The sequence below is a fragment of the Spinacia oleracea genome, chromosome 5 (genome assembly GCF_020520425.1).
Source record: "Spinacia oleracea cultivar Varoflay chromosome 5, BTI_SOV_V1, whole genome shotgun sequence".
In the NCBI taxonomy this organism is placed as follows: domain Eukaryota; kingdom Viridiplantae; phylum Streptophyta; class Magnoliopsida; order Caryophyllales; family Amaranthaceae; genus Spinacia; species Spinacia oleracea.
The window spans coordinates 29,289,011-29,424,957 of record NC_079491.1 but is presented as its reverse complement, the minus strand read 5'-3'; the positions used below and the strand labels follow the sequence as shown (position 1 = coordinate 29,424,957).

At 36.8% G+C, this 135,947-nt stretch overlaps 7 protein-coding genes and 2 long non-coding RNA genes across 24 annotated transcripts in view; 3 read left to right on the top strand and 6 right to left on the bottom strand.

The window, feature by feature from the left end:
- Window positions 1-957: 957 nt before the first annotated feature.
- LOC130461273 (uncharacterized) lies at window positions 958-6,947 on the bottom strand. 10 transcript variants are annotated; one of them, XR_008921718.1, is made up of 9 exons: window positions 6,337-6,459; window positions 6,034-6,137; window positions 5,382-5,431; window positions 5,182-5,302; window positions 4,916-5,056; window positions 4,742-4,792; window positions 3,488-3,675; window positions 3,248-3,394; window positions 958-1,218 (listed from the first exon to the last, which is right to left on the bottom strand). It is a non-coding gene; the product is annotated as an uncharacterized lncRNA (long non-coding RNA). The 10 variants fall into 10 exon arrangements; XR_008921712.1 differs by having other exon boundaries at window positions 3,248-3,675; window positions 6,337-6,458; XR_008921710.1 differs by lacking the exons at window positions 3,488-3,675; window positions 6,337-6,459 and adding an exon at window positions 6,591-6,947 and having other exon boundaries at window positions 997-1,218.
- Window positions 6,948-36,545: 29,598 nt separating this feature from the next.
- Window positions 36,546-44,268, top strand: LOC110798812 (bifunctional nitrilase/nitrile hydratase NIT4A). Of its 2 annotated transcripts, none has more exons than XM_022004008.2 (5): window positions 36,546-36,916; window positions 37,366-37,545; window positions 39,053-39,346; window positions 39,891-40,172; window positions 43,917-44,268. In XM_022004008.2, exons 1-5 carry the CDS (start codon window positions 36,772-36,774, stop codon window positions 44,060-44,062), a joined length of 1,047 nt encoding a protein of 348 aa, XP_021859700.1. In that variant the 5' UTR covers window positions 36,546-36,771; the 3' UTR covers window positions 44,063-44,268. The 2 variants fall into 2 exon arrangements, with proteins under 2 accessions (XP_021859700.1, XP_021859701.1); XM_022004009.2 differs by having other exon boundaries at window positions 36,567-36,916; window positions 39,891-40,145.
- Window positions 44,269-48,179: 3,911 nt separating this feature from the next.
- On the bottom strand, window positions 48,180-51,362 carry LOC110798811 (uncharacterized). Of its 2 annotated transcripts, XM_056829182.1 has the most exons (4): window positions 50,619-51,361; window positions 50,373-50,462; window positions 50,169-50,270; window positions 48,180-49,828 (listed from the first exon to the last, which is right to left on the bottom strand). In XM_056829182.1, exons 1-4 carry the CDS (start codon window positions 50,847-50,849, stop codon window positions 48,518-48,520), a joined length of 1,734 nt encoding a protein of 577 aa, XP_056685160.1. In that variant the 5' UTR covers window positions 50,850-51,361; the 3' UTR covers window positions 48,180-48,517. The 2 variants fall into 2 exon arrangements, with proteins under 2 accessions (XP_056685160.1, XP_021859697.2); XM_022004005.2 differs by having other exon boundaries at window positions 50,373-51,362.
- Window positions 51,363-54,468: 3,106 nt separating this feature from the next.
- LOC110798806 (photosystem I subunit O) lies at window positions 54,469-56,904 on the bottom strand. The gene is made up of 4 exons (XM_022003998.2): window positions 56,743-56,904; window positions 56,572-56,647; window positions 54,810-54,989; window positions 54,469-54,725 (listed from the first exon to the last, which is right to left on the bottom strand). The coding sequence occupies exons 1-4, from the start codon at window positions 56,840-56,842 to the stop codon at window positions 54,635-54,637; spliced, it is 447 nt and encodes a 148-aa protein (XP_021859690.1). The 5' UTR covers window positions 56,843-56,904; the 3' UTR covers window positions 54,469-54,634.
- Window positions 56,905-59,584: 2,680 nt separating this feature from the next.
- On the bottom strand, window positions 59,585-62,572 carry LOC110798810 (plant intracellular Ras-group-related LRR protein 3). Its single transcript, XM_022004004.2, has 10 exons — window positions 62,372-62,572; window positions 62,225-62,296; window positions 62,030-62,122; window positions 61,856-61,937; window positions 61,707-61,763; window positions 61,493-61,557; window positions 61,239-61,334; window positions 60,996-61,082; window positions 60,823-60,903; window positions 59,585-60,616 (listed from the first exon to the last, which is right to left on the bottom strand). Exons 1-10 carry the CDS (start codon window positions 62,468-62,470, stop codon window positions 59,852-59,854), a joined length of 1,497 nt encoding a protein of 498 aa, XP_021859696.1. The 5' UTR covers window positions 62,471-62,572; the 3' UTR covers window positions 59,585-59,851.
- An 11,719-nt stretch (window positions 62,573-74,291) lies between these two features.
- LOC110798813 (uncharacterized) lies at window positions 74,292-88,217 on the top strand. The gene is made up of 14 exons (XM_022004010.2): window positions 74,292-74,819; window positions 74,992-75,158; window positions 75,224-75,327; window positions 75,749-75,815; window positions 77,085-77,177; window positions 77,263-77,427; window positions 77,697-77,837; window positions 77,924-78,001; window positions 78,464-78,576; window positions 78,653-78,713; window positions 82,401-82,568; window positions 87,297-87,398; window positions 87,510-87,599; window positions 87,683-88,217. Exons 1-14 carry the CDS (start codon window positions 74,579-74,581, stop codon window positions 87,743-87,745), a joined length of 1,653 nt encoding a protein of 550 aa, XP_021859702.1. The 5' UTR covers window positions 74,292-74,578; the 3' UTR covers window positions 87,746-88,217.
- A 99-nt stretch (window positions 88,218-88,316) lies between these two features.
- LOC110798814 (mRNA-decapping enzyme-like protein) lies at window positions 88,317-93,893 on the bottom strand. The gene is made up of 8 exons (XM_022004011.2): window positions 93,423-93,893; window positions 93,296-93,336; window positions 93,053-93,102; window positions 91,422-91,566; window positions 91,231-91,287; window positions 89,739-89,856; window positions 89,160-89,630; window positions 88,317-88,690 (listed from the first exon to the last, which is right to left on the bottom strand). The coding sequence occupies exons 1-8, from the start codon at window positions 93,579-93,581 to the stop codon at window positions 88,634-88,636; spliced, it is 1,098 nt and encodes a 365-aa protein (XP_021859703.2). The 5' UTR covers window positions 93,582-93,893; the 3' UTR covers window positions 88,317-88,633.
- Window positions 93,894-125,958: 32,065 nt separating this feature from the next.
- On the top strand, window positions 125,959-129,725 carry LOC110797187 (uncharacterized). Its single transcript, XR_008920462.1, has 5 exons — window positions 125,959-126,145; window positions 126,568-126,640; window positions 126,741-126,809; window positions 126,955-127,062; window positions 129,419-129,725. It is a non-coding gene; the product is annotated as an uncharacterized lncRNA (long non-coding RNA).
- Window positions 129,726-133,670: 3,945 nt separating this feature from the next.
- Window positions 133,671-135,947, bottom strand: part of LOC110798816 (OVARIAN TUMOR DOMAIN-containing deubiquitinating enzyme 6) — a 9,342-nt gene continuing 7,065 nt past the window's right edge. For 4 of the 5 annotated variants that reach the window (XM_056827990.1, XM_056827992.1, XM_056827993.1 and 1 more), the window contains 3 exons: window positions 134,666-134,731; window positions 134,404-134,578; window positions 133,671-134,087 (listed from right to left, as the gene is read on the bottom strand). In XM_056827990.1, coding sequence (XP_056683968.1) covers window positions 133,882-134,087; window positions 134,404-134,578; window positions 134,666-134,731 — 447 coding nt within the window. In that variant the 3' untranslated portion in view covers window positions 133,671-133,881. Of the gene's footprint in view, window positions 134,169-134,403; window positions 134,579-134,665; window positions 134,732-135,947 lie in introns of all 5 variants that reach the window. The other variant, XM_056827994.1, reaches the window with a different exon arrangement.

Genomic DNA, 135,947 nt, shown 5'->3' with positions numbered 1-135,947 from the left:
CGATAACTCATTCCACCGAATTTCTCGCATCACTCTTTCTAACCTAGCTTTCTTCCGCCCTATTCTTGTCTTTCCTATCAATGTTGCTTGTTGTAATACCCCGAATTTTTAAAACTCGATTTACTATGCTTAATTATCTTTATTAGCGCAAAACCGTTTTAAATTAATCTTAGTTTTAGGAAATCCCAATATTAATTATTTTGACTTGAAAATTTAAATATATTAATGGTAAGATTATTATTATTTCATAATTTTTGATTTAAAGTTGTACATATTTTCGATTTAAGTTAAATTAGAGGAGTAAAATTCAGAAATTTTCCTAATATTTTGCAATTACCAAAGTACCCTTTTTCAATTGAGAAACCAAAAATCAGTTTCATTCTTCCTTCTTTTTCTTCTTCACGCCACTTCCTTTTTCTTTTCTCCATGGAAGTCAAACTCACTTTCTACTTGTCACCACCCTTGTTCATCTCCATATGACTCATCAATTTCCATGACACTAATCAAAATTTCATTACCCTAGTCATCAATTTCTGAATTCTTTTTCACATTTGTCAATCAATTAACACTAGAGGAAAAAACTTGATAAGTTGCTCTTAAAAGTGGCTTATAAGTTGCCCTTCGTAAGTGCCACCAATGGGGGGGTCAATTTTGTAAAATTATCAAAAGTTGCCCTTAACAAGGGCAACTTATAATCTTATAAGGTGCCCTTGTTTGCAACAAGGGCACCTTATGTGAAACTTATAAGTTGCCCTTGTTGCAACAAGGGCAACTTATAAGCTTCACATAAGTTGCCCTTGTTGCAAACAAGGGCACCTTATAAGATGCACATAAGTTGCTCTTGTTGCAAACAAGGGCAACTTTTGAGTTTTTTTTTTTATTAAAAAAAAAATAATAAAAAAATCTGCAATATAATTCCTAATATTCTGCAATATAATTTCTGATTTTGCAATATAATTTCTGTTTCATCAAACATCAGCTTGACATTCTCAAAAATGATATAAATTTCAAATTTCCAATAATATTACCGAATTAATTCAAATGTAATTAATTAAATCGATAAATAACAAAATAATGTAAGAGTCACGAATAACTACAAGCCTGCTCTATTTATTACACTGAGGGTAGTTCACAATCATTGAAGTAAGTAGCCCACTTGTCTCGAACTTCATCCAACGCTTTTTTGGTAAAGGGACCCTCCCTTGGAATTTTGAAAACCTTTAAAAGAACACCGTACATGCAAACCAATAAATTAAATTAAGTTTCATATGCGAAAACAAAAATTATATTGGTCGCGAAAACAATTATATTGGCCAAAAATGACATTTTTGAACCCAACTACCAACAAATGAACCTCTTTCCACATTCTAACCCTTTTTCATGATTTATATGAGTAGTCAGATGATTATAAGACTCATTTCAAGTTCGTTATGCACGCCTATTGGTCATTTAGGTCGATATAGGTCATTTATGGCCAAAAATGGCATTTTCGATCCCAACTACCAACAAACGAACCTATTTCCATATTCTAAACGTTTTTCATGATTCATATGATTAGTTATATGATTATAAGACTCATTTCAAGTTCGTTATGCACGTCTATGGTTCATTTGGGTCGATATAGGTCATTTATGGCCAAAAATGGCATTTTCGATCCCAACTACCAACAAATGATCCTATTTCCATATTCTAAACGTTTTTCATGATTCATATGATTAGTTATATGATTATAAGACTCATTTCAAGTTCGTTATGCACGCCTATGGTTCATTTGGGTCGATATAGGTCATTTATGGTCAAAAATGGCATTTTCGATCCCTATTACCAACAAACAAACCTATATCCATATTCTAAATGTTTTTCATGATTCTTATGATTATTATATTATTATAAGACTCATTTCAACTTCGTTATGCACGTCTATGGGTCATTTGGGTCGATATAGGTCATTTATGGCCAAAAATGGCATTTTCGATCCTAACTACCAACAAACATACCTATTTCCATATTCTTAATGTTTTTCATGATTCATATGATTATTTATATGATTATAAGACTCATTTCAAGTTCGTTATGCACGCCTATGGTTCATTTGGGTCGATATAGGTCATTTATGGTCAAAAATGGCATTTTCGATCCCTATTACCAACAAACAAACCTATATCCATATTCTAAATGTTTTTCATGATTCTTATGATTATTATATTATTATAAGACTCATTTCAACTTCGTTATGCACGTCTATGGGTCATTTGGGTCGATATAGGTCATTTATGGCCAAAAATGGCATTTTCGATCCTAACTACCAACAAACATACCTATTTCCATATTCTTAATGTTTTTCATGATTCATATGATTATTTATATGTTTATGAAACTCATTTCAAGTTCTTTATGCACACCTAAGGCTCATTTGGCTCGATATAGGTCATATTTGGCCAAAAATGGCATTTTCGATCCCAAATATCAACAAATGAACCTAAGACACTTTGTAAATCTTTTTTATGTTTGATATGCTTAGTTAGAGGTTACTAAGATTCATTTCAAGTTCTTTATGCACATCTAAGGCTCATTTGGGACAATATAGGTCATATTTGGCCCAAAATGGCATTTTCGATCCCAAATATCAACAAATAAACCTAAGGACACTTTCTAAACCTTCTTTATGTTTGATATGCTTACTTAGAGGTTACTAAGATTCATTTCAAGTTCTTTATGCACATCTAAGGATCATTTGGCTCGATATAGGTACATATGACCTATAATGACCAAAACGAGCCTTAGATGTGCATAAATTTACCAAAGTAGATGAGAATGAGGATTGGCAACCTAATACTAAGTGAATTAAACATGAAAAGCGTTTAGAATTCCTATTTTGGTTCATCAATTGAGACTTGGGAGCGAAAACGACTATTTTAGTCAAAATATGACATATCGTGTATGTGAAAATATGATCTCGGTTTTCTGTAACCTATAGAAAGTCAGTTTTAGAAGTATTGGGATTTTATTTCAAATATTTGACTGATTTTGTGTATGGCTAATGATGAAATTAAAATAAATAAATAAATAAATAAGAAATTGTAGCTAAAATGTGTTTTTGAAAGTTAAATAAATTGTCCACCAACTTTAATCTTCACATATTCTAAGCTAGCTCAAAGTAGCCAAAAAAAAGTGTTTGAAAGTCTATGGGCAAATATAAATCATAGAAAATCAATGACAAACCCACATAGATATACAGAATACACACCTTTAGATTTAAAGCGTTCATTTCCTTGCTGCGAACCACTAAGACAAAAACTCATGTTTGTCCCATGCTCTCTTTCCCTATCTTTCCTCCCATAACTAGTATCCACGTTTCACAATTTGATTATTATTCACTATACCTAGGGTGTTCCTGCATCAAGTAAAAGATACAAAATGTGGCGGTTAGAACATTCACACAAGTGCAGCAACCAGCAAAAAAAAAAAATACAGCAGCAACAACAACAATAATCAAGCAGCAGCAACAACAATAATCCAGCAGCCAGCAACATTGCACTAGTGCAGCAGCAGGGTAGCAGCAGATCAGTCAGCAGCAGATCAGATCATGCAGATCAGTCAGCAAGAGATCATGCAGATCATTCAGATCAGATCATGCAGATTAGTCAGCAATAGATCATGCAGATCATTCAGCAACTGTCAAAAGAATCCAAAATCTACTATAACTTGCATATAAATCAGAAGACAGAAAGCTTTAAAATTAACCACAAAAGAGAAACTTACTACAAAATCTCTAAGATATGTGCAGTAATATTACATGTGAAGATATCTGTTTTTCTGTTTTCTTTTGTGCTGTATGCATCTTTTTCAGGTGGTTTAAGGTCAGGAAGCCCTTCCTAGACGGTATGCTTGCCCTCTCCTTTCCTTGGGTGAGGGTATGCCCTCGTCGCCCCGTGTATGATTTTTGGTTATTAATTAATTTCTTACCTTTTAGCAAAAAAAAAAAACATGTGAAGATAAAAAGAGAGCATGTCGTAAGCTGAGATGCTAATCTACAAAACTAAGTTGTTTAACAACATCAAATAGCTAATTATCTGCTCTTTTGAGATGCAAACTAAGGAAATTATAGTTATCCAGATACATCTTCATTTTTTAAGTTTAGTAAGAAAATTTACCATGTTGATCGACAATATTTTCCATGGAGGTGTAATGCATTGAGATTTGAGTATAGGAAAAGGGTACATTAGGAAGTGCCATACTAATCCAGTTATTAGTTATGCAATCTATTACAGGAGGGAGTGAAACTTTAGGCTAAAATGTAGAATGTGTTTTTTACTATTTGTTACCGAGTAATCCATGTCATCTAAAAAATACTTCTAAGGTCTTTGCAGAATTTTTCATAGGGAAGAAACAAGCAGTTCGTAAGCAGTTCGTGATCTCACTCAAGAACTCAAAAACCACCTAGTCACTTTCATAGCATTACCAATGGATTTAACTTAGTCTCCAGCCCAGGACATATACTTGCCTTCAGTCACTAAGAGGCCGATTTAATTCGAATTTCAATTGAAGTGGCAAAGGAATAAGAAAGCCAGCGTCTTTACGTGTTCTTTATAAAGTACAAGGCAAGCAAGTCCCAAGTCACAACCATCTAATATACATGCCTTAATCATACTTTATTGGGTGATCAATTAAGATGCTAATTACATTAAATTCATACATTTTTTACATCAAATCACAGAAGAATTAAGATTTTGACAATCACCTTGATAATCTCCACAAGCTGGTCGACTCCGCTCTCACCAGGGAATAAAGGCTGCAAGCAAGCAAACATGTACCATGGTTACGATATATATATATATATATATATATATATATATATATATATATATATATAGTTTTAAATACTTAACAACACTCCTTGAAATCAAAAACATACTTGTCCAAGCAGCAGTTCAGCAAGAACACAACTCCTAGACCAGATGTCAATTGCAGTTGAGTCCTCAGTTGCTCCGAATTTCAGTTCTGGTGCACGATAGTATCTGGAGCATATATAAGATATGTTTGGCTTTCCTTTCACCTGCCAATTTAATTGTTTTAAGAGTATAAGGGGGCTGAAAGTTGCTTTGATAAACAAGTCCAAGTTCACAGGGTAAAGGTGGCCAAGATGAGGATGTTTCATTGAGGTAAAGACACTAAGCTCACCTAGTAGTCTAATACCCTACTGATCCGACTATATGGAGGTGATATGGATAGGGCTTGCATACATTTGGACCTCCCACGCCCAACTGCTGAGATCAAAATCATTTTGTTTTTTGCTTTTGTTCTAAGATAACAAATCAGAGTAACAATAAATGAGCAAAATCTATAAAAAAAAAGCATATCACAATTGAAAAAAACTAAACCTTTTGAGAATTACTCTGACCGGCAGAAATAATTCAGCAACTCTTCCTTCCTGAAATACACATAACCAGTAACCAATCAACAAATCATAGCTTGTTACACATAACTTCAACTACTCAATCAATCATCACTGAAATACACATAACCAGTAACCAATTATCAACAAATCATAGCCTCTGATAACTGTAAACAGTTCAGATTTCTTTTTCATCCATATCCAATAACCCTAAACTTTTGAATAATCAATGACAACTACAACTACACACAAATATACCCAAGGAAAAATGGGACATGACAGGAGCATAACAGCATTACAGCAATAATTAACCTTGTTACACATACACTTCAATAATCTCATCAATCGTTGTCAAAATTCACATAATCTGAAAAGACTATTCAACAAACAACTATTTCTAACAACATTAATGAATTTAAATAGCCCTAAGTCCCTAATCAAATAATCCAATATGCCAACAAAATGCAATTCACCCAAAACAACACCAAATGACAAAATACCCAGAAACTAAATTGCATAGTTATTCTAACAACATTGATGGAGATTTGATGGAAGCAAATCGACATTATTCAACAAAAATGGAGTTGCTGCATTTTCAGAAATTTACAACTGACTTCAAGATATTTACATTAGACTACCTTTGTCAAGGCCAGAACTGCCCAAGACATCACATCTCCAAAATCACATCCTAAAAAATCAATTCCTCGATACTTATTTGATCCACCGCGCGCAAATTCCACCACTGTTTTTCAACAGCAAATGACAGAAGAACGATTAAAATATAACCAAATGCAGAAACACAACTTTTCGACCTTCCATTCTAATACACTAAACAATTTCAACCGCCATAGCAACGACAAATGATTTAAACTGTTAGTTCAATTCCAACCAAAAAAAGTTTGAAATTAACTGTATAAATCAAAGCAGTAAAGGGAAATTACCAGAACTTGATTATCATCATTCAAGAATCTAATACCACGATATGACACCATTCAAGAATTTGACAACGATATGAAACCAACACAGTTAGAGCAACATGTTAAATCAACCCTATATCCCACAAAAAATATCAAACAAACAAAAATCAAAAATTTCGAACAACCAAAAATTTTAACCAGAAAATTTAACCAGAAAATTCAATTTCAAAACCAAGCTTTCACCGTTAAAAAAACATGGTTTTCACCATTTTTATTACCTTCGTTTTAGCGTTGAACAACCACCACCACCAACTGGCCGCCTCCTGTTCCTACCGGAAAATCCACCACCGACCACCCACTAACCTCCGATCACCAACCCCGTAGGTCCCTGTGCTCGCCCAACCTTCTGTTCTCCTTCTCGGCTTCACTCACCATTACTCTTCTATTTCATCGACGCGCCTCCCTGAAACCACCACCAACACCGCCTTGCTGGCGTGTTGTTGCTGCGGCGCTGCGTCGCTGCGTCGCTCCGCCTCCCGGCCAGTCACCACCACTCAGCCGCCCCATTTTTTTTCCTTCCTCCCTCCTTTGTGCGTGCTCTGTTGCTCCCCTGCTTGTGTTCCAGAAGTCAGGAACTAAGTTCCACTTTGGAACTTTGTTCTATTTTCTATGTTTTCATGTAAGCCCATGGCCTAATAGCTTTTAGTATACCATAATTGTTAGTTTGCCACTTTAAATTGATTTTTTTTTTAATATAATAGTATAGTTGTTACTCTAATTGTTTGCAATATTAACTTAAAATTTGGATTTAGTAATATTTATGTTTAAACTGGTTTATAAAGTTATAATTTAATAAAAATATATAAAATATTATTTTCAAAATATTGATTTAAATTATTTATCATTTAACACTAATTCAATAAATCTTCTGAAAGAAATCGGTACGCGGAGCTCAGGAAGAACGGTCCATCAAACGGGAAGTATAAAACTACGGTTAAGGTAACATCTATTGCTATCACCCACAATCCCTTATGACCTGTGTTTTATGAGATTATGAAATATGTTGATAATTATATGTTTTTATTGGATTGTGGGATATGAAATGTGTTTATAAGCATGTTTTATGAATGATGATACTCAAATGTGTTTATGAATGATTTTATAAAGAATGATGTTTGTGAGGGGGTCGAAAAAGCACGAGGCTAATGCGTGACCTCGTCCCTCGTGGGTGTGACGATTCTTTTTATTCAATCAAGTGTAATTGGATTTCCTGTGAGTATACACCCAATTGACTAGTAATATAGGAGTCGCCATTCAGTTTTTAACGACAATGAGAAAAACTGACAAAACCCGGTTATCGTGACATAAAGGGAGTGCAATTATGTTTGACCACGACGGACGTAGGTTCCCTTGTGATCCCTGGTGTGGGGATCTCTCAATATACACCCGCAAGGTAGAGATTGAGGGTTCGGGGGACTGTAACTACCGAGAGGAGTATTTCACTCGTCGATAACTCCAGAGGCAGGATATCCTTACTAGCTCAGCATAAATAATTGAAGGGACATGCGTTAACTATTAAACTAATTGAAGGAAATAATGCCCTTGGTCCAAGTATGCATTCTATGTTAAGTCTAATAAATGCGGTTCAGTATTAATTAACAAGTTAATAATTCAGTGAGATCAAGTGAGCTGAATGCCTAGCTAGAGGCCGCTTCAGTTCAAGTGGAATTAATGATATTAATCCACAGCTTACTCTTGACTGAACCCGTAGGGTCACACAAATAGTACGTAAACGGATCAAGTATTTAATAGCATTAAATACTCCATCTATGAATATTCGGAACCGACGGATCTTGGTTTCAGTGGGAGCTAAGATCGTCACAGGCAAGGAATGAATACTCCGGAAACGATGATATTGCCGGAAACGGAAATATGGATCGTATCGGAAATATAAATATTATCCAAGTCGTAGATGTTGCCGGAAACGGAAACATGGTACGTGTCGGAAAATATTATCGGAAATGGAAATATTGCCAGAATCGGAAATATTGCCGGAAACGGAAATATTGTCAGAATCGGAAATATTACCGGAATCGGAAAATAATTCCGGAAACGGAAATATTAAATATTTGTTCGAAACGGAAATTAATTCCGGAATCGGAAATATTAAATATTGTTCGTATCGGAAATAAATTCCGGAATCGGAAAATTTAATCGGAAGCGCATCGTACGAATAAGCATCGGGCGAGGCCTGCCGGACGAGGCCCAGCACGAAGCCAGGCCATCGCCCAGCAAGCCAAGCGCGCCGCACAAACAGCAACGCCAGGCCCAGCGCAAGGCCAGGCCCAGCAGGCTGCGCGCAGCGCGCAGCGCGCACAGCGCGCACAGCACGCGCAGCGCGCAGCGCGCGCGGGCGCTGAGTGGGCTGCTGCTCGCGCGCACGCATGGGGCCCATCGTGGCTGCCGTGCGTGTGTGTGCAAGTGTTTGTGTTCGTGCACGTTTCCTAAAACATGCAGAGTTCGGTTAATGATTAAATTCCTAATTCTATTTGATAAATTAATTAAATTAGAGTTCTTGTAGGATTCTAGGTTTAATTAATTTGTATCTGAATAGGATTTCGATTCCCTTTCCATACCGCTATAAATATGAGGCTAGGGCTCACAATTTATAACACAAGTTTCAAAGTATTCAAAGTGAGTTTTTGAGAGAAAAATTCAGTCACACATTTGCCTATAAAGTGCCGAAAATAATAGTACCTTAAGGGCGATTCTAGTTGGTTAATCTTAAGGCGGATCCGGACGTGCTGTGGACTATCTACGGAGGGACGACACTTGGAGTCCTAAAGACTTGTTCTTGTTCGGTTCGGGCGCAGCTAGGGAAGGCACGCAACAAAGAGTATGCATCTAATCTATGCTAAATGATTATGTGTAAATAATATGTTTTCCTGGGTTTATGGTTTTTCCGCATGATTTATGAATTGTCATATGTATCATAACCTAACAGTGGTATCACGAGCCCCTTATTATTTTCATAATCTAAATTGCATGAACATGGTTAAATATTACAAATTTGCAAGAATTAAAAGGGGTGATTAATTTTCGTAATTGTTAATTAATTGCAAATTGCGTTTATTTAATTATACGTACGCAGTTTTTCGGCAGTTTCTTCGTTACTCATCCGAATTGAGTGATTTTTGTGTCAATTCCGCATGTAAAAGTCATTCTAAAATTTTGACAAAAATAGTAATTTTCTGCCGAACCCAGAATTCTCAAATTCGAAGCCTAACTATGACTTTTCGAAGGTTTTAGTTTTTCGAATGCAAAAATTTCGTAAATTTAAGATGTTAAATTAAATATTTGCGATTCTTGTTGATAAATCTTGAATTTTGATTGACCTACTGCATATGTTTAACAAGTTTGAACGCCTAGTCTTGTTAATTATGCAATCTAATTTGTAATTATGATTAATTTGTTGAAAATTAGAATAATTTAGAATTAATTTGATTTTCATAATTAATTGTAATTTAATTAGAAACCTATGATTAAAAACCACCATAAAAATTGTAAATTTACGATAAATTTTAAATTTTTATGACCTAGACTTGAATCCATAACAATCGGAAATCAATTGGATAATAAATTTTCGATTTTTTCGCCCTAAAATTATGAAATTAATATTATTTATTAATTTGTCATTAATTTTAAATATAAATTTTAAATTTTTATGCGATTCGTTCATATAACTTGCACGCACGAAGCAATGGACGCTTCGTGTTACCCTTAAGGGGTGTTGTATAATGCGGGCATGCGACGACGAGCAAGGGAGCTCGTCGCCCATGCGGCACGAATGCAATGAGCAAGGGCGTAGTGCACGACCACAAGGCAGCAGCCCTGCCTTGTGTCGTGTGCCACGACCAATGGACGAATGGGCATGGGCGTAGGGCGAGCCAAGGCAGTCGCGTGTGGGTAGCAAGCGAGCTGCGCCACAACGCGCGCTGCCTCGCACAAGAGCGCGCAGCCTCGCGCGCAGCGAGCGCAAGCTCACGTGCCACGAGCGCTGCGCCTAGCATTGCTCGCGCGCACAGCGAGCGATGTCGCCCGCCCAGCGAGCGATGTCGCGCGCCCAGCGAGCGATGGCTCGCGCGCCCAGCGAGCGATGTCGCGCGCCCAGCGAGCGATGTCGCGCGCGCACTGCGAGCGATAGCCCGCGTGCGATGAGCGCTGGCGCGCGCAGCGAGCACCAATGCGTGCGGAGGCTTGCGATAGGGATGCAGCAGCTATGCGACGAGCGCATGGGCTGCGCGCACATGGCCAGCGATGGATGTGTGCGTGCGGCCCATGGGCGTGCAACGCGTAGGGTGTTTGCGTTACGATTAGATCGTTTTGAATGTTTAATTTGAAAATTTCAGTTCACGTAATTTTAATTAATTTTAAAATTAATAATTTAAATTATTTTCTTGGATTTTAATTTTGAATATTATAATTATAATAAATGTTATTTATTCTAATTATTTTACTAAAATTAAAATCATGAATTAATTTAAATACGACTGAAATTAAATTAAACTTTTGGATTCAATTATAAATTTATATGAGCTTTAAATTTTAATTAAATTTGTATGTTTCCGGTTAGACTAGAAATACATTTTTATGTTTAAAATTGGTAAAGCATATGAATTTATTGGTTTAAGTGGGAGCGCTTTTTAGTCATAAACTCTTGATTAGGTCTACAAATCCTTAAGGTTAAAACAACTTGATTAGAATTAATAAGGACTGAATAATTGGTAGATTATTGGTGCCCTTGATTAATTGCTGCAAATGTTTACGTGATGCATAATGTGTTTTACTAACCAGCTATGTGGGCCATTCATGATAATGAATGGGTGAATGGTATATATATATATATATTGTATATGTACTGTTTTGCAGGTTATGAAGTGACTAGTATGGCCCAAATAGGATAGAAAATATGGTCTGCGTACCATTAATTTGAATGTAATTGGTCTAAAGTACCAAAGTTATTTTTCAATTCAAATATGGTCTGCGAACCATCAAATAGTTGTAATTAGTTATAGCTTATCCTATTTGAAGAAAATGGTGCCTCCCACGGAGATTTTCAAGACGGACTTTGAAGTCAAAGCTTCAAGATGAAGTCGGGCCATACTAGATCACAAATATCTTATGCATGTTTTAAGTTATTTATTGCTTTAAATATGTCTTAAAATGCATGAGATCAAAAGCTTGATTATGTTGCATGATTAAGGATTTTAGTTCACTTAAAATCTAACCAACATAGTAAGAGCCTTAAGTTCCAAACTTAAAAATTGAGTTAAAAGGTGCCATGCCAAAATATACACTTGCTTGGATATCCTTTACATCAATCTAGTAATAGTTTTCGCTCAGCGAGGTGTTACTTATTGGTCCTAAAGGGGCAAGGTACACAAATAATTGTGAGTACATGTTAGTTTTGGTGAAACTCAACGATATAAGTAAGGAGTCCTTTTATGTCGTGGCAAATTCGATAGGTTTACCTAATAAGTTCTTAGACGTACCTATCAACCAAGAATAGTTTCTAGACTATTAGCAAAAGGCTTTTGCTTACCTAAGATGTTCTAGGATTAAGTCGACAAACTGTGCTTAGTTCTTCAATGATTTTAGGATCTTGGAATCATTTTATTCACACCTGCCGGAACACATAATTTGAATAAAATGCTTAATAAACATTGAATTATGCATGTATGCTAGAATTTAAGTTTATTAAGAGGAACTGTGAATGGTTATTTATTTGTTTATTCTTTTCAATTGTAGTTTTTAATATGGCAAACAACAATCAAAACATCATCATGGGTTCTGAGCTTATGGTCAAGCTGAACCTGACAAATTTTCTTGAATGGGAAGCTAAGCTAGTTGAAATAGTCAAACTCAATGGACTTGAGTATGTACTGTCACATCCCATGCCAAGCTACTATGCCAGAGACATGACCCCTGAGAGATTTTACGCCTGGGATGCGGATCTCAAAAAGGTTATGAGTCTCATGCTGAACAATATCCCTGATGATTGGGCTAGAAGGTTTGTAGCCTATGAACCTTTTACGCTCATCAAGAATCTGAGGGATATCTGTCGTGGAAGTACGGAGGACAGGGACCTGAACGTCCATGAGTTGATTGAATCAATGTCTGGTCTAAAGGTTAGTTCTCCCAACAGGTGTTATAGGATGGAGGTCCAAGAAACACATGTTCAGCTCCTTCGCACTAAACAAAGGGTAGGCGTCCCACTGAGGTTCCATGTGGATCTTATGTGTTCATATTTTGATCGCCTAAGTCTACTAGGAACACCAATAAGCGAAAGGATGGCAGTCTCTGTCTTGCTCAATTCACTACACAGTGGGTTTGGTCGCTTCAAGCAACTATACCTAAGTGAACCAAGAGAAGAAACAGTTGCAGAATTTATTCACCTTGTCAGAAAGGCTGAAATAGTACTGGACTGTGAAGCCAAAGATTTACTCAAGGCTAGAAAGAGACCATTCAAGAAAGGTGGAAAGTCCAAGGGCAATGCTAAATCAAAGCAGGACAAGTCCACATCAAGCTGTCTTTATTGTGATGGAATAGGCCATTACAAAAGAGAATGTCCAAAGCTAAAGGAAGATCAGAAGAACGGAACAGTCGTTCCATCTTCAGGTATTTTCGTTATAGACTGTATACTTGCTAATTCAACTTCTTGGGTATTAGATACAGGTTGTGGCTCACACTTATGTTCCAATCCACAGGGACTAAGAAGAAGTAGAAAGTTAAGCAAGGGTGAAGTCGACCTACGAGTGGGAAATGGAGCACGGATTGCTGCATTAGCTGTAGGAACTTACTATTTGTCGTTGCCCTCCGGGCTAGTTTTGGAACTGGAAGAATGTTTCCATGTTCCAAGTCTTACTAAAAACATCATTTCAGTTTCTTGCTTAGATGCTAAGGGATTTTCCTTTATAATAAAAGACAATAGTTGTTCGTTTTATTTTAAAGAGATGTTTTATGGATCTGCTAGATTAGTCAATGGACTTTATTTATTAGATCACGACAAACAAGTATATAACATAAATACCAAAAAGGCCAAAAAGGATGATTCAGATCTCACCTATCTGTGGCATTGTCGATTAGGCCATATAAACTTGAAACGCTTAGAAAGACTTCAAAGGGAAGGAATTCTAGACCCATTTGACTTAGAGGATTATGGTAAATGCGAATCATGTTTACTTGGCAAAATGACGAAGCAACCTTTCTCTAAAGTTGGAGAAAGAGCAAATGAACTATTGGGTTTAATCCATACAGATGTATGTGGACCAATGAGTACAAATGCTAGAGGTGGTTTCAGCTACTTTATCACTTTCACTGATGACTTCAGTAGGTATGGTTATGTCTACCTAATGAAGCATAAGTCTGAATCCTTTGACAAATTCAAGGAATCTCAGAATGAAGTAGAGAATCAATTAGGCAAGAAGATTAAGGCACTGCGGTCTGATAGAGGCGGTGAATATCTGAGCTATGAATTTGATGACCATCTGAAAGAATGTGGAATTCTATCAGAATTGACTCCTCCTGGAACACCACAATGGAACGGTGTGTCAGAACGGAGGAACAGAACCTTGCTAGACATGGTCAGGTCAATGATGGGTCAGGCCGAACTTCCATTAGAATTTTGGGGACATGCACTAAATACAGCTGCACTCACTATAAATAGAGCTCCGTCTAAAGCTGCCGAAAAGACTCCATACGAATTATGGTTTGGAAAGCCTCCAAATGTGTCTTTTCTTAAGATTTGGGGATGTGAAGTATACGTCAAACGATTAATTTCAGACAAACTTCATCCAAAATCTGACAAATGTATCCTTGTGGGCTATCCAAAGGAAACAAAGGGGTATTACTTCTACAATACATCTGAGAACAAAGTGTTTGTTGCTCGAGATGGTGTCTTTTTGGAGAAGGATCACATTTCCAAAATGACAAGTGGGAGAAAAGTAGACCTCGAAGAAATTCGAGTCGAACAACAAACTCTAGAGAATGCTCAAGATGACATTCAGGATGAAACTCAGAGATCTTTAGAAGAATCTGGTGAGAATCATGGTCAATCTAGAAATGTTACCCCGCGTAGATCGCAAAGATATAGATCTCAACCGGAAAGGTACTTAGGTATTTTGACGAACGAGAGCTATGACGTTCTATTACTTGAAAGTGATGAACCTGCGACTTACAAGCAAGCTATGACGAGCCCTAGCTCCAAGCAATGGCAAGAAGCCATGCAATCTGAATTAGACTCCATGTCTGAAAACCAAGTATGGGATTTGGTCGATTTGCCGGATGGCTACCAAGCCATTGGAAGCAAATGGGTTTTCAAACTGAAAAAGGACAAGGATGGGAAACTTGAAGTTTTCAAAGCTAGATTGGTTGCAAAAGGTTACAGGCAAGTCCACGGTGTGGATTACGATGAAACCTTTTCACCAGTTGCAATGCTAAAGTCTATTCGAATAATGTTAGCAATCGCTGCATATTACGATTACGAAATATGGCAGATGGATGTCAAAACTGCTTTCTTAAACGGCATTTTAACAGAAACTGTGTTTATGACACAGCCTAAAGGTTTTGAGGATCCAAAGAATGCTAAAAAGGTATGCAAGCTAAAGAAGTCAATCTACGGATTGAAGCAGGCATCCAGGAGCTGGAATATACGTTTTGATAAAGCAGTCAGTGACTTTGGTTTCATCAAGAACGCGGACGAATCTTGTGTATACAAGAAGGTCAGTGGGAGCAAAATTGCTTTCCTAGTATTATATGTCGACGACATATTGCTTATCGGAAATGACATTCCTATGTTGAACTCTGTCAAGATTTGGCTTGGGAAATGTTTTTCGATGAAGGATCTAGGAGAAGCACAGTACATATTGGGCATCAAGATTTACAGAGATAGATCTAAAAAGATGATTGGACTTAGTCAAAGCACTTATATCAATAAGGTGCTTGATAGGTTCAAGATGGCGGACTCCAAGCGAGGCTACCTACCCATGTCTCATGGAATGACTCTAAGCAAGACTCAGTGCCCAAAAACACTTGATGAGCGTAGACGAATGAATGGGATTCCATATGCATCATTGATTGGTTCAATAATGTATGATATGATATGTACACGCCCGGATGTTGCGTACGCACTCAGTGCTACGAGCAGATACCAGTCAGACCCAGGAGAGGCGCATTGGACTGCTGCCAAGAACATTCTGAAGTACCTGAAAAGGCACAAAGATGACTTCCTGGTCTATGGTGGAGATGATGAATTAATTGTTAAAGGCTATACGGACGCAAGTTTCCAAACCGACAAAGATGATTTCAGATCACAGTCTGGGTTTGTCTTCTGCCTCAACGGAGGAGCAGTAAGCTGGAAAAGTGCTAAGCAAAGCACCATTGCAGATTCTACAACTGAAGCGGAGTACATTGCTGCACATGAAGCAGCAAAGGAAGCTATATGGCTAAGGAAGTTCATAGGAGAACTTGGTGTAGTCCCCTCCATTAAAGGACCAATAGCCCTGTATTGTGATAATAACGGAGCTATTGCACAGGCAAAAGAGCCTAGACACCACCAGAGAGTCAAGCATGTACTTCGTAGATTTCACCTTCTACGAGAGTTCGTTGAAAGAAAAGAAGTCGAGATAAGCAAAATTGGAACTGATGACAACATATCAGATCCATTAACTAAACCTCTGCCGCAGGCGAAGCACAACTCGCACACTGCAGCTATGGGAATCAAGCATATTGGAGAATGGCTTTGATGTCTCTGTTTAATGTTTTAAAGTTTTAGAGTTTAAATCTTTGTAAAACATTATTGGTTAATCATTCACAATAAATGAAAAGAATTCATTTTTCCATTTAATTTGTGGTTTATTAAATAATGAGTCCCTTCAATTTGACGATATATTCAAAATAGACTGTCAGGACCAGTCCTGTGACTAAGAAATGTCTATCAAGTGAACTTGAATGTCAAAGGTTGAAAATGGTCCCTAATCGGAGTTTTCTATAAAATTGGACGCATAGAAAACGTTAGACGATTAGAATGCAAGATGACTAGTAGTTCTGTTTCTTGAACTATGTGGACATGGCAATGTCATAATCATTTGCATAGATACTTACTTTGGGAAGACTAGTATCGGACGAGACCTATGAAACTTTACTGTAAGAGATGAAAGTCTGTCATAAGTAAATTTCATTAAATTATTAGACACTAAATCCTCAATACCTGAGTGATTTGAAGATTACTTGTTTGAGAACTGGTTGCTTTGACGTTGACCAACCGTCGCACCGTAAAAGGAGGCTATAAAGGCAACGCTCAGGTAATCACCTATCAAACAAAGTCTAATCTCAAGATCGCAAGATTGGGATTGTCCTCCCATAAATCGGGATGAGATGCTTAAAAGTTGTACAAGGCCACTCGGAGAGCTAGAAACTGTGAAATGCATGGCCGTGCTCGGATGAATCATAGGCTATGATTATCTGTTTATTTGATCAGTTGAACTCTGAAACCGAGGAACACCTCTGGACATAATAAGGATGACAACTCTTACCTTATGTTCAAGAGCAAGCATCGAGCGACAAAGGAATTAGGAAATGCACACTTGTCCCTAAGGACAAGTGGGAGACTGAAGGAAATAATGCCCTTGGTCCAAGTATGCATTCTATGTTAAGTCTAATAAATGCGGTTCAGTATTAATTAACAAGTTAATAATTCAGTGAGATCAAGTGAGCTGAATGCCTAGCTAGAGGCCGCTTCAGTTCAAGTGGAATTAATGATATTAATCCACAGCTTACTCTTGACTGAACCCGTAGGGTCACACAAATAGTACGTAAACGGATCAAGTATTTAATAGCATTAAATACTCCATCTATGAATATTCGGAACCGACGGATCTTGGTTTCAGTGGGAGCTAAGATCGTCACAGGCAAGGAATGAATACTCCGGAAACGATGATATTGCCGGAAACGGAAATATGGATCGTATCGGAAATATAAATATTATCCAAGTCGTAGATGTTGCCGGAAACGGAAACATGGTACGTGTCGGAAAATATTATCGGAAATGGAAATATTGCCAGAATCGGAAATATTGCCGGAAACGGAAATATTGTCAGAATCGGAAATATTACCGGAATCGGAAAATAATTCCGGAAACGGAAATATTAAATATTTGTTCGAAACGGAAATTAATTCCGGAATCGGAAATATTAAATATTGTTCGTATCGGAAATAAATTCCGGAATCGGAAAATTTAATCGGAAGCGCATCGTACGAATAAGCATCGGACGAGGCCTGCCGGACGAGGCCCAGCACGAAGCCAGGCCATCGCCCAGCAAGCCAAGCGCGCCGCACAAACAGCAACGCCAGGCCCAGCGCAAGGCCAGGCCCAGCAGGCTGCGCGCAGCGCGCACAGCGCGCACAGCACGCGCAGCGCGCGCGGGCGCTGAGTGGGCTGCTGCTCGCGCGCACGCATGGGGCCCATCGTGGCTGCCGTGCGTGTGTGTGCAAGTGTTTGTGTTCGTGCACGTTTCCTAAAACATGCAGAGTTCGGTTAATGATTAAATTCCTAATTCTATTTGATAAATTAATTAAATTAGAGTTCTTGTAGGATTCTAGGTTTAATTAATTTGTATCTGAATAGGATTTCGATTCCCTTTCCATACCGCTATAAATATGAGGCTAGGGCTCACAATTTATAACACAAGTTTCAAATTATTCAAAGTGAGTTTTTGAGAGAAAAATTCAGTCACACATTTGCCTATAAAGTGCCGAAAATAATAGTACCTTAAGGGCGATTCTAGTTGGTCAATCTTAAGGCGGATCCGGACGTGCTGTGGACTATCTACGGAGGGACGACACTTGGAGTCCTAAAGACTTGTTCTTGTTCGGTTCGGGCGCAGCTAGGGAAGGCACGCAACAAAGAGTATGCATCTAATCTATGCTAAATGATTATGTGTAAATAATATGTTTTCCTGGGTTTATGGTTTTTCCGCATGATTTATGAATTGTCATATGTATCATAACCTAACAGTGGTATCACGAGCCCCTTATTATTTTCATAATCTAAATTGCATGAACATGGTTAAATATTACAAATTTGCAAGAATTAAAAGGGGTGATTAATTTTTATAGCAGGTTTCCATAAATAGCAGGTTTCGGGTGAAATGAAATGGGGAATCGAGATTCGTTTATTTTATAGGAGATGCGTTGTCAAGTGGAGTTTTTATGCCTTCATCATCGAACCTTTCCCTTGCGGGAATGGGGACAAAAGTAGGTGTCTACAGTTAGCCCCCACTTTGACTGAGTCTTGGAGTAAGACGATGGTCAAAGTATTAGACGGAGTGCGTCACACAAGCCACGGTGTATTGTGACCTATTTTGCGAGGGTCTCACGAGCCCCCGAGTGATAACATTTGACTTAAGGGTCATCACTTGAAGTGTCGACATATCCCTCACGTGTCATTGGGATTTGTCAACTGATAGTATAGAAACTTCCTCACTTTGTCATTGGAAGGATCTAAAGGTGCGTAGAAACTCCCTCACTTTGTCATTGGGAGTAGCTACAGAGTTTTTCGAAATCAAAGCTATAAAGTGTAATTGGGCCTGGCCAAGCCCAATCACGCGGTAAAAACGTTTTTTTTAAAGATTCTCATTTTCAGGGCTAGCTAAACAAGAAAACCCCCTTGTTTTTATAGGACGTAAAACGAAGGAAAATCCAGCACCCTTGTTTTTATAGGACGTAAAACGAAGGAAAATCCAGCAAAAGTTATCACTGCAGCGACTAAGGACCTGCGCGGTTTAATGGCGTAGACCCCGCCGGCTGAAGATGGCGAGCCTGTCCGCTAAGGGTGGACACCCCGTCCGATAGAAGTGGACGAATCTGTTTTTGAAATTTGAAAATAAGGACCTACGCGGTTTGTGACGTAGACCCCGCCGGCTGAAGATGGCGAACCTTGTCCGCTAAGGGTGGACACCCCGTCCGATAGAAGTGGACGAATCTATTTTGAAATTTATTTTGCTTTTTTTGAAAATAAGGACCTACGTGGTTTGCGCCGTAGACCCCGCCGGCTGAAGATGGCGAGCCTATTTTAGATTTGAAGACTTTATTTTTGTCGAAAACTGAGGACCTGCGCGGCTAGTGACGCAGACCCTGTCCGCTGAGGGTGGACGTCCCTGAATTCGTTTTCTTTTGGGAACTCGCGCGGTTCGTGACGCGATCTTGCTGACAGAAGATGGGCAAGTTCCTATTTTTTTGGTTCTTTGTGATTTCTTTTGAGAATTTCTTTTATTCATTCTTGCAAGAGCGAATTCTTTCGAGGGGTGCTCGAATTTAGTTGTAACCTGAACATGGGCTGACAACGTGTTCAGATGGATCTTTGTCTTGCGACCGTCCGCTTTCGTGATTTCGAGCTAGTCTTTACGGCTCGACTTGGTCTTTGATCAGAGGACCGTGCACAAGCGTCAGTGACGTCCTTTCGATGAGGTCGAACCTATTTGTTGTTCTTTTTTGAGATATCCAAACATGATATGGTGTATGGCGCAGTCTGGGAATGTGATTTTGATCGCGCGCTCCTCGTTGGAGTCTATTTTTTCGCGAGCCCCCAAGCACTGGGGCTCGTCGGTTGTTTTTCGCATCTTGTAATCATGTTTGGGGTCATGCTCGTATGTGCGAGCGACCTTCTATAGTAGTGTGCTACTTTAGCGAAGCCGTGGAGTGCGACTTTAGTTTTCAGGCGACATCCGGTTTTAGCTTGGCCCGGATTAACCCTTTGACAGACAAACATTTTTTATTTGGAAAACCAATGACTTGACGACACATATTTTTGGTGTTTCGAAGAATGACCATGATATTTAACTTGCTTTTTTTTGAAAGTGTACATAAGAATTTTCTGAGACGAGTCTAAGTTTCGACCAAGTTTTAATGTTATTACTTTTTCTTGCTTATTTGGGAGCTAAAGGTGCTTTGGGCTTGATCCTACTTGCAATAGGGCCTCGTGTTTTAGCAACACGGTCTTAAGTCCTTTCCTGTTCCGTGTTTTGTGAAATCTGGGCCTTGGGCTGCATTTTCAGCGCCCAAGTTCAGGCGTTAAACATTTCGGCGTCCAGGCGTGGGCGCTGAAAGTCCTTTCCTGGTAATATTTGATTTTCGGATTTCCTAACACGTTTCCGAATGGGATCAGGATGTCATTGGGTGCGTTCAGCTATATATAGGGGCTAGATACGTCCTTATTTTCCACTACTCTCAAATTCTTTCTTTTCCTTTTGTTGTGCTTTAATTATTCATTGCTTTTGTCATGTCGATCCCTACTTTCTCACTCCAACGGACTGTTAGGCGTTGGCTGCGGGCGCTTACTCCCACAGAAAAAACTTTGTTAAAAGAATACCACTTAGAGGCACTTTTAGGTTTACAACAAATTAATATTGATTATAACTTTCTGCATGCTGCCCTAAGCTTTTGGGACTCCGATCATCATGTTTTTGCCTTTCGGGGCAATGAAATATGTCCTTTGCCTGATGAATTTGCTGCGATCCTTGGTTATCCTACTAATGCTACTCCTGTTACCCCTGGCACTATTGAAGAGGGTAAAACAACCATAAGGGCTTTCCTAGGGCTAGATGATAACATGTTTGCTGAAATTGTTGTAGATGATAAGGTTAACTTGGCGAAACTTGTAAAACATCACTTTAGGCATAGTAAGAATATGACCGAACAAAAATTGAACATTCGAGCCCTTGTATTTTTTTTGTTGAATCATTATTTGCCGTCGAATAATAATGGTGAGTTCGGTGACATAAGGTTGATCCCCTTGATTAGCCAGATGGAAAGTTGCTATTCTATCATGCCGTTGGTTGTTGCCGAGACTTTGCTGAGTGCGGATGAGCTGAAGAAGGATGCCAAATCCGAACATTTTAAGGGAAGCCCCCTATTGCTGCAGGTAATCGATCTTTTCCTTGCGCACATGTATGTTTTTTTTCGCATATATTTCTTTTTGCCTGGGGCTGAGTTTCAGCGCCCAGGGCTGGGCGCTGGAATTTTCGGCGCCTGGTCCTGGGCGTTGAAACTGCGCCCCAGGAACCGTTTTTTCTTTCTTTTCATTCTTTTGATTCGATCGTACCTGTTTTTGCAGATTTGGCTTGCGGAACGGCTTAGACTTTTGGAAGCTCCTGCCGATCCTAAACATTATCGCCCTATAGCTTTGGGTAACCGAAAATACTTGCACCAAGGCCAGGACGAGGCCGAATGGACCTCCTTTTTTACTTATGGCATTTGTTCTATTAAGTGGGTGGTACCATGGTGGGGTTTGACTACTATGACAGGGGGGTCTGATGTATCGGTTTATGTTTCTTTGTTGGGGCTATCTCGTCCCATTTATATTTTCCCTTACCGAGTCATGCGTCAATATGGTTTAAGGCAGACTATCCCCTTTTCTGATACGGTACCACCTAAGGTAGCGGCCTTTTCACAAACACGGGTCTTAGCGTGGGCTAAGTATTATGATGGTCTCCCGCGTTGGGCCGTAGCTACAAATGGCTTTGTGGGTCTTTCTGAAAATTACAAGTTGTGGATGAGCTCCGATGACAAAGATGTGAGGACCGAGGCTCGTAATGGGGAGTCGGCTGAGCTTTTGATACCTCGTATTCGTGTTAAGTATGAGGGTCCTGATTCTGCCAAACCTCGTACCTATAGTGTTAAGACTGTGAAAGCTCGTCCTGATCGAAAGCGAAAGGAAGTTCCTCCCCGTTCCAGTTTCAGGCCTAAAAAGATGCCTAACATGAAGGGGCCTGCTGTTGTTAAAAGAAATGCAAGCTCTCGCGGAGATCGTCGCCGGAACAATGTATGGGTTAGGAAGGCTCAGCCGCCTGTAGAAACAGTGGCTAGTCTAATTGATGATAATAATCCTTCTCCCACCATTGCCTGTGCCCTCGAGGCTGAGCGGGCTATAACTGAGAACGTTTCTGAAGCCTTGGCATCTTTGGAAGTTAGTGTCCAGGAGCCGGTTCTTATGGAGATTGACATTGGGGCAGCGCAGAGGACTGTGGGAGTGGATCCTGCGAATATTGCCCTCTACAAGACTTTATTTGATGATCCAGAAGAACTAGAGTAGTGTAGTTCTTGCTAGGGTGTAGGTGCCCTCTATTTATTTCAGTCATGTTTGTTTTTATTTTTAGCACTCTATTTTCCTTCTTATTATATTTTAATAAAGGCGTATTTTTAGTTTTCATTTATTTTTGTTTCTCCTCTTTTTTATGTATTTTATATGTCTAACACTTTTTTTGCAAAGAATATATTATTTTTTTATTTGGACCGAATCCTTGGTAAGGATTGCCTACGTATCTTGTCAGAATCAGGTCGCGCGTAGTTCTAGCTTTAGAATAAGTTCTAGTATGCCGGATTTCGGTAGATATGTCCTGAAGTGGAAACATATTACTTAATTGGTCAAATGAGTGAAGTATTTATTATTATTTTCATCTGCCGTTTTTTTGCCATAGGTTGCGTAAAATTCGACTAATTTGTATAGCTACATTCTTGGTGAACCTATTTGGATACGTACTGTACCCCCCAAGTGTTCGTTATTTTTCCGTTGTGTGCGGATAAAATGACGAGCACTTTCAAAAAGAAAACTTTTGGCAGGCAGAGAGTTTCAACGCCCAGGCTGGAGCGTCAGAAATTTCAGCGCCCATCCCTGGGCGCTGAAAATGACTTGGGCGGTCAATTTTTGACGCTTTGCTTCACATGTTCTTGCGTTTATTTCTATTCCTTTTTTTTTGTGCCTTGATATTTTGCTTCGTATTTAAAGTTAATTTTGAGGCTATCTTGGAGGCTTTTTTGACTGTTAGCGTGAAATGCACTTTTGTCTGGATTAATTTTATTTCATTGGTGACTCGAAACAGTTTTGAAAATGGAGTTAGGGTGCGGAAGTTATGAAGATCTTTGTGTAGGCTTTGGAGGTGGGTTGTTAGTGAAGGGTATGATGGAATCTATGTTTTATGAATCTGTTTTTTTTTGGTAACATTTGCATTGTTTTAAATTTTTGATTTCCTTTGATTTTGGGTTGCATGGATTGGCTCTTATGATAACACTGGTTGGCTTTTTAGGTTTTGGGGATATGAATGGGATAGTGTGGTTTATTTTGTGGGTTTCGGGAATTGGTTCCCATGGCACTATTTCAAAACCGAGTGGGCTTTGTTTGTTGGGCCTAGAGTGGGCCGCCTCTTTATTTTTTGTATTTTGCAAGTACATTTGGTGTTTATTTAGTGTTAGAATAAAAATTTTAGGAGAAATATTACGCCTTTATTGATTCGGAAAGTAAGGAAAACACACTGAAATAAAACTGACCCATATTCTAAGGGGCCTTAGGACCATCTAAAGTCTCTATTATTTTTTCTATCAATCTAAAGAACTACTAGGCGCTTTTTACTAATGGTGCTCTATGTGGCTCAAGCCTGGGGTTTAGTCTCATAAAACTTTGGTCCTTCACCGGTACTCATCTTGAATTCCATTCCGTTTGCGTTGACCCACTGATATGTCTTCATCCATCCGTTCTCGACCTCTTCTAGTGTTGATGCAGGAGAGATTAACCGGGTTGGATCGAAACCTTCATCTTGTAAAGCTAGGGTAGTCATCACAGTCTCGTCCTCCATAGGCCTCGATTCGTTAAACAATGTCCATAGAGCCTGGTTGTCCAATATTTCAGCTGTTTTAGTCTTGGTGAGGTGGGGTGCCTCATCCAAGGTGTGGCAGTCATGGAAAATTTCAAATTCGGGTTTTAGCAAGCCATCCTGAACGAAGGGTTCAGGGAAATCACAGCATGGGTGTTCTTCTCCTTCCCGAATGAACATCCCGTTGAGGGTCCTTTGATATGGGGGAAGGAGGGTGGTTTGTTTGATTTTGTTAAGGCGTAGCCTAGATAGGCGGTCAACAATATCTTCCTCCGTTGGTTCATAACCTAAGCCAAAGGGAGTAGATTTGTCGGGAAAAGGATGGAATGTGCATTCCTTCTTCCTTATGCCCAATGGGGTTCCTGGAAAATAGCCTTGAGCTAACAACATTCTAGGGATGACTCGGGATGCATGCGGGTCTAGAAATGCTGGATCATAATCTTCGATGAACTGGATTGTTTCTTCCATTTGAAACCCATAAAGGTCGTCTGCAGCTTCAGCCGTTCCAACCATAGTACAACTGACGTCGAGAGGAGGGGCGCGGATTTCTAGTATTACCCCGTTATGGTTAAGTTTAACCATTTGGTGCAAGGTAGAAGCCACACCTCCTAAGTCATGGAGCCAAGGTCGCCCCAAGAGGAGGTTGAAAGTGGGCTTGATGTCGATTATTTGAAACTCCGTGGTGCGTGCCACATGCCCGGTTTGTATGGTAAGGTTGATTTTTCCCAATACAGGCCTTCGGGAGTTATCATAAGCTCGTACCCCTTGCGTGGAGGTTTGGAAGTCATTGTTTCCTAGCCCCAAGCAATGGGCGGTTCGCAATGGGCAGACATTAACCGCCGAACCATTATCTACGAGCGCTAGGGGGATGTTTTGTCCTTTGCATCCAACCACTAGGTAAAGGGCTTTATTGTGAGCACCCCCCTCTTTGGGTAAGTCTTTATCAGTGAAAACTATGGCCCTTTCCCCGGCATCTCTCGTGACATGGCTAACCAATGAGTCAGGTGTGATATCTGTAGGTACTGAGATGAGGTCAAGTGAGCAAATAAGCTTTTCGCGATGTTCCTTTGAAGTACACATAAGATCCCAGATGGTAATCTCGGCCTTGGTTCTTTTTAGTTGTTTCAGGAGAGGATTTTCAATGACTTCCGCGACGGTAGCGTGCCGTCCATTCTCAGGAGTTTGCCTAACCGGGACGCCGTCCATAGGAGGTGGGTGAATATCCGGTTGGTATATTCTTCCGGATCGGGTGAGGTTGTCGACCTCGGGCTCCTGAGGGGTGGTGTCAATGAGAGCATACCCGGGCCAAGTTTCAGTGAAGAAGTCCTGGCCTGAGACTTGAGATAGGTAAATATCTTCAGCATCATCGTTCCACACACCGTACACTTCCCTCTCGATTCGATCCATAGGGACCACAGCGAGTGGTGCACCTTGAGGTGTAATATACACCGTGGGGTCGAAATTCTCTGGTTGGTCGAGAGAGATGTGACAAGAGCCGAGTGGGCTCTTGTTGTTGTTGGGTTTGCCAACGTTAGGGAGAGGTATCACTTCATCCTCTATAATGTCCTGGATCGTATGTTTTAGACTCCAGCAGTTTTCAGTGTCATGCCCATTTCCTTGATGGAATTTGCAGTAAGTACCTTCGACCCAATATTTGCTTTTGACAGGAGGGTCACGGGTGGGGCCTATAGGTCTCAAATTTCCTTGATTGGTTAGTCTTTCAAAGGCTTGTACCAAAGTTGACCCGAGTGGGGCAAACTTTCGGTCTCGAACCCATCTTACAGGGTTTCTTCGGGCGGGAGCCTCTTCTACAGCATGGACTTCTTGGGCTTGGGATGTGTTACCCCGATTATAGGTGTTGGTCTTATATGTGGGTTTGCTCTGTATGGTTTTGGCGAGGTCGTCCTCGATCTTTATTCCCACATCATAAACTCTTTTGAAAGTGTCGAGTCCCAGGTACCTAAGGTGTTGCCTGTAAGCCGGGTCCAGGTTGTCAATGAATTTTTGGACCAATTCTGTTTCGGGAGGCCTATTGATTAGCTGGGCCGCCTGGTCCCTCCATCTAGCAAAGTAGGTTGTGAAACCCTCATTTTTCTTTTGGAAGAGAATTTCCAGCTCGCGCATGGTGACTTGGAAATCCATGTTCGACGAGTATTGCTTGATGAAGACATTGACAAAGTCTTCCCAAGTGGGGAAGAGCTTAGGGTCCTGGTGATAGTACCATTTGAGCGGCACAGGTTCCAAGGACAAAGGAAAGGCAGGCAAGTGCATGGACTTGTCCACGCCTTTCAAGTTCATGGTATTCACAAAGCTCAGTAGATGATCACGGGGGTTGTCCGTGGCCTTGAACTTTGGTAAGTCAGATGAACTGAACTTTTCTGGTAATTTGCCAGGAAAAGGTTCAGGATCGAGGGAGAAGTATTTGCTCCCCATGGTTTGCTGTAGGACCATTTTTTCAATCCTCTTCTCGTTATCGAGGTCATTTTTGGCTTGCGCAGCCGCTAAAGCTTCATTTTCCATTTTTAGTTGGCCCATAAGTTGGGTCATTTGGACCATCCGGTCTCACAAATCTTCGATGGACATGTTTGAAGGTGCGAATCGAGGTTGGGGAAGCGGAGATCCTTGAAATCAGGGACGACGGACGGAGCTTGGAGTTACTAAACCTGGTGTTGGCGATGTATCTTCGAGACGCACTAACCGTTGATTCCCTGATCGGCACCAAGTGGCAGGACCAGTCCTAGGCATAAGATAAGCTAAAGTTTTAGGTTCCCAAAGTTTCAAGCATTACTTAGTCTAGACTTCGACTCTCTAAATTGGTTTTTCACTCTTTCTTTTGTCGGTACACTTTTTGGTTTTTTTTTTTTTTTTTGGTCATTCTTTGGATTTTCGAAACACTTGCCCGTGTGCCATTCATAGTTATTAGCACGTTCGGTTTTGGTGCCGGGTATTGTCGTCGTAGGAGGCCTAACAACGACACAAAGAGTTATTAATTTTTTGCGAGTCGCTTTTGAAATCGAGCGCTTTTCTTATGCCCTCGTAGCAATTCTTTTTTATGAACATTTTTTCGCGCTACGTATTTACCTTTCGCGCGGGCACCGAGGCTGTTGCGCCTGACCAGAAGGCCAAGCAGCAACTTCAGCGCCCAGCGAGGGGCGTGAGAAATTCTGGCGCCCAGCCAGGGGCGTTGAAAATTCGTCCCTGGATGGTTCTCGTTTTCTGTCTTCTGTTATTGCGACTTCGACTTGCGTGCTTGCCTAATAACGTCCTTTACGCGTAACAGCGTTTGTGGGATTCGTTACAAGACATCCCGAGCGTCGCTTATTTTGTGGAGATCATTCGGGTTTGCGGAACACGTGTTTCGGTATAACTCTTTAACAAATTAGTCTATGAATGTTTGGGCAATTTTTAAGGTCGTTGGTTTTCTAGGATAGTTTGTCACACACAATCACATATTTCGCTACACATAACTACATTACAAACATGGATTCGAAAATTAAATATGCCACGTAGTTTATGATAGGCTTCTATGGGTAGTTTATTTGCGCCTGGCTTGGTACCGCTTCTATCGTAGATCCAACACATGCCCCGGTCGAGGTTGTGTCTTCAACAGACGAATTTCGCTCAAGAGGCCAACCTGCAAGTTTCAAGCCAAGGGGGCATGCAGGCGAGAGGGACCTAATGAGCGAGCGATTGGGTTCGGGATAGGTGTACTACCTGCACAAGTACCGAGTGGGAAACATGTGCGGCGTATGCACCCCCCTATTGGCGAAAAAAGGTATCCTTAGTCCCAACTCCCGAGGGAGCCGAGATTCGTTATGATGTTCTGTCCGTTCACATTAATATGCTGATTTTCAGGCCGTCCCAACTTGATGGGGAAATAAACGCGGGGTAGGATCGTTTCACCCTTCAGCTATTTTGATTACCTACAAGCACGAGTATTTCCTTCACTATCCCCAGTGGAGTCGCCACTGTGAGGGGGTCGAAAAAGCACGAGGCTAATGCGTGACCTCGTCCCTCGTGGGTGTGACGATTCTTTTTATTCAATCAAGTGTAATTGGATTTCCTGTGAGTATACACCCAATTGACTAGTAATATAGGAGTCGCCATTCAGTTTTTAACGACAATGAGAAAAACTGACAAAACCCGGTTATCGTGACATAAAGGGAGTGCAATTATGTTTGACCACGACGGTCGTAGGTTCCCTTGTGATCCCTGGTGTGGGGATCTCTCAATACACCCGCAAGGTAGAGATTGAGGGTTCGGGGGACTGTAACTACCGAGAGGAGTATTTCACTCGTCGATAACTCCAGAGGCAGGATATCCTTACTAGCTCAGCATAAATAATTGAAGGGACATGCGTTAACTATTAAACTAATCTGAGTTGATTTTAGCAATATGCAACATATAATACTAGATCGATCGCGATTATCTGATTTAAATAGTATTAAGGGACCTAGCATGATAATCCAATTTCCCAAAAATATTATATTTGTTAGGCGTGATAGAACAATCAGATTAGGTTAGTTTAACAGTTCATAAAAAGGGCGAGGAAAGCAGTTAAATCATCGAAAAGGGACACATTACGACGCACCCTTGAGAGGTGCGTCACGGTTCTCAGAAAACTAACCACTTTGACTTTGCTATTTCTCCTTTTTATTTAACGAATCTCAATTACGGGACAGGATACGTTCTGTTCGATTTATGGATCGATTGCGACAGAACGCGTAAACAATTTCGCAGCGAGAGGCTTAGGCTAAGGGTTGGAGTCAATACTCAGAATATAATTATGTGTTGTTGTTGTTGTTGTCTGTTTCACGTCGAATTTAGGGGCCTATTTATAGGGAAGAGTTCGTGGAAAGATAGAATTGCAGAGTTCTAATCCACAAAGAATTAGGAAAAAACAGGTACCCAGGTATTTTCAGCGCCCAGGCCTGGGCGCCGAAGATTTCGGCGCCCAGAGCCAGGCATTGAAAATAGGGTCTGGGCTGTTTTCTTTAGTCAGATTCGGATTCCTGAAATCCGTAGAGTTTGAGATTAATTCGAGTCTTTTAGCGCGTATCAATTTTGTGACGGAATGCATCCGGGCCCGTTACGAACTCTAGGCTCGTTAGGATTTCAATCAATACGTAACTCTTATTTCCGAATCATATTAGGAATAGGATTCTCGCAGTTTTCTATCTCATTTAGGATTTATGTTGGAATGCAACACCTAATTCTGACAGGTTTCTATCTTTTATGATTTGCCACTTTTAGAAGCTACCTTTTACGGCGGTTACTATTTTTAGCAGGTTTCCATAAATAGCAGGTTTCGGGTGAAATGAAATGGGGAATCGAGATTCGTTTATTTTATAGGAGATGCGTTGTCAAGTGGAGTTTTTATGCCTTCATCATCGAACCTTTCCCTTGCGGGAATGGGGACAAAAGTAGGTGTCTACAATGTTTATGAGTTACGAATAAGATACGAAACATGATAAATTAAAGTGTAACCGGTTCTGGAAGTTAGTGGGGTTACTATTTCTAGGTCGTGCACGTACCGCCGTACCGCGGGACACCCAACAAGGGAGAGTTCTCCTTGAGGGTTACCGCAAGCTAAAAAAAAATAAACTATTTAGGTACGGGCGTATGTCCAACAAGGGAGAGTGCTCCTTGAGGACTATCGCAAGGTGGGAGACGTCCCGCAAGGCTAACGTGTCAGTTACCAAGTAAAATGAAGATTTTATGAAAGATAATGGGAACTATTAAAGTTTCAAGTTATAAATGATGTTTTATTATAATGATTTTATGAAAGTTATTTACTATATTCTATTCTCCTTGTTTGCAATTTAAATAAAATGAATTGAAATGAATTTACGTTGTTAGGGTAGTATGTTACTGGGCCTCGGCTCACGATGTTGCTTTTGTTTTAGGTACGAAGAAGATCATGGGATGCCTTAGAGTGAGGATGCAACCACCAAATTCACGATCGATGTTTAGTAAAGATAACCATGTCTCACTAGTAATAATGGATGTATTAATTAAACTCTAAGTTTAATTTCAAGAATTGAGTTAGACTTTTATATTAATATTTAATCAATGATAGAAGTATTTCGATATTAAAGTTTATTTAGTGATTCAAAAAGGTTATATCGCGTTGTATTTCCCACGAGGGAGATACCGCATGTGACGCTCCGACTAAGCTAGGGTTTTCCGCTGCTAATTAAAGATAATTAACCTAATTAATGGTGTTTAGAAGTCGGGGCGTTACAGTTTGGTATCAGAGCAAAGGTTCTGGACCATAAGTGCTAAACCTTACGGGTTTTGCACGTAATAGAACTCAATAGGCTTTAAGCAAAGAATTTTAAGGAATAAGTTAAAAAGAATATGTTAAAATCATGTTAAGTTAAAATGAAACGAGTGTGAGTGATAGGAACGGGGAACGTAAGGGGAATGCTTTCTTTATTATGATTTGCAAAAAAATTAGTCTAGTTTTCATGAAGAAAGAATTATCTGAAGCATTTTATCCTTGCGATCAGATCGACGATGACTTCAAGCGGAAATATTCCTATTGACGGCGCTAGGAACGATAACGATGTAAACGATGGCAATGGTAATCACAAATCTGTACTAATGCTGGAAGGAATGCAAGAAAGAATTGAAGAGTTGCGCAAGGATCCCATTTTCGGGGACACTCCAGGAGAAACAAGCGATAATCGAATGGACCTAATGAGATTGATAATGTCGGAACTTCTGCAAGGAAATCGCCAGAAGCCAAGGTCAGAGAAAGAAGAATGCTCCAACATGTTCAAAAAGTTCGCTTCTCATAAACCCCCTACTTATGATGGCAAGCCAGACCCTACCGAATTTGAGGAATGGATTAGCGATATGGAGAAGTTATTCGATGCAACTCAATGCCCCGAGAAATGGAAGGTCAACTATGCCGTCTTTTACTTGAAAGGACAAGCCAACCTTTGGTGGAAAAGTGTAAAAGGAATTCAAAATGAGCCTGGGTTTAGTTGGGAAAAGCTCACGGAAGCTATGCGGGAACAGTTTTATCCCTATTCACTGCAACTGCAAACAGAGTCGGAATTTATCAAATTAAGTCAAAGAAAGAAGAATGTTCTAGAATATGCAGTGAAATTCAATGAGCTTGCTCGATTTGCCCATGACCTGGTGACTACTGATAGGCAAAGGATGAATCGCTTTGAAGGAGGATTAAACCTTGAGATCCGTGATCGTCTCTCGAGTTCTAGAATTTCCACTTTCCAAGGGTTGTATGATCGAGCAATTAACGTCGAAAGAATTATCAAGCTTCGAGAAGAAACATATAGAAAACGAAAAGGAAACTTCGAAGAAAATCAAACGAACAATAAGAAACAAAATGTTAGCTATCAAGGAGGGAACAACGAAAACCAAAACTTTAACAAGAATCGTGGATGCGCCAAGTGTGGAAGATGGAACCATACTGAGAAAGAATGTCGAATCGGCACGCGAGATTGCTTCAAGTGCGGTAGCAAGGATCACCAAATCAGGGATTGTCCGCAAATACATCGAGAGCAAGGTGATAGGAGAAACGATGTGAACAAAGGAAATGGTGGCACTACAAATTTCAACCGTAATCCCCCACGTGGACCAACTTCGAATGGAAGAGTGTTTTTAATGCAAGGAAAAGACGACGATGCAAATGACAATGACGACTTCGCTGGTATGGAGTGAAGAATGAAGCAGAATGACCTTTTGAAATCGTGTGATCGAACATCTAGAGAAAATATTTTAGAATAAATGATGGAAATTTTGAAAGTAATATGCGCTAATCGAGTATCTAACTAAGATGTATTACCATCATTAGTTATATGAATTTTATGCTTATGTTAAATGTGAAATTTTCAATTAAAGAATTATGTGTTTAAGATATGCTTTATGGATTATATTTATGCTGACATGATTGTATTGGTGATAACTAATCGTTACACATGGAAGTCGTCTTCGATGGAAGTTCTCCTGAGCCCAGAGTACGAGATTGCTATAACAAATGAATTTTACAAATTATTTGACTATTGTAATTATTAGAAATATTTATTTTCATTATATATATATTTTCAGAATTATAATTTTGTATTAAAAACATTACTACTTTTTGTGGAAAATATTTTCAAACAAGATCTCACAAAGTAAAATGGGAGTCTAGTCTATGCTAACAAGTTTGCCCCTTTTATGTTCTTTGCTCCTCGATCCTATTTTATGAAGTAAAGTAGAGATACGAAAGACGATGGCGGAATGTAATTGACCTTGATGACGATTAAGGATCAACATATAAATTTTACCCCTTTTGTTTTCTTTACTCTTCAATTCTAGGTCTCGAGTTGAAGCGGAGTCATGAAAGAAGATGGCGGAATGAAGGATAGACATTGTCGGAATCGAAATGAAATGGTGAGATCTTGGTTTTAAAATAAATTATCATACTTTTATTCGAATATTTTTAATTTTCAACAATCATTTTATGCGTCTAATTTTCAAGTTTCGAGGACGAAACTTTTTCTAAGGGGGTAAGGATGTAATACCCCGAATTTTTAAAACTCGATTTATTATGCTTAATTATTTTTATTAGCGCAAAACCGTTTTAAATCTTAGTTTTAGGAAATCCCAATATTAATTATTTTGACTTGAAAATTTAAATATATTAATGGTAAGATTATTATTATTTCATAATTTTTGATTTAAAGTTGTACATAGTTTCGATTCAAGTTAAATTAGAGGAGTAAAATTCAGAAATTTTCCTAATATTTTTCAATTATCAAAGTACCCTTTTTCAATTGAGAAACCAAAAATCAGTTTCTTTCTTCCTTCTTTTTCTTCTTCACGCCACTTCCTTTTTCTTTTCTCCATGGAAGTCAAACGCACTTTCTACTTGTCACCACCCTTGTTCATCTCCATATGACTCATCAATTTCCATGACACTAATAAGAATTTCATTACCCTAGTCATCAATTTCTGAATTCTTTTTCACATTTGTCAATCAATTAAACTCTATAATTGTCAATCAATGGAGCTTCAATTGAGCTCATCTCTTATGTCATCCAACACCATTAGTCCCTATAAATAGCTGTTCATTTAACCAGAAAATTCAATTTCAAAACCAAGCTTTCACCGTTAAAAAAAACATGGTTTTCACCATTTTTATTACCTTCGTTTTAGCGTTGAACAACCACCACCACCAACTGACCGCCTCCTGTTCCTACCGGAAAATCCACCACCGACCACCCACTAACCTCCGATCACCAACCCCGTAGGTCCCTGTGCTCGCCCAACCTTTTGTTCTCCTTCTCGGCTTCACTCACCATTACTCTTCTATTTCATCGACGCGCCTCCTTGAAACCACCACCAACACCGTCTTGCTGGCGTGTTGTTGCTGCGGCGCTGCGTCGCTCCGCCTCCCGGCCAGTCACCACCACTCAGCCGCCCCATTTTTTTCCTTCCTCCCTCCTTTGTGCGTGCCCTGTTGCTCCCCTGCTTGTGTTCCAGAAGTCAGGAACTAAGTTCCACTTTGGAACTTTGTTCTATTTTCTATGTTTTCATGTAAGCCCATGGCACAATAGCTTTTAGTATACCGTAATTGTTAGTTTGCCACTTTAAATTGATTTTTTTTTAATATAATAGAATAGTTGTTACTCTAATTGTCTGCAATATTAACTTAAAATTTGGATTTAGTAATATTTTATGTTTAAACTGGTTTATAAAGTTATAATTTAATAAAAATATATAAAATATACTTCCTCCGTCTTTTAATACTCGCAACGTTTGTTAGTTTCACGCATGCCAATGCACAACTTTGATCATTTATATTTTAAATTCTCTTTATGCAAAAATTATAAAAAGTTGATATTTTGAAAATACACATTGAGACGAATCTAACAAGATCCCACATGACTATGTTTTATCTTATATAAAGAACACTACGAATAGTCAAAGTAGATTATATGAATAGTGGCAAAAGTCCAAACGTTGCGAGTATTAAAAGACGGAGGAAGTATAAAATATTATTTTCAAAATATTGATTTAAATTATTTATCATTTAACACTAATTCAATAAATCTTCTGAAAGAAATCGGTACGCGGAGCTCAGGAAGAACGGTCCATCAAACGGGAAGTATAAAACTACGGTTAAGGTAACATCTATTGCTATCACCCACAATCCCTTATGAACTGTGTTTTATGAGATTATGAAATATGTTTATAATGATATGTTTTTATTGGATTGTGGGATATGAAATGTGTTTATAAGCATGTTTTATGAATGATGATACTCAAATGTGTTTATGAATGATTTTATAAAGAATGATGTTTATGAGTTACGAATAAGATACGAAACATGATAAATTAAAGTGTAACCGGTTCTGGCAGTTAGTGGGGTTACTATTTCTAGGTCGTGCACGTACCGCCGTACCGCGGGACAACCAACAAGGGAGAGTGCTCCTTGAGGGTTACCGCAAGCTTAAAAAAAAAAACTATTTAGGTACGGGCGTATGTCCAACAAGGGAGAGTGCTCCTTGAGGACTATCGCAAGGTGGGAGACGTCCCGCAAGGCTAACTTGTCAGTTACCAAGTAAAATGAAGGTTTTATGAAAGATAATGGGAACTATTAAAGTTTCAAGTTATAAATGATGTTTTATTATAATGATTTTATAAAAGTTATTTACCTTATTCTATTCTCCCTGTTTGCAATTTAAATAAAATGAATTGAAATGAATTTACGTTGTTAGGGTAGTATGTTACTAGGGCTCGGCTCACGATGTTGCTTTTGTTTTAGGTACGAAGAAGATCATGGGATGCCTTAGAGTGAGGATGCAACCACCAAATTCACGATTGATGTTTAGTAAAGATTACCATGTCTCACTAGTAATAATGGATGTATTAATTAAACTCTAAGTTTAATTTCAAGAATTGAGTTAGACTTTTATATTAATATTTAATCAATGATAGAAGTATTTCGATATTAAAGTTTATTTAGTGATTCAAAAAGGTTATATCGCGTTGTATTTCCACGAGGGAGATACCGCATGTGATGCTCCGACTAAGCTAGGGTTTTCCGCTGCTAATTAAAGATAATTAACCTAATTAATGGTTTTTAGAAGTCGGGGCGTTACACTTGTGGAATGCTACACCGTCAATGATACAAATGTTGTAACCGTATGTATGATTTCATATTATTAATTACATGCAAATTGAACTTTAGCATTGTTTTTATAGCATTTAACGTAAATTTGTAAATGTTAGTCTTTTACGTAACATTTCTGTAAACTAAATTTGTTTACCTTGGGGGATCGTACGCGCTAGCGCACGATCCAACAACTAGTAATATAAAAGTTATAGGAAGGGCAAAAAAGATAGATGTGAGAGTATATTCCTCTCATACCGTCATACGTGGGAATTCACATATGTGAACACTATTCATAAGCTACCTCCAACTTTTTAGAGGTTATAGAAGGATTTTAAGGGTAAAGAAGCACTTGTTGCTTTTAAAACAGTTATGATTAGTTTTTGTTTTTCTTAGTGTATTTTTATGGTTTGATATGCAGATCGTTTCTAGTTTAGATTTAGCATAGTTTTCTGCTATAGGATAAGTGTAGTGTCGGACTTCGGGTTAGTATTCGTCCGGAGGGTGGAGCGTCATCATATATCGTTTAGCTAATCGTCTATCTTTGAAGTTTGTTCACCAAGATTACTTGAAATTGGGGTTGAGGTAGTATGAGGTTAGAACATAATCCCTCAGTCTCTTTTTGTTTTTTACGTTTTCTTTTTTGGTATTTCAAAATGTTCTTTACATTTCTTTTTATATTCTCACATAAATAACTTATATTCTATCAAAATTTGTGTCCAATTATTATTTTAACCAATTAAATTCATTGGGTCATTTAATCTCTCACACTTTTCCATTGGGACATTAATTTTTTTTTTCATTTTCCAATATCAGAATTTTGATAAAGTGAAAACATTATAAATAAACGTAATTTATCTTGTTTAAATAAAAAAAATTGAGGAATCTCGATGCAAATTAATTATTCGTTAAAACGCGTGAAAAATACAAAACGTAAAAAAACAAAAAGAGACGGAGGAAGTACTTCCTTTGTTTCAAAAAAATGCAACACTTTGACTAGCACGTTTGCCAAGATATAACTTTGACCACAATTATCTCTAATTATCTTGTTCTAAATGAATCATAAAATTAATATTATGAAAGTATATAATGAGATCAATTCAACGACATTTTATTTGATAACATTTGTTTTTCATAGATTAGTAAAATACATGATCAAACTTGGTATATGAATAGTGACAAAACTAAAAGTGTTGTAATTTTTGTGAAACGGAGGATAGTACTTTCATTGTACTGTGTGTTCTTCAAGAAATATTTTATTAGCTCAGAGTTATTTTAATTCACCCATTCGAAAAGATGGTATAAGGTAGGTCGCATGAATTTTTTTTCGTGATAAAATAAAATAAAATAAACGAAATAAGTTCATTCGGGGGAAGAAAATGTAGATAGAATTGAGTTACAGGCTCGTATCTTGGTGGGGGCCGTCGTCGCCTCCCATAAACCATATGTTTGCAAGACTGAACATATTCTGAACACGTAAGGGTACCTAACCGGAACATAATGGGAGTGTTGATTGGGAGTTGTTTGGGCTAGAAAAAAGAAGAGAAAGTAAAGTGTTGATTGTGCAAATTTGTGAGTGAGTGATAGGCAACCATCGAGTTGCGTATTCGTATACAGGAGAGAATAATGTCATTAGTCCCGAGCTCCGGCGCCGGCGACAACGGGCCAATATTCGCGGAAGTGGAAATGGCAGGCGAGTCTTCTGCTTCCACTGTACGGGCCACTGTAGTCCAAGCTTCCACCGTCTTCTATGACACTCCCGCCACTCTGGGTAGCTACTTCCCCTCAATCTTTTTTAACCTAATTTGTCTATTTTGTATGCATCGGCAATCAACGACTCAATTGAACACTGATTTAATGCTGCTCTATGATAAATGAATTATGCAACTACGAATTCTGAGAACCCTAGGAAAACTTACTCTTGAAACTTGATACAGTATTACGATTGTTGCTATTTTCTATGCTGCTGCTCAATGGAGTACTCCGCATTACAACGGCTCAATAAGGATATTAGAAAGAATGTAGATGTTGCGATCTTCTTTGAAACTCACTCGAGGCATTATTTTGAGATAGCTAAATCACATCATATTGGACAGAGGCTCACAAAATTGCTCATGAGCTACTTAAAATTACTTTTTATGTGCTATCAAATTAGATAGAAGCTGTTGATGTAAAAGATAAATCAATAGTATGCTGATTTTAGTTCCTTTGCTATCTCAGTTAAGGCTGAAAGCCTGCTAGCTGAGGCAGCTTCACAGGGAGCCCAGCTTGTTGTATTTCCTGAAGCTTTTATTGGCGGTTATCCACGTGGTTCTAATTTTGGGGTCACAATTGGTAACAGGACATCCAAGGGTAAGGAAGACTTTCAAAAGTACCATGCCTCCGCCATTGATGTCCCTGGTAATTTTTACTATTTATCAATTCTTTTCCTCATATATAATGTCTACAAGTTTCATGTTGACACAATGTACGCTATAGCTTGGGAACTGTTATTCTATATTGAGACTAGTGCGGCCAGTGATGCCTCACCTTTCGTTCTTATATTTATATGCCCTTTAAGCCAAAGCAATCGAAGTAGATCTGGAAGAGGCATCAGGCATGGCCCTGTTATTTGTCATAGGCACAAAGTGGTCATGTACTGAATGAATGTGCCCTTGTGTCCTTAAACCCTAAATAAAATTGAGCATGTTCCTTCCAACCTTGGCTTATCACCCTAGCACATCTCTTACAAGGTATAAGGTGCATGTGTACATATTAACACAAATGGACTACTAGCCAGAACATTTACCCATCCATCCTTGTATATGTTTTACTTTTTTGTTTATAAGCTTGCAAGTTCTGTTTGTTGACCCTTTGTTGGATACTTGGTACATATGCATTCTTGAGCATGTTGTATTTCAAGTAAACTATGCCTAGTGGCATTCCCACGGTTTTTAATGCATAGTACTGATAGTAGTATAATGGCTCTGCACTTGTAATGTTTCTTCCTGTTACTAAAGTAAGCCTTTCATACCGGTTTTAAGGTTTTATTAGAACTTAACTATCATGGATTCGATCTTTAGAACCGTCTCTAGTGTTAGACTATATTCTTTTCACCTCATTCTTATTGCTTATTACTTAATCTTGTTAAAATCAGACCAGATAAGAAAATCCAAACCATACTAACAAAAGCAAAAAACACTCACAGAAAACATTCAGACGAGACCAGAAACTAGGAAATCAATCCAGACCATATGAAGAGAACAAAGCCTTAATCTAACCCATCTTCCCTTTTTATTTGTTACTTTGATGTATTCAATCATGAATCTTTTTTGTGAAAGTTTCTTTGGCCCCCCCTCTCAATCTCCAAGTCATGCTTACTAGGCACTCTTAAGATCTCATATATTGCGAGTTTGCGACACGTATTTTGACCTTAAGTAGGTAGAGCGTGAGTCTGCACCACTTACTGTCCATGCTCCTTTGAGCCTTTGAATCAACCAAGCTTGCCATCTTCTGAACCCAGACCAAAGGCCATATGAGAAGATGTGAGTTTGACATGATAATTAGTTCTGCACCGCATGTGTGACTTTCCTTGCAAGGTTTTCCCTGGTGGATGGCAGTGTAAACATAAATGCCCAAATGTTTATCCTTTTGACAGTTTACCTAAAGCTATTACAAAATTCAATTTTTTTTTGTTTTGTTTGGAACTTGCATGCCATATATGTGCCCATCTGCTGGTACAGATGGTTGTCAAGATGCTACTTGTTACTCTATTGAAACAAGCATGGCTGCTGATTAAGCCACATCAGCTTGTACTATGTTTGTGCATCCAAGGATCTCCCACAACAGTTTTTTTACTCAGATCTTGGCAAGTTTCTACAACTATAGGCAGTAACCTGTAATTTTGTGCCAAAATGTATGATTGCAGGTCCTGAAGTAGATCGTTTGGCTGCAATGGCTGGAAAATACAAAGTGCATTTGGTAATGGGTGTAATAGAAAGGGATGGATACACACTGTATTGTAGTGTTCTGTTTTTTGATCCTCAAGGCCGTTATATGGGAAAACATAGAAAAATCATGCCAACTGCACTTGAGCGTATAATTTGGGGTTTCGGGGATGGATCGACAATACCAGTTTTTGAAACCCCCATCGGAAAAATTGGTGCTGCAATTTGTTGGGAAAATAAAATGCCACTTTTGCGGATGGCAATGTATGCTAAAGGTTAGCCACATCGTAATTATATTTGTTTATTTGCTTTTTTCTTACGATTATTGAACTGGTAAGCTGTAGAGTTCACATTATGGTGTCCATTTATCCAATCAATGACATTAACTGTTGCCATTTTACGTATTATCAATTTTGTCGATGAGGATTTTGGCCAGTACCACCCATATAACCATTCGGGGGATTTGTTGTAAATTTGTAACAACCAGTGTGTTTCCACTTGTGTATAGTTTTAACTTTAAAACATGCTGGTTTGATTTATTATTCCCTTTGTACCATAGGTAACTTCCCAGTTCTAAACGATACTGGAGATTAGAAAATATGCTTATAGTAGGATGGAAATGTTGGCAGTGGATTGAAAGTATTGGAACTGAGAGAAACAAAATGTTGATGCGGAGGAGAGGAGGTGTTTTAAATTTGAAAATGTATTGGGAAGAATTTATCTGGAACACCCCAGAAAAGAAAGTGTGAAGTTAATATGGGAGGAGTATTTTTAGCTTGTTGCTACTAGGATCTAACTACTTCTGTTTCACAACTTCAGGTGTTGAAATTTTTTGTGCTCCAACAGCTGATTCAAGGGAGGTTTGGCAAGCATCAATGACCCATATAGCCCTTGAAGGTGGATGTTTTGTTTTGTCAGCTAACCAGTTCTGTCGAAGGAAAGATTATCCTCCACCCCCTGAATATGTGTTTTCTGGACTGGAAGATGACCTGAATCCTGAGTCAGTTGTATGTGCTGGTGGCAGTGTGATAATATCACCATCAGGGGCGGTCCTTGCTGGACCAAATTATGATGGTGAGGCGCTCATTTCTGCTGATCTAGGTATGTTTATTGTACATAGCTGAGGTCAATGAGTATTTTTTGACAAACATACTTTGATTCTAAAGACAACCACGCCCTAAAAAAATCAAAGGTTATGGTGTTCTTGAACGTATACAAATGGTTTATTCTGTACAACTGTAAAAAATCCAAAACTTCCTGTGGATGAGACTAGAGCGTTGCCAGAATAATAGAGGACTCTTGATTAGGGGCATTGCCGGGCTCTTTGGAGTGGTAGAGAACTAATGTTAGTGTTGATGGTAAGGATTTGAGTTTTAGGCGAAAGGAAGAATACAAAGTAGATCCTTGTTTTGAGTTTTGGTGATGTTAATATGTAATGCTAGTTGATGGAGGTTAGAGGATTGTTAGGAGGGGAATCTTTGTTAACTCTCTTCATGACCTAGTGATTTACACTTGCAGCTTTGTTATAGAAATCAAGAGCAAGAGCTATGAGATAGTACACAATAAATAAGGTCAAAGGGCCAGGTTTATGGGAATGTTGGATATGCAAGAGGATTGGCATTTATCTGGAGTGGGGATGTTGTGTTTTATCAATATTCTGTTGGCTTTACATTGACATGTTTAGATCCTACACTCGATACTCGAGAGCATGATGCATATCACACTATCATGTTCCCTAAAGAACATGTGTAGTAATTGCTATAAAAGAACATGGAACATGAAGATGGTATATGTTTTTAATTTTTAACTACGTATCCTTTTGTTTTGAATCAATGTTCTTTCGGAAGCAGGATACGCATCATGGTCTTGTGTGTGGGATCTAATTTGTGTTACATTAGGTTATGGGAAGGATGGGGATTTATGGTCTGATATGGGAAGGATGGTCTGTGGAGTTGGAAAATGTTTTTACTTGCTAGGTTCTCAAAACCTTAGGGAACAACTATCTGACCGGCTCTTCTAGGAAGTTCAGAGAAGTACTATTTGTTAATGAGAAGTGGGAAGATGGAGGTTCTTGGGGGAGGTTGCAACTTGTAAGACTGGTAACTCATCTTCAATTGTTAGGCTTTATAGCACTCAAATGTAAGATGTAGGTATTGAATTTTGACATATGAATACACACAGTCGCACAAATTCTAGTAATAACGCCGTTAATGTGGAGGGTTTTTATCTTGGCCCTATTTGGTTATGTTACCACACTCCCGTACTGTATTACAGTGATGATGAAAAAAACCATTTACAAGCAATTGACTCCCCCGTGAAGGATATTTGTGGGTAAACTGATGCACGATCCTTGGGGATTCCAACTTTTTAAAGCTGTAATCAAGTCATTTGAGGAAACCCTTAGACTAGGATGTAAGTCGATAACTTGCTTTATTTGTGCAAAGGAGTAGGTTGTTGGGGAAATGAAGTATAAGAAAGATTTCTTTTTGGAGGAGTTAAGAGCTTAGTAGAGGAAGTGATTGAGGAATTGGCATGGAAGGAAGAAATATATTGATGATCTAGATGTAGACCTTTGTTTTGTATGATGGAAACCAGTACACATCTTTTATTCAAGTGAAGGATTAGCAACAGTTGCTGCGTACTTCTAAGAAAGATATAGAACCTGTGCTGTATTTGATTAATTCCTATGGAAATGATGTTTCATGGGAAGTTACTTCCCTTGCAATTCCTAGAAATTTTCCAAGGTTGTGTTTGAAAACATGGAATTCATTTTAATTAATGAATTTCAATTTCCGGAATTGAAATCTTGGAATTCAATTCCAAATTTTGTGTTTGGGAGTGAAGGGAATTTCAAATCCAGAATTTCAAATATTAATATTTCTCTTTTGGAAAATCAAAGAATTTGAATTGAAATATAGAGTTTTAATTGTATAGCAAATAAAGCAATTATTTCCTTAAAACATCAAAAAACCCAACGAAACTAAATACGGAGTATTGAACATCTAACCGATTATGAAGAACAAATTACAAATCCATGATTAATTTATCCATAGGCCTTTGTCGATTGATTGGACTTACTTTTACATAGTACAAATCTGCCCACCCAATTAACGCAGTTTTACCAAATCAACAACAATAAATATATAAATTAGATTAACCATCAACAACGATAATAGGGTTCAATAGCATCCCCAATTTTTTTTAAAAAAGTGTTGATTTAACAACAATTGAATATGCTAATTCATAAAATTAATCGATTAATCAACGATTACTATAGAAAATCAAAATTAGCTTGTGCTTCAAGTTTGGTAAAAACCAAACCCTAGATGTTTCGTTGCCTTCGCCTTCAATCTTGTCATGGAAGCACAATCATCTCGAGGAAGGACACAAGGGTTGGCGAATATCTAGAAATATCTTCGGCGGCGACGATAAGGTTGCGAGGTGGCGAAGAGGATGCGAGAACGATAGTGATGAAGGAGAGATAAGGAGTGGTGAAGGAGACTGAATTGATGAGGCTGATATGAGGAGAGAGTGTCGATGGAGACTGAGATGCGAAGAGAGAGTCGATGGAGGTAGAGATGAGGAGAGAGAATTGATGGAGGTTGAGAGGAGGTCATTGAGATCTGAAGCTTTCAGCAATGGCAGATGAAGAGAAAGAACGTGAATAGAGGGGGAAAAAAGACGACAGGCACCAGAGCTGCAAAGGATTTCAAATGACGTAATTTTTAAGTGGATTTCAAATACCAGATATTGAACTTGTTTTGTCTAGGGTTTGGATTTGGGCCAAATCAAAATGCAAATCCTTTTATTTCCCAAACGGGTCAATTGGGCCAATTCCATCATTTCAAATGAAATGATAGTATCCAAACAGGCCATAAAGTTGTTTGGTTGACATCAAGGGAATTTGAAATTCTCATGAATTTTGATTGGCCAAGGGAGACTTATTAAATTAGTCCCCAGTGTCTTGTGGGAAGTTCTATTTCCTACGGATTCCCACTTCCTCCATTTTTACTTATTTATGTCATCCGAACAACAACCCGACCTATCAATTCCCATGAATTTCCTCTATGTTTTTTGTATTCAATCAAACAAGCACAGTAGTTCTTTCTAGATGGTGTATTGGTGTATTGCTGATCATTGAGAGCTTGACCTCACTCTGACTTGTCTTGCTTATCAGCTCATATTTGAACTTCAAAAAGGGTGGAAAGTTTCCCATCATCAAACTGGTAGGTGAATAGCTGATTCCATGGTATCAGTAGCTTGTGATAGAGGTATAGCTGGTCAACAGACCTTGTAGGGTCTTCAACCGCTCATGCCGTAAAGATTTCACTTTGAATCATCTGAAATGCAAACATGCCAATAAACATTTTCATGGGACGTGCATTGTTTAAGCCCTTCTCTCAACTTAAATACAGGCGCTTGCGCGCTCAGTTATATAAGATCAGAAGTTGGCGAAACAAAACTAGAGCTAAGTGCCATGTAGCCCATGTGCAACTCACGAAGAAGATTCTTTGGCCTCCTGGATACCTAAATCCTTTATCATTTTAAAGCATGGTTATTTTACCTAAATCACCAGATAGAAATAATTGACCAAAATGCCCATACTAAGGTGGGTTGGTGAAGAACAAAGGTGGGTAGGTGACATTGGTGGTGCTAATACTGAAGTTTTAGGATCAGAATCCCTTAACCATTTAACACATTTTGAAGGTTCTGCATGCTATATATGTGGTCCCTCTAGCCCTTGATTTAAGTTTTCTCTATATGCGTGCCCTTCAAAGTATTCCAAAAACTTCACTTTTTCTTTGTTTTAGTTGGACTGAAATTTGGTTGTTCAATGTTCCTCAGATTTGGGAGACATAGTACAGGCAAAGTTTGATTTTGATGTAACCGGTCATTATTCAAGACCGGAGATACTTAGCCTGACTGTAAGGGACCATCCAACAAATGCTGTAACTTTCACGTCAGACTCTGAAAGAACTGAAAGATCTTAAGGCTGTTGCTGACAGTAATTCTCACAAGCCAGTCCATTATGTGTACGTAGACCGAACCATTCTCTATCAGAACTACATTTCTTTGTAAATTAATCTGTTTGTGTTGATAACATTTTCTCAGTCTGTTGTACCAATTTAAACACTATTTTCCACATTTTCCTGTAAAGTGTTTCTTTATCTAATGTCTATTGAGTTTTTACTTGCAAGAGCTCACTGTGGACGCCCGGGTTAGGTTACTTAACCAGAAAGGTTGTAAATCGGGTATGGTCGTGATTGCAGAAACTTACTTTAATGTGGTTTCATATAAAGATCACATTTATTGGTCGTTGGTGTATCTGCTTTTGATTGCCTGTTTCATAATAGTCCTTTATGACATGAGATATTATGCTATAAAAACCCATGCTTAACTGTAAAATATTTACAGGGCTTTGCTAGAGACTTAAATTTGATTACATTTGCATATACTGTACATCCAACAAAGAAAGCCCCCAGGGAGTTGACCCCTAGCAGGGTTACAAGCTGCAAAGGTTAAGCCAAGAGTGGGATCATATGATGAACCCTATATGTAGAATCTTGCTTCCAAACGTTTAGTAATAACCGACTCTGTTTGTGTTTATACTAATATAGGCGTCAGCTTACTGACCACCCTTCATCCAACCCTCAAACACACGCAAAAGCAAAAAGGATGACGGGGAAGAAAGAAGAGCTCCTGACAAGAATCTGATTTCTCTTTGAAAAACTCTAGAAATGGATGGCTGTAGGAATGGCCTGTGATATTTTACTGATGATAAGGTCTTGTTATTGTATTTGAATTGTTTTGAGTTGATTAGATTTGGTTATATATTTTTTACTATTTTGCTTGAGTATTGAACCATTGCGAAAAGAAGTAAAATTTCATTCTAAAATTTTCATCAGTTATATTTAGGATAGCTCCCCATAATTGCCAATTTTCCTTCTAGCTGTATGCTTAGTGTATATATAAAGATAACGTTCTGGTTTTTTGGTCAAATCCAGTGAAGTGGCTTGTTTCTTTTTTATTCACAGTTGACTCTGCCTTTTCTAACTCTAATATGAAGAAGTAGATAAGTAACTTTAGAGCTATCAACATAATTCTTAAACGACCCTGGCCCAGATCTAGAACCCTTGGCTATTTGGCTTATTCACATTGTCATTGCCTTATTGTCCATTTATTCTGTTTTTATCTCCCGGATAAGCTCTGTAGTTGTTGAAAATCTGATACTTGAACTATTTCCCATCAATTCATGGGAAGCCATGATTGAATATTGGACATCAGTGGATTATTGAATGATTGTTAATTCATTGTGTATTCACTACCTTGGGAGTTTTATTGTCATAATCAAATACCAGTTTGATTAGTGTTTCACCTCCAATTATTAAGGTAGGAGTTTCATTGTTGTCAACTGCATCTCTGGTTGGTGGGTAATTGGTGATAGTTTCTCCATCTTTTGAGACCAATTTTTTTGTTTGAGTTGGAATTCGCTTCTTGGTTGGTTTCCCTGTACCCTCTTCTTTTCTCCACAGGACAGATGCTTTGGCCCCTTAAATAACCAGATAAAGAAAAAGGACTCTTGATTGTTTTCCTGGGTGAAAATGAACAGTTAATGCATTAGAATCCCATCATATTGGATGGAACAGGACAGATGGTAGAATCATAGAAGTTGTTACTCTAGTTTCCACTCCCTATGTTGTCGTCTCTGCATTGTTTTTTCTTTTAATTCTGAAATAGATTTCACATTGTTATTTCATTTATCCTGGCTAATTCTTTTTGGGTTACTGCCTGAAGTTGTCATTATTTCTACATTGGTTTACTGATTCATAACCTTGGAGAATTGAATCTGATTACTTCTGCTAGTGATACATTAAAATTATGCAAAGTGCTACTTTTGTTTTGGGAAGAAAATATGGAGGTCAATTGGTTTGCAAAGAAGGCAACAAATAGTCTATACTATACTAATACTAATATTAATCAAAACGGGTGTTCTCTCATACAAGTGATTTATTAAGTACTTGTATCCTTTATGTTTGACTGTTCCATTCTTCTCCACTGTACCCTTTGGCAGCTTGTTAGAAATTTTAGTTGAACTTGTTGCAACCGTGACATTCCAATGCAGGTCCCTTGTAATCATCATTTCTTTTGTTTTTTTTCATTTTTTAATTTGGCAGATTTACCAGAAACTATGTAAGATAGTCCATTATGGCCGAGCTGCATCTGTAAGTTAATTACATGTTTATGTTACTTGGGGACATAGTAGTATGGGAGCCCTAACCTTCTGCAGATCCTCCTGGACTCTGAAGGAATTTGACCCGACTGCTTGGTATCTTAAGATCATGTCTGACATAGCAGTGACTTCCAATTTATTGAAGGTTGAGAAGGCTAAACCCTGTGTGAATCTTGTGCACGAGGAATTGTAATCTTTGTGTCAATCAAGTATCTTTGTCATGTAGTGTCCTTGATTTGTTACTTCAGATTATTTCTCATCCATTTTCATGGGGCGTTCATGCTCATTCATTTGTCTGCATCACCTGAGTTTTTATCTGAAAACATGTGTCCTGTGCACCATGTCAGTTAGAAAAGTGGATTTGGTTATTGGTGCTGATTCATCTGAATATTTGTTATTGTTTAGCGATGGCCTATGAAGAAGTATTTTTGGTATTTCTTGTAAACTATTATCATCATGACTGATAAGGTTCACAGAGTATTTTGAAGTAGATCCAAATCCCTTAATTGTGTGTTTTGTAAGGTTCTATGAATCAAGTTATCTGATACTGAATTGCGTTAGTTAGTTGGAGGCATAGTTGTACCAAGCTGCTTGTGTAATCTTTGCATGTACAGTTGTTGGTGAATGATAATTTCATCAACTTGTCCATCTCCGTCCGTGTAGACCGTGTTCTGCACAACTGTCGTCTGCTTATGATGATGCTATGTCTGATGATACTATCAGATCACATGCCAGGTTTTGCAGGATATAATGTCTAAAATAAAAGGTTGTGTTGATTGAAAATATATGTGGTGCTGTGAATTGCTAGCACCCAAGAGAAGAATCCCATGAACAACTTGGAATATCATCAACAAGGTGCGACTTCTCTTTATCATTGCTGTCGCATCCAGTGGGACTTCATTCCATAATAATAGCTCTAATCTTTCTCTTAATATTCTTCGTTCATCATTTGAAATTCATGCGTTTGTCCTTTTTGCTTGTGTTCTTCATTGATTTGTTCTGTTGTTAGCATGTAGGGGAATGCCACCAAATTTGGACTTATTAAGGGATGTTGGAAGATCTTTTATTTTATTTTTTATCCTTTCAGCTTACAAGTGTTTGTAACTGTGGTTTTCATTTATTTGAGGACTCAAGTTAGTGTTGGATAAGGTTGAGGCTCTTTTCTCAGACAATGAGAGAGCCACAACAAGTCGTCTAAATCAAATGAGATCTTAAGGTCTACTCATTTTCCTGGTCTTAATTAGTATGAGAGGACTTAACATGTGTTTATTTCAGATGATCTTAGATGGCTTTTACTATTGTAAACTTCCAATGACATGTTCTCTCCACTGCTGTTGATTCTCCAATGTGGTTTGACCGCCGCGGCTGAAATACTAAATATGAAGTGCTTCACCATCCACATGTTGCTTCTTGTTGAGATGAGTCTCAAAATGATGACATGATCCCCTTTGAAAAATGCTTAATTTTTGTCTGTAGAAGAATAAAAGAATGCAGTGAAAACATCCAGGTCATTGGTGCACATGATTCTATGATTTTCAACTCCAAATACAATTAGCTTATTAGCAGAACAGCAGTTAGCCCCCTTTGTCTTTACATTATTGCACCAGAACCAGATTCACCTAAATACAATTATTGCACCACATTTATCTAATAATTACATTTTTTTTTTCATTTTTTTTTTTTACTAGATTTAAGTTTATTAAAACCCTTTATGGTAAGGTACTGGGGCCTGGAGGTGGCTGATGCTCGTCCATTCAATTTCAGGGTAGATCGAATCTTTCAACATTGTTTTACTTCAAATCTACAGCAACTCTTTTTCTTTTGCTTTTTCCTTTCTACTTTCAACTTGCGAGTAAATCTTATCCGCCAATGGTAACTCAACAAAGAAAACATCAGTAGGAATCATACAACAAAAATGGATTGCATTAAACTATATGAATACGTATAATTGAACAAGAATTGTATTCACATAGTGTAACGCTACAAAATTTGTATGACAAATACAAGAGCAAATGTCTCTCTTTCTCAATTTTACAGGTGTTATATGAAGCACGAAAGACTTACTAAACTGGAAGCACATTGAAGTAGAGACTTGGTGAAATAGAGAAGAACAAACAATAGTAATAATTATAACGTAAGTGACGAAACATATCTCATGGGAGTATATTTTTAAATCAAAGTCTGTAATTTGTTATAATGTACTGAGTTCCAGCAATCATATCTTGTTTCCTCTCCTTGATGCTAAATCTTGCAAGATAGCATTACATGCCTCCCTCAATCGCGATGAACTTTCTGTAGAGGTTGCTGGACTAGCAGAGCCTTGACAGGATGCTAATCTCTGAGATTTAACTGAGTTAAACCTTTTGTATGAGTCATCATCGTCTTCCATTATTCTTGTAGCATCTTGACAAAATTCGGTTGATTTTCCTTTATCAAATCCAATAATATTTCCCAGGTTGTTGTTGGCAGTGAAGTCCCATTCTATTCCCCCATCTGAAGTATTTTTCTGCAGGCAAATGCTTTCCCACTGAATTTTTTCAGAAAGTGATCTCCTTCCCTTGAATACTTCATCCGTTGATCCCCTTCTGGAATCACCATGAGTGTTTGCTTCACAAGCAAAGCTCCACTTATAGCTCCTGCTGTTGTCCATGTTTAGTTCGATTGAGTGAAGCTCGCTATCTCCTGAGTCTCCTTCACCTTCACCTTCACCTTCACCTTCTCCCAACCCATCATCCACTTCACCTTGTCCATTTTCCAGTGCACCCATTTGCATTTTGTTTAGAAAATTACCATGTCCATTTTGTTTAGTTTTCAAGTGAGTTTCAATCTCACTCTTTAACCTCTCCAAAGCTGTGTTTTTCTCTTCATATTCATACCTAGCTTCAGCAAGCTTCATCTGGACTCTTTCTTCTCGCAACACATCCGCCAGTTGAAGCATTTGTCTTTCTTTCTCAACCTCTTCTCTTGCTTCGGCTGATTCTCTTTTCAATTCCTCCGCTTCAACTCTTTCTTCTCCTATCCCTCTAGCTAACTCATCACAAGTTTGCTCTAATATCTCCCTAGCCCTTTTCTCACTGTCAAGCTCCTTCATTGCCCTAGAGAAATGAGTTTTTGTATCAGCTAACTCCGAACCTAGCTTCTTATTCAGCCTCTCAGCTTGCCTCCTTAGTTTTCTCTCTATCTCAAGCTCCCTTGCTAAGGATGAAACTGCCTCTCGAATTCTATCTCTCTCTCTGCTCTTCCAAGACGCCTTTTCCTCAGCATACTGCTTCAAAAGGGCATCCATTTGATTGCAATTAAACCGTTGCTCTTGAATCAACTTGTCTACTTGGAGTCTTGCTCGATCAAGCTCAACTCTTAGAGCCGATACTAAGGTTATCCTTGATGAATGTTGTTCCTCTTGGGATAGAATTCGGAATAACACCTTGACAAGCTCTTTTGAGGCAATTAGGCTGTTATTAACATCCTTCAATCGGGTTTTGACGCTAATATTGTTTTCTCCTAGTCCTGCCATGTGACTTGCTACCTGCATAGCTGAGATCAGATCAACAAAACATGTATGTTTCTCTTTCATTGTCCCATTTACCACACTATACACCAAAACTGACTAAACTATCAAAGGGTGGTAGTGGTCCTAATTAAAGAAAAATAAAAACATCAAAATGTTGCCATAAATTCATCATATATAGAGAGTACTATAGTAGTATAATTGACAACGATCGAGAATGTACATCTTTGTTGAAGGTGACTACTAATTGAGAGATTACGTCAGAGTCGTAATTTGTAAAGATCAATGTGAAAACAAAGATTTCAGAGTAATAAATAAAAAGTAAGTGAAGTTGTTTGTTTGGTGATAATAGTCTTACCTCAATGGAACTGGGTTTTCCTGTGATAAACTCTGTAATCTGAAGTTTCTGCGAAGTTGCTGAAGATCTTCTCCTGTGACCTCCCACTTTAGATCCATCAATCTGCTGCCAAATAAAACACTGTTACTCACAGCCAAAACTTGAAAAACAAATACCAAGTAATTGTTAAGAAAGAAAGAAAAAAGGAAAAAGAATTAGGATGACCTGATCATAAACAGGGGTATGAGGATCAGCATCAAAGAGCTTGCCAACTCTGTCAGAATTGTTTCTAACTCTCCTCTCCTCAAAATTTTTCTGTTTGAGTCCAGCAGGTGAATGTAAGCCATTAATTTCCCACAAAGTAGCAGCCAATTTTCTTGCTGACATACCCTCTTTCCCCTTATTATTATTATTATTATTATTATTATTATTGTTGTTGTTGTAATAATTGTTTTCAGCAATACACTTAACTGATCCATTACCATCAAAATTGTGGAATCTCTGCAATGGTGACTCTGAAGCTGATGCCATCATTAGTTTCCAAGTCGGGGGCGGTGCAGTTGTAGTCTTCCCCACCAAAATAGCCCTTTTGAACTTATAATTCTTGTTAACAACTGAAGAAGATGATGAAGATGACGACACTCTTTTCCTGATTTTGCAATGACCACCACTTTTCCTATCTTGTTGATTTTTCCTTGGCATTATTGTCAACAATGATCTCACTTAATTATTATCTCTAGCTATTTTCAGATATCTTCCCAACTTGGTTAGAATAGATCATAACCCCCTTTGGTTTGATTATTATGTATCTATAAAAAGTGTATAAGATCGATCAAATTAAATAACCTCGGATTTGCTAAACAAATATTATTAGTAAATTAAAGGAGGTAAATAAGATGGGGCCTAAGCTACCCTACATTAGAATAGAAACCTTTTGAAAGAATGGAAGTTGATCGAGGGAGGATCTTTTGGAAGCTAATTTGCTTTGTTTTGGATGACTTGAGAGGGAAATTAAACCAAAGTTTGAGTGAGAGAGAGAGAAAGAAAAAAAGAAAAAAGAAAGAAAGTTAAAGGGTGTTAAATCTGTTAACTCATAACGTATTGTGTGTTTAAGGCTTTTAGCCTTTGGCTGAGTTGGAGTACGTGGCATACACGTGAGCGATGAAGCCATGAATAGGAGAGTGGAGACGTGCATGTGTATTTGTGTTTTGATGTCTGAATCTTGATTCTTGACTGACCTGGTTCGACGTATTTCATTTCTTCCTCTTAACTCTCTCTCTAAAAGGTAACAAACTAACAACATACATACGAGTTAATTGTTTGGGTGAAACAATGGGCTTCGTATAAAAGCCCTTTCGGTTTGTGTTCAAGATCTTGCTTTGAATGAGTTGTGTCTGAATTCACCTGCACAATGACAAAGTCACTAGCATCGATCTTCAACACAAACCGAAAGGGTCTTCATACGAAGCCCATTATTTCAACACCGGAACAATATTACTCCATACAAAGAGCCAAGATCAGGGTAGGGCAGAAATATTACAGGCCACGAGGGTTTGGGTCCCACCAGGTCTGATGAATATTGAATTTTTTTGGTGTGAGGATGAGTTGGGATATCAGAAATCATCGCTGGTATTTTGGATTTCAAAATAAAAATATGACAGTTAAACTTAAGGCCAATCCCATACCCCACATTTTTTCCTTTTTATTGTTTTGTAATCTACTCTTCAGTGGGTCATCTGCATCCTCCCTTTGCTCTCGCTAATCTCTATTATGGTGCATTCCTTTGTTTTCTTCAGGTCAATAACTTCGTATAATTTCAAGCATCTCTAACAAATTTATTGTCTTGATTTTACATTCTTATATTCAGCTGAGGTCCAATAAATTCAATTCAAATAAGTGTTACAGTTTCCTAATAAAGAGAATCTATCTTTAGGCTCCGTTTATTTTGGCGGAAAATATTTTTCCTAAAAATGATTTTCTCATTGTCTTTTGTTTGTTTTGTTAAGGGCGGAAAACAATTTTCCAAAGGGAAAACAACATTCTCTAATAAAAAACCAAATTTCCATTTGAAAAGAATGTATGCCGCATTTCTACCCTAATCCCTTTCATTTTGTTTAAGGTAAACTAATTTCCTTTGAAAATTATTTTCCATAAAAAATTATTTTTCATTAAAAGAAGTGGGCCTTAATCTTCAACTTTAATAACATCGCTCACTCTCTATATAGGTTGCTAATGACTTGGTAATGCTTTATTTTATACTAGTATTTTATGCACGCTATGCGTGCGTGGAGGTTAACTAGAATGCATGTAAACCAAAATTAATAAATCAATATTTATTATCGTAGAATGACTAAATCTTTATTTTTCTTCAGAAAGTATTTTAACCAATGGTTTAGTACCTATTGGAAGATTTCATCACAAATGCATGGTCGAAAAGTTAAGAAAATTGTTAAAAATATCTATACAATTAAATTTGTGCGTGATTTTTGTTGTCAAATAAAAGTTATGTTATTCGTCACGATTTTGGTTTAAAAAATAAATATGTATAATTTTTTATATAAAAAGCGTAATTTCTTTGGTCATATACGTTTTCGGGTTTTATTGATGACGACATGCACTATCAAAGAAAAAAATGCTAGATTGTCGATAGATTCCTTTTGAAAGGTGTTTCTTGTAATAAGTCATAAACAATTAAGTACTACGGAGTTAAGCATAAAAATGATTAATTTATTTAATTTATTTCCAAATTGGCAATTATGATACAATATTGCTGTAATTAAGCATTTTACTATGCTTTTCTTTTTTATTTCTGTTTTTTTCCCATGTCGTTTCACCTTTGGTGGGCTATTTACTGATTTCACCTTTTATCTTTTTATTATATTTTAAAATTAGTGTGATATAAGTTAATATGGGCGTTTTAGACTAACGCATGTAACAAAGTTTTTTGTTTGTTTTTTATTTTGCATTTAAGGCCATTATGATTTTTGCCTAATTTGAGTTAATAGGGCATTATGATATATATTTGCCTGATTTGAGTTTGTAGTATGTGAATATCTCTATTATGTAAGGGAAGAGCTGAGGGCATTTTAGTAATTATATTTTTGGTGTCCCTTATCAAATAGTCCATAATACCTCACAACTTCACAATTTAATTAATTAATTAATTAAATGAATATGCATGTTGTAAAATGACAATGTTGTTACATAGGAGTTGGTATATCTAGGAGTTTTGTTTTAACACTTAATAATTTAATAGAATTTATGCATCGCACGGGCTATAATTTAGTTTAAAAAACAACTAAGGACGCACCAGGAGATGACATTTGTCATTCTTGATTTGTCTTTTAGTATATAATTATAGGTAGATAGATACTCCCTCCGTATTTTTTTAAGAGATACACTTGGTTGGGCACGGGTCTTACGAAGAATAAAAGAAGTGGGGTTGGGGTAGATATTTTAATAAATAAGTACATTGGGGACCATGTCCTTTTGAACAAGTGGAGGTGGGGGTGGGGTGGGTGTAGTTGTAAAATTATTTTTTAATTGGATGGTGGGTCATAAAGTGTAGTAGATATATTATTTAATTAGGTGGTGGGGTTGATAAGTTACCAAAAATGGCAAGTGTATCTCTTAAAAAAATACGGCAGGAAAAGGCAAGTGTATCTCTTAAAAAAATACGAAGGGAGTAGTAAAGATATACTCCCTCCGTCCCGGAATACTCGACCCGGTTTGACCGGCACAGAGTTTAAGGGACTTGAATTGACTTATTTAATTTAATAGGTAGTAGTTGATAGTGGGGTATTATTTTAATGTAGTTAGTGGGAGGTGGGTTAAGAGGTGGGGTTGAATTTTTAATTATTTTTTGTATGGAGTAGGAGGTAGGTGGGTTAATAGGGGTGGAGTGAGAAATAATATAATATTGTTAGAATATTCCCATTTTTAGAAACAGGTCAATTATTAAGGGACGGCCCGATAAGAAAAACATGTCAAGTATTCCGGGACGGATGGAGTAATAGTAAAAGGTGGGTAAAAAATGATGGTTTTTGTGTAATGTCAAGGCGTCAAACGACCTCCTACATTTGTTGAATTCATCGTAGAGTACATGCTTATGTAGCTATATTGCATCAGTTTATATGTCACGCTTATGTAGCCATATAAGTACTAAATAATAATTAATTTGTCCAAGATGACACAGGATCTTATTTATTTAACTTATAGGTAGATAATTTATACTGACAATTTTCAATGAAATTTTGAGTTAATTGCGTGGGATTGGGAGTTGAGAGTTGAGAAGATGAATCTGGAGCAAACAGGCAAGAGATTGTTACATACTCCGTAATAAGTAGAGTAGATGATTCTGATTAATCAAACAAGGACTTGGTAAGAGATAGTACATACTTCTACTACATAGTAGTAATGGTACATAATTACATAATAATTAAGTAGAGTAGATGATTTCATGTAAAGAAGAAAAAAAGAGAATGAAGTCAAAAGTACTCCTCAGTCCTCCCCTTGAACCCAATCTGCCCAAAAGTAAGGCACAAGAACAGCCCCAGATGCCACAGTACCAACCACAACCTATTAACATAAATCTCAAATTAATAACCCAAAAATGTAGTTGTATACTTAATTGGTATGTATAAAGCAAAGATATATACTCACCAGAACTGAGAAGCAAGGGCGGGAGGACTGGGGAAGTGAGACAACTCCTCCCCAATGCTTGAGAAAAAGAGACCCGTGAGACTGTTACCATTTATGATCGGTACACTTGATGGAGCTATCCACCCAATCAACCCAAATCCGATCACATTCAAGTCTTTCCTTAGCCAATTTCTTTCAAAGCTATATATGTTACACAAAATTTTATCTTAGTATTATGTCACCAACTAAACTATACATACCCACTCTTTTCGATCTTTAACCAAAAATGACGATAAGCGATAAGAGCAAAGCAAATGCCATCAAATGCAACCAATGATGTCTTGGCCTAGTTGTTAAGACTGAGGGCTTGTGTACAATAGCTCTCAAGTTCGAATCTCCCCGCCCCTATTTGTAATTTATATTGCCCTTGTGGCTTATTCGCACCAAGAAAAAATGCCATCAAATGCACCAGTATAACTTACCTTTATAAGTAGATACAATCATACAAATGCCAATGCAGAAGCTAAGATATATTTCAAAAACAATACTAGTAATATAAGTTTTTTTTTTAAAGGACTAGTAATATAAGTTGATGAAGCCAAATGTAGTATTGTTTTGTTTGTGTACAACCGAAAAACTCAATATAGTCAACTTCAGGCTCAACCTCGAATTTTCAGTCAATTATGTCCACTAATAATTATATGTTCAATACATTTCAATGAATCATGCAAAAAAAAAAATTATTCAACTATGAATATCAAGTCCAAATGAGAAATAACAACCCAAATAAAAATGTTCAAGCAGCATCCCATTTTGCAATTAAAAGAAACGAAATTTTGTCAATTACTACATAAGTTGTTAAGGAATTTATCAATTAAAACCTAGATTGTTAGAAATTGTCAATTACTATCTATTTAACCATTGATGTCAATTGATATCTTAGTCCATATTTTTCAGACAATTAATCCATGAATGACATCATAATTAACCTTTAATTGTGATTTAATCATTTTAATTAATTAATAAAATTAAATCCCAAAAGTACACGAATTTACCCCAAAAAATTTAAAAAATCCTGAAATTACAAACATTAATCGGGATTTAATTTCGGGTTTCGGTATTTTTTTCCCCGATCGATCATTATGGATTTTTTTTTTGAAAAAAAGAAATTAATTTTGGGTAATTTTTGAGACTTAATTTTGGGATTTTAACTTTATTAATTACTTAGAATGATTAAATTATATTTAAGGATTAATATAATGTTTTTAGTAGACTAATTGGCCAAAATATCGACTATAGTAGCCATTGACATCGATCAATTGTTAGAAAAATAGGTAACATTTAACCATTACAGCTACGTAGTAATTTATAAATTTTCCTAAAATAAATTATTCAAACTCAATGACAAAAAAAAATTATGATACTTTTACAGATGCATATATATATACACTTGTGTAACAATCGTTCACGAGCACCCCGTAAAAGTTAGAATGTTGAAAACAAACGGGTGCATCATAATTGAATTAGCAGTCATCACCGATTCAATATTTTTTTATCTCAATCACTATATTTCATCCGAAAGGGCGAGTTATGTATTCCACCTATTTTTCTTTCCTCGTAAAAAAAACAATAAAAGCAATATATTGTATAAAGTTGTTTAGGTTATCGGTCAAGCTTGAATGTGAGCTTCTGGTCACTATATTCATGTACAAAGTTGTTTAAGTTGTGATACAATAAGTAGTTATTTAAAAAATGTAAAGTTAAGGTGGAATTGATAAGTTACCATGTAAATCTTCCTCCGGATGAAGCACAGGCTAGGCTTAGAGGGTTCCTTGCTGCGACCTTAGACTTCAAGAAGCCTGAAATACATTGCATATATATATTTGCATCAACAAATACGAGTGAATATAATAATTAATTAAAATCCAAGAAATCAATAATTAGCGTTAATTACCTGAAGTGAAGGCCGTAGATCTGGCGGAAGAGCGAGAGAGAGTGGTGGTGCCCAAACCAACCACAGTTGAAGTGCCTGCAAAACTACTGTTAGCTGCCATTTTTGTGGTCTTTTCTCTTTTGATCAACACTCAGACAGCTTCCAATTTGGCAAAGCCAGATATTAACATATTTTACATCTGATGTGGATCACGTTAGAGTGAAGATTTCTTGGATGATTATCTGTTCAATGGTCTTCGGACACGTGGATTCTGTGGATAAAGTATTAAGTTTTTGGACTTTTAGAGAGACATATGCCATTTCTAACCAGAAATTGTTAACACCCACAAGACCTCAATCTTACATTCCTACATAGCTACATCTAGAGCTGTCAAAAGTTGACCCGACCTGAGAAACCGACCTGTACTTTAAGCAAACCCGACCTGATACCCGAAATGTTGTTAAAATATGAAACCCATAACCAGACCGTATCCAACCCGTTAAATTTATTTATACGGAGTATTCTATTAATATTAAGTAATTTGGACTTCCTCCGTCTTTTAATACTCGCAACATTTGGACTTTTTACACTATTCATATAATTTACTTTGACTATTCTTGGTATTTTTTATATAAGATATAACATAGTCATGTGAGATCTTGTTAGATTCGTCTCAATGTGTATTTTCAAAATATCAACTTTTTATAATTTTTACATAAAGAGAATTTAAGATACAAATGACCAAAGTTGTGCATTGACATGCGTGAATGTAATAAACGTTGCGAGTATTAAAAAACGGAGGAAGTATAAGTCTAAAAAAATTTATTTGCACGAGGTCTTAGAATAGTAAAGTGGTCTCAATTTTATCACGAACTCGAGAGTCACTCGATTAATAGAACACAAAAATACAAACTTAAATCAATCAATCTTAGAACCACAAACAATGTGTAACCGACCATAATCCAATGTACGTCTTTTCCAAACTTGACCCGAACCGGAAACTCATCAATCCATACTTAACCCAAATCTGAGACTTAGCCAATGCGGACATGACCCGTACCCAAAATAATCCAGTGAAATTGTAACGAATCCGACATACACCCAAACCAACCTCAATCCAAACTAAATCAAATCGATACAAAACTATTTTAAACCCGAACCAGTTCCAACTGCACCCGAGATTGACCAGAACCAAAGTTACCCGAACCGAAACTGAATTCAATCCAAAACAATTTATCACACGACTTCCTCCAAACAAAAGTTATACGTACGTATCCAAATCGACCCGAATAGAAATATGACCCGACATTAACCGATTTCGACGGGACCTAACTGTTTAATACCGATCCGATGATCCAATTTGACAGGCTTCCACTTACCACTCAGCCACTAGAAATGTACATGACCAACATTTTTCAACAGAAAATATGGAATACTCTATTAATTCCTCTAAAGTCCGTCGATGTTAATGTAGGTCATTTTAGCTCATCTATACCTAGTTTATACCTAGTGTTTAAAAAGGAAAACCACAAACGATTAGATGACACATGTCACCCCATCTTTTATCCACAAATATTTATTTATTTTCAATTTTTCTTTTGTTGTTGGTTATACGAAGCATTTTACAGTTTATATACCTCATTCACTTCATCTTCCTCATTTAACATCTATTCACCATTTAGTTTATGTATTCATTCATCCTCTTCCACTTCATCTGCCTCTTTAACTCTCAATATTAATCATTTATTTTATATATTTTTTCAACTTTTAAATTTCAACCTTATAAAAAAATAAATTCTCATTAGAATCACAAACCCTCAATGAAATTAGCACTTTAAAAAATAGCTTAACAATCACTATACAATTGTAAAAGTTACACTCTCTGTCCCATATTACTTGTTACACTTTTTTTTTTCGTCTGTCCCAGATTAGTTGTAATATTTCTAAATTAATAATAACTCCACAATTATTATATTATCTCTCTTTCCACTAAATTTTTTTTTGTCTCCACACCCTCTCTCGTTCAATTAAAATAAAATTCACAAACTCCTATCACATCTACTTTTTCAATCAAATAACAATTGATAACCAAGCAACCACTTATCACCTCAAACTATATGCAAAGGTAAGTGTAACGAGTAATTTAGGACGGAAGGAGTAGTTTTTTTTAATATAGTTGGTACAATGTAACTCGTTCTATGACCAATGCAACATTAAACATCACTTTACAATATTAATTTCCTTTATGACCAACATCAACGATATTGATGGAACATCCAAAAAAACCTTGAATATCATCAACTTTGGATACCTTTCTTCGACTACAACTAATTAACCTCCATTAGTCATTCTCGAGTCTGAGCTAATCAGTACGGACTTACTTCTTTTTGCCGAGAAGGAAGGATCCTGGACATAAAATGTTCAAGTAATGGCAGGACATCTCTAGCAGCGTAGTGAATCCATTTTATGACAGATATCAGCCATTCATGACAGGAAATAATGAACTACTCGGAGGAGCATTCCATTTCACAGCTCCAGAACCAAGTAGTATACTTAATTAAGAGCAGGAAAAGGAAAAGAAAAACGAAAACATTACACAGATCTTTCATAACCCTATATAAATACCTCAAAGCCCGATCTTTGTAAGGGACACGAAGAGAATAAGTTGCAGGTGCTTTATGCTGGATAAATGATGGTCTAAAGAAAATGGAAGCACTTGTATCCTTAAATCTCCGTTTTCATCCTCATTAAGTAAATTTCATGCTTTCTCAATCACAAGACACAAATTTGACAAGCTTTAGTGCAGATAATTTGACTAGTAAGTGGCATTAACAGTAGTAACACTATCAAGGACAGAGAAAGATCTAGGAAAAGAAACATCAGATTGTATGATTGACCTCTACGGTGATATGAAAAAATTTGGTTTAGTAAAAAACTGAGCACCACAAAAGCAGACATTTAATTCTACAAGGACTACACCTGAAGTACCTGCACCTTCAGCGTAAGCCAGATATGTATCCTGAGTGACCTGAGCAAATGATACAAGTGATACCGGAGAGGACCAACAAGAAAAAAAGATGACAAGTAGTTTCACATAGAACTGAGCTTCAACAGAATGCATCAGTAGTTATCAGTCGGTCCATGCTGATGGCCCACCCAGTCCAACTTCGGGCGTCAGAAACTGAAGCACAGAAGCTTTAGAACCTTGATTCTTGCTTTTCTTTTTCTTTGCGGGATAAGTAACCAGAGCACTAAATGTGTCGACTTTTCCAACACCTTGGCTGCCTCTTCTTTGCTTGTCGGGAGGATTCACAATTTCGGTGGCATCATAAGCTACAAGTTCTGCAAATGAAGTTTCCTTATCATCAATAATATCCAAATGTGCTACCTTTCTTTTTGATCTTTCATCTTTTACAGGTTTTTCAGCTTCTTGCACGGGAACTTCTTTCTCTATGTGCTTCTCCTTTTTCTTCTGCTCATTCTTACCATCAATTTGTACCACTTCTGGCTCCCCTTCAGGTATTTGACTTGTTTTAAGCTTTCTAGGATTCTTCTGATCTCTTTTCTCAATAACATTTTCATTACGTTCTACAACCTTCGATTTCCTGCAAGATCCCTCTTTACCCATAACATGTGTATTGTCATCAAGTTTTCTATCCTTGGCAAGCTTATGGTCATTACTCAGCCCTTTATTATTCACCTGTTTGTCAGAATCAACATCCATGTAGTTGTTGGAACTAGTATCCCAGTGCTTCACATCATGATCCTTTTTGGTTGATGGTTTAAGCTCATTTCCTACATTAACCACAGCACTCTCGTTTTTCTGATCCTTCTTATTGCTCATATCCATTCTTTTAGAATTGAGTATCTGCAAACTGGGAACTAACTTGTTCACCTGCAAAATGTTTATTTTCAAAAATAAACAATCAATGTCTCCACATATATTGATTAGAAGTATTAGAACTATCAAAGTAGAAGCTTGCACCAGCAAACAATATGACGGCAACCCCACCGGTTCATAGAGTTAGTGGTCTGGTGGTACACATGACCACCAAGTGCTTTTGGCAGATGCAATAATCACATGCTAGCAACAAATGTTACCTTCTTTATGAGCTTGACCTTCTCGGCTATTGGATTTCCAAGTAAATTCAGGTTTTTCAAGTTATGCAATGAAGAAAGTACCTGCAAATCATCCAATTACCAAAAGTATCCCGGAAATCATGAAAAAACTCAAAGATAATGTCAGAAAAAAGAAAACAACATAAAATGCATACCTCCAGGTCTGACCACCTTGAGATCATGTTGTTTCCTAAGTCCAGAATTTGAAGTTTCTTGCTATAAGCCAGCCCCTCGGGAAGAGTCTGTTCAAGGAGGAGAAAGATAGTGTGCATTCTAATTATTTAAATGGGGGCGGCAAAGTAAAGCCAGAAAATTATTGTGATTAGCCAGAGATAACCAGATAGGCATCGGCATGGACGAATTAACACTCAAGGAGAGACAGGAATTCAAACAAACACCTTAATATCATTATGAGCAAGGCGCAGTTGCTCAAGTCCAGTGCAAGCTTTGATTGAATTGTCAATATCTTCTAGTTGGCAGTTGGAGAGAGAAATCTGAAATCCCCATGAAGAATTAGTACAACTTGATCTTTTGGATGCTGTTATATGATATTACTTCAAATTAATCAGCACGTGAAGAATTAGAACAACTTGATCTTCTGGATGCTGTTATATGATATTACCTCAAATTAATCAGCATCAAATCTACTCACCTTTACAATCGATTTCTGCTTAGCCAATGAATTGCCCACCTTACGGATAGGATTCCTAGACAGAACTACAATGAAGATACACAAGCCAAGTAAGAGAAAATATGTGCATAACTCATGAGAATGACTGACAAAATCCCTACAAAAGTATAATTTCTACAAATTATCAAGATTGAGACGTTAAGACATATGGTGGATAAGCAGATAAAAGGTGTACCAAGAGTATTCAATTCTGTAAGTTGATCGAGGCCAGAAATTGATGTAATCTCATTGTCTGCAAACGGCAGAAAGAAGGTAAATTTTACCATTGTTACAAAGAGTAGAGCACATACACAAAATTAAAAAAATCAAAAATTGAGAACTGACCATTTAATATCAAAGCACGTAATTTGACCAGGGTTTTCACCTGGTCCATAGATCTAAGTTTATTTTTGCCAGCGTTAAACACCTAACCAGAATCCCATTTCCAAATCAGAAATGTAAAACAATCAATTTGTTAATCGTAAATGCAGAAATGAAATAGAAGCGCAGCGAGATTACAGCGAGATTAGTGAGCGCTTCAATCCCATTCAAGGTGTGAAGCTTGTTTTGTTGCACAGATAACCATTTCAAATTGAAACACGACTCCAAACCCTACATAATTGGAATCCCAATAAGAAACTAAGCTTGAAATCCCAATAAGAAATTAACTTTGAAATCCCAATAAGAAATTAAGCCTATATAATTAAAATAAACCTTGAGTGATGTTAAACTGTTGAAGGATAAGTCGAGTCTGTCAAGGTTGTTGAAATTGCTTAAACATGAGACCTGAAACAGGGTAAATAAGATTAGAGCTAACAACTTACATATGAAAATGGAGAAAAAAAGTGTGTAACGACTTACAGAAGAAAGAGCTTTGTGATCAAGAGAGATAGAAGTGATGGAGTTGGGGTTATGAGTCTTCTTCTCCCGAAGGATGTCCTCCGCGCTCAACTCACTCATGCTTCTTCCTTCCGCCAAATCAAACTCGCCTCCTCTTTACAGTATAAAGCTTCTCTCAGTTTCATTAGTCAGCACTCAGCACACATCCTAAAACCCTACCTCCCTATTTACCAAGCCGTCGATAAAACGTATTTTAAAGTTTTAAACTATTTCGTTTGTACTAATTCTTAAATAGATTTGATCCATACTAAATTTATGAAAATAGTGTTTAAGTTTAATATAGTTATTATGTGAACAATAAAGGTCATTATGTAGGTAAGAGTAAACTTTTGACTTTGGGTCTACAGGTCCACGCAACAATAATCCCTTGCACTAATTCTTACACTGTGTTTGGAAATCAACTAATCAAGCTAATGTGAAAATGTGAGAAAAAATAAAACTTGAAAATCTGTAGAAAAGTAAATTTGAACAAAAATGTGAAATTTCTAAATTTTAATTTGTTTGGCTAATTAATATGAAAAACTATGGCAAATGAATATTACATATTTTTCACTTGTTTAATTTTGCTCTCCACGGTTTTTCTATCACTTTTGAGGGGAAAGGTATGGAAAATAAAACACGCAAAATATAACTACTCCCTCCGTTCTTGTTTATTACTTATTAGTCCCCTTTTTGTATTGTGATGTTTTTTATTATTAGTACCTTTTAGAATATTTCCTTATTTTTTCAACAATTATTTCTCTTTTACTCTTATATTATAATTGTAATTCCCCTTTTGTCCCTAATAAATGTGCAAGTGGTCCCCTCTGTTTTCTAATTAACAACCCTTAACACTTCATCTACCCATATTTTCTTAATTTTTTCTCTCTCCTACCCTCATGGGTGAGTTTTTTTTAAAGATTCACATGCAATGTATCATTTTAGTGAATTATTCAATATTCCATAAGGGGCTAATAAACAAGAATGGAGGGAGCAGTTGATTTTCACTTATTTCCACACATTTCATTTTCCTCATTTTTCTATTTAAATTACCAAACAATCTAAAATTAAGGTATTATCCTATTTCCACAATTTAACTCATTTTTCTATTAAACTAGAATTCTCAAACACTATGTTATTGTTTTTCCATTTTCTTTTCCACAATGATCTTTCCACGAACGTAGTATGATTTTGATTCCCTCGAAAAATCTGAGTCCCTCGCTAGAGAAAAGGTAGCTCCTCGCGCTCAAGACAAGTTTCATAATTTTCCTTTTAAAATTAACATTTTCTTCCTAAAATACCTTTATGATGTTTTTAATGAAACATTTATCCTATTTTTTTGGTAGAAAATTACGACCATATTGAATAAAATATACATGGAGAATTTTATTTATTTATTTTTAATTCAATGATGACTTGAATACAATAAAAATTTAATTATTTAATCATTCCCGATATTGAATTGTGTACTTTCTTACTTCCTTTATTCCTTAAATACTGCATCATGGTTGACTTTACGCTTTCCAACACAAACTTTAACCCTTGTCTCCGATCGTAAAACCGTATCCAAGCTCCGTGGCTAGTCTGCGCTCTTTGGACTTTTCAATATCTTGAATTATGCATATGTAAGAGTTATAAAAAAGTTGATATTTAGAAAATATATATCGATACGAATCTAACAAGATCTCACATTACTATAATTTTTCTTAGGTATGAATCGCAAAAGATGGCCAAAAGTCTAGTGTGAATAGCAAACAGTATCTATTGTATGTATAATAAACCCTATTATTTAGGGTTTATTATTTTCCCACATTGTGTGTTTAATTCCATGAGAATAATAGGGTATATATACATACAATAGATAGAGTTTGCTTGGAAAATAATAAACCCTAAGATCTAGAATGTTCTAGAAAGATATTATGGGTATAATGGACATCCACATAATATTTCATAAAACTCCCCCTTGGATGTCAATTATTGAAAATTATGCCCCGTTAAAACCTTACTAGGAAAACCCCGTGGGATAAAAATCTAGTGAAGGAAAAAGAGTACATCCGTTTTCATAATACGCTTAAGATGTTGCCTCATTAAAAACCTTACCAGGAAAATCCAGTGGGACAAAACCTTGGTTAAGGGAAAAAGAGTGCAACGGGTGTTTTTCTCTCTGATGAATACATCATTTGAAATCTTCTGATTCAATCAATCTAATATTGTTGAGTAGCTTCTCAAATGTAACAACATGGAGTTACTTGAAAATTTGTTCTCCAAATTTTAACTTGAACCTTCAATTTTCACTTGAACAAATGAGGTGAATATTTATATCATTGATATTTTGAAAATAATACTTGTAAGGCTGTAAGATTATGTGCTTTTCTCTATCTCATTTGATACATTTGTTTTCGATTTTTTCGATACATAATATAATAATATTTTAGCTTCACCTGAGATAAATACATTTTCTTGTACAAAATTTATCCATACATATTTGACATATATACCTTTTTCTATAGGCCATAAATGGTAGTTCTTTTATCAATAAGGATCGGACTTTCTTTGGTCATATACTTTCATGGAAATACATGATAAATAGCAATATCATCGTCCAACTTGGAGGTATAATATATCTAATAATATTATTTATGGTTCTTCTGGACCATATTGGAAGGACATTACATACCTTTATATTATACTTTAAGATGATTCATATTTGTACAAGAATTATTTCATGAATAAATTACTATGTATATTTCTTAACTCTTAAGTACTCAAACTACTGGTTGAGACGATATTTCAAAAATAATCTTTTAGGATTTTAATAATATCTTATCAATGTTGGGATGTTTTTTTTTTTGAGAAAGGTAATAAATTTTTATTAACACAAAGCTCAAAAGTACAAAACATGACTGAAATCATAACGATTACAACATTGCCAACTTAAAATGTGAGTTGCTAGAAGCATCAATCTTCCTCCCTCCCTGCCACCTTCTAGGAAGGGTCCAGGGGGAAAGGGCTATCATCTGCAGCAACACACCCATACATCACAAAACACTAGAAAACATTAACTAAGCACATGAACTATCCATCCCCTATCATTTTGCTTAGCCTTCATCGGAAGAACACTAGTTACCCTCCAAAGGCATCTTTGCTTGACTTGCTTCACTAGAACTTCAGGCAACAGGATTTTCTTGTTCCAAATCGCATCATTCCGCTGCATCCAAAGCCCATACATCAAGGCTACTACGCTGGACTGCACCACCCTTCGTCTGATTCTGCCCAGCCGAAGGTTCCTCAACCCATCAGTGACGTTCAGCAGCCCGGTATTATCAAGCCGAACCTGGAAACAAGCAGCCAATACGCCTAAACAGGCCTTGGAATAGCAACAGTCAAAGAATAGGTGGCTAACCGTCTCAGCATCGAGCATACATAAAGGACATCGATCATCATCCATCACACCAAATTTCTTCAATCTCACCTTGGTTTGTGTAATACCCCAATATTTTATGATTTCGTAAAATATAATTTATAGCAAAATTAAGTTATAATCCTTATTATATCACTTTCAAATTTTAGGTAGTCTCTTCTAATATTTTCAGAAAATTTAAAAACCTAGTTTAGTTTTTAGTAGGACTGTTTTTAGGAGCATTATAAATACTCCTAAACCCTATTATTTTGACTTTAGCCGTTTCTTGTTAATTATTTTGCTGAACGAAGAGTTTTGACGAAAAGCAAGAAAAATTATTCATATATCCTTTGATCATCTTCATCATTATCACCAAAATCCTTTTTTGCAAAATAATACCTGGCGCATGATTACTCATGGCCATGTGTTTAATTAGTCCTTTCTAAGCCCAACCGAATTAGAGCAATCATGCGTATCGTACAACATTTCGCAGCCGTACCCGCACCGTGCTTGGTTGTTTTACTCGTTCAATTGAATTTCATTATTCAGCATTACTCTCGGGGAAGGTAATCACACTTAGTCCCATCTAATTGTTTGTGTATATTATTAGTTGTAATCACACGCGTCAAAATTTTTCGGATTATTTGTGTGAATTAATTATTATGCGTAATCACGCTCATTCATTATGTTGGATTTGTATGAAGGATATACAACGTATGTTTTATTAGTGATTATTAATTATGGTTTTGATATTGTATGGCATATATTTTGATGATATTGATTTTAAATGTGTACGTATATTGTGATGTTTTGAGTAGGATGATATTTCTTTTAAAGTATATATAATAAGTGTTGTGATATTGGTTAATTGTGTGAATTGGTGTGTAGTTGGTCCCAAATTGCTTTGGGTTAATTATTAGTGATCTTTAATTATGTTAATAAGGATATTTGATCGTTTATGAGAATTATTATCATAGATACTATTAATGGTTAGTATAGATATCCAATACTTTGGAGTTTGGAGATTCTAGCGTAATTATCGTTTCGGTGTAGCTTCATGTGTACTAGTGTATTAAGGTTAGAAGAGTCGATTGTCGCATATTTGGTTGATAATGATTAGTAGTATGATTTATTTTCAAGAGCTTAGAATATTATACACAGCAAGGTTGTTGCAAATTATGATTATTTTGGGGCCGTGTCATATTAATTGAGAAGTGCATATATTATATACCCAAAGTGGGTACTGATCAGATCATGAGAAAAGGTTAAGAATAGTTATATATTTTTGGTTTGAGACTCGGCGTTATAGACCTCAGTCCTTGGCATGTTGGTAAGGAGATGATAACCAATAGTAGAAGAGCAAGTTACAATCTTTATTTTTCTTAATATCTCCAAAAGTGGGATTTGGTCCAAAAGTGGCCTTAACTCAGAGAGTCTTTCTAGTAGCTATTGAGAGTTTCAAGTTTTTATACTTGTTGGTTTATTATTCGAATTACCCATGTCCAAGGCTAGGTATAGAACAAAGAGCAAATATAGCACCTATTGGTTTGAGTACGTTTAGTAGAGGAAAATATCATATCATTATATTTGAGGTTCATATGAAGAGGAGATTTATAGTTTCCATAGAGTATGAAGTTAGTTTTATCTTTGGGATCATACTTGAAATGTAGTTTCATACTACATTGTTTACATGAGCCTTTATTATTCTATATTAGTATGTTTCTGTTTGTCACAGGTGATTACTCAGCTTTTTGCTGACGTGTGTGTTTATTTGCTATGTGTGTTTGCGGCCATGTCTTTTTCTTATGGTGGCCCTGCGACGATCCTTTTGGAATTTGTCCTCTATGGTGAGCAGTCAAGATGACTGGAGCAGATTGATCGTGAAGGATTGCAGTTAGAAGTTAAAGGAGCTCAAAGTGTTACCGTTAGTCTTTTATAACAGTTACGTAGTTGTAAATAGATCACCTAATAATTGAGTTGTAATAGTTTGAGTTTTGTAAGCCTTAGCACTTGACAATGTGGTCAAGTGTGGCGGTGATACCTCCGATTTAGTTATAAGCTTCCGCAATATTTTTATAAAGTCTTTTATATTTCTTATTTATTTAAAGTTAGTAAATCGGGGGTGTTACAGTTTGTAATCTACCCCACATCGCCAACCAAGCTATAAAACTACATTTAGGCACATTAAGCCTATTCCAAATGAATTCAGCCCATGGAACTCGCTGCCTTTCTCCTTTAATCCATGTATACCCACTAGCAGCCGTGTATTTCTGGGATCCCAGATTCCATCTGTTCTGAGCATAACCATCTCTGAATTTGTCCTTAACCGCACACAATTGCCTCCAGTACCAGCTTGCCGAAGTAGATGGAGAATAACTTATCCAATCCCTCCCTTTTAAGTATACGTGGTCGACCCATTTAACCCAAATATTATCTTCCTTAGTAGCCAAGCTCCAAACATACTTACCTAGCATAGCTAGGTTCCAAGCCTTGCTATCTTCGAAGCCAAGCCCACCTTCATTTTTTGGCCTACAGACATCATCCCAGGCAATAGGTGGCACTTTAGAAGTATAAGCTTGACCTGACCACAAATAAGATCTGCAAATACCCATCACTTGTTCAATAACTTTTTGAGTAATAAGAAACATAGAAGCCCAGTAGGAGTGCAAGTTCAGCAAAACTGAATTAACCAACTGAGATCTCCCAGCATAGCTCAACGTTCTGGTGCCCCAAGATCTCAGTCTAGAAACAATCTTATCTGCCAGGAAAGTGCAATCGGACTTGCTCATTTTCCTGGGGCTGATCTTAACCCCTAAGTACTTGAACGGCAAGGTTTCCTCTGAAAACTGAGTCATTTACAGGACTTCCTCCTTATCTTCAGGCTTCATATTACATGAATATAATGCAGATTTGCCTGAATTAGCAACAAGACCAGAGGTCTTGGCAAAGGTGCCTAAAGCTCTCAAATTGAGCATAACAGAATAAGTGTCACCCCTGCAGAATAACATGAGATCATCAGCAAAAACAAATGATTTAGACGCAGAGACTTGCACCTATAATGGAAGTTGTAACCATCCTGCTCTCCAACATGCTTCAGGAGTCTGGACAGGTACTCCATACAAATAACAAAAAGCAACGGTGACATAGGATCCCTTTGTCTCAACCCTTTCTTCCCTTTAAAAAATCCATGGACCATCCCATTTGTCTGCAATGAAAAGGAAGGAGTTGTAACACATTCCATGATCCACCCAATAAATTTCTCAGGGAACTTCAGTTCTTTGAGCATTTCCTGCAAAAACTCCCAGTTAACAGAATCATAAGCTTTCCGAATATCCACTTTAAGCATGCAGCTAGGGGGGGGGTATTCTTTCTCCCATAAAGGCCCACAAGATCCTGCACAATGCTGACATTATGAACAATTTGCCTATTTTCCAAGAACGCAGATTGGTTTGGAGCTATCAAATTCGGCAACACAAGTTTAAGCCTCTTACAAAGGAGCTTGGTAATGCACTTGTACAAAGTATTACAACAAGCAATCGGCCTAAACTCAGTCACGTTCGAAGGGTGACTGACCTTAGGGATAAGAGAAAGCTTTGTGCAATTAAGCTCCTTCAGGAGCTTACCACTGCTGAAAAAATCATTCACAGCCTGGCACACTTCACCTCCAATTACATGCCAAGAGGCCTTAAAAAAGGTAGAGTTGAAGCCATCGGGTCCAGGCGCTTTTGAGCCCGGGATAGAGAAGATAGCTTCCTTAATTTCTTCATTTGTGAACTCCTGGGTGAGCATTTCTTAAATTGTATGAATTTGATGATGATAATGTTGGGATGTTTGTATGCAAAAGTCAAAGGGCTAGATGTTTAAGAACATCATGTATAAGCTCTTCAAGAACTCTTATTTCCATGAATCATAACATGTTATTAAATCAACATCATATACTTCTTTTGCAATTACTATATACTAGCACAACAGAGTAAGAATCTCCTCTTATAAATTTCTACCAAAGTTGCTAATTTGTCATATTATGCTTTGGATGCATATTCATGTACGTCATGATAATAATTTAGAAACTTGTACATACATTATAAAATTCATAACTGGATAAATCAAAATCATACAATGATAAAATGTAAAACGAAGTAAATGTATGATAAATGATGCATTTACCTATTAACTACACATGCACATGAATGTAAGACCTAAAAGGTAAAACACTATACAGTGTGGATTTTAAAATCCATAATTTTTTTTGGACTTCGGGTCCATGAGCTCATTTTGATCATTACGATTATGTAAACATCAACAAGAACATATATTTCAGACCTACATTCTCAAGTCAATTACTTCTCCCATATGCATATCGGTTCCATCGTATACCGGCATCATCAAGTATTAGTTAATATATATTTTGCATGCTATTCATCAATGATATCTGAATACATATTAAGTTGGTACCATTAAATTTTTCTCATAGGCCATCTATTTTAGTTCAGATGTCTATACCACTTCAAGGGTATTTCATAAACTATATATCAGCGTTTTCTTTATTTTCAATAATATCGTCAACTGCAGTATCTTGCCCATTTCACATAAATAAATCTATATCGTACTATGTTGGAACCCTATATATAATCTACACTTCAGCTATAGAGATTAAATAAATATTGGCAAGATATATAATTCTCAACTCTTAATATATGTAACATCGAGCACTATGACAATTATACACCTTTATGCCTCTTAACATGTAACAATTTAACACAATCAAGTCATAGATATTTATGTCCAAACATACTTCGAGGACATAAAGGTGACATGTACACTTACTCATGATCAATTTATTATCTTTCAATTTTGCCAACTTATTCTTGCTCGTCTCCCCCTAAGTTAGAAAAATATTTTCAATATATTATGGGGCATAAAATTCTTCACCAACTAAATAATACACTTTTCAACGTATATTTTGATAAATATTTCATACTTTTGTTCTCTTCTGGAGATCAACATTGATTATGGGGAGTAGATATAATATGCAGTTGTTTTATTCATATTTTCTTTTTTCGTGCTGACGTATGATTGCCCCAATCAAGAGATTTATGATACTTAAATCAATCACAAAAAACTTGTAGTAAGTTAAACTTCTTGGTGGTCTTCAAGTCACCTATTATCATTAAGGTGAATTTCAGGCCACTTACTATCATGGTGAATTTCAGGCCACTTACTATCATGGTGAATTTCAAATCACCTATCATTATATAACTATTCAAAATCAATAATATATCTCTTGTACGTATTTATTTTCTCAATCAATACATTATAAATTATCGATTGAAATACAATTCAACCTCATCATTATATCTTGCCTTTAGATATATACAATATGTAAGGGAGTGTCAGCACATAAACTTTTATTTGACAATTTCAAATTCTAATGACGGGTGTTATTAAACCCGGATGGCCTGGATTATCACATCTAATATATCATACGAAATAATTCACTCTCTAACTTCTGGTTAGATTCCAAAGTGATCATTGAAATTATGATTAAATTTGTCCATATTGTAATGTGATATAACGACACAAACCGATGTCTCAATTATAACGACAAGACAATTTAAACAAAACTTATGGAATATGGGATACTCTTCAAAAGTATCCATTTAAATTTTGGTACATATCACAAAAGTATCTATCTTCAGAATGTAGTCTTGTACTCATGCTTATAAAGCGAATCAATAAGATGTGAACAAATATTTGTACCAAATTCAAGATCGTTGTATTATGATCTTGATCATATACTACTACTTTTATTATGTTGAGAGCTATCTCCAACTAATCCTTGCATGTATTCATGTATAAATTTGGTTCGGAGAGCGCTACAATGTCTATTAGACATATGTTTTCATTATCTTCATACACCATGTTTATCTACACTTGATTCCCTTTTGTTGAGTGTTAATAAAGTTCAACAAGATGTTTTGGTGTAATGGGCCCAATATTTTTTTTTCTCCAACCTACCAAAAATATAAAGTTTATGTTTTCTCATCACTAACTTTCACATGCTTTTCATCATTTGCAATTTCACTTCTGGTGTATATATGTGTATTTTGAAATTACATTCATACTCATTTATTCACCCATGATTATACTATATTTTACTTTCACATCCTCGATAATTACTATTGACATTATCTTACTATCTCTAGTCATACAATTTCTCATTCACTTATGGGAATGATTTACCTAGTTGAACTTGATCATAATATTTTTCTTCAAGATTTCGTTATTTTTCTCATCCACTCAAAAGACAATATATGAACTATTTAAAAACACTCTTAAATCTCTCTCAAAATTATCGTGTCTGCAGGATCACACTAGTTTCATGAAAGATATATAGGGTATCTTGACAACACGATTAAGAAACTATTATAGTTTTCTAGGTCATATTTTCTTATACTTCTCCAAAATGTCTTCGGGCCTTTAATGGTCAAATGTCCAAACTTAAGTCGTGAACCTATTTCGACTTGTAAACAAAAGTCAAGGGTTTGCATTTCAACCTATAACACCCTTGATAAATAATTTTCATCAGGAAAGCAAAACCACATATTTAAGTTCTTCAATATTATCTAGTAAATTCTAATTATTTAGTAGACCAATACCCTTTTCCTCCATAGAGGTAACATACATTGGCCACATATCATTTTTATCTTTCTCTTGTTAGTTACCATCTTTGTCCCCTTCTGGTGGGGATATGAGTTATTAAGGAACCACCCCGGCCTCGAACTCGACCATATTCGTATCCACGCCCACGCCCATGACCACGTCCTCGACTACTTTTATTGTGTGGTATTTTCTTTTTCATTATGTGATATTGCATTCGCTTCAGGGAATGGAGCAGGACCAGTTGGACGTGATTCTTAATTTTTCATCAATAGCTCGTTATTTTTTCTCAGCCACAAGGAGACAAATATAAGTTCAAAATATTTCTTAAATCTATTTTCACAGTATTGTGTCTGCAGGACAACGTTATTTGAGTGAAAGGTAAAATAGGTTTTCTCCATCATTTTTGCATCAATGATTTCTCTCCACATGATTTCAACTGTGAACTAATTCTGAATATAGATGAATTATATTCAGTTACAGACTTAAAGTCTTGTAGTCTTAAATGTAACCAATCATAACGAGTTATGAGTATTATCACAGTTTTCTGTTGGTCATACGTTTCATTTAGGTTACTCGAAAGGACGTGTGGATATTCTAATGCCAAATACACACACTTAAGACCCTAATGGAGGTGATGACGAAGACATCATAATTTTTTTTCCTTGTTTTGGCTTGATTCTTTATTCCTTTTTTAATTGTATCACCAAGTTCTTTTGTATCTAGGTGAATTTCAACACATATAAGACAAATAGTTCTTTTCGGTTATATCAAGGCCGCAGATTCAAGTTTTGTAAGGTTCGACATATTTCACTATACAATGGAATATTGTAAATTAGGACTTACGTAATACACATATTCAAATCGAGTCATAATCCAATACTGTAGTTTAAAGCCTTTATACATATTCCAAACAAGTAACTGATTGCGAATTAGATAAGAAAATTCTCACAGGAGTAGTATTTAATCTATACATGATTGGACGTTTAGGCTAAAACATGAAAATTAAACTTCGTAATAGAATTTCCAATAATGTAGATCATGTCGCCAATACTCTTTTCATCATCTTGCTATTTGACTTTGCCATATACTATAATAAGCTTTATCGGGAAAAAAAAAATCTAAACCTAACATGCTTATACTAACGCACAAGGAGTTTGAATATTAAGTACCCTTCAATATCTAATTTAGTTGACTAAGAGGATAATAAACATAGAAACAATGACTGATTTTGGGATTGAATTGCGACAAACAAAATAATTACGGAGGAAGCAATAGTTATATTGCGATTGGTCGATATCAAATCCCTCAACAAAAAATCAAGCATACAAAGTACGTGGAATTATCAATTATAAGATGAATCTGCAAAGTATTTATAGATATGATTATATAATCAAACAATGAAAGTAAACTTACTTCGATGGCAGGTGTGACAGATTTTTTTTTTTTTTTGGATCAGTCGGCTATAATTTCCTTTGTTTCTTGTCTGCTCAGTCGGCTAGGGTTTGGTGCTGATAACGTATTGTGAAATACACAGAAAATAGAAGAGAGATTGGAGGAGGACATTTGTGTGTTTTATTCCATGAGAATAACGGGGTATATAACATACAATAGATAGAGTTTGCTTGGAGAATAATAAACCTAAGATCTAGACTGTTCAAGAAAGATACTAGGGTATAATGGACATACACATAATATTTCATAACATGACTTTGATTCTATACTAATATCATTGTGAACTAGATCCACATATGTGTTTCTCTAACGTACAAATAGTGTAACGACTGCCCGAGTGCCCGTGCATATTTTGGACACCAATACGATAAAACTAGCTGCTATATGCAACCTTTTCCAAATAACATTCCTAGAGACCTACACAAACCCAACCTCCATACTCCTTAATAAATTAGGCCTTCATCAATTATTGTACTCCGTAATTTTTTAATTCAATGAACCCCTTATTCTCCATTAACCACTAATTTGCATTTCCTGATAAGTTAGTATTTCAGCAGTCTGCTGCAACTCTTCCAGTTGCAAAGAAAAGATCAAAGTAAAGTCAAGATAGCGGGTACAAAAGAGAAAACCCTAGGTTTTGCATCTGGATCTTCATCAAGAGTGTTGAAGTAGAAATGTTAAGCTCAGTAATAGCACTGTGTTTGGTGGTGCTGGCCTGCGTTGAGCTTGGCGACGCCGCAACCGCTGTGGATGTTTACCGCCTGATACAGTACGATCTCGCCGGTGCTCCATTCGGATCTCGAGTCGCTAATCTTAATCATCACGCCGTTTCTTCTCTCTCCGCTTCCAATGCGGATCTCTCTCGCACCGTTGTCATCATTCCCATTGCCGACCTTGATGTTTCTTCCATTGAAGGTTTCTTACTTTTATTTGCTTTGCATTTTGACCAATTGTTTTTTTATCCATCGGAGAAAGCATTAACCTTTTGAATCTTACTTCGTATTTACAGTAGTAACATTCAATTTTGTTTCTTTAATCAGTTGTATTATAGTTTTGATTTGTTTCTCTGTTTAAACATGTACTGCAGATTACATTGGCCGGAAACAGCCCCTAGGAGGTCTATTGTTTTTGCTGCCTCGGATTTTGAATTCTGGAAATAGAGAAAACAAACAGGATGCTGATCAATCTGAGCAAGAAATAAAGAGAGACAAATTGGTGCTATTGGAAAGGCTGCTGCTGCATTCCAACATACCTGTGAGTTCAGATCACTGCCATTCTTGTGCTTATCATTTGATTCTAATATGTTCCATTATGTGCAGTATCCTGTCTACTTTGCCTACGAGGATGAACACATCAAGGCTGTACTGGATGACGTTAAACGAAATGATGCCATTGGTCAGCCTGCCACAGCAACTACTGGCGGGTGAGTGTGTTCTTCTGTTGTGTCTTTATTTTTAAGCTCTTCTTCCTTCCGTCCAGGTTTGTTTAGAGGACCCCAATTCTGGATGCTGTTCAACGTGACTTCATTTCATCTAAGAGAATCATCCCTAGCTACTTAAATGACAAATTGCAGCACTAGTATAATGTGGATCAATCTGTTATACATCTCTTTGCGTAATTTTATTTCCTCTTTTCAGTCTTCTGATATATAGATATGTTCCGTGATAGGTTCTTAGTTTGGTGCCCTAGTGCATTCAAGAATAGATTTACAATATTTTTTTTTGGTACTAAAAACAGCCTTCTTTCTCTTCCTCTCTTTATCTTGTATGGAGTAGCTTTCTTGCTCTTCCTCTCTTTATCTTGTCAAATTTCCTGTGTGGGTGCCTTCTGATGGGATATTTCAGGTACAAGCTTGTTATTTCAACATCGGAAGCAAGGAAGGTTTCTTCTCCCAGTATAACGAACATTCAGGTAAATTTGTAGGTTGTTAAAGCCATGACATTAACAGTAGGGTGCTGATAGCATGGTAATTATATAGGAAAAAATTGTTCTGTTGTACTCCCTCTATCAGCAACTCCTGACTTTCCTTTAGCTAATCCAAAAATTTCATATTAGTTGCAACACTTTGACTTTTCACACTTGTAAACATACAACTTTGACCATCAATATGTCTAACTTTTTACTAGTGAAAATGATTGGAAAATTGATATTTTGTAAGGGCAACAAAATTTTACATACTAACATTTGTTTTATATTACCACCAAAAATTTACTGTCAAATGCAAAAGTCAAAGCGTTACGACTAATGAAAAATAGAGGTAGTAATAAAAGGGGAATTTTAGTGACAAACTGACAATGCTAATCCGATTGGAAACAATTTTGACAAAAAAAGTAAAATTTACTAGAGACAAGAGGGGGGGGGGGGAGCAAATTCCTTGTTAAAAAACCGAATGGGAGAAAAAAAAGGTTACAATTAATTAATTGAAGAACAATTCGCTAGCAAAGAATTAAAGAGAGACGAAGAGGGGAGTAGGAGTCAATCTGAATTTAAAAAACAGAATAGGAGCAAAAAGGTTGCAATTAAATTAATTAAAGAACAAGCCGCTTGCAAATAATTAAATAGAGACGAAGAGGGGAGTATATCTGTCTGGAAATACTGATTGATGAAAAATTCAGTTGGAAAGAATAATATGTCTTAACCTATTTCTATGGGTCCAAGTAGAAAGTAACTCGGGCGACAAAGCTGGGCTGTGGAGGCACCCTATGGCTCAGCCCCTCTATGTGATATTGCCTGGAAACCTTTAATCAGTTACATGGTCAACAATCTTCCTGGACCCATGTTGATTATGTGATGCATTTTTGGGGTAAACGTTGAGTTTTTTGTGACAAGTTTTTTCCAAATCTTGTTATGGCGATAGGACGAGTCCGTTAAACATTATGGTTTGTTCCCGTCACTTGTTTGCATTTCTTCGTGCAACCAGTCTTTATCTATTTAGGAATTTTTAAATGTATTTTGTAGTCCACTTTAGCTTTTTTAATATTAAAAAATCCATGTTGATTATGAAAATATGAACATTTAACTAACGTGGCATTCGACATGGATTAGGCTTGATATTTTACCACGTGCTGCCTTCCCGTGGAACCTTATCTATCTGATAGAACATAACATCTGAAGTGGATATGTAAATGATTGTATAATATAGTTATTCTATTGCTAATATAGTTCTTCTCGGTGCTGCAGGGATGGTTGCCAGGATTGAAGCTAGACGGAGATTCCAACCAAATCCCAACAATTGCTATAGTGGCATCATATGATACATTTGGGGCTGCACCAGTGAGTAACTATGATAGTCATAAGTGAAACTAATCGATTTCTCATCCACTGTGCTATTTGAAGATCTGTTAGCTTAATTTTGCAGGCGTTGTCAGTGGGTAGTGATAGTAATGGAAGTGGTGTTGTGGCACTTTTAGAAATTGCGCGGCTATTTTCAATTCTATATTCAAACCCTAAGACAAGAGGAAGATACAACTTACTTTTTGGGCTAACTTCTGGTGGACCTTACAACTATAATGGAACTCAAAAGGTACTTTGCTCCTCGTGTTTTACTTTTCTTTGGTGATCATATCTTCCTCATGTCTCACTTTGTTGTTCCTATACCATTCTCTTGTTGCTGTTTAGCAACTCTAGTATCCTCGCTCTGAGCTCCAGCACCTGTCTTTTTGTGGACACCTTGAATTATCGTCTCTTCTCAACATATCAATGATTTGACGTTCTAGTTTTCTTGTCATTCTTTTGTTTATGTATTCTTCAGTTGTCTGAGCATTAATCTTAGCCTTCAATGTAAACTGGCAGTGGCTTCGAAGCTTAGACCAACGTTTGCGCGAGAGTATTGATTATGCTATTTGTTTGAATAGTATTGGTTCATTGGACAATGAATTGTGGCTTCATGTGTCGAAACCTCCAGAGAATGCTTACATCAAGCAAATTTTTAAAGTAAGTACATTGATGGTAACTGTGGCATGCATCTATTGGTTGATTCTTTTGTACTCCTTTGTGCCTGAATTTATACCTTTATGCAGGATTTTTCTGATATTGCTGGAGAATTGAGGGTTAAGGTTGGCTTGAAGCACAAGAAAATAAACATTTCAAATCCTCGAGTAAGTTGATTTGCTATGTTATTACTTAAATCATGCAGCAGTACCAAGTAGGCGTGCCAGTGTGGGGGAATCCAGCGATTTTTTTTTCACTCTGGTCCTGTGGATGTTCTTTGGATGATGAATGATGAATGTGGGAAGCCTTAGGTTATTAAAGAAAAGCTTGTTTTGGCTTTATATCATAGAATTCTCCATCCTTTATGGGCTATTGCTGCTTTGAATTGTCTGCTAAAGTAACATTGAATGAGTATTCAACCCAAAGGTTCTGGAATGGCGAAACAGTTTATCTTTTGGATATTAAGCATTATGTAATCATTTGTAGTTTTAACGAAATATTTTTTCCTTTATCATAATCATAGCAAATAATTTGCACAATGGTAAAAAAAACCAAATATTTAGTTGCATGGCCATGTTATTTCCTGTGAATCACATAGACCAGTTTCTGAACCTTTTATCCCGCTGTAGGTAGCTTGGGAGCATGAACAATTTTCAAGGCTCAGAGTGACAGCAGCCACACTTTCTGGCCTCTCTTCTCCATCCGAATTTTTGGAGAATTTCGGAAGCCTTTCTGATAGCAGGTGATTCACTTTCCTGAAATGTGGTCTGTCCATGCTAAAAGAGTGTTCCCTTCTATAATCGCTGATTGTTTTACAGGCAATTTGTTAGTGAAACTGCTATTCTCAGAGGTGTCAAGTTAGTGGCGGAGAGTCTTGCGGTAAGTCTATGCTTTTCAAGTTTTCAGTTAGATTTTCCAGGTTTGGTGCTCTTATTACTGTGGGTTGATACACGAGTTTACATTCGAGACAAAAAAATACAATTGCTACTTTGCAAGGACAAAAATAATAATAAAGTTGACAGATCACTCAGATGATTAGTCCTCTCCCTTTCTTTTCCAACCTAATTGCCCCGTGTTTTAATTGATAAACATGGTGTGGTCAATTCAATGATTATAACATCAGAGTAATCTGAAAAAGAAGGCTGAAGTGCTGAACACACCAACCTTTCTTTCTGTTTCTCTTGTATGAACCAATTAGTCCCAGAAGGCTAGTGTTTTAATAGGCAACCGTTACAATAGTCAATTTTCTGTAAAGAATCTGAACATTAAGAAGGCTGAAGATACCGAACATCAAAGTGAAAATACCCTTGCTTTTAGATTCAAGTGGGACAGTGAAGGAAATGAGATTCATTTTCTGAAAGCTTACTTACGACTTTGGGGGTGTTTGGAAAACTTAAAAGGAAAGACATGGAATCAAGAATGTGATAGGATAAAAAAGCAACCTCAACGGCCCAATCTCCGAATTCCCTCTAAAGTTTGGTCAATGTGGGGAAACGGAATGTAGTTACTACTACCTCCTTTTTTTTTGTTCTGCTCATTCTATTTGTGGTTTTTTTTTTGTTCTACTCATTATACGTTATTTTATATTTCCTCCTTTTTAAAATAAAATGTGATTGCACCATTTGATGTTTTACGCTTGCCAATACAAAGCTTTAGCCATAATATCTCTAATTATACATTAGTGGAAATTATAAGTAGTTGATATTTTGAAAAATATATATCGAGACGAATCTAACAAAATCGCAGATGACTTTAACAGTGTAAAAGTGCAAGTGGGGCAATTATAAAAAAACGGAGGTATTAGCATACCCCCCTCTTACCCCCACAATAGCACTCCCGATTTTTCTTATACCCATCCACCTTTTTACACTCTCCCCTATATTTTCCTAGTTTATCTTATGCCTACTTACCTTTTTCACAATTTTATTAAACATCTAAAGTAAGTGAGTAGAACAAGAAAACAGAGGTAGTGCATTTTTAGGAGTTTGGTATAGGAGAAACATCAAACTCTCATGCTGCATTTATTAGTGGCGAATCTAGTACTTTGTATTTTAAGTTGGTGTGGACCGTGTGGTATTATGTATAAAAATGCGCGCCTAGGCAATGAGGCGCAAGGCATTTGGAGTCAACACCTTTGATGGTCTGGTCGAGGTGATTTTGATGAAGCGCACCTAAGGTGCACACCATTTTTCAACAATTTTTTTTAAAAAGTTTTTATTAGGGGCGCCTCACTTCCATGAGGCACACCGAGGCAACTCCAAATCGCCTTGGTGCGCCTTGAGCCTTTTTATATATTGGTGTGGTACCAACCAATACAATAGCATACAAGAAATGAATGAATTTGTTTCTTTTTGATATGAGGATTACAGATAAAATATTAACTGTCTTTATACCCTTTCCACCTATCTTATGTTCCGGATAGGGAACACGATCGTCACTACAATTTATAATATAAATCCCACCGTAAAAGCATTGTAGTTACTGAAAAATCATTACAAAATTAGTTAAAAGTGTTTTTTTTATGCGTTGTTGCCTTGTTGGTGATTGGTGGTGGGCTTGGTTCATCATACATTCAGACTATGAAACTGGTTGTGATTACTCCGGCTATGCTCTCTTTGCCTTATTCTAGGAACTTATTCTTATTTGACTTAGATGATGTCAGACCAAATCAGAAAATTTTGTACCAGATATGTTCTTATTTTCTTTTGGTTATTGCTAATATTTTCGTTCAAGATCCAACTTGATTAATTTTTTTCCTTACATATTACAATATATGCATACAAATATGGTCTACGGGATCAGACTAGATCTTAGAAAACTCAGTTCAAAACACTTCTCTCTGGTGAAGAGAACATAGTCTTAAGGTGGTTGGTTCATGGTGGTTGCGTTCTATTTTAGGGTAAGAGGGTTGAGTGACTGGTAGTGTTTCGTGGTTACATATGTAGTTTCGTTTCTTTAAAAATCACATTGTCACGTGTCGCTCTCCTCCTTCTATTCTACACATGTCATTCCATGTCATCCACATACATTTCAAAAATTAGAAATACATACACTTTAAACAAGGTTCGTACCCATAACCTCATGACTTAAACACTCATGATTTATCCACTAGGCGATGTTAGGTACTTGGGTTATATGTTATCTTTTGCAAATGAAATATAGTAAGTGATAATAAAATAAAGAACAATTATTTCAATATAAGTAGGAGTTAATTAAGCTTCTTTTTTTCTTTTTTCAAAAAAGAATAGTTACAGTTGCCCAAGTAACCCCGAGCCAAAAAAACTAGTTCTAATCTGAAAAGGGGAGGGTCTTGAACCTTTCCCTTTCTTGAAACCTCATACCAAATGCCCATCTTATGGTATTTTCGTGAGATAAATTGGGTTGGATGAGTGAAATGCAGTGACTCAAAGTCTTGGCATCCAGCTTGTTACTGTTAGAAACGAAAGTTATGCTAGAGTAAAAGACTACATACATTAGCTTCAGTGTGCTCCTTGTGTAAGACGCTCAAGCATACTATTACTTCCTGTGTTTCATAAAAATCACTTGATATTGGCACACAGATTAAGGAGAGAGGAGAGAGGAGAGAGGAGAGAGTTTTATCCTCCCATAATTGTGCCTTCCTAGGAACCTAACTACATACCTTTCCAGGCACCCCAGCTTGATCCCACTGCCATCTTTTCCGACCGCCCCAATCCCTTTCCCTTTTCCAGTGACACTATTCTAATTCCTCCTCTCTCCTTATCCTTTTCTGGTGTCTCCTCTCCTTCACCTTCTTGGGTGCCTCATCAGCTCACCCCCTCTTCTTCCCATTTTTTTGGCGCCTTATTCCCCTACCCTCCCTTACTGGCACAGGTTCTACTTCCTTTCCCTTTTCACAACAGTTGTTGAAGAGTTGAAGTAGTTCTAGGATTGAAGAGTATAAGAAGAAGTAGTTTTAGGATCTGTTGCCGGGTAATTAGGGAGGATTGTTCTGCTCCCTCTCTCCATGCCCTCATTTTTTATGAGAATGAACGATGGGGTGGGAAGGATACTGATGTTTCATCCAGGTGGTGTTTTCATAGTTGATGGGGGTGGGGGTGGCTGGGTGGTGCTTCCGCACAGCTGGTGTCCGGAAAGAAGATGGTGGTGGTGGTCCGGCAGAGATTTCTAGAGAGGTGGGGTATTAGTTCTGTTGATTGTTTGGTTAAGGGTTATTGAATTTGTGATTTTGGACTATAAAACTCCCCAAAAAATAAGTGTTGCATTCTTTGAAACTTACCAGAATGGCAACTGTTTCAGTTTTTTTATGAAATAGAGGAAGTACTTTATACGAATCTGATGAGTTATTCTGTTGTATTTTGATGTGAGCCTGTGTGTACTAAAGTTATTTTTTTGTTTTCCTTTCCTTCGCCGGAGGTCTAACCGTCTAAGCCTATGTATGCTCATCCTTGTATTTACTGGCCATCAGAAGAAAAAAAATTAAAAAAATTATTTACTGAAGCTGGCATTTTTTACTGATCTGTGTTCTACAAAATTTATGCCTATGTTTGAGCAGTCTAATGTGAAATTTTACTTTCTTGTAAGCAGAGGCATATATATGGGCATGAAGGAAAAAATATTCAGATATTTGCAGAAAACAGTAGCTTAGCAGTCAATCCATCTTACATAGCTTCATGGCTGAGTCTTTTATCGCGGACACCTCGAGTTGCTCCTTTCCTTCCGAAAACTGATCCGTTCATTGGTGCTCTCAGAAAGGTGAGCCTGCCGTTTGCTAAGATTTTTTTCATAATCAATCTGTAACTGTGCATACGACTTCAGTGCTTTTGAAGGGAAAAAAATGTCTTGATATCTAACATAGGCATGTACGGTTAATAAGGCGGACTAATCGTTTTTTATTCGCTTGAATGCTCTCAGAACATAGAAGGAAATACTCAAGATCTTGCTCATTTAATGATTCCTGTGTGACATGTGTGAAACTATTTAATCCTGGAATCTTTATGATTATTCAAATAAGATTTCTGTATAATTTAATTGGCATTCGTGTTTCAACTTGTTTCCTTCCTTTTGGGATTGAAATGGCATCGGGCAACATTTGTAAGACCTAAGGTGTTGGTCACTTTGTCCTTGCAGAAATAGGCAGTTTTATAAATTTATAGCTGGGAAATTGTTGGGATTAACAATAATCAGAGCAGATGATACTTTTCATATCCCTAGCATTTAACATTCAGACAATCTTCAAATAACCGATCCCACTAGGACCTGTTAGTCCTCCTAATCAAACAATATACCTAATTATCACTACCCTAAGTAAAGTGATAAGCAAGGGTAGTTATCTACAAGGATTAAGGATACACTAACTTTTGCTAATCAAACAATAAGCTAGGGATTGAATCGGAAAAGTCACTAACCAACTACAATTAATTACCAAAGATAAACAAGATTAAGGAATGAGGTCAAACACCAAAAAATCATGAAATGAACATAAGATGATCCAAATTAGAGACGGTATACAAACACTACATGAATGAACGTTGACCTCCTAAATAACTCCAACCACCCCCCGGTGCATGAGTAATTTCCCTAAGTATCAAGTATGAACTCCCATTTTATACTAACTTACTCGGGGTCAATCAAACCTAGTCAACCAATTGTCAAAGCTAAGTAACAATCCCTTGTTAACCTAGTATGACTACTCCAAGGAATCAAGTAACACTCAAGTAGCTAATTTGAATGCAATATGTATCAGAAATGCTCAAATATGCAATAATTTAATCATGAAAGTCCATAATTTCCAACTCAAATCCCCAAATCAATCTTTCTTGGGTTTTCACCTAAACCCTGACCATTACACTACTCCATAATCATAGAAACAAGGAATTTGAAGAAATTAACAACTAAAAACATGATACTAACATAAACAATAACTAATCTAAAGATTAAAACAACTAAGTTAAGCATGAATCATTAAACTAAGCAAAAACAATTAATCTAATCAAAGTACTAAAAAAAAGAGAGAAAATTTTCATTGATTAATAGTGGTATTCTTCAAATCAACTTGTCACTAGATTATTATCCTAAATCCTCTATTTATCATTGATTTTCCTCACTTTCTCTCTCTAGAACTAACTATGGAGGCTAAACCTAATCTCTTTTATTATGTATATTTTTATTGGTCATGACCCAGAATTGGGTGTTTATCCTACAAGCCTAAAAAGAAATAAAAGAGAGAAGTAAAATGAAAGTAAATCTAAAACTAACTAAAAAGAATCAAAAGAGGAGAAAAGGAAAAGGATAGTAGTAAAAATAGAAAAGGAAAAGAGGCCAAAATTGAACAATCCGATCCCCCTATCTCTTCCTTCATTTCCTTCTCTTCATGTGCCGCTTCTTCATGATGATTTTCCTCCCTCCATAGCAGCACACACAAATAGTAGCCTTCATCCTTATCGTAAAATAGCACGGCTCCAAAGAAATGGAGGACCACCCAATTAAGCCAGTCACGTGACTTTAAATTCTGTCACAAGCAACCAGTGCAACCGCAGAGGAAAAAGGTGTGCCTGCAGTGCAGTTTGGCTGCGGCCGCATGATGAAATTGATCGAAATTCATAGTTTTGTGCGCCGACATCATTTTATGTTGTGTGACTGCATCTAAACAATGCTCTGCTTCTTTTTTGGGATGTGTTTGGTGGCTGTGTTGGAGGAATTGAGGGGCGAGAATGGTGGGGTGTGTGTTTATGGTTGTTCTTGGTGCTGGTTTTGGTGTTGCAAGGAAAGTGCGGCGGCTGCTGGGCTGAACTTGAAGTGGAGGCGAGGAGGGGCAGGGGTTGCCAGCGGTTGCTGGATGTTGCTGCCACAGTGAGGTGGTTGGACGAAGGGTGAAGGGGAGGCTGAAGGTAGATATGTAGAGAGGAGAGGGTGCAGGGAGACCGCGATAGGAAGGTGTGGTGCTGGATGTTGTTCTGAATCGATGGAGAAGGCTGCGTGGATGGGGTTGTTGTTGTAATGGAGGACTAGGATGCTCGGACTCGGGTACGGGTGTCGGACTCGGGTAAGGGATCCGAGTGTCGGACATGAGAAACTCAAAAATCAAGGACTCGGGGACACGTTTCGAAAGGGTCCAAAACTGGTATTTGGACTCGGGGACACGGCAATGCAAAAAAAAAATAAAGATTTTTTATTTTTATTTGCAGATTTTTTTTTTAAAAGTACTGGGTTTTTTTTTTTTTTTTTTAAATATACATAATTTCAGTATTATGGAGAAGTAGGTGAGAAGTCAAACTCCTTGGTTGGATAAATATACCATACTTTATTGCTGATATTAAATAAAGTAAAAAACAGAAAAAGAGGCATAATAAAAGGACTCAAGAGTCAAGAATACCCCACCAATAAAGTTAAAAAACAGAAAAAGAGGTAGAAGAATCAGTAATGAATAAAATGAGAGATGGAAATCACGTGACTTTCTTCCATTACCCAACCCCACATAAAAAAATAAAAATAGAAAACCAGAACCAGAACCAGCACAATGTCCATTTTTTTTTTAAAAGGTCGAAGAGAAGGTGAAGACAGCCACCCTTCGCCGGAGAAGAAAACGAACAAGTCGCTGGTTTCAATCTACTCGGATTTTTTGGCCGAACAAAAGCCCTAAGGTTTCGGCTCTTGATTTGTTGTTTTCTTCCTTCAATTTTAGATCTAGGGTTAGCGAGTTGCCGAGTCCACTTTCTCTCCGGCGGGTCCGATCCGGATTCCGTGTCCGCACCCGGGTCGCGTCGTGTCGACACCGGTACGGAGGGGTGGTGAGCCGAGTCCGAGCATCCTAGATGGAGGAAAGAGGCAATGTGGAGATGGCTGGGGCCGAGGTGAATGGGTGGGGCTGCGGAGATAGAGGTGGTGTAGGATAGGTTTGAAAGGTGGTGTAGCATAAGGTGGCATGTGTTGTAATTAGCTACCTCGAAAACAGGAAGTCCAAGCTTCGTTGCTCATAATTCATGACCAATCAACATAATCAACTCGGATCTTCAAACTCACGCCCGGACATTGATACACTCACCTACACAAATAAAAATAAACATGGGGGGAGAAATGGAAAACAGAAAATAAAAAAAACTAAACCAAAATAAGAGCAACAATCAAATATATACATTTATAAAGATCTAACTGTAAAATAAAGAAAATCAAATAAACTAGTAAAATAAAACCTAAAATACATAAAAATAGCTAGAAGCCTAGAAACAATCAATAATCTATAAATTATTAAAGTAAGAAACTAAGGAAAATAAAGGATAAAACAAAGAAAAATTTACTTAGAAAATACCTAAAACTACCACTAGTCAGAGCCCACATTTCATGATATATTCGAGCAAAATACCGTATATCTGCCGCCTCTGCTTGGGCAGCCTGAGACATCACTTACTAATAGTAGCGCTGATGTTGCGCCAATGAATCATCTGAACACCCAAGCCTACCTACCTAACCTTGGCTGCTTCGACTTTGATCGTTTTATACATCAGTTGAGAGTATAGACCATCCCGTTTGGGCTTGGTTTCTGGTCGCAAGTAGGCTAGATCTTTTAGTTCCACATCCTAGCTGCAGCCTTTATTGCAAATTTGCAATGAAAAAGGACATTCCCTTTTTACCATATTCTTTTGCTCTCCGGCAACTTTCTCATACTCCCTCTGTTTCTTTTATGTACCCACTTTCCAAAAAGGGTGTTTTTTCTTGTTCTACCCACTTCTACTTTATTCTATTTTTTGAATACATATTTTACCATCTTACCCCTTTTCCACACAATAGTTACACATTTGTACACACTCTATCTCTCTTATTCTACATTTCTACCCACTTTTTTCTTACATCCACCCACCATTTTACTATCTCTTACAGGCCAGATTGGTCGTTGAATGGCACCCATCCGGCAAAGCTTGCCATGCCAGATTCTTTATCCGAGGAGCTTAGTTTTTTCCATAGAGACTGCTACGTGTTATTTCTGGAGGTCCTTGCCATATTGTCCATCAAGGTGTTATGCATTGTGATCTTTAGAATGCAGTAAAAATTTCAGAAATTTGGAGATGGGATTCGATTACAAAATCTAATAGGTCTATTACAAATGCTTACCACCTCCATTTTTTTTTGTCCAACTTGGTTACTGTAGATGTGGTGTTGAGAGTTTTGAAAAAGTTGAGGTAGTATAAGAAAAAGGTGGATAGAATAAGAGAAGGGGAGTAAAAAGGTAGGTGAGTGTAAGAAGGGGGCACATTTTTTGATAGCTTCATAGCTACCAATGCTTCGACAGTGAGGATATTGCTTGTCAAACAGCTCAAAATGATACCCTCAAAGGAAAATTGCTTGAGGGGTTTTGTCCTGTCAATATTTGAATGCTGCTGCTCTCTGGGATTTTCATGGTTTATATCATTGAGGAACATGCTGTGTATTTATATGCTGGGACATTTTATATTAAGACTTCCCCATAATTTGCTTTTTTGATGGTAGGAATTGGCAGAGCATACGGCTGAGGTGAGTGTACAACATGAGAATCTTGATGGAATTTTCACTTTTTATGATTCAACGAAGGCCACTCTAAATATTTACCAGGTATCCTTTCTTTTGTTGATGTATTTGCAGTGTGTGCACATGCCAATGTTTCTATACAGACAGTTATTTATACCAATATCTATTGGACTAATTAAATATGGGTTATTGCAGGTGGCTAGTGTAACATTTGACTTGCTGTTGTTGCTAGTTCTGGGATCATACTTGATAGTGCTATTCAGTTTCCTTGTCATTACAACCAGGGTGAGATAGATAACTTTGAAAAATGCATGAGTAGTCGTGATTGTTTCATGTTTAGTAGTGACCTTATTGTATTTGTCCATCAGGGTCTTGATGATCTCATCAGTTTATTTCGAAGACCACCATCCCGGAAAGTGAAAACAACTTAATTCTGCAGAAAGGGGGCTAATTGTTGGACATCTTAAAGCTTGCTGCACACTCAAAGACAATGATGTTTCTTGCAGTCTAGGCTACCGTCATTTTTTTCCAGCCTGAACCATAAATGCTGCAGGTGCAGATTTGACATTGCTGGTGCTTTGTAGATTAATCTACAAGTAGGAAGAGGCGTCCATTTCAGAAAGAAATTTTACATCTGAGAATTTGGTGCATTATTGACAAGCCTAAGTTTTGTTAAAATATGACTATTGGTCAGTGTTTGGTTTTACCATCCACAATTTGAACACCTTTTATAGTCAATTTTGTGATTGTTTCTTACATAGTACTTTTTCCACTGGGGAAACCAATCCTAGGCAAAATATGATGTTAACCGGTGGTTTGTAACAGGAGTAGCTATGAATTGGTAACACTGACGAAAAGTTTATCTGCTTCGGTTACAATTTATGAGAATGCAATTTCCGGAAAGCATATGCATCAATTATGCGACACAAAGTTTATCTGATTTCTTTTTAATGTGTTAAAGATTTACGATATTGCAGCTGGATATGTTTAAATTGCTAGACCTTGAAAGAAAGCCAATGTATTTAACTAACTCGTCAAGTTATACCAAAAATAATGTGCCAACTTCATACTTTATCTCATCAAGGATAATCGTGAGAAAAAAATAGTGATATACACAAAAGGTGACTATTAAAATTTTCCTTTCTTAAAAAAAAGAGACAAACAACTCATCTTACACACATATATCGAACACCAGCTTGGCAAGGAAATGTTTTTTTTTGTTCAAGAAAAAGGTAATTACATTTTTTCCCATCAAACTGGTAGTCATGGAAGTTGCTGTACACAAATACTCGAACACACTTGAATGAGAATTACAACCTTCAAGAGAGGTGAGAATTCAATAATGTTCGATACACCATGTCAATAAATTGATCATCCTGTATCACAAACAAAATAACTGCTGTTAAGAAAAAAATACAATAAAAAGAAAAGAATCTTAAGCGATAAACTTTTGGCAGCAGAAAATATCAGCAGAGCAAATATAAAAATAATTAAGATCCCTGGACCCAATAACAAATTCAATAGGTACTGGTTTTACATAAATCAATTGTTTCTTAGATAATTTCAAGTATAAAGAGACGCTCAAGCTTGGAAACAGGAACTAAACATGTATAAATGAGTAATGCATACCCACACAACATGCAAGGCTCCAACACATCTTTAAATTGTGGTGTATTACTAGACCCGAAAGTGAGCTACTGAAAGACAAGTCCATGGATTGAAATTTTACAAATCAACACAGGAGTAAAGTAAGGCATGGCTCTAAATGTTAAACGTGCACCTTTGAAACTAGTGGTAATATAATTTGTCACCTGAAATAATTATTATCACAGATTTGAAACTCACCTGAACAAGTAACAATAGAGCTTCCCGAACCTTGTCTCTGCTTACAACTGGCCCATAGTTAGGAGTGGGAGCTGATGATGGAGTTAGAGATGGAGGTGGATTTGGGGGAGGAAATGGTTGGAGGAGTTGAGCACCATAAAGACGTTGAAGATTAGGAGGGTGCAGCGGAGGAGCAGTCGGCACAGATGAAGAAACAGGTGCCACCATCAATGGATAAGTGGCAGAAGGAAGACTGGAAAAGGAGGACGGTTTGACAAGATTCGTCACATGGTTGTAATTGTTGTTTGACTCTGACGTATCAAGCAGAGACAGCAAAGAAGCGGATGTTAAGGTGGCAGTAGACGCTATTTGTGGTGATGGAACCATTGGGGGCATAGTGATCGGCCGACTAGCAAGGATGGAAGTTGCAGAAGGCTTCTGTAGTTCTCCCGTAATTGTTGGAATTGAAGGATTCCCCGTATTCATAGCTGACTGCAAACATGAATTCAATACCAGTCACAGAGAATGCAAATGAATCCCATATAAACTTGTAAAACATTCAAATTTCTCAAGTTGAAGAGAAAAAAGCCTAAGAAATACACTGAAGAAATTCACAAAGGCAGGATCATCAGGAACATTTGTAGTTGTCGTCTGCAATGGCTCCAGTGGACCATCCATAACAGCCATAGTTGGGACTGCCTCTAGTTCTTCAAATTCACTGCAACAGTAATATACTTGTTATAACAAACCCTTTACATAGAAGCAATATAGACAAATCATTTTTATGAACATCTAATTTCATTACAGAGGGAATGGTATTGTTCAATCAACAGCAGAGAATATAAAATACAGCAGGACAAGGGCATGGTGTACCACAGTAAAACTGCACCTTGATTTCACGGAATTATCCTTAGGTTGATCCTCCCCTTGCCCTCCCTCCTTCCTCTGCAGTCCCCAACCCCGAGAGAGGGTAATCAGTTGTCCCCCCACCCCCCTAAAAAAATGGTTCATGATGGCCTGCCATCTATACGCCTCGTTCTATTTTATTTCTCAGCAAAACAGGGAAACGAGATCCACCGGTGATGAACAATGGGTAACAAGATGAGCAACTAGATACTTTCCCTAGCATCTTTTAAGAAGGTAGTTTGTCAATATAGAAAGCTGAGGAGAGGAACAAGGTTGTGGGTTCACTGAGAACAGCAAATGAACAAAGTACACCTCAATAACTTAATTTCTTTAGTTGTCTCAAACTCTAGATTATGGTTTATATACTTTTCCGTTTCGGAATAACTAACACGCTCATTTGGGGAAATAGCCACATAGTTTAAGAAAATGTTTGAGTGAGGACCATAAAATGAGTTGTTTAATGTAAAGTAGAGTTAGTGGAATCATTTTATATTGTTAGAAAGGGGACATGTGAGAGAGGGAGAAGTTAATGGGCCATGGTAGGTGAAGTAAAAACATTTCAATAATGGTGAGTCCTTTCCAAATAAGAAAGTGTGTCAATTATTCTGGGAACGGCCAAAAGAGGGAAGTGTGTTAGTTATTCTGAAACAGAGGGATTAGACCATAAGTTAGATAGGGAAGTTCCATGTTTCATCTATCACTTTGATGATATTGCAACTTGTAATTCAGGTAGTTTCATGTTTCATCTTCCATTTTGAAGATATTAGCAACTTGTGATTCAGGTAGTAATGTGGTATCTACAGATAGTGGAACACCCCGGCTTGTTATTAGACTTGTAGGGCCACAAGCAATAATACTTCTCATCATTTATACAACATGAGAAAACAGAATTTGACTTGAGTTATGTGTGGGGGTCTTGTTTTTTAAGTTTGGACCTCTTTAACACACTACAACTACAACTACAACTACAAGGGAGATATGCTAAGCGCCCATGATAGATAAAACGGATAACAACACGTATACGTTGCATGCAGTTCTATAACTGGAGGGGGGGGGGGGGGGGGGGGGGGGGGGGGGGAAGGGGGGCTCTTGATATCTAGCCTTTCACCTTGTGAATTTATGATAAATACAAAACTTTTGAGCTACTCTTACAAAAATAACACCATAGATTGTATATAGTATTTACCTTTTAGATGAAGATATGTTGGGCTTAGATGGAACCTTGGAATAAGCATTAAGTATCCTGAAGAAAGCACAGAACATAATCTATGTTAAGATATCTTCTATGTAATTTATTTATTATAATGAAAATTTGAAACCAAGTCATGTGATTGAAGAAGTAATTTCTCTAGTTTAGGGTTCAAGGAGAGAAGATACCTGCCAAAGAGATTAGCCACCTCTTCACACTCACGAGCATTATAGAACCATATACCATTTACTTCTTGTGCCGCATTGCGGTATAATAAATATGGTAATTGGATTTCATACTCAAAATCTCCCAAAAGATTCTCTACTAAATTTTCTGCAGATTTGAGTACATTGCTTCTTTAGCTTCCAAGTCAATGTTAATTGACAACATAGTCACAGAAAGACTTTAAAAATTCAAAATAATTTATTTAGAATGCCAAATATGATTTCACAGCGATTTTCTTTCTCTGTTTAAACATATAATCCTTTTCTCCCTTCTCCTCTCCTGGGAGTGGGGGGGTGGGAGGAGTCGGTATTTGTATCTCATGCAAGAGGCCTGAGATTTCTGACTTCAGCAACATTACAAAACTCTGTGGATTGAGGAAAAAAAGACGACTGACACTTCTTTCCATATGTGTGAAAATTGCTTCCACTATTCAAGCTTTTGAAGTCATGTGGGGGATAACAGTCCAAGCAGCAGTCAAAGTGAAAGAAGACACTGCAAGAAGATGACAATCTCAACAAGAAAAATAAACTCTTAGCCAACAGACGTTGCTGACAAATAATCATATGATTTTGCCCCATGTTAGTATAAATAGTTGACCCTCATTGATTTCCTTCCTCACGATTCTTATGGTTTTTCAGGAGAGAGCGAGCAGTATCCACAAGAGAGGTTTCTTAATAGAACTCAAATAAATTGGGAAGAAACCCGTGTCTTCATATGCGATGAAATGATGACAGAGACAAAAGGAGACTGAACACAAACCAACCAAAGCTTTGTAGTCCTCCTGTGGACAGGACTTCAGTTCATACTTTCTATATTTTACCTCAATTATCTCACAGTCTATGACTCTATGGCCACATGATCTTATGACAATAAGGCTTCATTATTATTTTCACTTGTTTCAAAAATAAAAAAGTAGTCAAGGAACAGTTCAGATTAGTTAAGCTTAAGGCACACCGAGCCAATAGGGGTCCTCCTCCCAAACGCCAAATCCCCATCCCCATCCCACCCTTTAATCTCCAACCCACATAGTATATGCCCCATGCGTGATAATTGCCCAGGTCTGAAAGGAGAATCCAAGCGGAAAGACTCAAGAGTAAATGGCAGTTTTGTTGCCAGAAATGGCAGAAAAATAGGTCATGGAGTGTAGAGAAATGAGCCGTGAACTCGTGATATACAGGCCACGTCAACACAGGTCAAGACTCACGATACAACTGGCATTCTTCCATGCTAACAATGTATGGGTCCAACAATGTCAACTAAAACAAATATAACCACCAACTGGGCATTGGAACCCCATCTTTGTTGATGTCCACCGAAGCTAATGTCAATTGGTTCATACAGCCGACCTGCCCTATTGGTAGTACGGCTTTGACATTACAATTAAAAAGTTCTACAACCCCAAAATTTCAATGTCCTTTGCAATTGACTAAGTAGTAAATTGGCAAATTTTCACTCGACTTAATGAAAGATGGAAAGAATAATTTCTGACTTTGAACTAGTCATATAACTCCTATCACATATTGATCAACCAAATTAGTATTGACACTGACATTGATTCAAACCCCAAAGAGTGATGCAAATTTGGAAATTTAACCTGTGTTTCGCCGATTCATTACAATAAACTGAAACCGAGGCTGTGTGTTCCTGAAAAAAACAAAGAAAACATATACAGTGAAATTTTGTTTTTCTCGTACCTTTTTATTGGGGGTGAAAGGAGTGTTATTCTCATAGTAGAAAAAGACAGATTGAACAAGGAAAGCATACAAAAGGGAGTTGCTTTTGCTCAAATTGAAGGAAAAATAATCAAAAGCTACAACATGATAGGAAAAATGGGAACCTTTTAACGACAAAAAGGGAGCCTTCAACGTCCTTGCGACTCTGCAGATTGAGGAAACAGATAAATATTGAGGAAACAAGGACGGCAAAGAGAGATAGATAGAGATAGAGGGAAAGAGAGAGAATACCCATTGGCTAAGTTCAATGTTAAATTCATAAAAGGTAACATGAGCAGCAGTAATGAGAATCTCCTCAACGGAAGGATCGATACGCTGAAGAACGGTGAGATTGAGCAGCTTTGTGCCATTCTGATCCAGATTCGGCATCAGCTTCCCACTTTGAGCCATGTTTTTATGTTGATTTCTTACCCAATTGCAATCAAATTCAGAATTCAATTACAAAACCCTAGTTTTCGTACCTTAAATTACAATCACATTCCCCTCTCTCTTTTCTCAGGGTTTTCAACTTGTTTTTCGTTGTCGACTGTGTATAACTTCTTTTTCCAAGAGTTTTCAACAAATCTTCTGGTATTTTTTTAAAACAAAAAAGCTATGGGCTTTTGGTACAAAGTTCTCTTCTTTCTTAGTACACCAGTATTCCGTATCTCTCTAGATCATGGATTTTATTCCGTTTCTAAGACATCACTAACGCCAACTACAATGGCGAGTTAAGGTGGTAGTTAAGTTTATCGTCTATGTAGCACGGAAACGGATACGGGGGAAAAACGGATACGGGTACGGGGACCGTATACGGCAAAATCAAAATTTCAAAATACGGGTACTTCAAGGATACGTCAAAAAATAAAAATAAAATAAAAAACAAGAAAATAAGGGGCCGTTTGGTTGGAGAAAGGGAAAGGGAATGAGAATGGGAATCAAGGAGAATGGAATGAAAACCCTTTGTTTAAGAATGTTGTTTGGTTTGTCCATTCTTCTCCCCTCTCTCTCTCCTAAGTAAGATAATAAATAATAAATAATAAATAATAAATATTAATTTTTTATTATTTATTTTTTATTATTTATTATTCATTTTTTATATTTATTATTAATTATTAATTATTAATTATTAATTACTACCTCCGTTCCTAAATGATCTTTACGGTTACTATTTGCACGGTAATTAAGGAATTTTGGTGAACATGTGATGATGGGGTAACAAATGAAAAATGAGTGGCTATAAATTGTCCAACAATGTGAGTGGGTGGAAACTAATATTAAAGTATTGTGAGTGGGTTATTTATGGTGGGCCAAATAGGAGTAAAAATGGAATAAAGTAGGAGTGTAAAGAACTTTCAGGAACGGACTAAAACGGAAAGCGTAAAGAACTTTTAGGAACGGAGGTAGTACTAATTACTAATTACTAATTACTAATTACTAATTACTAGTTACTAGTTACTAGTTACTAATTATTAATTATTAATTATTAATTATTAATTATTAATTATTAATTATTAATTATTAATTATTAATTATTAATTATTAATTATTAATTATTAATTATTAATTATTAATTATTAATTATTAATTATTAATTATTAATTATTAATTATTAATTATTAATTATTAATTATTAATTATTAATTATTAATTATTAATTATTATTTATAGAGAGTGGTCAAGGGAAAGGGAATGACAAACCTTGGGGGATGGTAGGGTATCATTGTAGAGGGATTTGGGGTAGGTGAAAAAGAAAATAGGGTAAAGGGAATGACAAAAACCACCAAACAAACAACAACAAATGGAATGCAACTTCATCATTCCCTTTCCCTTTCCTGAAAACCCCCAACCAAATGCCCCCAACCACCTCTCCCCTCATCACCACTCAACACCCATCTCAATAGATAAATATAACCATATAAAATACAGTAGTTAACAAAAAAAAAATAAGCAAAAAAAAAATAAAAAAGGAAAGATATACATTTGTTTCTCTTTTTATAAATACTTTTGTTTCTTCTTCTTTAGCTAAATTAAAACAAGGACGCATACCCCAATTAACACATTTCAAAATCAATTGAAGAAGATTGAACCAGAGAAAATGAAAAAAAGGGGTAAAAATCAATTGAAAAAGATTGAACCAGCAAAAATGAAAAAGGGGTAAAAAAAGAGTGAAAAAGTCAACCGAAAAAATGTAGAAAGAGACTCGCCGGAGATGAAGAGCGCGAATAAGAACTACCGGAGTCGACAACCTTGCTGGGATGAGAACGAAAATGACTAGAGAGATTGAGAAAACCATAAATGTTGATTTGTCTGTATTTTTTTAAGCCATGGATACCTCTCAAAAGTCCCAAAACGTACCCGAAACGTCCCCGAACTTTACGTTGACCGTACCCAATTCCATTGACCGTACCCAGTTTTTGAATACGTATCGGGGACATATCCTTGCCGTACCCGTACCCGCGAAGTACCCGGTACTGGTTCTTCATCTTCCAGAGATACCCGTGCTTCATAGAATCACCGCAACAAATTTCTAGCTGCAATTGATTTAAGTTATAAAGTTCTACATTGGTTCGCTACAATATCTTATAGCTCCCTACAACATTTAATTTATTTATTTGATCTAAAATTATTGAATATCCAACAAGATTTTGAGCTACCTGCTTAAAATCTAATCTAATATCTAATATCTAATATCTATCTATTACATTATACTAGAACAGACACCAAGAATGACACGTGTCACTTCCTAGTGTAATATTTTCCTGCCTAAAATCACTTTCCTAAAAAAAATCTCATTTATTTACTTTCCTTTTGTATAAACTCTTTATGTATGGGAAAAAAATATAGGATGGTAGTATATATATATACTAGTATAGGACCCGTGCAATGCACGGTAATCCAAAATTATTGACATGTTATACATATTTTTGTTAAAATATAATTCGTATCCATATAATTTCCATACCACTAATGTTCCACTTTTCAAATACTTCGTATAAATATTAATTTGAGATGTTCTTACGGTGCATAGGTGAACAATATATCTACTAATAACATGAATATATACATGAATATGAAACAATTTTGATTTTTTTAATACTAAATATGGATATATTATTGAGCGATCTCCTTCAATATTGGTTAAAGATCCAATAATTCTCAAAATGCGTCACGTTCTAACTTATTTCCCTTCATACCGTCCACGTCAGCATGGAAGAAAGAAAAGTACATTTTTTTCCCGGTTCAATGTTATAAACCGCGAACTCAAATGTCTGTTTGTTTTAAAACAAAACCCGCGGTTTTATAAGCCGCTATTTCAAATAGCGGTTTATTATAGATTTTATAAAAAAAAATTAGACCGGTTTTCTTGCTGACGTGGACGGTAGAGGGGTTAGCAAGAAGGAAGTTTGAATCTTGCCACCCTAGTATACAATAAAAAGTAAAATAAAGAAATAGTTAGCAACATATTATTTCACGATATTAACATTGAATATAGCACAATATGAATGATGGAATTACCTCTGCATCTAGTAAACTATTTGAACAATATACTTTTCACTTGGATTATTGAAGGCATGAACTGTCCATAGTCGGATAACCCTTGTATCGTTACGTTTTCTATGGATGGATTAATACTCTGTATGAGACTTAAATTTTGTGCCATTTTTTTCTCTCTTACAAATGACGTTTATAATGTTGCTTGATAATATTTGTTGGATTAGTAGGGAGTATATATACTGTTGATTATGGCTGGTTGAATTAGGTGTAACCCTAATTCTTTGTGATTATTCTAGATTCTAGGGATTACTGGATAAGCAGGGATTATTTTATAATTTTTGTTGCACGCCTAATTATCTATCTCTAACTTCTACCTATACGTAATCTTTTCAAAGATATTTATGTTATCTTTTTCTATGCATTCCTATTTTGCAGGGAACTTAAGGAATTTTCTGTTTTGTAGAATTTTTTTTTTTAATTACCTACTTTGTAGGTAACTTGGGGAATATTTTTGTTTTGTAATTTTATTTATTAATTTGTTATCTACTGCCATCAGTATTTTATGGGTTGTTTAAGTAATTTGAACATATTGTATTCGTCTTTTTTACGGTATTTTTTTTATAGCCATCCGTATTTTATGGGATGTTTTTGTAATCTGAACAGATTGTATTCATTTTTTTTTTATGGTTTGGCTGTTTACTTAATCTAAATATATTGGCTGATATGGTTTTCTATATTTTTGGAAGCTAAAATTTGAATCCTTATTATTTGAATACTTATTCACGTATTTATCTCAACAATATCTAATTGATATTTTTTTTTCTCCTAAAATTTAGGTACCCCAGCTGCACATTATTTTTAGATTTCTTTTTATTATTTTTATTCTATTTTTTAGGGAATTTAATTTTTGTTATGCTATATGAAATTTCATCCGTTATTTTTTGTAAACAATCATTCGTAAACTGAATTTTACTTATTTTTTTAACAATTTTATATTCGATTTTATAGTTATTTATTATTTAATAAAAAAGAATTTAAAAAGGAAAATACTAAGGATGCACCAGAAGATGACACGTGTCATTCCTGGTGTCTCTTTTAGTATATAGTAATAGATATGTCTATTAGAAGATTTTGGTAATATTTTAATCAAATTGTCATACTCCATATTAACAATGAAAAATATATTTATTCAAAATAGGTAAAATTAACATATTAAGCGTATCGAATATTTTGGTCAAACTATCATATTAAACATATAAAATATACAATACCTTGTAGGATAGTTTCAAAATAAATTTTAAAAATAATACGTAGTAGGGAGAAAATTGCATATTAGATCGAATATGTTCATGATTTATTAACCATGCGTTAACTTAATGGATAAATATTTCAGTTAAATATTTTATAAAAATATGGTGGAATAATAATTTTTGAATATTCGTGTATGCACGGGACCTAATTAACATATTAAGCATATCGAATATTTTGGTCTAATTATCATATTAAACATATAAAATATATAATACGAAGTACGTAGTAGGGCTAAAATTGCATATTAAATGAATAAATTAGTACATTCAAGAATTATCAATTACGCATTAGTTTTAAGGGATAAAAAGTTTACTTAAATATTTTACAAAAATAGTAGGTCAAATAGTAATTTACGAATATCCGTGCGTGCACGAGACTTAATCAAGTATATATATAAAGTAGGCATATTTGCTGAAATATTAGAGCGTCACCTAGGAAAACTATTGGTTTCGGCCAATGAAAAATAAGATTTCTAATTTATTTTTGAATTAAAAAAATCAAGTGCCACGTAGATAATTAATTAGGTCCCACGTGGATATTATGTGCCACATAGATATGTTAATTAATTATGTTATCCCACTTTAAGTCCACTTTAAGTTATTACTTTTCATCAGTGTTGCAATTCTATAAGGAGCCCACTCCATAAATACGATGAAACTTATGCCGTACGGTTATCAAATAGGTGCAGTAGTAGTAGTATTATTAAATATCTAATGTAAAGTAATTAATAGAATCCAAAGTTTAGAAAGTATACAATTACATAGATTGAAATCTGATCGAGGACCATGCACGTAGCTTAAGGAATATGGAATTTACTATTTAAACTAAACAATAATAATAATAATAATAATAATAATAATAATAATAATAATAATAATAATAATAATAATAATAATAATAATAATAATAATAATAATAACAACACGGCCAATGTTAACATTCGATCTTTTATTTTTCAACGATTGTGTTTTGCTTTAAATATGGGTGTCGGGGCTTAGTTAGTTGCTAGACTCTCATCCAACTTTGTGTAAATGTTTTTATAATAATAATAATAATAATAATAATAATAATAATAATAATAATAATAATAATAATAAAAATAAATAAATAAATAATAATAATAATAATAATAATAATAAAGTGATAACTAATAATAATAATAATAATAATAATAAAGTGATAACGTACATATATATCATGAAAGTTCTAATCAACGCAATGTACTTACTAATGCACTATATCTCTTCAAGATAGGACTCTAATCAAATCATGATTCCAAGTTACGTACTAATACTAATGCACTATAACTCTTCAAGATAAATATTGAAAGTTCTAATCATATTCAAGTTTATAATTGATCATATTGTTCAAATCATAACCCATACACAATCACACCTTTGACTTTTAATTTTGGTCATCAATGGCTACTTTTTTTTATCCATGATTTAAATTCCACTAGGAACGATTGAAAAATAAAAGTTCGTGTTTCGCTCTTGATTGATGTAGTGAACTTCCACAAACAAAATAGTTTAATTAGTTTGGACATGGTCCTCAACGATGAAGAGGTATATAATTCTTCTAATATTTACTTTATGATTATAGTTCGTGTGGCGCGTGCATGCCACGCGCTAGAAATTTCTAGCGCTGGTGTTTTCTGTCCACATGTTTCCAGGTTTTTCCTATTTTGTTCCGAATTTCTATTCCATTCACGGTTTTGTCTCTTTAATGATATTAGTTGGAGTGCAACTCTTATCTTTTCTCAAGGATTAATAGTAATACAACGTAATCACTTGAAAATCTATCTTATACGACGGCTATTTTAGGTAGCAGGTTAATATGGTAGTTCCTACAAATGGAAGTTACTAAAAATGGAAAAATGGATTTCGGGGTCATGTCAGTCAGTAATACTTCGTTCGTTGCATACTTTGGAAAGCGTTAACAAGTAGTGTTTGGTTTCATCATTGAACTTACCGCTTCGGGCCTATGGACAAATGTAGGCGTCTACAGTAACCTTATGTTTCAATCAAATTCACTTAAAAACCTCCTCCTATAATAAAATAATATACCCTTAATTAATCAACATGTTCATGAAATATCCATCAAATATTTTTTCTTTAAATCTCTTTAATTAATTAGAAATCAATAGTTTTTAATGTAATTTTATAATCCTAATTAATTCCTTGAAACCCTGTCATGAAAGTTAATTAATTTCAAACATAAAACCTTTAAAATTCCAAATGATTATCATAATTAAAATCAAAATATAATCATGCTAATCAATCAACCATATACTTTTAATTAAAACCCTAATAATAGAATACTAAAACCATTAAAACTCATAAAAAACCATGTTTTATTATTCAAAAATAATCTGAAAATTCAATCTCCAATCAATACTTTAAATTATTCAAATAATATCTTTAATCATCAACAATAATATATAATCCCAAAACAATTAATTAAAACAATAATAATTTAACATAGAGGAGAGATTAGGAGGAATGAACATACACCGGCTGGCCAACAATAATAGGGCACGACAATTCGGGTGATGGTGGTGTACTGGTGTTACACGGCCACGAGCTACGGGCGAAGGAAGAGGAGAGGAAGCAGCGGCAGTGGCACGCTGGCCTGCTGCTGCTCGTCGCGGGACACGCCCGCAAGGGAAGGGTGCAGGCGTTGGCCGTGCTGCACACGAGGGCAACTAACGAAGAGAGGGAAGCGGGTGTTGGGGCGTGCGACGAGCGAAGGGCGATGCATCGAGCGTTGGATGAATCTGCTTCTCTTGCTACATTGGCGCGCGATTGTTCGAGCAAAGAGATATGAGAGATTCGGTTGAGGGAGAGAGAAAAGAGAGAGAGAAAATTAGGGCTTTAATGAATTTTTGTCGGGATTTGTGTGGGAGTAAGCTCATATTTATAGGTTTCCAAAAGCAAATATAGGCTAGGCTTTGGATTCCTTAAATTAAAATTGGGTTTGCTTGGACTTGAAATTGGAATTGGACTGGTCTAGAGTCTAGACTTGATTAAAAATCGTTTTACTTCTTAAAGACTCAATTTAAAATTCTCAACATAAAATAAAATTACTTTCTCTCCAATTAAAAATAATTAATATTTTTAATTAATAAAAATACATTTAAATAATATTTAAATGAAATTGTAATATATAAAATCAATACAATTACTTTATAAATATAATAAATTTATTCATGATTTAATAAAAATACGAAGTATTACAAAGGTGATCATGTAAGGTAGCGTAGCAGGTGATGCACGGTCAGTGCCAAATGTGCATGACCCGTGCAGCGGGTTATGCATCAGGTGCTTCACGACCCACATCGTATCGTGCACAGTTCGTGCACAACTGTTATCCATGGTGGCTGCTTCAAGGCGATGCAATGACAATACCCCTAGATGCTTCACTTTTCTTCTACTCTTCTCCCATGCACAAATGGCATGCACTCTTCAAGTCACTCGACTTAGTGAAACTTTCCACTCATACTTCTCCTTCAACGCAAGAGCCTTTAATAAAAGTGACGAGGGGGACGACGAGGATGTAGAGATGATTGAACTCAATCCCCATTGGTGTAGTTATTCTCTCTTTTGGATTAGTGGGACATCCATACTTCGTGCTTTTTGGCCTGAAAATAAGGATTGAGGAGCTCTCCGTAAAAAACACAAAGAAAGGAAATAGATTAGGAATAACTCTAAATGCAACTATATGAAACTAAACTACCCTAATATGTACACATTGGCTCCTAAAGGTGTGCAAATTACAAGCACAACATTTGCGCGCAACACCTGGTCTAGCGGGCCTCGTTGGAAAAATGGTGCAACGCGCCTAATGTGTGATTTCATGCGAGTAGCGCTTGTTCTAAAACTATTCGCATGAACCCTAAGGTTCTAAAACTATTAAAAGCATGCGGCATGCGCAGGGGCCTTGCGGTCTGCGCATGAACCATGCGTTGTGCACATAGTTCATGCGCAGGGCGCGAAATGATTTTGCAAATAATTAAAAGATTTTCATAATAATTAAAACGACCGAATAAATCAGGTTTAGTCGAGGTCAAAACGCATCCAGGACTTGATGTACATATCGAACCCAGTAAAATGTTTAATATAAAAATGTTTAATGAAGATTTGTGTCCTATTAATGAGCGTGGGCTCATATGATTAAAGGACATACCAATTAAACAAACTCGATTATAGTCCGATCATTTTTAAATTATTAATACATAGGGGATGATACTCTATATTAACACATAGGAGATGATACTCTATATTAAATTATTAATTAAGCAACCGACCAACAATCATCAAAAGTACTCAACTAGGCTCGGCCCAATCGACATAGATGAAGGAAATAATGCCCTTGGTCCAAGTATGCATTCAATGTTAAGTCTAATAAATGCGGTTCAGTATTAATTAACAAGTTAATAATTCAGTGAGATCAAGTGAGCTGAATGCCTAGCTAGAGGTCGCTTCAGTTCAAATGGAATTAATGATATTAATCCACAGCTTACTCTTGACTGAACCCGTAGGGTCACACAAATAGTACGTAAACGGATCAAGTATTTAATGGCATTAAATACTCTATCTATGGATATTCGGAATCAACGGATCTTGGTTTCAGTGGGAGCTGAGACCGTCACAAGCAAGAAATGAATACTCCGGAAACGATGATATTGCCGGAAACGGAAATATGGATCCTATCGGAAATATAAATATTATCCAAGTCGTAGATGTTGCCGGAAACGGAAACATGGTACGTATCGGAAAATATTATCGGAAATGGAAATATTGCCGGAATCGGAAATATTGCCGGAAACGGAAATATTTTCAGAATCGGAAATATTATCGGAATCGGAAAATAATTCCGGAAACGGAAATATTAAATATTTGTTCGAAACTGAAATTAATTCCAGAATCGAAAATATTAAATATTGTTCGTATCGGAAATGAATTCCGGAATCGGAAATTTAATCGGAAGCGTATCGTACGAATAAGCATCGGACGAGGCCTGCCGGACGAAGGCCCAGCGCGAAGCCAGGCCATCGCCCAACAAGCAAGGACACGCGCCAACGCCCAGCCCAAGGCAGCGCCAGGCCCACCGCAAGGCAGGCCCAACGCGCCAAGGCAAGGCTGCCCAGCGTGGGCTGCGTGGGCCGAGCGCACGCGTGCGGGCGCCCTCGTGGCTCCGTGCGTGTGTGTTTGTGTCCATGCACAATTCCTAAATCTATTAGGATTTGGTGTGTGATTAAATTCCTATTCCTATTAGGATTATTTAATTAATTAGAGTCCTTGTAGGATTCTAAGTTTAATTAAATCGTATCCTACTAGGATTCCAATTCCCTTTCCAAACCTCTATAAATAAGGGCCTAGGGTCATAATTTATAAACACGATTGAAGCATTCAAAAGGGTAAGTTTTGAAAGAAAATTCAGCCACACTCTTTCACAATAATAGCCGAAAATTCCTAAGCACCTTAAGGGCGATTCTAGTTGGTCAATCTTGAGGCGGATCCGGACGTACTGTGGACTATCTACGGAGGGACGACACTTGGAGTCCTAAAGACTTGTTCTTGTTCGGTTCTGGCGCAGCTAGGGAAGGCACGCTACAAAGTGTATGCATCTATACTATGCTAAATGATTATGTGTAAATAATATGCTTTCCTGGCTTTATGGTTTTTCCGCATGATTTATGTATTGTCATATGTATCATAACCTAACAGTGGTATCACGAGCCTCTTATTATTTTTATAATCTAAATTGCATAAACATGGTTAAATATTACAAATTTGCAAGAATTAAAAGGGGTGATTATTTTTCGTAATTGTTAATTAATTGCAAATTGCGTTTATTTAATTATATGTACGCAGTTTTTCGGCAGTTTCTTCGTTACTCATCCAAATCGAGTGATTTTTGTGTCAATTCCGCATGTAAAAGGCATTCTAAAATTTTGACAAAAATAATCTTTTTCAGCCGAACCCAGAATTCTCAAATTCGAAGCCTAACTATGACTTTTCGGAGGTTTTAGTTTTTCGAACGCAAAATTTCGTAAATTTAAGATGTTAAATTAAATATTTGCGATTCTTGTTGATAAATCTTGAATTTTTGATTGACCTACTGTATATGTTTAACAAGTTTGAATGCCTAGCCTTGTTAATTATGCAATCTAATTTGTAATTATGATTAATTTGTTGAAAATTGGAATAATTTAGAATTAATTTGATTTTCATAATTAGTTAATAATTTAATTAGATACCTATGATTAAAAACCACCATAAAAATTGTAAATTTGTGTTAAATTTTAAATTTTTATGACCTAGACTTGAATCCATGTTAATCGGAAATCAATTAATTAATAAATTTTCGATTTTTCGCCCTAAAATTATGAAATTAATATGATTTATTAATTTGTCATTAATTTTGAAAATAAATTTTTTAATTTTTATGTGATTCGCTCATATAACTTGCATGCACAAAGCAATGGACGCTACGTGTTACCCTTAAGGGGTGTTGTACAGTGCGGGCGTGTGACGACGAGCAAGGGAGCTCGTCGCCCACGCGGTACGAATGCAGCGAGCAAGGCGATGGCGCGCGAGCACAAGGCAGCAGCCCTGCCTTGTGTCGAGCGCTGTGCGCGATGGGCGATGGGCGAAGCCATGGCACGTTGTGGGCGCGCGAGCGAGCGAGAGCTGGTCGCCCAGCGATAGCTGCTCTGCGCACCACAACGCGTGGCCTCGAGCGAGCGAGCGAGGAGCATCATAGTTGCTGCGATGCTATGGGCAGGCAGGCTGCGCGCAAGCGTGGCTTGTCTTGCTGCCTTGCGTGTGGCTGCTGCGACGTTGTGCCATGGACATCGAGGGTCGTGCACTCGACGGGGCTTGGGCGCAAGCCCAAGTGCTCGTCATGTCACGATTGTCGAGTTTTAAATTTTAATTTGAAATTTTCAGTTCATGTAATTTTAATTAATTTTAAAATTAATAATTTAAATTGTTTTCTTGGATTTTAATTTTGAATATTATAATTATAATAAATTTCATTTATTCTAATTATTTTACTAAAATTAAAATCATGAATTAATTTAAATACGACTGAAAAATAAATTAAATTAGCGGATTCAATTATAAATTTATATGAGCTTTAAATTTTAATTAAATTTGTATGTTTCCGGTTAGACTAGAAATACATTTTTATGTTTAAAATTAGTAAAGCATATGAATTTATTGGTTTAAGTGGGAGCCCTTTTAGTCATAAACTCTTGATTAGGTCTACAAATCCTTAAGGTTAAAACAACTTGATTAGAATTAATAAGGACTGAATAATTTGTAGATTATTGGTGCCCTTGATTAATTGCTGCAAATATTTATGTGATGCATAACGTGTTTTACTAACCAGCAATGTGGGCCATTCATGATAATGAATGGGTGAATGGTATATATTGTATATGTACTGTTTTGCAGGTTATGAAGTGACTAGTATGGTCCAAATAGGATAGAAAATATGGTCTGCGTACCATTAATTTGAATGTAATTGGTCTAAAGTACCAAAATTGTTTTTCAATTCAAATATGGTCTGCGTACCATCAAATAGTTGTAATTAGTTTAATTATAGCTTATCCTATTTGAAGAAAATGGTGCCTCCCACGGAGATTTTCGAGACGGACTTTGAAGTTGAAGTTTCAAGATGAAGTCGGGCCATACTAGATCACATTTATCTTATGCATGCTTTAAGTTATTTATTGCTTTAAATATGTCTTAATGCATGAGATTGTGGCTTGATTATGTTGCATGATTAAGGATTTTAGTTCACTTAAAATCTAACCAACATAGTAAGAGCCTTAAGTTCCAAACTTAAAAATTGAGTTAAAAGGTGCTATGCCAAAATATACACTTGCTTGAATATCCTTTACATCAATCTAGTAATAGTTTTCGCTCAGCGAGGTGTTACTTATTGGTCCTAAAGGGGCAAGGTACACAAATAATTGTGAGTACATGTTAGTTTTGGTGAAACTCAACGATATAAGTAAGGAGTCCTTTTATGTCGTGGCAAAATCGATAGGTTTACCTAATAAGTTCTTAGACGTGCCTATCAACCAAGAATAGTTTCTAGACTATTAGCAAAAGGTTTTTGCTTACCTAAGATGTTTTAGGATTGAGTCGACAAACTGTGCTTAATTCTTCAATGGATTTTAGGGTCTTGGAATCATTTTATTCACACCTGCCGGAACAATAAATTCGAATAAAATGCCAATAACTTGTTTAAATTGCATGATTGCTTTAATTTTTAAGTTATTACTCATGATAAATGTTTAGACTTTGCCTGCTTCAATGTATGTTTTAATTATTGTTTATAATTAAATATATTGTACTGCAGTAAATCCTTTTAGAAAGGTAGTAGTAAATTTCCTCGATTGGTAGTGAATCCAAGAACGATTCACGGAAATGAGAGAAAGTGAGCAATTTAAAATGTACGTTTCTTATAGCGACTTTTATGGTTGTTTTCGAATATCAAAGTCGAATGGCAAACCGATTGGTGCTTGTGAATTCAAAATACAATGTAGTTTCGAGATCACAAAACATTGAGTTTAAACGCTTAGCTTTACCAATGGTTAAAAACCTAATATCTTTTTCCATTTAATTCTCGAATGAGTCTAGTCCCTAGACATTCGAATAGATCGATGCTTAGAGAACTTTAGAAGCTTCTGGTAAGATCATCTAGTTGAAGCAAATATTCAACATAAATAAAATGGTAAGAACTTTGTTGGAATGACATTTAGACGTGTCTAAACAAAGTATAAAAGTCAACACTAAAGAATTTAATTCTTAAGGCTATTAGAAAGGGTACAAGAAATAGGAAAACAAGGAACAAGTGAAAAGGAATTTGCAATTCCGTTTCTACCTATAAGTTTATGTTTAAAGAGAAGTGACCTAGCAATCAAACTTCCTTGGTATCATATACCGCTTGAGGTTCTTACTTCGGTAATAACTCAAACAATGGAAGCTAGGATACACTAATGACCTACAAGCAGGAAATGAAGCATGGCAATGCTACATTAGTTGTAGGGTCATCTAGTTTGTTTTAAGACCTTTCAAAGCTGGAACTTAATGGCTATTTTGTTCCATAATCAGCATACCTAAATTTCTGCTTCAAACACAGAAAGACTCACATTCAGAAGAACGAAAACAATGTTTGTTTGTTTATTTAAATGAAATGGTCATTTACGGGTTGAGTCAATATGCTTGATTAAAACAAACAACTCTTTAACAATAAAAACTTTACTAGGTTCAAATCAATCTCTTGATTTGAGTTCCACTAACCTTTAGCATTGTTGCTTAGACCATATCAACAAGTTAACATTCAAAAGCTCTATTTTGATGGACTTTTGAAAGTTGATTGATTTCTAGATCAATTTAAGACAACTAGTCTTACTTGTTGAAAGTAACAAAAGATATGAACTATTGTTAGAACGCCTAGACAATAGAGTTCAAAGCTAAAGAAAGATTTTATGACTTTATTATTTCACATGGATTTGAGTGAATATAGGTTTATTTACTCAAATGTGATATAAGTTGAATCTGTTTGGCTATTTCAAAGATTCAGAAGTATAAAATCCACTTGGCAAGAAATCATAAAGATCTAGGTTAGATCACGTTGTTGATTACTTTGCCAAGAATGATCATCAATGATTGTGTGTTGTAATTTCACGATCTAGTTCCATAAGATATGGCATATCTGAGTTGGAATGATCAAAGTCAATTAGTACTTGATTCGATCAATGATGGATCATAAAGACTTTTCCTATAATTTCTAAAACAAAATGCTCAACTACCACCAAACTAAACCAAATTCGTCAAAGCTATTGAAAAGTAATTTCAGAATAACTTTTCATAAAATATATCTAGAGAGTTGCAAAACTCAGTGGGAGCTTAGTGTTTGTCATTCGACAAACTAAGGCCCAAGTATAGATATATGTTTCATTGTGATTTATTCAAATGAGACACAAGGGTATTGTTTCTACCATGAATTTTGAGAACATAATGTTTGTTTGCTCGAAATAATGTCCTTTTGGAGATTCGTTTCCAAAATGACAAGTGGGAGAAAATAGACCTCGAAAGTTTTCGAGGCGAACAACAAACATAAACGGACATTCCGGAGGCTTTTCGAAGTTCTTCAGAAAATCCGAACACTTATTCTTAAGGACTTTAGAAGTGGCTTTAAAGAATAGACATCTCTTAGAAGACTTTACAAGTGCTTCAAGGGGAACAAAATATTCAAAGGACTTTCAAGTGGCTATTGATATTCTATTGTTTGATGTTCTATACCCAAGTAGGCATAGAGTTCAAATCACTGAAACTATGAGATTCTTTTATTAGATAGTGAAGAAACATGGAGTTCAGGTCACTGAAACTATGCAATTCTTCTATTAGATAGTGAAGAAACCTACAACTTGCAGTCAAACTATTATCATGTAGATTAATGAGTTTGTGACCTGTAAGAAAGCTATGACGAAACCCAGATTCCCTAAAATGGTTAGAGGCCATATATAGACTCAAATGTTTTAAATGGTTAGAGGCCATAAAACATACTCAATGTTTTGATGACAAAATTGAAATTTTGTTGATTTGCAAGAATAGTTTCACACCTATTGGTTGCAAATTGATTTTAAAGATAAAAACCATCAAACATGAAATTGTGTTCACACACAAAGCTAGATTAGTTGCTAAAGGTTACAAGCAAATTCACGGCGTGGATTGTGTTGAAACCTCATGCATAATCGTAATGCTCAAGTCTATAAATCAAGCAATGATTGCATATTGGTACATATGGCAATTGGATGACAAAACAATTCCTCAATAAAATGTTGGAATAAACTATGTACATGGTATGTCATAGGATTTGTGGATCCAAATAAATACTTGAAAAGGAAAGCTAGCTTATGAAATCTAAGTACAGATTTAAGCAAGCAATTGGGAATTAGAAATGTATTTTAGTGAAGCTAATAAGTATTTTAGTTTCATAAAATGTACATGATTCTTATAGATATATAAGAAGTTTAGTGGGAGTACATAAAAACTTAATTGGTCCTGTGTGTATCACACACATATCTCTCTATTGTGAAATAACATTCAAATGCTAATGACTTAGATTTGAAATTATTCATCAATGATGGACCAAGGCGAAACTTAGTACATACTGGGTATTAAGATCTATTTACAAAGATCTTATATTTATGTTTTGGATTAAGTAATGGCATTTACTAAATCAAACACGAAAGACTCCATTGGAGATATTCGACCCATGTGAATAAATCTAAGTAAAGAATGTTTGAACTATGTATAAGCATTTACTAAGTTAAACATCAAAGGATCTAAGTAAGATTCTTAACCTATACTATATGTCAAAGAATTTAGCTGGATTTAGTATCTACTGAAACTAGATGAGCTAAAGTTACATGAATAGAATTCAATTGGGAATTATTCTGCAAAAGAATTTATCATGTATAATATAATATGAGGATCGCCAAAAACGTATCGTATGACTTTAGGCATGACGAACATATACCAATCTCTATTGATCTAAGTAAAGATTAACTAGATTGAGATCAAGAAAAACTTATGCTACTTGAAAAGGTACATAGGAATAGTTCTTGATTCAAGGAAATAAAGATATGCTAAATATTGATGCTACACGCATAAACACTGGCAAAGGATCAAGCAAGACCCTTTGGAGTTAACCATTGATAAGGACGAGCTATAGAGCATCGTGTTTAGAAATGGCAACATGGATTAGAGACCATGAGTTGTTGCGTGGGAAATTAAATATTAATTTCTATATTCTAAGATACAGCTGGAAAGTCTTCCACATATCTATGAACTGCTTGGATAAGCAAATCCAAACAAAGCATCACTAGCAACCTATAAAGTTGAAGTAAAAGTACTTATTGCCTAAGAAGCAATAAAACAGGGTTGTTTATGTTAAAGAATTCTTCACTGAACTTGGGTAGATCACATGTCTGCTGGCTTGATGGTTCTTCATTGAAAAATGCGTAGAACCACTCCTGAAGCAAGAAAAGACTAGATCACAAAATAAACATACTCAAAAGATCTTATCATCTATCTCGAAGAACATTCGATGAAAAGGATATTAAGATTGGCAAAGCATGATAACTAAACCTATGCAACAAGTGAGAAACAACACTCACATTGTGGCACTGGAAATCAAGCATAGCTTTGAATTCCATGAACTATTTTAAAGATGGGTTTGAGGCCCATGGTTGTAAAACATTGGGGTTGAACATTTATCATATATGAAATGTATTTTCATATTCCATTTAATCTTGGTTTAGTATTAAATTATGAGTCCCTTCAATTTGACGAAATATTCAAGATAGACTGTCAGGACCAGTCCTGTGACTAAGAAATGTCTATCAAGTGAACTTGAATGTCAAAGGTTGAGAATGGTCCCTGGTCGGAGTTTTCTATAAAATTGGACGCATAGAAAACGTTAGACGACTAGAATGCAAGATGACTAGTAGTTCTGTTTCTTGAACTATGTGGACATGGCAATGTCATAATCATTTGTATAGATACTTACTTTGGGAAGACTAGTATCGGACATACCTATGAAACTTTACTGTAAGAGATGAAAATCTGTCATAAGTAAATTTCATTAAAATTATTAGACACTAAATCCTCAATACTTGAGTGATTTGAGATTACTTGTTTGAGAACTGGTTGCTTTGACGTTGACCAACCGTCGCACCGTAAAAGGAGGCTATAAAGGCAACGCTCAGGTAATCACCTATCAAACGAAGTCTAATCTCAAGATCGCAAGATTGGGATTGTCCTCCCATAAATCGGGATGAGATGCTTAAAAGTTGTACAAGGCCACTCGGAGAGCTAGAAACTGTGAAATGCATGGCCGTGCTCAGATGAATCATAGGCTATGATTATCTGCTTATTTGATCAGTTGAACTCTGAAACCGAGAAACACCTCTGGACATAATAAGGATGACAGCTCTTACCTTATGTTCAAGAGCAAGCATCGAGTGACAAAGGAATTAGGAAATGCACACTTGTCCCTAAGGACAAGTGGGAGACTGAAGGAAATAATGCCCTTGGTCCAAGTATGCATTCAATGTTAAGTCTAATAAATGCGGTTCAGTATTAATTAACAAGTTAATAATTCAGTGAGATCAAGTGAGCTGAATGCCTAGCTAGAGGCCGCTTCAGTTCAAATGGAATTAATGATATTAATCCACAGCTTACTCTTGACTGAACCCGTAGGGTCACACAAATACACTAGTAGAAAAATATTTATTTGCTGCTATGCGTTAGTGGCGTTAATTTAAAAACGCCTCTAACTAAATGATAAAATGGAGGAATCAGGTGAAGGAGCATTCATTGGCGGCGTTAGTTTTAATTATAACGCCTCGAATCGGTGTTAATTTTTAGTTAGCGGCGTCGTCATGTATAACGCTGCAGTGTTCTAGCTCCCAATGCAGGAACAAAATTTCACCCCGCGCATAATTCTTTGTTTAGGTTCTCGTCATTTCATAAAACCTCCTCCCTAAACTGGGTCTGACTCTGAACTCTTTCTTCACCAGCGAGTCTCGCCGGAAAAATGAAGCTTGAGATTCATCTCCACCGTCATTGTCTGGCCTTCGAACTCATATCCACCGTCGCCGTTCTTACTAAAGGTAAATTATGCTTCCACTCGTCTCTCCTCCTCCATTCCATTTTTTCCGTTCAATTACTATATTCCCCTTGTTTCAGTCTCTCAATTTTACATGAATATGTTTGAATTATCGAATTATTTCTCTCTTGCTCTCCCCTCTCCTCTCTCCCACTGAAACTGTAAAACCCTAATTATCAATTTCAAATTTTCGCTTAAAAACCTTAAAAATCCTTCGAATTTGAGGTCAGGTAATTTCGTGTGTCTAATTTATTATGAAAATTTGATTTTTAGGTCAGGTGCTTGGAAGAAAGAGGACCTCAAATTTGAGAGAAACACGAGTTTTATTCCAGTAAGACATACTTTTACTTGCTAAAACATGAGTTTTACTTTAATTGTCTATTTATATTTTTCTGGGTTTGGTTTGAAATGAGTGCAGAAATCAGGGAGGTTGTTGCAACATCAAGTGATATAATATAATTCAGAAGGTGAATTTTTAAATTGAAGTTACTAAATTTTTGTTGTTCTGATAATTAACTTGAGTGAGTTGTTATGGTATCGTTATTTTGTTTCAACTTTCATTATCTCTTGCTGTTGGATCTTTTCAATACACTAAATTATGGTGATTTAGCAAGTACTTAGTTCTACTTTAGGTGATTAAAATTAAACAATCAAATGATTGAGAAAATTTGGACTTATACAACTTTTTCTTGTACGACTACTGATTATGGTGATATAAAGTCTAAAGAATGTCTGTACATACTGTAGTATATTAAGTTTTGATATTGTAGTGGTAGTGTTGGACACTGTTGTTTGATTGTTATTGTTGAGGAACATATGAGTTATATTACACGGTTATATTGTTCATTGTTGCTCTTTGGAACTAGACGTCGGCAATACAAGAGTATAGAGTAATACACTTAGCTTAAATCTGAGGTTTCAATCCCCTTGTTTTATAAATGTATCTTGGCGGTGCTTAAATTTTTAGTATCTTTACCAGGAAGGGGAAAAAGTGTCTTGTGGTAGGTGATAAGTCTTGCTAATTCGTTGAATCTTAGCCCAGAAACACACCTGACTAATCAATTTTCAGAAGACGACAAAGGGTGTGTCCCTCATCTCTCTGTGTAAAGTAGGTCGCAGTTCAGATAGTTGAGTCTGCTCTTTAGCTAGAAGTCTTATTGTGGAAGAAGTTTATTAGAACCTATCTTTATTTATTGTTGGAGGTTGCTAAATTTTGATTGCATATGTAGGAGTATCATACTAGCTCACTGTAGGACAAAAGAACTCAATTACCAGCTTTTCTGGTTTAGTTTTGAGCAGCATATTGTAGAGATTTGAAGAAATTAAACAACTCCTGAAATAGATTGGCATTTGTTGCTTCTGATGTATTGTGATGTTGCTGTCTGATGTATTGTTGCTTCTGTTAGGTTATGATACATATGACAATTCATAAATCATGCGGAAAAACCATAAACCCAGGAAAACATATTATTTACACATAATCATTTAGCATAAATTAGATGCATACTCTTTGTTGCGTGCCTTCCCTAGCTGCGCCCGAACCGAACAAGAACAAGTCTTTAGGACTCCAAGTGTCGTCCCTCCGTAGATAGTCCACAGCACGTCCGGATCCGCCTTAAGATTGACCAACTAGAATCGCCCTTAAGGTACTATTATTTTCGGCACTTTATAGGCAAATGTGTGACTGAATTTTTCTCTCAAAAACTCACTTTGAATACTTTGAAACTTGTGTTATAAATTGTGAGCCTTAGCCTCATATTTATAGCGGTATGGAAAGGGAATCGAAATCCTATTCAGATACAAATTAATTAAACCTAGAATCCTACAAGAACTCTAATTTAATTAATTTATCAAATCGAATTAGGAATTTAATCATTAACCGAACTCTGCATGTTTTAGGAAACGTGCACGAACACAAACACTTGCACACACACGCACGGCAGCCACGATGGGCCCCATGCGTGCGCGCGAGCAGCAGCCCACTCAGCGCCCGCGCGCGCTGCGCGCTGCGCGTGCTGTGCGCGCTGTGCGCGCTGTGCGCTGCGCGTGCTGTGCGCGCTGCGCGCAGCCTGCTGGGCCTGGCCTTGCGCTGGGCCTGGCGTGGCTGTTTGTGCGGCGCGCTTGGCTTGCTGGGCGATGGCCTGGCTTCGTGCTGGGCCTCGTCCGGCAGGCCTCGTCCGATGCTTATTCGTACGATGCGCTTCCGATTAAATTTTCCGATTCCGGAATTCATTTCCGATACGAACAATATTTAATATTTCCGATTCCGGAATTAATTTCCGTTTTGAACAAATATTTAATATTTCCGTTTCCGGAATTATTTTCCGATTCCGGTAATATTTCCGATTCTGACAATATTTCCGTTTCCGGCAATATTTCCGATTCTGGCAATATTTCCATTTCCGATAATATTTTCCGACACGTACCATGTTTCCGTTTCCGGCAACATCTACGACTTGGATAATATTTATATTTCCGATACGATCCATATTTCCGTTTCCGGCAATATCATCGTTTCCGGAGTATTCATTCCTTGCCTGTGACGATCTTAGCTCCCACTGAAACCAAGATCCGTCGGTTCCGAATATTCATAGATGGAGTATTTAATGCTATTAAATACTTGATCCGTTTACGTACTATTTGTGTGACCCTACGGGTTCAGTCAAGAGTAAGCTGTGGATTAATATCATTAATTCCACTTGAACTAAAGCGGCCTCTAGCTAGGCATTCAGCTCACTTGATCTCACTGAATTATTAACTTGTTAATTAATACTGAACCGCATTTATTAGACTTAACATAGAATGCATACTTGGACCAAGGGCATTATTTCCTTCAGTCTCCCACTTGTCCTTAGGGACAAGTGTGCATTTCCTAATTCCTTTGTCGCTCGATGCTTGATCTTGAACATAAGGTAAGAGTTTTCATCCTTATTATGTCCAGAGGTGTTCCTCGGTTTCAGAGTTCAACTGATCAAATAAACAGATAATCATAGCCTATGATTCATCCGAGCACGGCCATGCATTTCACAGTTTCTAGCTCTCCGAGTGGCCATGTACAACTTTTAAGCATCTCATCCCGATTTATGGGAGGACAATCCCAATCTTGCGATCTTGAGATTAGACTTCGTTTGATAGGTGATTACCTGAGCGTTGCCTTTATAGCCTCCTTTTACGGTGCGACGGTTGGTCAACGTCAAAGCAACCAGTTCTCAAACAAGTAATCTTCAAATCACTCAGGTATTGAGGATTTAGTGTCTAATAATTTAATGAAATTTACTTATGACAGACTTTCATCTCTTACAGTAAAGTTTCATAGGTCTCGTCCGATACTAGTCTTCCCAAAGTAAGTATCTATGCAAATGATTATGACATTGCCATGTCCACATAGTTCAAGAAACAGAACTACTAGTCATCTTGCATTCTAATCGTCTAACGTTTTCTATGCGTCCAATTTTATAGAAAACTCCGATTAGGGACCATTTTCAACCTTTGACATTCAAGTTCACTTGATAGACATTTCTTAGTCACAGGACTGGTCCTGACAGTCTATCTTGAATATATCGTCAAATTTGAAGGGACTCATCATTTAATAAACCACAAATTAAATGGAAAAATGAATTCTTTTCATTTATTGTGAATGATTAACCAATAATGTTTTACAAAGATTTAAACTCTAAAACTTTAAAACATTAAACAGAGACATCAAAGCCATTCTCCAATATGCTTGATTCCCATAGCTGCAGTGTGCGAGTTGTGCTTCGCCTGCGGCAGAGGTTTAGTTAATGGATCTGATATGTTGTCATCAGTTCCAATTTTGCTTATCTCGACTTCTTTTCTTTCAACGAACTCTCGTAGAAGGTGAAATCTACGAAGTACATGCTTGACTCTCTGGTGGTGTCTAGGCTCTTTTGCCTGTGCAATAGCTCCGTTATTATCACAATACAGGGCTATTGGTCCTTTAATGGAGGGGACTACACCAAGTTCTCCTATGAACTTCCTTAGCCATATAGCTTCCTTTGCTGCTTCATGTGCAGCAATGTACTCCGCTTCAGTTGTAGAATCCGCAATGGTGCTTTGCTTAGCACTTTTCCAGCTTACTGCTCCTCCGTTGAGGCAGAAGACAAACCCAGACTGTGATCTGAAATCATCTTTGTCGGTTTGGAAACTTGCGTCCGTATAGCCTTTAACAATTAATTCATCATCTCCACCATAGACCAGGAAGTCATCTTTGCGCCTTTTCAGGTACTTCAGAATATTCTTGGCAGCAGTCCAATGCGCCTCTCCTGGGTCTGACTGGTATCTGCTCGTAGCACTGAGTGCGTACGCAACATCCGGGCGTGTACATATCATAGCATACATTATTGAACCAATCAATGATGCATATGGAATCCCATTCATTCGTCTACGCTCATCAAGTGTTTTTGGGCACTGAGTCTTGCTTAGAGTCATTCCATGAGACATGGGTAGGTAGCCTCGCTTGGAGTCCGCCATCTTGAACCTATCAAGCACCTTATTGATATAAGTGCTTTGACTAAGTCCAATCATCCTTTTAGATCTATCTCTGTAAATCTTGATGCCAAATATGTACTGTGCTTCTCCTAGATCCTTCATCGAAAAACATTTCCCAAGCCAAATCTTGACAGAGTTAAACATAGGAATGTCATTTCCGATAAGCAATATGTCGTCGACATATAATACTAGGAAAGCAATTTTGCTCCCACTGACCTTCTTGTATACACAAGATTCGTCCGCGTTCTTGATGAAACCAAAGTCACTGACTGCTTCATCAAAACGTATATTCCAGCTCCTGGATGCCTGCTTCAATCCGTAGATTGACTTCTTTAGCTTGCATACCTTTTTAGCATTCTTTGGATCCTCAAAACCTTCAGGCTGTGTCATAAACACAGTTTCTGTTAAAACGCCGTTTAAGAAAGCAGTTTTGACATCCATCTGCCATATTTCGTAATCGTAATATGCAGCGATTGCTAACATTATTCGAATAGACTTTAGCATTGCAACTGGTGAAAAGGTTTCATCGTAATCCACACCGTGGACTTGCCTGTAACCTTTTGCAACCAATCTAGCTTTGAAAACTTCAAGTTTCCCATCCTTGTCCTTTTTCAGTTTGAAAACCCATTTGCTTCCAATGGCTTGGTAGCCATCTGGAAAATCGACCAAATCCCATACTTGGTTTTCAGACATGGAGTCTAATTCAGATTGCATGGCTTCTTGCCATTGCTTGGAGCTAGGGCTCGTCATAGCTTGCTTGTAAGTCGCAGGTTCATCACTTTCAAGTAATAGAACGTCATAGCTCTCGTTCGTCAAAATACCTAAGTACCTTTCCGGTTGAGATCTATATCTTTGCGATCTACGCGGGGTAACATTTCTTGATTGACCATGATTCTCACCAGATTCTTCTAAAGATCTCTGAGTTTCATCCTGAATGTCATCTTGAGCATTCTCTAGAGTTTGTTGTTCGACTCGAATTTCTTCGAGGTCTACTTTTCTCCCACTTGTCATTTTGGAAATGTGATCCTTCTCCAAAAAGACACCATCTCGAGCAACAAACACTTTGTTCTCAGATGTATTGTAGAAGTAATACCCCTTTGTTTCCTTTGGATAGCCCACAAGGATACATTTGTCAGATTTTGGATGAAGTTTGTCTGAAATTAATCGTTTGACGTATACTTCACATCCCCAAATCTTAAGAAAAGACACATTTGGAGGCTTTCCAAACCATAATTCGTATGGAGTCTTTTCGACAGCTTTAGACGGAGCTCTATTTATAGTGAGTGCAGCTGTATTTAGTGCATGTCCCAAAATTCTAATGGAAGTTCGGCCTGACCCATCATTGACCTGACCATGTCTAGCAAGGTTCTGTTCCTCCGTTCTGACACACCGTTCCATTGTGGTGTTCCAGGAGGAGTCAATTCTGATAGAATTCCACATTCTTTCAGATGGTCATCAAATTCATAGCTCAGATATTCACCGCCTCTATCAGACCGCAGTGCCTTAATCTTCTTGCCTAATTGATTCTCTACTTCACTCTGAAATTCCTTGAATTTGTCAAAGGATTCAGACTTATGCTTCATTAGGTAGACATAACCATACCTACTGAAGTCATCAGTGAAAGTGATAAAGTAGCTGAAACCACCTCTAGCATTTGTACTCATTGGTCCACATACATCTGTATGGATTAAACCCAATAGTTCATTTGCTCTTTCTCCAACTTTAGAGAAAGGTTGCTTTGTCATTTTGCCAAGTAAACATGATTCGCATTTACCATAATCCTCTAAGTCAAATGGTTCTAGAATTCCTTCTCTTTGAAGTCTTTCTAAGCGTTTCAAGTTTATATGGCCTAATCGACAATGCCACAGATAGGTGAGATCTGAATCATCCTTTTTGGCCTTTTTGGTATTTATGTTATATACTTGTTTGTCGTGATCTAATAAATAAAGTCCATTGACTAATCTAGCAGATCCATAAAACATCTCTTTAAAATAAAACGAACAACTATTGTCTTTTATTATAAAGGAAAATCCCTTAGCATCTAAGCAAGAAACTGAAATGATGTTTTTAGTAAGACTTGGAACATGGAAACATTCTTCCAGTTCCAAAACTAGCCCGGAGGGCAACGACAAATAGTAAGTTCCTACAGCTAATGCAGCAATCCGTGCTCCATTTCCCACTCGTAGGTCGACTTCACCCTTGCTTAACTTTCTACTTCTTCTTAGTCCCTGTGGATTGGAACATAAGTGTGAGCCACAACCTGTATCTAATACCCAAGAAGTTGAATTAGCAAGTATACAGTCTATAACGAAAATACCTGAAGATGGAACGACTGTTCCGTTCTTCTGATCTTCCTTTAGCTTCAAGCAATCTCTCTTCCAATGCCCCTTCTTCTTGCAGTAGAAGCATTCGGATTCAGAAGTGGGTTGACTGACCTTTCTCTTTGCAGATTTGGCGCCAGTTTGCTTAGTTGGGTTGGCTTTGTTGCCACCTTTCTTAGCATTCCTCTTCTTTCCATATTTCTTGAACTTGCCCCCACGCACCATAAGCACATCCTGCTTATCATTTTTGAGCGTCTTTTCAGCGGTCTTCAGCATACCGTGAAGCTCAGTGAGCGTTTTGTCCAGACTATTCATACTGTAGTTCAGTTTGAACTGATCATACCCGCTATGAAGAGAATGGAGGATGGTGTCTATAGCCATTACCTGAGAAAATTGCTGATCCAGCCGACTCATATTCTCAATGAGTCCAATCATTTTGAGAACATGTGGACTTACGGGCTCGCCTTTCTTAAGCTTGGTCTCAAGAATTTGCCTATGAGTCTCGAATCTTTCGACTCGAGCCAGATCTTGGAACATGTTCTTCAACTCACTGATGATTGTGAAAGCATCTGAGTTGATGAACGTTTTCTGCAGATCCGCACTCATGGTGGCGAGCATTAGACATTTCACATCCTTGTTGGCATCAATCCAACGATTGAGGGCTGCCTGAGTGACCCCGTCGCCTGCAGCTTCGGGCATCGCCTCATCTAGGACATACTCCTTTTCTTCCTGCATAAGAACTATTTGCAAGTTCCTTTGCCAGTCAAGGAAGTTTTTCCCGTTCAACTTCTCCTTTTCGAGAATTGATCGAATGTTGAATGAATTTTTGTTTGCCATATTAAAAACTACAATTGAAAAGATAAACAAATAAATAACCATTCACAGTTTCTCTTAATAAACTTAAATTCTAGCATACATGCATAATTCAATGTTTATTAAGCATTTTATTCAAATTATGTGTTCCGGCAGGTGTGAATAAAATGATTCCAAGATCCTAAAATCATTGAAGAACTAAGCACAGTTTGTCGACTTAATCCTAGAACATCTTAGGTAAGCAAAAGCCTTTTGCTAATAGTCTAGAAACTATTCTTGGTTGATAGGTACGTCTAAGAACTTATTAGGTAAACCTATCGAATTTGCCACGACATAAAAGGACTCTTTACTTATATCGTTGAGTTTCACCAAAACTAACATGTACTCACAATTATTTGTGTACCTTGCCCCTTTAGGACCAATAAGTAACACCTCGCTGAGCGAAAACTATTACTAGATTGATGTAAAGGATATCCAAGCAAGTGTATATTTTGGCATGGCACCTTTTAACTCAATTTTTAAGTTTGGAACTTAAGGCTCTTACTATGTTGGTTAGATTTTAAGTGAACTAAAATCCTTAATCATGCAACATAATCAAGCTTTTGATCTCATGCATTTTAAGACATATTTAAAACAATAAATAACTTAAAACATGCATAAGATATTTGTGATCTAGTATGGCCCGACTTCATCTTGAAGCTTTGACTTCAAAGTCCGTCTTGAAAATCTCCGTGGGAGGCACCATTTTCTTCAAATAGGATAAGCTATAACTAATTACAACTATTTGATGGTTCGCAGACCATATTTGAATTGAAAAATAACTTTGGTACTTTAGACCAATTACATTCAAATTAATGGTACGCAGACCATATTTTCTATCCTATTTGGCCATACTAGTCACTTCATAACCTGCAAAACAGTACATATACAATATATACCATTCACCCATTCATTATCATGAATGACCCACATAGCTGGTTAGTAAAACACATTATGCATCACGTAAACATTTGCAGCAATTAATCAAGGGCACCAATAATCTACCAATTATTCAGTCCTTATTAATTCTAATCAAGTTGTTTTAACCTTAAGGATTTGTAGACCTAATCAAGAGTTTATGACTAAAAAGCGCTCCCACTTAAACCAATAAATTCATATGCTTTACCAATTTTAAACATAAAAATGTATTTCTAGTCTAACCGGAAACATACAAATTTAATTAAAATTTAAAGCTCATATAAATTTATAATTGAATCCAAAAAGTTTAATTTAATTTCAGTCGCATTTAAATTAATTCATGATTTTAATTTTAGTAAAATAATTAGAATAAATAACATTTATTATAATTATAATATTCAAAATTAAAATCCAAGAAAATAATTTAAATTATTAATTTTAAAATTAATTAAAATTACGTGAACTGAAATTTTCAAATTAAACATTCAAAACGATCTAATCGTAACGCAAACACCCTACGCGTAGCACGCCCATGGGCCGCACGCACACAGCCATCGCTGGCCATGCGCGCGCAGCCCATGCGCTCGTCGCATAGCTGCTGCATCCCTATCGCAAGCCTCCGCACGCATTGGTGCTCGCTGCGCGCGCCAGCGCTCATCGCACGCGGGCTATCGCTCGCAGTGCGCGCGCAACATCGCTCGCTGGGCGCGCGACATCGCTCGCTGGGCGCGCGACATCGCTCGCTGGGCGCGCGACATCGCTCGCTGGGCGCGCGACATCGCTCGCTGGGCGCGCGAGCCATCGCTCGCTGGGCGCGCGACATCGCTCGCTGGGCGGGCGACATCGCTCGCTGTGCGCGCGAGCAATGCTAGGCGCAGCGCTCGTGGCACGCGAGCTTGCGCTCGCTGCGCGCGAGGCTGCGCGCTCTTGTGCGAGGCAGCGCGCGTTGTGGCGCAGCTCGCTTGCTGCCCACACGCGACTGCCTTGGCTCGCCCTACGCCCATGCCCATTCGTCCATTGGTCGTGGCACACGACACAAGGCAGGGCTGTTGCCTTGTGCTCGTGCACTACGCCCTTGCTCATTGCATTCGTGCCGCACGGGCGACGAGCTCCCTTGCTCGTCGTCGCATGCCCGCATTATACAACACCCCTTAAGGGTAACACGAAGCGTCCATTGCTTCGTGCGTGCAAGTTATATGAACGAATCGCATAAAAATTTAAAATTTATATTTAAAATTAATGACAAATTAATAAATAATATTAATTTCATAATTTTAGGGCGAAAAAATCGAAAATTTATTATCCAATTGATTTCCGATTGTTATGGATTCAAGTCTAGGTCATAAAAATTTAAAATTTATCGTAAATTTACAATTTTTATGGTGGTTTTTAATCATAGGTTTCTAATTAAATTACAATTAATTATGAAAATCAAATTAATTCTAAATTATTCTAATTTTCAACAAATTAATCATAATTACAAATTAGATTGCATAATTAACAAGACTAGGCATTCAAACTTGTTAAACATATGCAGTAGGTCAATCAAAAATTCAAGATTTATCAACAAGAATCGCAAATATTTAATTTAACATCTTAAATTTACGAAATTTTGCATTCGAAAAACTAAAACCTTCGAAAAGTCATAGTTAGGCTTCGAATTTGAGAAATCTGGGTTCGGCAGAAAAATACTGTTTTTGTCAAAATTTTAGAATGCCTTTTACATGCGGAATTGACACAAAAATCACTCAATTCGGATGAGTAACGAAGAAACTGCCGAAAAACTGCGTACGTATAATTAAATAAACGCAATTTGCAATTAATTAACAATTACGAAAATTAATCACCCCTTTTAATTCTTGCAAATTTGTAATATTTAACCATGTTCATGCAATTTAGATTATGAAAATAATAAGGGGCTCGTGATACCACTGTTAGGTTATGATACATATGACAATTCATAAATCATGCGGAAAAACCATAAACCCAGGAAAACATATTATTTACACATAATCATTTAGCATAGATTAGATGCATACTCTTTGTTGCGTGCCTTCCCTAGCTGCGCCCGAACCGAACAAGAACAAGTCTTTAGGACTCCAAGTGTCGTCCCTCCGTAGATAGTCCACAGCACGTCCGGATCCGCCTTAAGATTGACCAACTAGAATCGCCCTTAAGGTACTATTATTTTCGGCACTTTATAGGCAAATGTGTGACTGAATTTTTCTCTCAAAAACTCACTTTGAATACTTTGAAACTTGTGTTATAAATTGTGAGCCTTAGCCTCATATTTATAGCGGTATGGAAAGGGAATCGAAATCCTATTCAGATACAAATTAATTAAACCTAGAATCCTACAAGAACTCTAATTTAATTAATTTATCAAATAGAATTAGAAATTTAATCATTAACCGAACTCTGCATGTTTTAGGAAACGTGCACGAACACAAACACTTGCACACACACGCACGGCAGCCACGATGGGCCCCATGCGTGCGCGCGAGCAGCAGCCCACTCAGCGCCCGCGCGCGCTGCGCGCTGCGCGTGCTGTGCGCGCTGTGCGCGCTGTGCGCTTCGCGCGCTGTGCGCGCTGCGCGCTGCGCGCAGCCTGCTGGGCCTGGCCTTGCGCTGGGCCTGGCGTGGCTGTTTGTGCGGCGCGCTTGGCTTGTTGGGCGATGGCCTGGCTTCGTGCTGGGCCTCGTCCGGCAGGCCTCGTCCGATGCTTATTCGTACGATGCGCTTCCGATTAAATTTTCCGATTCCGGAATTCATTTCCGATACGAACAATATTTAATATTTCCGATTCCGGAATTAATTTCCGTTTTGAACAAATATTTAATATTTCCGTTTCCGGAATTATTTTCCGATTCCGGTAATATTTCCGATTCTGACAATATTTCCGTTTCCGGCAATATTTCCGATTCTGGCAATATTTCCATTTCCGATAATATTTTCCGACACGTACCATGTTTCCGTTTCCGGCAATATCTACGACTTGGATAATATTTATATTTCCGATACGATCCATATTTCCGTTTCCGGCAATATCATCGTTTCCGGAGTATTCATTCCTTGCCTGTGACGATCTTAGCTCCCACTGAAACCAAGATCCGTCGGTTCCGAATATTCATAGATGGAGTATTTAATGCTATTAAATACTTGATCCGTTTACGTACTATTTGTGTGACCCTACGGGTTCAGTCAAGAGTAAGCTGTGGATTAATATCATTAATTCCACTTGAACTAAAGCGGCCTCTAGCTAGGCATTCAGCTCACTTGATCTCACTGAATTATTAACTTGTTAATTAATACTGAACCGCATTTATTAGACTTAACATAGAATGCATACTTGGACCAAGGGCATTATTTCCTTCAGCTTCTACTATACTGTGTTGTTGCTATCTGTTGTTGTTGTTGTTATACTATGCTGTTATTATGAGATGTTGTTGCTGCTATGCACAATCTGTTGTTGATGTTGTTGTTGTTCTAAGTTGTAGCATCTGCTGTTATGCACAAGTTATTGCTGGTATAGATTTAGATAACTTTTACACTTCTTTTCGTATTATTTATCTACTATGTTTCAGCTAGGAACTTCTTTCTTGGGTGGTCTTTGGCAAGATACAATTACCAATTGGTTGCATGGTGCTGTGTTGTACTTCTGTCTCTAACTTATTACTTTCCATGTCCTACTTAGATGACTCCCAAACTATGGATTTCCCCTTTAATAGCATCCAAAAGCTTCACCTACCTCTTCTCATTAGTTCTAATGTAGGCTAAGGTTTACTGCGGACAAGTCCCAGAATAATTTAGAGCTTTATTATTTGTGATTTGTGACAGCATGCCCCCTTTGCCTTTATGCTCCTAGGTTATTCATGGGGGTTGTATATAACGCCAGTACACTTTGACTACTGTTTACAGGGTTTTATTAGCTTTAAAATGGTTTATATCAGCTGGATAATGGCCTGATATATGAGACTAGCTCTGAGGAGAGCTAATATGACCCTAGGTTTATTGGCTTTAAACTGATTCAGGTGTTGTCTATTAACTGGTCTTTGCCAGGAGAAGGCTGCTCTATTTTTTTTTGGCAGAAGATACAAACACACAAAGGAAGAATCACCCATATTTTCTAGCTTTTTGAGCCAGATCATGGGCAAACTTAACTCTATTTCTACTACATTTGACAATGGAGCAGTGTTCAAAACTATCAGCTATCATTCTAATCTCACTGCAAATTGAAACTAGTTCTAATCTACATTCAGGAAACTCCCTTAATGCTTTAATACTGTTGTACCAATCAGTGAGAATTGTTAAACATCGAACTTGAAGAGATACAACTTTCTGCATACCAGCCAAAATTGCCTTCATTTTAGATTGTCCAGCATTTACTGCTTGTACTCTCTGACCATCTGCACACACAATTCTTCCATTTACTTCTATACCCCATCCTACTGCAGCAATCATACTCCCTTTCTTCTTTAAGTTTTTCCATGCCCCATCAACTATAAGTACATCTGCATTATCATCAGATAAACCTTTTAGAATCAGCCTGTTTTCATTAGTGCTAGACCAATCTGTTTCTGAATGTGTATTCTTCCTTTTGAAAGTCATGTTGCGCATTCTATCTGCTTCAATTTCTTCTTTCAAAAACACTTGACTTGTTTCAATTATCTGCAATGGATCAAAAGAAGTGCCTCAGAAAATAATACAGTTTCTATGAATCCAGATGATGATGCTTCAAAGTTAGTTGATTTTCAGAAGATCATGAACTTTTCTTCTGAATTTGAGACTGTTTTAAAGGAGGTTATGTTCATTTCTGAATCTGATAAGAATGATGAAAGATTAAACAACTTTGCTGATAACGTGGAGGTGCAATTTGCTGTGAGGAAAAAGAGAGAAATGCTGGCAAATGCTAGACAGTTGATTCTACGATGTGACTTTACTGTTCCAGAAGTAAGTCTCATTCAACCTGTCTTATATCTTTGTGCTCATCTGCTGGAATTACGTACTAACAATTAGCTCTCAGGAGTTTAGCAGCAAAGGACCTAAGTTCATAAATAACACATACAATGATTGTGCTGTCAATTTGCTTTTTTCGTCAGAGAGGTGTATAGTGTCCCTTGCTGCTTGTCAGTTGATGAAGTTGGTGCATCAAACACTTCAAGTAAGATAGTTATTTCTGGCTATTATTCTGACTTGTTCACTTGTTTATATTATCATTATGTATAATCACACTAAGCTTTCATTTTGGCAAATTATGATGGAATGTGATACATGAATCATTCTGATTAGCGGATAAACCCCATGAAATGTTAAACTTGACATGTTTAAGAGTTACTTCACATGAACATTTTTCTTCACCATTTTATCACAGTTATACCTATTAGTTTTGCTTCGTGAACATTTTGCTTCATTTAGACCCATTAGTTTCTGAAATGGAAACTATTTTGTGTTATGATCATCTATTATGATACAACTAGGTTTATTTTTTTTGACTGTTGGTTAATTAAATAGAAATTGTGTTAGTTGAGATTTTAAGGGTGTTAATTGCAAAATTGCAATGCTGCTTTTTTCTTGAAGTATGCTCACTTTTAGGAAGCTTCATTTGCAAATACTGTTATTAGGATTAGGTTATGGTTCTTGGCTTCCTATTGGAGTTACCTGATGCAGTTTTTATACAGCGTGGAACAGGCTTGTCAACTCCCCTGAACACATCTTCTACGCGGCAAATGAAATCTGCAGAAGTTCTGGCTGAATATTTGAAAAATTTCCGTGCAGACAACATTGTGAACAATGCTGAATTCATTAGAGAGAGCATTGTTCCAGAAGCTGGGCCTTGGACTATCTTGGGTCAGGTGTAAATTGACTTAGGTACTTGTCTCTTGATTGTTTTGCATGATTTCATGCATAGTTTGCGAGTACAGACGCTGTATATTTTGTAATGTTCCATGTATTGTTTATCTTAACTAAGTTTTAACTAGTATTTGTTCCCCATAACCTTTCCATGCTTGATCCAACTTTTCACAGTCTAGTGGAAAGAAGTGTATTTATAGAGTAAACAAAAGAATGTTCGTGTGTGTTTTCTATTCTTTTGATCCTAGGTATTTAGGATTCATGTCATCTTTTTATTCTATTTTGAGATCTCTGCCTGTGTAGTTTGCATACTAATTGTTGAGCTCCTTGTCACTATTTAGTCATAAAAATTAATGACCCTAATTATATACCGTAATTCTTTAGTCTTCCCAATTTCTTCTTTTCTTTGTTCGTTCCCTTAATTCCTCTGTTTTTCACAGGCTTAAGAGAGCCTGGGATCCTGTTATAACTCCAGGTGCACAAAAGCAACTCAGTTATTACTTTCTGAATGCAGTAAGTAAAACCAATACCTGTAAGGTTGTAATTCAAGTACACTGACTCTATTATTTACTTGGTATGACAATTATTTGCTTGAAACTTTCATGGATGGCAGTTTGATAATTGGGGGGGTTTCAACACGAACCCACTATATACGATACTTCATGAGGTGATTTACTGCCAAGTAAGTTTAGTCTCTATCAGTATAGATTTTTTTTAAAATAATAAAAACAAGCCGCCCGCATGCATACATTGGAGCATAAATGCTTGCTTCTGCATGTCTAGCAAAGATTTCATGATAATCATGATTAATGTTTTCGATTCTGCAGGGTGTTCCATCTCAGTGGGCTGCTCAAAGAATAAGGGAGGCCAACGGAAGCAAGTTTGACGCAATCAAAGCAGCAAAAGAAGGGCGTCCTGTATATTTTACGGGAGAGGTAACTTTCTGGAGATTGTATTTCATAATTATGTAGTGTAGTAAACTAGTAATCATTGGGATATAACGTATGCTCAGTTCTGGTAATGGGCTGAAGCTAATGCTACAACTACAATTATAGTATGTTAGTATTACTTCTGGACTTCAAGGAGATATTTCATATTCTTATCCAAGAATTGACCATAGACTGCTAATAATACCCGAGTGCCTTATTATATTGCTTAACCATGCGAACTGATCGAGCTCTTTGAATTTGATATTTTGATTTAACAAGCACCACACAGAAGTACATGGTTTACAGTTTGTATCTGTTTACTAATTTCTTAACACCACACAGAAGTACATGGTTATGGTTAGTATTGTCATATACTGGAGTTCACATTATATGCATCAATAATTTTTTGATTTCCAATGAACCTAAGAGAACAGGTCTTGCATAAAATTAAAAATAGTTGTCTGTTTAAGCATGAAACAGAAAATTTAAATCTCAAATGTTAAAGATAAGAAGGAATGACAGTTTCCTGGGAGAATATTCATATCGGCGCAGTTGAAAGAAACAAAACACAAGCTTTGTTCTGATCAGACTTTCAATTCTGACCAGTTTCAGACTTTCAGTTCTGATCAGTTCAAGTTTTGTTCTGATCAGACTTTCAGTTCTGATCAGTTTCAGACTTTCAGTTCTGATCAGTTCAAGCTTTGTTCTGATTAGACTTTCAGTTCTGATTAGTTTTAGACTTTTAGTTGTGATCAGATGCGAGCTTCTGTTTTTGTTTTCAGCTATCTGTACGTTTATCTAACACAGCACATCAGAACACACACACATCACACACACACACCTGAAATACACACAACACGCACAAACACACAGCACAGGTAACACAGACAGTAGAACACACACACAACATAACACACGCAGCAATTCTATTGCATGTTAGTTCTGGTCAAAGTTGACCAGGATTGACTTTTTTGAGATTTTGGTCAAAGTTGACCAGCGTTGCAGTGTGGAGGTAACCTAATACTAAGTATATTAAAAATTGAAAGGGTTTAGAATACCAATCTAAGTTCACGGGTTAGAGTTGGGAGCAAAAACGACTATAACACTCAAAATATGACCTATAATGATCAATAAAGCCTTAAACGCGCATAACTTGACCAAAGTAGATGAGAATGAGTCTAAGTAACCTAATACTAAGTATATTAAACATTTAAAGGGTTTAGAATACCAATCTAACTTCACGGGTTAGAGTTGGGAGCAAAAACGACTATAACAGTCAAAATATGACCTATAATGATCAATAAAGCCTTAAACGCGCATAACTTGACCAAAGTAGATGAGAATGAGTCTAAGTAACCTAATACTAAGTATATTAAATATTTAAAGGGTTTAGAATACCAATCTAAGTTCGCGGGTTAGAGTTGGGAGCAAAAACGACTATAACAGTCAAAATATGACCTATAATGATCATTAAAGCCTTAAACACGCATAACTTGACCAAAGTAGATGATAATGAGTCTAAGTAACCTAATACTAAGTATATTAAACATTTAAAGGGTTTAGAATACCAATCTAAGTTCACGGGTTAGAGTTGGGAGCAAAAACGACTATAACAGTCAAATATGACCTATAATGATCAATAAAGCCTTAAACGCGCATAACTTGACCAAAGTAGATGAGAATGAGTCTAATTAACCTAATACTAAGTATATTAAACATTTAAAGGGTTTATAATACCAATCTAACTTCACGGGTTTGAGTTGGGAGCAAAAACGACTATAACAGTCAAAATATGACCTATAATGATCAATAAAGCCTTAAACGCGCATAACTTGACCAAAGTAGACGAGAATGAGTCTAAGTAACCTAATACTAAGTATATTAAACTTTTAAAGGGTTTAGAATACCAATCTAAGTTCACGGGTTAGAGTTGGGAGCAAAAACGACTATAATAGTCAAAATATGACCTATAATGATCAATAAAGCCTTAAACGCACATAACTTAACCAAAGTAGATGACAATGAGTCTAAGTAACCTAATACTAAGTATATTAAACATTTAAAGGGTTTAGAGTACCAATCTAAGTTCGCGGGTATGACATTTATTGTCATGAATATGACTATAACAGTCAAAATATGACCTTTATTGTTTAAGTGGACTAAGTTTTATTGATGGAAAGACACACGATTTTTGGTTGCTTTATTGTCATGAATAATGTTGTTGTCATGTTGTCAAGGTTCTTGATTCTAAGGGTTTCTCCCTTCCATGCTTAGCCATGGTTCGAGGACCTAGGAGACAACAACTTTTTAGATCATCTAACCGAAGATAACTAATTTTATGATATATATATTATTTTGTTAGGTTTGCACATCACTGAGTGGAGATCCTTTCACCGATGAGAAATTTGATGAAATACGAGACAAATGGGCATCATACTTCACCGAACATTGTGTGTAATTAACGCTTCATCGATTTCTTTTTGTGGATGTTTCATGCTATTAAAATCATATATAATTGCCTTATTATATTTTTGGTGCAATTTTGTAACGTATGAAGTGTAAAAGATATAGTTATTATAGACTTGAAACTATTAGGTGGTTTATTTTTGTAAACATATGATGTTTAACTTATATGTAAAAATCAAAGTTTCTTGGAAGTTATTGGTGGTTGATGACACTTTTGGACGTTGTATAAATGTGGCGTGAGTACAGGTTCTATATTTTTGGGATTGTTGAATATAAAAATAATATATTATTTATCAAAAAAAGTTACACATTATTTGCGGCGTTTAAACTCCCGCAATTTTACCAAAGTTTGAGGCGTTTAGGTAGAAACGCCGCAATACAATACTATTCATTTGAGGCGTTTTTTCTGCATTACGCCGCAAATGAATGATTAATTTGAGGCGTTTTTTAACGCCGCAAATCAATACCATTCATTTGCTGCCACTCTATTTGCTGCTACGCCTAAAACGCCGCTAATGAATATAAAAGTGACGCCTCAAATGAATGTTTTTCTACTAGTGGTAGTACGTAAACGGATCAAGTATTTAATGGCATTAAATACTCTATCTATGGATATTCGAAATCGACGGATCTTGGTTTCAGTGGGAGCTGAGACCGTCACAAGCAAGAAATGAATACTCCGGAAACGATGATATTGCCGGAAACGGAAATATGGATCGTATCGGAAATATAAATATTATCCAAGTCGTATATGTTGCCGGAAATGGAAACATGGTACGTATCGGAAAATACTATCGGAAATGGAAATATTGCCGGAATCGGAAATATTGCCGGAAACGGAAATATTGTCCGAATCGGAAATATTATCGGAATCGGAAAATAATTCCGGAAAGGAAATATTAAATATTTGTTCGAAACGAAAATTAATTCCAGAATCGGAAATATTAAATATTGTTCGTATCGGAAATGAATTCCGGAACCGGAAATTTAATCGGAAGCGTATCGTACGAATAAGCATCGGACGAGGCCTGCCGGACGAAGGCCCAGCGCGAAGCCAGGCCATCGCCCAGCAAGCAAGGACGCACGCCAACGCCCAGCCCAAGGCAGCGCCAGGCCCACCGCAAGGCAGACCCAGCGCGCCAAGGCAAGGCTGCCCAGCGTGGGCTGCGTGGGCCGAGCGCACGCGTGCGGGCGCCCTCGTGGCTCCGTGCGTGTGTGTTTGTGTCCATGCACAATTCCTAAATCTATTAGGATTTGGTGTGTGATTAAATTCCTATTCCTATTAGGATTATTTAATTAATTAGAGTCCTTGTAGGATTCTAAGTTTAATTAAATCGTATCCTACTAGTATTCCAATTCCCTTTCCAAACCTCTATAAATAAGGGCCTAGGGTCATAATTTATAAACACGATTGAAGTATTCAAAAGGGTAAGTTTTGAAAGAAAATTCAGCCACACTCTTGCACAATAATAGCCGAAAATTCCTAAGCACCTTAAGGGCGATTCTAGTTGGTCAATCTTGAGGCGGATCCGGACGTACTGTGGACTATCTACGGAGGGACGACACTTGGAGTCCTAAAGACTTGTTCTTGTTCGGTTCGGGCGCAGCTAGGGAAGGCACGCTACAAAGTGTATGCATCTATACTATGCTAAATGATTATGTGTAAATAATATGCTTTCCTGGCTTTATGGTTTTTCCGCATGATTTATGTATTGTCATATGTATCATAACCTAACAATAGAGGCCTTGTGCTAATGTTTAAAATAGGTCACTTCATAAATAAACAATTACTATTAAAACTTTTTTAAAGCATTATAGTGATGAGGAATTTTTTTCAGTAGAAGCTACTCTTACAATCTTACGTAGGAAAGTATAGATGAGGATGTGGTTTTCTTTAAAAAAATAAAAAAAACAAAGTAGAAAGATAATGATGGACAACAATACAATGTAGGTGTGAAAGTTCGATTTTCGGTTTGGATTAAGTCCCAAACCGAATCTCAACCCAACTAATTCGGTTTTCATTTTTTGAAACCGAATCCAAACCAAATAATCTTTTAATCCAAACCAAACGAAATCGGATTTTTATTTTTCAGTCCAATCCAAACCATAAAACCGAATTTTCATGGCCCTTTCATTTGGGCCATTTTTTGGGATATTATACCTATTTTTAGCTAATTTTCGGGCCCTTATTATACTTTTTAGCCAAGTTCGATTTATTCGGTTTTAGTTCGGTTTATTCGGTTTTATTCGGTTTCAGACTTTTCAGTCCAATCCAAACCATAAAACCAATTTTTTAAAATGAAAGGTAATGATGATCAGAGGATAGTTTCGTAGGAAACTTGAAACTTGAATATTAGTTTCGTAGTTTCGTAGTTTTGGTTACCAATTCCTTGTTCCTATTAGTGAAGGGAACCCCAAAAAAAAAAAACCATCCAAGTTAAAGCGGTAAATAGGAGGCAACAAATTATATTTGGGGCGAATTCTAACTTCCAGGAATCGACCAGTGCTACGGCTGCTACCCCGATTTCCAACTAGCAAGATTCTGATCAAACACAATGCAATAAGAAAAAGTAAGAAATCAATTGTACGAAGTAATTGTATCAGTTCAGCCCTTTAAACTGTGAAACAATTACCCCTTCAGCAAATAAAGTAGCTAAAACCTTTAATTGTCAAAATTATCACAGCAATGATTTCACCCTTTTTTTAGAAACATGAATCTATCTTGTTTCTGCCGTTTTCCTCCTCGGCATCTTTATCTTGTTCAACCTGCATTTTTCTCCATAATTTAATTTCAAATCGATAGTTTTAAAGAACTTAGAAATTCGAAGTAAGGAATTTATCAATAACAAAGTTGCATAGAGTATTGAAAAAGTTGTCATTAACAGAGAATAGAATAATACTTGTACATTTTGATGAAAGAGAAAGTAGAATACAACTTGATGAAAGATAAAAGTAAAATGAAAGATATAGAGGATCAGAGGATAATGTGTATCGCTATTTGTCGCCCGTCCACGCTAACAGAATTATATTCTACGGAAATTTCATGAAATGCCCTCGAGTTTTGCCATAATTCACCAAACGCCCATCAAGTTTCAATAATTCATAAAATACCCCTCACAATTCGTACAAATACCCAACATACCCTTACTAATAACGGGCCGTTAGTCTGCCGTTAGCCAAGTTTCCAATTCACCCAAATGCCCCTATTCTGAAACTTATTTCACCAAATGCCCCTATTAGGAAACTTATTTCACCAAATGCCCCAAATTTAAATATAGCTATTTTGATGTTCCGGCGGCTAGTTTTTGTGTTTGAAAAGTGGTTCTTGGTCATGGTTGGCTATAAAAACCCCTTTGCTGAATGGTTCTTGTATTTTAGATGTTATTTTACTTTACTTTGCTAATTTCATAAGATTTGTGTCATGAGTTTTCTTTCAAAATCATCTTCCACACCCAATGAGTCCACATATATTAGGGTACCTAACAAATTTTGTTATTGTGGTAGGAATGGAGGTTGAAGTTTGGTAGGTACTCTAATAAATGTGGACTCATTGGGTGTAGATGATGATTTTGAAAGAAAACTCATGACAAAAATCTTATGAAATTAGCAAAGCAAATCAAAATAACATCTAACTTACAAGAACCATTCAGCAAAGGGGCTTTTATAGTCAACCGTGACCAACAACTACCTTTCAAACACAAAAACTAGTCGCTGAAACATCAAAATAACTATAGTTAAGTTTGGGGCATTTGGTGAAATAAGTTTCACAATAGGGGCATTTGGTGAAATAAGTTTCAGAATAGGGGCATTTGGGTGAATTGAAAACTTGGCTAACGGCAGACTAACGGTCCGTTATTAGTAAGGATAAGTTGGGTATTTGTACGAATTGTGAGGGGTATTTTATGAATTATTGAAACTTGATGGGCGTTTGGTGAATTATGGAAAAATTCGAGGGCATTTCATGAAATATCCGTATATTCTAACCCACTTTAACAAAAATAATCCAAAAATAGAGATTAATGATACCAGCTTTAGATTTTGGTGGGAAAGTTTTCTTGTTAGGTTGCAACCTGCCACGTGGACAATAACATTAGCGGTTTTTACTTGAGCTTTTTGGTCAAAATAGGGCAAGTAAGACTGGAGGAGTATTTGTTATAGATGAATTCTACACAGTACAGAGTAATATTTACTAAAGGCCAGAATCAAGACAAACTGGCCCAAAATAGTTATGTTGATAATATCTGATATAACAACAGCACATCAAATTTGGAAAAAAGGCTAGATTTAACTAGTCAAACTTCAGATCCTAAGCTCACAAACGCGAATTCAATCAAATACATCAAAAACATTCGCACTGGCTCATTCAGTAGCCTTCCCTTTGCGCCTGCTGCTACCGCTGGTCTCTAACAGGTAACAAACCATAGAATCAACATCATCCCCAAATACACTGTAGGCCTCAATAACCTGGAGGTAGCCGAATCCCATTGTCAGCACCACCCGCATGCTGCTGCTCAGCATTGCATCAGGCGAACCACTTTCTTTTTCGGTCTCACCGTCTGATGGCCCTGTTTCCCATTGTTCAGAAATATATTAGCCAACCACCACCAAAATACGAAATGTGCTACATGCTAAGATTGCAACAGTCCCTGAGAACATCATAAGGAGCCAGGAAGAGGTAAATGTCTATGAGAGAGATGATGTACTGTACATGCTGAGATTACATTAACAACTTCAGAGTCCACTCCAGACACAGATAAGTATCTATTCAAATTGCATAAACAAACACAATGTAGTACAAAGCAAGTGTTCGCTTTCCTAATTGTTTAAAAAATGCAACACATAGAAATTACCCAGGAGGCCTAGACAAAGACAATGGCTTACTGGCTCCAGAGGATGATGGTTCTGCAATAGATGTCGAGGATCCTCTTAGACCAACATGTTGCTTCGATTTGTTTCCAGCTAGATATTCAGCCCGAGAAGCTTCCATTACCGTACGTTCAATTTCTTTTTCTGTGAGCTCTAGGTCGGAATAAAATCGTCCTTCAGCCAGGAGTGCCTGTACAGAAAGATCAAGGTATCAGATTTTTACTCTGTTTTACCAGGAAAAGCAAAAGACACGCGAAGAAGATAGTATGATACCAACATTATCTATCTGTTGGTCTTGTTGAGCTTTTATGGCAGCTTTTACCTGATCCTTGTCCACATTTCTCTGGAAGGCAGAAAGAAGATATATTAAAATTCACAAAAGCATAAATCACTATGCCTTAATTATAAGTTACACTTCTGCGCAGTTGCATTTCAACATAAACAGTAGCTATGGAAGGGAGGGGGGGGGGGGGGGGGGGGGGAATATAAGATCCATCTTAGAAACACTTTGCTTTTAAACACAGTGAGCAGTATGATTTTCAGTGGCCAATTGGTAGGTGGTACTAATAAATGATGCACCCGTAATTTATTTATACGTAATTATGTAAAGGAAGTCTAATGACAATGTCCATGGTAACTAAGCCTCGTCCCCAAACACAGGTGTTTCTTCATGACTCCACATCCCCTCTAAAGTGGAAATTGATATCAGCGTATGAAAAAGGTGTGCCTGACCAATTAGGGGATTGAGGCATAGCGCTTCGTTTGTTCTAGGCGCAATCACAGAGGCGCACCAAAGATGCACCCAAGGCATCCATCAGTCAGTTTTTTAACAATGTTTAAACAGTGCGCCGCACTTCAATGAGGAACACAGAACCGTGTCCAAGACACGCCTAGGGGCAGCAAGACCACTATCGCCTTAGTGCGCCTTGAGCTGATAGTTATTGAGATTAATAAAATAAAGCAGAGATTTTGGTGTAAGCATTACTATGGACAAGGGACTTTCCTTACAACATTCGTATAACACATTGTAATTACTACGCAGTACCATTCATTAACAGCGAACAGCCTGTCAACAGATTGTGGAAACGACAGCCTTCTAAAAGGTGGAATGAAATATATGCATGCCAACTGTCAGGGAATCACACTAACAAGTTCTCATGCTCAGACTCACCACTCCTGAAGACTGAAATACCATGTTGATACAGTACACCCAGGAGGTACATAAACGGGATAGGGTCCAACTAAAAAAAAAACAAAATAGACATTTCTCTTCTCTTCTCTTCTCCACCATAATAAAAACACAGTAAAAGAAATTGAATAATCATCACCTCTTTGGTTACTTTTTCCACAACATGAACCACAAACTCACCGGTGGTCTTCTGGGTCAACAGTGAGGCTTGTTTTTTTTTTTAAAAAAAATTCATCTGCTGCGATATCACTCCAGTATGGCAATACCCAGTTCTCTGTTTACTATTTTCTGTTCTTCGCCGTGAGGTAACTAGGTAAGAAATTAGAAAAAACGTGACTGCACTCTCTCTCTCTCTCTCTAAAAAGGTCTG

Coding starts and splice junctions, on each gene's coding strand:
- LOC110798812 (XM_022004008.2), top strand. CDS start 36,772: ATGTCATTAGTCCCGAGCTCCGGCGCCGGCGACAACGGGCCAATATTC. Junction 39,347..39,890: donor GATGGCAATGTATGCTAAAG/GTTAGCCACATC, acceptor TCACAACTTCAG/GTGTTGAAATTTTTTGTGCT. Junction 40,173..43,916: donor GCTCATTTCTGCTGATCTAG/GTATGTTTATTG, acceptor AATGTTCCTCAG/ATTTGGGAGACATAGTACAG.
- LOC110798811 (XM_022004005.2), bottom strand. CDS start 50,849: ATGCCAAGGAAAAATCAACAAGATAGGAAAAGTGGTGGTCATTGCAAA. Junction 50,271..50,372: donor ATACCCCTGTTTATGATCAG/GTCATCCTAATT, acceptor ATTTGGCAGCAG/ATTGATGGATCTAAAGTGGG. Junction 49,829..50,168: donor GAAAACCCAGTTCCATTGAG/GTAAGACTATTA, acceptor TCAGCTATGCAG/GTAGCAAGTCACATGGCAGG.
- LOC110798806 (XM_022003998.2), bottom strand. CDS start 56,842: ATGGCAGCTAACAGTAGTTTTGCAGGCACTTCAACTGTGGTTGGTTTG. Junction 54,990..56,571: donor TCCGGAGGAAGATTTACATG/GTAACTTATCAA, acceptor TAACATATATAG/CTTTGAAAGAAATTGGCTAA. Junction 54,726..54,809: donor GCCCTTGCTTCTCAGTTCTG/GTGAGTATATAT, acceptor TTATGTTAATAG/GTTGTGGTTGGTACTGTGGC.
- LOC110798810 (XM_022004004.2), bottom strand. CDS start 62,470: ATGAGTGAGTTGAGCGCGGAGGACATCCTTCGGGAGAAGAAGACTCAT. Junction 61,083..61,238: donor TTGCTCATAATGATATTAAG/GTGTTTGTTTGA, acceptor CTCCTTGAACAG/ACTCTTCCCGAGGGGCTGGC. Junction 60,617..60,822: donor AGGTCAAGCTCATAAAGAAG/GTAACATTTGTT, acceptor AACATTTTGCAG/GTGAACAAGTTAGTTCCCAG.
- LOC110798813 (XM_022004010.2), top strand. CDS start 74,579: ATGTTAAGCTCAGTAATAGCACTGTGTTTGGTGGTGCTGGCCTGCGTT. Junction 78,002..78,463: donor TAAACATTTCAAATCCTCGA/GTAAGTTGATTT, acceptor ATCCCGCTGTAG/GTAGCTTGGGAGCATGAACA. Junction 87,600..87,682: donor TCCTTGTCATTACAACCAGG/GTGAGATAGATA, acceptor TTTGTCCATCAG/GGTCTTGATGATCTCATCAG.
- LOC110798814 (XM_022004011.2), bottom strand. CDS start 93,581: ATGGCTCAAAGTGGGAAGCTGATGCCGAATCTGGATCAGAATGGCACA. Junction 91,567..93,052: donor AATGAATCGGCGAAACACAG/GTTAAATTTCCA, acceptor TCAAATCTGCAG/AAAATTTAGTAGAGAATCTT. Junction 89,857..91,230: donor AACATATCTTCATCTAAAAG/GTAAATACTATA, acceptor TTACTGTTGCAG/TGAATTTGAAGAACTAGAGG.